Source organism: Struthio camelus, chromosome 2 (assembly GCF_040807025.1).
Source record: "Struthio camelus isolate bStrCam1 chromosome 2, bStrCam1.hap1, whole genome shotgun sequence".
Taxonomy (NCBI): domain Eukaryota; kingdom Metazoa; phylum Chordata; class Aves; order Struthioniformes; family Struthionidae; genus Struthio; species Struthio camelus.
The window spans coordinates 18,881,730-18,993,734 of NC_090943.1; the positions used below are offsets into that span (position 1 = coordinate 18,881,730).

At 44.6% G+C, this 112,005-nt stretch overlaps 1 protein-coding gene across 3 annotated transcripts; it reads left to right on the plus strand.

Moving 5' to 3' along the window:
* The first annotated feature begins 19,431 nt into the window (after positions 1–19,431).
* Positions 19,432–69,119, plus strand: MKX (mohawk homeobox). Of its 3 annotated transcripts, none has more exons than XM_068934501.1 (7): positions 19,432–19,491; positions 19,730–19,992; positions 22,050–22,209; positions 29,285–29,438; positions 30,701–31,036; positions 66,348–66,381; positions 66,501–69,119. In XM_068934501.1, exons 2-7 carry the CDS (start codon positions 19,811–19,813, stop codon positions 66,685–66,687), a joined length of 1,053 nt encoding a protein of 350 aa, XP_068790602.1. In that variant the 5' UTR covers positions 19,432–19,491; positions 19,730–19,810; the 3' UTR covers positions 66,688–69,119. The 3 variants fall into 3 exon arrangements, with proteins under 3 accessions (XP_068790602.1, XP_068790603.1, XP_068790604.1); XM_068934502.1 differs by having other exon boundaries at positions 19,455–19,491; positions 19,735–19,992; positions 66,501–66,831; XM_068934503.1 differs by having other exon boundaries at positions 19,455–19,491; positions 19,735–19,992; positions 66,506–66,634.
* The last annotated feature ends 42,886 nt before the right edge of the window (positions 69,120–112,005 follow it).

Here is a 112,005-nt window from a genome sequence, read left to right on the forward strand (position 1 = left end):
AAGTCACTATATGTTAAAGAAGTATTGAACTTTAATGTAATTTTTAGGGTTTTTTTAAAGCTTCTCCGAGTGCCGTCAGTAGGCCCCCCCTAAGCCTGCCGGCGCCCTGCCGCAGAGCCCCTGCGCCGGCCCAGGCCGGGGAGCGCAGCCGGCCCTTTGGGAAGCTATAGAGAGAGTTTAAAGGAAACCGCCTAGGGGCAAGAACCGACAGCGTGGAGATCAAAATATTAATCCAATTAGTGTTTTTGATAAAACGCAAACGTCTACGTGTTCGCAAAATGATTTTTGCAAATTCTGTTAGCGACTGGTGACCAAGTAAATACTATTTCAGCTGTTTTCCAGCTCTGGCCCATAGGCCTGGTATGTTATTTTAAATAAGTATATATATATTATTCTACAGATGTCACAGCAGTAGTAATGGCATATGCTTCAGAGCTATCCCCAGAAACGTTTCTGAAAAAAATGCTAATCGACAAAACCCTTCAGAAGGGGAGGGGCTCAGCTTGATTTTTGTCTTTTGTGAGAGACAAAGTTGGAGATATGAATAGTTTATGGCAGTCTGGCCTATGAAAAATATCTGACATGGTGGGTTATTGTTCTTATTGCTGCGGGGGAAAAATCTCCCTGACAATAACTGTTGTCCTTAACCTGACCTCTCAGGGCACTCTGGACTGTTTAACATAGAGCTCAGACGGTATCAGTTTAAAGTAAACCTAATTTTATGATACAGGTGTCAGGGCAGTAAATGTCACGTTCATGACAATTATATGGCCTCAGTGCGACACTCTCGCTCACACTGGTAGCCCTTATGCCTTTGAGCAGTTCATCTGAAGTCTTTGTTTTAAGATCTCAGACGCTTAATCCCAGGCTTACGCTGGTGTTTTCTTTTCCTTTACTATGCCTGCAGTTTTTAAGTTCTGCACGAGGAGAAGAAATTTTGAAATTAATACAGACTTGCCACACCGTCAAAGGATCAATATTTAAAAATACATCTTTTTTGGCTAAAACTGCTGGATTCCACGTAATTAATATAAAGAGATTTAGTTTTTGGAAACGGGCTAAATGAATCCGATTCCTGGCTTCTCTGAAGAGTGCAGTACAGCGTGTACATTTGAAAAGCTTCCACTCTCTCCGCAGAGCTGTGTTAGGTTTCACAACACTGCGGTCTTCTGAAAAGGAGTCCTCACAAAGCCGCTTCCCAGTTACCGCTCACGCACACCAGGCCTGGCAGCGTCGCCAGCCTATTCAAGCCCTGGCATGAACTGGAGCAGCCCTGGACGTCCGGGCCCAGTGTTCCCACCGTTTCTGACCAGACATCAGCTACTCTCTACAGCCCCTGCGACTGAAAGGGAAATGCCTGTATTTCTTTCTCATTCCACCAGCTGCAACTTACCCAGATAAACCTGTAGCCACTTAGGAAATTCGATTATATTGAGCATGAGAGTTCAATATCAGATTCAGCCTAGAGCAATTTGATAGAAAAATTTGATATAACTTCCTTATTTTAATTGCAAAAGTCAAGTGACTTAAAGGGGGGGTCCGTCTCTGGTGCATTTGTTTGCTGTCATCCACTCGGTCTGCTCCCCTCCCTCCCCACTTGCTCTTTTTCTTTACATAATTCCTGTATTTTCCCAGTCTTGTAATAGTTTTCTCCCAGCTGGCAGCTTGTTTACATTGACCTCACTGTCAGCAGAGAGTCCCTCACTTTTTAAAATTCTGGAAGGCAGCTCCCCAGCCTGTGCAGAGCGGCACGCGCCGACGTATGTCAAGAAAGCTAAGCCTACTCTACGGCCGCTGTTCGTTTCAAGCTTTGGTCCTCACTCTCATTAAAACGCCAGAAAAATGAGAGGCCGAATTAGAAAAGATGTCCTGAGAAAGTGTTGTTCTGAGTATGGAAATACTAGAGTCGATGAGAAAAAAGGCAAGAAAAGAAATCTTTCACCTTCACGTAATTACTTCTGGAACCTTAAGGGCCAACCAAGTCTTTCAGCCCTATGCATCTGTCAGCAGCAAGATAGCTTTTCTTTTGCCACTCCATGACTTTATGATTTATTGCTTGGTGACAGATAACCATTATCAATAATTTAATTGTCCCAGGATGTTCAAACTACACATTTAAATCTGGGATTTATGTTCATTTCCTCTTAATGTTCATGCTAATGACAAGTGCATGTGTTCTGACACACGATGTTGTCTCCAAGTTGTTAAGGAAATATAAACTTCACGGCCTGGGTGCAAAGGCATCTGAGATATATTAGAGGCTTTGTTATTCTGCTCCCTCACCAGAACTTTTCTTTACAGGGTAAATGAGCTTGAGATTCACAGGGCTGTCTTGACATTTCAATCGCTAATTTGCTAACTGATCACTTTGCATGAAATGAGAGTCCTCTTCCTTGTCATGTCTCCTAAAATGAGGCAAATGAGCTGCTGACACTGGGGGTCAGAGGTGTGACCTGCGCCAGGAAGCTGAACCAGATAATATGTTAGTTTAAGAATTTCACCTCGTAATAAATTAGGTGGCTGTTCCTTGCACACTTCTACCAAAAAAAAAAAGAAAGAAAAGGACACATGACAGCAGAATGACTACTATGAAAATGTGTAATGTGTTTCCTTAACTCCGTAATTCAAGCTTCCATTCAAGCTGTCTGTTTGCAGAGCTTGTTTCCAGAGTCAGCAGGTAACTGCTCCCCAACTGTAAGTTGTGGTTTGCTGCTTCTTTAGCCACTTCAACTTTGCTACATACTGCTCAGGATCCAGAATAACAGAGAGAAGCAGTGCTGCTTCTTAGCCACACTGAAATGCAGACATCCTAATCTGTTTTTCAGTGACCTGATATGTGCCAGGACCAGATTGTCTTCAGTTGTAGCCATTGTAAGGGGAAGTTATACTACACAGTTTCTGAAGGAAACAAGTTTTACCAATTATTGTTCCCTCCTCTGCTTAAGCAGAGAAGTTCCTCAGTGTTCAACATCTTGCTGCTCTGGATATGGAAGGTAGCAAAGAATCATCCCTTTTCCTGAATCTTTTTGTGGAGTGCAGTTTCACATTGTAACGCGTGCTTTGTATCTTGTTGCCTCATTTTCAGTCCAGTGATATTCTGGATTTAATGGGAAGGCATGGACAGCATTGCTCTAGTTTGTGTTTGTTTTCTCAATGTGTTTCTGTGATAGCTGCCAGGCACCTTTTGGTTGGCAAGTTTCTCTCTTTTTCCAGTTATTTTCACTGGCAAGTTATATGCTGTATGCTAATCTATGTGCTACACAGAGCAATTCAGCTGTTTGATCCTTCTTTTACAATGACAGTAATCAATTCTACTTTGGTTACAAATCTGCTTCCTTTCTCCAAGGTTCATAAACCCACAGAGGGAAGCTTTGGCTTTGGCCATCAGCTTATATGATGTGGCCTAATCCTATCACTTTCGCAGCTCTCCAGTGGCACAAAACCAGCTTCACTAGATTCGTGGGTTTTTTCCTGTCATTTGGGAATCCTGATGTGGTGACAAGATAGTGTAGCTGGCCAAACAAAACCTTGGTTTGTTGTCAATTTGAATGTATATTGGACAAGGGCCAGAAGAATGAAATTATGCAAACGCTGAGCCATGAAACTGTAGGTCATAGACCAAGTTTTCAGGCAACTCCCTGTTGAACCAGGATCCTGGCTGCCGCCCTCTCCACTCGTGATTAGGTGAGAATGGACCTAGAAGCTTTTCTTTGGCAAAATTGTTCATTAAAATCTTGGTGGTAAATTTTTCTTCAGTCATTCTGTGACACACCACTTCTCCAAGGCACTTGGGGAATGCCAGGAGAAAATATAGAGCACCTGTAGTCTCTTGGGTGGGTCTGGAAACAGAATTTCACTGCAGTGGTTGAGCCTTGAACTGCAAGTTCTGATACCCGGGTTAAACAACTAGGGATTTGCGTACTGCTTTGAAAAAAAGGTTTTAATAAAAATGGTAATTAAGAAGTTACAGATGCTGATAAAATTAAGAACATATGATATGGACTTGAAATAGTTTACTGTTGAAAATTGTTAGTTGACTCAGTAGTAGTTAAATTTTCAAATAACTTGTCTTGAACAAGCAAATAGTTTTAAGTATTTGGCTATGTGTCTTTTTTAAAAAAAATGTGAACACAGATCATGTTGCTGGTTCTCTCTACCACAAACTAGTGAAGGCTGTACTATAAAATTAGTACAGTAAACCACTCATCTTTCCAATTGCCACATTCTCTTCTCCAATCGACAGCCTTTTGGGGCCTCCCTGGCTCTTTGGCAAAAAGCACCAAGTGCAATTCTGTTGCACTAATGAAAAAATAACAACAACGTCTGGGAAGCCATAGAATGATGCAATAACTGTGCTGCTCTGCTTCCTTTAATGTGATGAAGCTTGCTTATTTGCCTGGCCCCAGTGTTTCACTCCTGCCAGTATTGTACTGTAAAGAGACTTGGCAGAACACGTTCAAAGACTATTCGTGGTTTTTCACTCAGCATTAAAGCTTCCAATGACGGAAGGGTGGGGGAACCCATATTGGGACAAACAGGCACTAAAATATTTTTTTAAAAAGAGGAAAAGGAGACTGGTGGTAGATGGTCAGCAGTTCAGTAAACCTTGGTTACAGAACTGAGGTTGATTAGGGCTAGACAGAGACCCAGTGGAGGATGCTATAAAACAAGGCAGTATTCTCTGGCCATTTTCACAGGGGCAACCAGCATGACAGAGAAATGGCTCCTAGCGTACTCAGTAAAGAGATCAGTGCTGCTTTGGTCTGATAATGAAAATCCTACTGCCCTTGTAACCAAGCTTGCTCGCAAGGAGGGTGATAGCGCAGAGGCTCCTGAATTGCCCCTCTTTGTGCTGTACTTGCCCAGTATATGGAAAATTCCTTTCCCCATGGCTGCCAGCCTTGCTCTGCAAACTTTCATTAAACTCACTTATGGCTGAGTTGTTTTTTTTTTTTTAATTGGACCATTTAGAAAGCAGACCAACCAACCCCTACCCCATCATGAGGTTAGGGAGGAAAATATTCAAAGTGGAGCTGGAGCAGCTCTTGGACAGAAATGTTCCATGTGCACTTGCAGATGAGGGGCAAAATATGTTCAGAAAAAGAAGTTATGGTCAGATTGATGCCTCCTTCCAGTCCATTCCACAACTGTCTGTGGTGGGGTATCATGTAAAAGGAAAAATATTTGGAGAAGCGGACATCTGTGGGCCAGCGTTGGTATGTTTCCCAGAATGTAATGACTAGGTGAATGTTTTTCAGTGTAGCAACTAAGGAATATAGGTGACTGCCAAGCATTGGATCTGATGTGGCATGAAGAGGTACAAAACAAAGCGGAGTGATTTCTCTGGAGAAGCTGAGACCTAATTCCTTCCAAACTCAGCAGGAAAAAAGCCAGAACTCTCTTCAGTCCTCCCAGTGCTGCTTTTCAGATTTTTGCATGTCTTTAAGACCCTTGCATTGTGCCGGCGCGCTTGTACCCACCAGGCTGTACAAGTACCATTGATGTCACCATTTCTCAGTCAACACAGTTACTCAGGTCTGGGCTCTGGTTATAATTCTACTGGCAATTACTCATATCTAATTGCCCTTTCATCCATTCTGAACTTCGTAGGAATGAAGAGTAGAAACCACTTTAGTTTTTGCTAGAACTGGATTTGAGTTATGTATCTCCTCCCCTGCATAATCAGGCAGTCACCAAATCCATGCCCACCTTCCCACTCCAAAGAACTGAATCACATTTCAGCTTTAGAAGTGAATTGCCCAGTACTCTCCAACGTATAGTACTGCCCTGTGGGACGGGAAACGTGGCTCAAGCACTCCGCAGCGCCCTCAGGCACACGCCGAGTCTCAGAAAGTCTCCATCAGAGAGCACCAACAATAAAAGAGGACACTCAGAGCCTGCAGACTGCTATTTCATATAATGAACGATCATTTCAAGTTGGGTAGAAAGCTGCAGCGATTCTGGGGCTGGGATGATGAGAAAGTGCTGGCCAAAGTGCTCAACTCCAGCAGCGGCTTTAGGGCTGTGAAGCCTGATGGAGCGAGGCATCTCTTTGCAACCTAAAGCAAGTGTCGATGTCCCTGAGGGGGCTGGGAGCAACCGTGCAGCTTCTCCACAGTGCCATGGGCCCATCCGAGGTCTGGTTCGTTACCCCGTGCAGGAGCCGAGGTAAGCAGCCTGGGCTTATGGGTTCCAGTGTGCGTTTGCCTGGGTGTGCACTGCACACACAGAGGCATGTATTTTCACAGCAAATCTAAATGGCAGTTTAAAAAAGCTGGCCCAGCCAAAGAAAACCCTGGAAAACCCCACAGCATGAAACAATAAAACTGTCTAAGAATTTAATCCAATGAGAAAGTTTGCAATTTTCAGAAGTCCACAAGGTTTACATTTTTAAAATGAAACAGTCCGACAAAGTAACAAGATTGTGTTGATATAATCAACTAGTAGCAGTTTTACAAAGTAATAAGAACATGCAGGATATTCGGTTACAAAAGGTGGCTGCCACCTGCAAGTACCCCTTCAATGCACTTCAAGGCTTTAAACAATATTTTTTTTTGTGGAAAAATACCTGAAAGCTCAGCTCAGTTCTCGTTCTTCTCGTTCTCTTCAAGGGCAGGTAACGTTTTTTGTTGGCCATCAGCATGTGTGATTTGGGCAAACATTTCCTGAATAAGTGCAAACAAAGTCATTGCAAAACTGCTGAGTAAGAGTCAAAGGGAGCTTGCAGGCCCTGGAAAGCAGCCCCAGCCAAGGATGTGCCGCAAACCCGGTCTGCTGGGGGCAGAGATCGCTCCCTCGGGCAGCTCTGGAAAGGCAAGGAACAACGCAGGGGGCCTCATCCGGAAATGGACTGTAGAGTATTATTCCCACCCAAGGAATGCCCAAGGGGAAGGCTGGGGGTTACTCCGAGAGGCTCCCACGCGTGCTGCTGGTGCGCAGGGGCCCCGCGCGAGCCCGATGGGGCTGGGAGCAGGGGGCATCGTGGCTGCACTCACGCGCCTCGTTTCCTGCCTTGCTCTTTGCGGGGGCCCCACACTGGCGCGGCTGCCTTTCTTAGCTGGAGAGGTGCTGGTAAGTCAGATTGCTGCGTGGCAGGAAGCAAGAAGGAAAGAGAGGCTCCTTAAGGAAGGGTTTTATTAAGACGCAAAGACAGATGATTTAGTTTAGCTTGATCAATGCAGATTTTGGGATGCCACATGGCAGGATGGCCGTCCCTACGGCTGAGGATGCAAAGGCAGCCCCTCCTGTGCGGAGCCATTCCAGCCAACAGGGGCCATGAACCAGAGCGGCTTCTATTCAAGAAAAGGACATATACCCTATATACCGTATACCACCCTCACACTACTCCCCTTTCCAGAAAGACTCAGAAGTACATAGAGATACAAATTACTCTCCTCACTCTCCTATGAGAAGGGAATTCCAAAAGAACTTGCAGGGATTTTCCTTCCAGTGGGAATCCCATCCCAATCTGAGAGTCAAGCACCCTCCCTGGGTAACGGCATTTGCTGAACTTTACGAGGATGCACCTCAGGAGAGCACCCTGCCAGTCCATCAAGACTCAGGCCACAGCGAGGCCTTGCCTTTAGCCAGCCCTTGCAAGCAGCTGAGCCACGGGGAAAGCACAAGGACGTGCAGAATGAAAATGTGCAGCTAGCTGCTGTGCAAGCTGCCCTGCCTGTGCTGCCGGTCATTGCCGCTGAGAATGGTTCCTTCTATCTCAATCTGATAACTGCAGAGTCTTCCCAAATCTTCTCAGACGGCTGCTGCCCAAATAGAAGCGGGTAAGAGAAAGCTTACAAACGACGTGCTATCTCCCTGCACACAATCACAGTCTCTGGCAGATTAGCAATGCAAACAAGGGAAGACTTCTTGGAACTGGCCAGAGACTTTTGGCAAACCAATGTGTTTGTGCCTGCTACCTTCACTGGAGAAAATTGACATGATTATGTCCTTTCCAAGTATTTTGAGCATTTTTATAGTTATCTGCCACCTGGTTCCAGGCCTGTGGAGTCCGTCCAAGAGAGGACAAAATCACAATGACTGCTTAAAAGCCGCTCCATGGAATAAGGACCTTAAAAAGCTGGATCTTTTGGGTAGAAAATCATATTCTTTGGCCAGTTTGTAAATGCTCATTGCAAACTATCTAGTGCTGCTGCCAAGCAGAATTACCTTAACTGGGACATTATGGCTCAACTCATGGAGAATCTCCCACAAAAACAGAGGCAAAAAGCAAAGCGCCTTCTTTGGGAGAGAACGCTCCCAGTGGGGCTTGGTTCCTTGGTCACAGCCTTTCACAGGACACTGTCTGTGATAATGGTAGAAAAAGGTCTCACAGCTGAGTTCAGTGAACTATAGGAGGGCCAGCAGCCTTTCAGGATATCTTCTTCAAAGGCTCCAACTTCTTCAATAAAAACAGCAGTGTCACTCATGCACTGCAAAAGGCCCTGCACGCGTGCGTCCTGACCAACAGAGGCAGATATTACAGTAACCCCTGAGCAGGGTTAACAAATTTGTTACTGCTACTGCAGCAAAGGTCATCTGAGGGCCTGAGGAAGAGCCAGAAGTCACTGAGAGTGGACCCTCTCCCCTATCCTTTCTGATGCACATCTCCGTTTAATTCCCACCAGAAATCCGGGAGTGTATCCAGAACAGGGTCACCTCAAACCGGGGACCACGAACGAGCAAAGTCTGCCCAGTATCAGGCAAGCCCGTTCATGCTCCCATGCTCCATTCATGGCAGAGACGCAGGGCTCTCCAGGAAAAACCTGCTAGCTGACAGCCACAACACTCACCAGAAATCTTGCCCAAAACACCTTGCTGACATGATCTTCTGCACTGATTTAAGGCAGATCCCTTACCTGTACTCAGGGAGACCGGGGGAGATGCGATGTTCCTCTGTCTCTCACCTTTGATGGCCGTTACCTCTAATTTACGACACACCAGGCTTGCCAGGCTGCGGTGGTGCTCTGCGTACAGATGATCAAAACCAGTATATCCACCGGGCAGATGCTGCACAGACAAGCTGATCATCGTTCCCCTCGCATTTTCTTCCTTACTGAACTAGTGAAAAGGAAATGTAGGCACACTGTAGACTCTGCAGTCTACTAAACCAGGCTAAATCTGCTACCGTCGGATGGAGAAGGTAAAGACTCAGTCCAATGAGGCCCAGATGACCTCCGCTGCGCCCTGGGAAGTGTCCCTTGTCACAGATTTACAGAACCTGTCTCTGAACTGCTTTTTGAGAGGACAGCAGCCCTGACTCCTGCCCCACAGCTCCAGTGCACGTGGGGAGCCCCCATCCGGGATGGGCCGAGTGGCTGCCAGAACATAGCACACATTTTGGCTATCGCTTGGAAAAGAGGCAGGGACGCTCCGCAAACCGCTGCAAGTACAGCTATGGGCCCTGCTGAGGTGGGGGCACGCAGCCCCCGAGGACCCCGCAGCTCCAGGTACTCCAGCACCGCTTGCCACGGGCATGTCTTGCCTGGGAAGAGAATACGCACAAACGGCGTGGCTTGAGCAGCTGTGACCCTGCTTTGTGCTTGCATTTATTCCCAATATTTACGCTGGCAGCTGGGCTGAGTAACTTTATACAGTTTTGCTACTTTGGAGAAATGCTGTGAGGTGACTGGCACCTAAATTTGTTGACAGCTTTGAAGGGAACAATTTAATTATGCAAATCTGAAAGCCAATTCCGTCCTTATGCCCCAGAGCTGACGGCAGCTGGAAGCCCCGAGGCTTCTGAGGGCAGCTCCTGTCCCAGTCCAGCAAACGCTTACTATATGCTGAATATTACCCAAATGAGGAATTCTAGTGAAGCCAAAGGGATAGCCAATGTTTATGCATACAATCAAATGTGCAATTTAGGTCTGGGCACTTCGTCATTTTCTTGGACTGCGCTTTAAAAAAAAGATGAAAACCCACAAGTCAAATTTAACCTAGCAGAATGATTTATTAAGAAAAAACACTGAAGGATTTTTGAAGTCCTGAAAGGGATGAAATAATCTGAATAGAATAAAAATTGACACATTTTTTTACCACAATGCAAAAGGAACTTGAACTATTCTAATAAGAGTTTGCTTTAATGTTCATGCATGTCTTCACATCCTGCTTTTGGCAATGGCCAGAAAAGAACTACCGAAATACTGTGAGAAAAGCTGTTCTCATGTTATTTCTGGCCCTGCTGTAATGCATGAAATCAGGACATCTCATGAGAGAGACTGATATTCAAGATTTTCGCTCTATTTTTCAGACACACACAAAAAAAGTCTGAATAAATATCTAAACTCCTGGTTTTAGTCATGTCTAAATCTCAAGCAACGAGAAAAGTATCCCTGAGGTCACCAGTCAAATAGTCCCAACACAGAAGAAAAGATAATAGTTATATGCAAATAACTTGGAGCAAAAAACCTGCACAGCTAATAGGCACATGACATGCTAGGCTGGACGGTTCCTTATTCTCTCAGTAACCCTTAATGCCATCAAGGGACTTTTGAAGTTTATTCATGGAGTGGATGGATGTTGGGATTAAGCCTGAAGTGCTTGAAGACGCCAAGTGTCCTAGGGTTAGCACCATGTATCTGCACGGCTCTACTCTGTCTAAAAGTCTTTCCTCATAGATACCTTCAGGATATAAACAAATGCAGGGTTCTATGGGCTATATGGTTTCTGGTGCCCCTGCCAACTCTGAATAAATACTCTGTGTGTGTAGCCAAGGTCTTGGAGAATTATTTCCTGAGAGCTACTTTAGAACCAGAAGGAATTAATGAAGATGTGCCAGCTATTTCCTACATTGGCTTGCATGCCTCGGTCTCACCAATGAGAAATATTAACAGTTTGTACATGAGTTATACTGCTGCACTTAACATTTTGCATCCTGCAGAACTCACAAATCGCAATATGGAGACACAAATGGAAAAACACAAACAGAACACGAGTTTGCTGCAGCTCCTTGGGTGTAGACATTTGAGGCTGACAATAGCTATCAAATTAAACTGCATGTTGGGTCTATTCTCTATTAGAATAGTATTTATGTGTTTAAAAACTGTTTTACAGAGCTTTAGTTTAGTTCTACTAAAATGAGATAATGCAACTATCAGCACTGGTTGAACAGATTAATTTGATCTGCCTGGCTTCTTATCTGTTTGAGTAAATACACATTTATTATTACTGGAAAACTTTAAGAAACCATCCAAGTCATTAGAGACTTTTAAATGATGAATTATGTAAAACCTAGAGCTACTAGGGAGATGTTTTTGTGTGACTGCATGCAATAGGGAAGGTGATTTTCAAACTCAGGCCAAAAACATTAATTGCAAATTATGTTTAGAAAATCTTCCCGTAACCTTACTTTATCCTCAAACTTCCTCAGGCTTCCTCTGCAGCAAATCGGCCATGCACTGGGCGACTCCGTGCAGAGCTAAGGAGAAGGGGATCCTGAGGTCCTGGGGAGAGCTTTGCCCAGGCTGCTCAGGTAGCCAACTCTGTACAGCTTTCACAGTAACTCCCAGTGACTTTGGAGTTTTCCTTTAGGACACAAAAAAATCATCTCAAATACATCCATGTTGCCTAGACAGTGCTGTCGACTCCGCCTGTCTTCTCCAGGACCAAGCATCTACTGGGGGGACTCCTGGGCAGAGAGTTATCAAAAGGGACTGAGCTGCTCAAGGTTGCACACAGTGTAAGCAGCCAAGAGGCTGAGGATATTTCTGAGCTTTTTATGCAATAACCGGAGGACCATCAAGCTTAAGCATATTTTGACTATTTCTCTCTGTTTAAAATCCTCAAAGTCAGAACAAGTCTTGTATTCTTTCTGTCTTGCCTCCAGAAAATGCCTCAGATTTGGGGTTGAAAGTAAATACATTCTGGGCTGACATGTTGTGAGCTGCTACCCCGAGCAGAGCTTTGTCAGTGCAAAGCAAAGAGGAAACATTTCTGCGAGTATTATTAACATGTCAGTAGCACTGATAGATTCCAACTGAGATCAAGCCCTGCTGTAACCGGTATGTGCCAAAAGCAGCGGAGGAAACAGGGAAAGAAGAGGAAATGTTATTATTCCCATGTTACAGCTGCAGAAGAGCGGCAGGGAGACTGTGAAATCCTTGCAATCACACAAAAACGCGTGCGGTTGAAGTGGGAAACTGAGTCACCACCTTGCAGTCATCACTTCTCACTTGTTGTCCCACTCATATCTCTCCCCCTTGCCAGCATCGTGGGTTTGGTTTAAATTTTGTCAGTTATTTGGGGATGCTCAAGCTTTTGGACTGGTAGACTAAGTCCCAGGGTGACGGGTGGCAAGCAGGGACCATGTGTAATTTCTGTCAGTCCCTGGGAATTATTGCAGCTCCTTCACTCAAATCTATGCACACGCACTTGTGTCTCCCCCTACCCAGAAAAGACAGGCTGGAGCAAAAACTGCTCACAGTTTGAACCACGCTACACACGATTATTTAAAATGCTAGATTGACCTCTATATCCCTAATACTGAAGCAGTAACATTGGTGGTAGTGGTTACTCTAAAAATACCTGACTTTTTACTTTCCAGTAATGCTAGATGGGAAAACAGGAACAAATAGTAGGAAATTTAATAACATAGCATGTGATGTTTATTTTTGCACAGGTGGCTGAAGAAAAAATATAATTATAATAATAAAAATTATTAGTATTAACTGTTCAACATTTATCTTTAACTTTTCAAAGCAGTGATAGGAAATTTCTGCAATGTGACTTCTAACCATTAATGTTAAATTCAAACAAATCCACATTCTTCTTTCAAATGTAGAGCAGACATCAGCCATCTGAGATACTACATTAAATGAAACTGAATCATTTTCTGACTAGTAAAAGCAGTAAAGAAGTGCAGTGAATTTCCTCAGAGAATATTAAATGCACACTATAAAACTCAGTTAAAATAAATCTCATTATTAAAAGAATAAAATACATAAAACCTTAGCAAAATTACCCGTGTTGATTATATCAATACATTACACTTATAATTAAGAAAATTATCCGCTTTTGAGCTGAATGTCAACTCCTGTTTGTAAGGAAACAAAGGTTCTCGTATGTATTTAAGGCTGGGTCCTCTGGCTTTGTATTTCTCAGGGTTAAGCAAAAATGAGCAGCAGAGGCAAGGTGATGCAGGCTAGCACAATCTACATAGTTTGACTCCAAACAGGGCAGAGAATTGAGGAAATTAGGTGGTATGTAGCAGCTACAAGTGGCATCTACTGTGAGGCCTACTGGAGATAGGAGATAGGAGGTGTATCTCTACTGGCGATACACCTGAGTCCCAAGGGCATGCAATGGATAGTGGCATGGGCACATTAATAAAGCCTAGTAACTGAAGGCCTGGTCTTGAATCACCTATTCTGTCCTGGATCGAGCTGTACAGCTTCCCCCGTTAACCACATTTCCCCCTAATTAGCAATGCATTACACCAGTAATGCTGTATCACACCCAGGAAAAGCATCCGGCACCTCTCTGGATCTCTTTTGCCCACGGGGCTGTTCGTAGAGCCTAAACAGAACAAGAGGTTACAGACACCATGAAAACACAGTTCTTGCAGTCATCCCGGCCCTCATCCTCCCGGCAGGCCCATTGCGCCAGCGGTCAGAGGGCAGCCCTTGTGGAAGGCGCTTTGTTTTACACGGCCGGGGGGCAGAAATCTAAAAAATGCAATAAAAACTCGACATGGAGCTGAGTGGCAAGAAAAAATAAAGCCCCTGAGCACCAGTTGGGAGTGAGTTTTTCTGAGTGACTGCTCGAGGGGTTCACACCTCAGCAGAAAGGACTGGGAGCTAGTCCTTGTTTGGAGATCCGGTTACGCCTTTTTTATTAAGTCACAGGATAAAGCACATGGCGAGGCTGGCAGAGCAGAACAAGATCCTCCATCCTCCCAGCTGAAGCAACAAGTACAGGGATTGGGGGGGGGGGGGTTAGTGTGTTTGGGTTTTTTGCTCTCACAGCTCCAACCTTTTCCGACGTTTGCAGGCGTCCGCGGGGATGCTTACCTCGCCGCGTGCCCTGCTCCCCAGCGGAGAAGGGGCAGCGCTGCCCGCCGCAGCTCCCCAGCAGACGCCTAGCCCTGCCTCATTTTGGCGAGCCCAGGTCCCGGCCCCGGAGGGGCCTCGGCTCTCCCCCAGCAGCCCCTCCTGCCGCCGCGGAGGCCCGGCGAGCAGCGCCCTCGGGGCTCGGCCTCGGGGTCAGCCTCTGCCTGCCGGAGAGCTGTGGCAGGAGCTCCCCGAGCCTGCTGGGAGCCCGGCCCCGTCCTGCGCAGCGTAACCAGCACCGCGCTCTGGGTTTCACCACCGCGCTGAAGCAGTTTGAAGCTAGGTGCCAAAATACCGTGCGTGATGGCACGTGAGTCCTCTCTACAACCCAGCCCATGCCCGCTGCCTGCTACTTTTTCTACTTCTTCCACACAAATGGCATGCAACCCTTCCTGTAGCTTTGTGGATGACAAGAAGTGTGCTGAGCATTGCATTATTATTTATTTATTATCCTCTCTGGCGACGTGATGTGGCCTGGGTACACATGACTGAGAGGAGAGATGTCGGAAACGGAATCACGGTGGAGCCCCGTGTGGCTGCGCTGACGCCGCAGGCTGACAACGCCAGGCTGCTGTTTGCCCGGGTGCTCCACCATCCCAGCAGTTCTCCTAAACTGAGGCTGCTAACGCCGAGTCACAGGGGAACAGGGTCTTACAGAGCTCTTCCCTGACACCGCTCGCATCTGAAACTGTTCACCCAGTGTTTCCAGGTAACACCTTCACTCAGAGAAGTGAGTGAGTCACCTTCACCAGCCAGCCCTGCTGCTCCCAAATACGGATATACCCTCTCAGCCGAGCACCGAGCTCACACATTGCCCTAAAGCAGGGGCTACCCCTGCCCGTACACTGCTGCTGCTTGCAATTGTACGTCTCCTGAGCATTAGTCCTGTGAAATATCCAAAGGGGAGGATATTTCTTCCATCCCTAGGAATATGTCACACAGGACTCCATTGTTACGAAATCTGACTTCACCCCTACTTTATTTTCCCTGTGCTTTGGAGGCTGCCAGAGAGGAGCAGGAACAGCCCCTGCTAAGGCCATGGCTCTGCCGGGCTCTGGCTGCACACACAAGCAGAGCAGACCCAGCAGGCACCGCTGGAGCACACTTGGTTGAGCAGGTTTGTCCTCGTCTACCTGTGCCTCCAAACTACATGCAGGGCTAGTCCGGCTGCTACCGTAGATGGCAGCAGTTCTCAGCAGCTGTTCTCTCTGGGAGTGCGGATATTTTGCAGCGTAGATAAGACTTTATTTTGCGTAATGCTGAACGATTCCTCACCTACCTGACTTCGATGAACACTATAGCACAGAGTGTACCAAGGAGATGGGGAAATTCTTTGAATTTCAAACATATACGTTAACTGTTAAGGAATCCATAGCTGGAGGGGGTGGTTGTGAGGGTGCAACTCCAAGGAAGTGTTTTCTAAAAGCAATGAAAGAGTAGCTAGCGCACAACATGACGGACAAGAACAACATTTCGCTGGAAGTGGGAGTGCAAATTGGAATCGAAGACTGTATTTAGGAGCGTAAATGGAGCTCTACTGAAACTATGTTTGGAGTGCCTCCTGCTCCTGACAGGGGAAGGGGGAATGGGAAAAGAAGAGAGCTAAGGCCTGCCCTCGCCAGGTACCTCTGCGAGGAGATCATCCCTGCGGGGGTGGCTCTGAACAGGCCACAGGAGAGCCTTGGGAGCAAACCCTCCTCTCAGCCTGACAGCATGCTTGATTTTTTTTCTAACTCCTCCAGGGACGTAGGTTATTTAAGCCCCAGAACACCACTTTTAGGCCCTTTCTGCTCGATATCCCTTGGAAAGGTGCCCTCCTGCCACTTTCCAGCATGCCAGCCCAGCCTGCTGCTGACTGAGGCTGGGCATGGGGGCGAGTGCTGGGAGATGGGTCTGAAGGACCGGCAAGGAGCTCGCTGGGCCCCCAGCCCAGCCGGTGCCCCCGCTCGCTCTGCACCCAGCTGCGCTGGCTGTGGGGTGCACGGGGAGACGCAGTGCTCCCGGCCGGCCCGTGCTGCACGGTCCTCGAGGGAGCCGGCTGCGCCCTGCGGTATGCAGCCAGCAGCTATTGACTTACTTTTCCGTGCGTGGCCGGGTAAGTAACCTTAATTAAAAACATGAAGCCCGCAGTTTGTATCACATTCACAATGTTAAACAAGCCCTGGAAATAGAAACCCTGTTTTCACTTAAGCTTTTCAACCGTGATCTAAGTAATAAAATATGGAGGGGGTGGGCGTGTGTGAGATTTACATGTGATGATTGGGGAGATCTCGCTGCTTTAGAGGCTCGTAAGGCGCCGAGATGCCAACTGCTCCTGCCGCTGCCTCGCCGCACTTGGCAGCGCCTGCCCCGCACAGCCTTTTGGTTTTTTCCAGAGCCGCTTTCCAAATGCTGATTTCTGCCCCGGGCTGCTGTTGCTGTGATTTTTTCTGGGTGCGGGTGTTGAATCTGCGAGGCCCTCTGCAACCTGCTACCCTGGCTCCCGCGCCCTGCCTGCCTGTGGGCAAGTGGGCGGGTGGGCAGCCTGCACCCCCGGCTGCTCCCTGGGGACCACGGAGGTGGCCCTGAGGACAGGATTGCACCTTGCAAGAGCGGCCAGTGCTCCCCTGAGCTGGTGCTCGAGCAGCATCACCAGGAGACGCGGGGAGGATTTTCTTTGCCTGAACAACCCCCGGCTGGAGACACCCGTGCCACCTCGGGACCAGGCGCCATCGGAGGAAAGGGGCCACGCAGCCCGCGCCGCCTCCAGCCCCGGCTGCCCGTGGGCCCCAGCAGCCTGCATTCAACCCTCATGGGCAGCGTGGACGCGGAGCGGCGCCTGCCGGCACAGAGCCCTACTCAACCTGTGCACGTGGCAAGGGGCCTGCGCGTTTTTTGCAGGACAGCTGTCCGCACCCCAAAGTGTCCAGAGGAGAGCGGAAATGTGCATCTCCCTGCAGAGGATCCCCCCTTCCCAGTCACTCACAAGCCACCACGCAGTGACCAAGCATCAGTCCCACCACGGGGCGCAGACAGGCAGGGAGACCCTGCCGAGGGCACCCTCTCAGTGTCCCGCTGGGACGCAGCCTGGCCCTGCCCCGGGGGCTCTCCCTGGGCCTGCCAAGCCCACAAAAACCTGCCGTGCTCGGAGCTGCAGCTGTCCCTCGGTGCCCCATCGGCAGGGCTCGTCCCTGCCACGCGCGAGGGGCTGGGAAGGAGGAATGGGAAGGCAGCGGGGGTGAATATTTGCGTGGAAATGATTGCGATTGCCTTCCCACCCGAGCGGGTGTCCTCAGGAGTTTGGCTTTTAGCAATCAAGCCTCTCGCTTTCTCAGCGCCCTTTTGCTGTAACGTAATTATAGCAATATTTCCCAGGTCATAAACAGTTCGACGGAGCACAGCAATAATTGGAGCAGCGTGTTTTGCAGCAAGCCTCTAATAAGCCCATTAGCAGGGATTGGGAGGCGCTTGTCCCGCAGTGTCCCCATCTGTCCCCCTGCCACCACCACCCGTGTGTGTTGCTGAGCACTTGGGCCAGGGCAGGCACCAGGGTGGAGACCCAAATAGGGGGAGACCCAAAGGGCCAGGGAAGTGCACAGAAGTGCTCCCACCGTGGCTCACCCCCCTGTTTATCCTCTCTTTCGCTGGACGGGATTGGGGGCGAGTTGGCGTGAGTTTGGGGTTTGGGGGTTTCCCCCGGTCTGTTCTTGCAATGGTGATTTTTCCCTGACCGACAGGACCTCTCGGCACCGTCGTCCCTGCCGATTCCCTTCGGCAACCGCAGACGTGAAGAGGGGGCTGGCGACCCCCGTTCCCGGGGCACCCTTCCCGCAAGGGCTGGGAGCGCCTTCCCCAGCGCGCGTGGCTGCGTGACGTCACAGAGCGCGGCCGTGACGTCACGGGCCCGTCGGCGCTCCCGGGGTGGGGAGGGGCAGGGCGCAGAAACCACCCCGCGGCGGGGCAGGAGCCGTGCGGGGGGCGGCCGGGCCCGGGGCGGCCGGGAAGGGCGACGCGGCGGGGCTGGCGGCGGCGCGGGAGCGCGGAGCGGGGCCGCGCAGCCCCCGCCGGCGGCATAGAGCGGGGGCGGCCGCCGGTTTGCGCGGGTGGGGGCGGGCATGGGAGCAGGAGCCCGAGCGGAGCGGCCCCCCGCGGCGGACGGAGCGGACGCGCCCGCAGCAGGTACCTGTCTGCCGCCGCCTGCCCGTCCCGCCGCGGCTGCCGCCGCCGGCCTTGGCCTCTCCGGCCCGGACGGACGGCAGGGACGAGGCCAGGGTGACGGAGAGGAGAGGGAAAGGGAGAGAGCCGGCAGCGACCCCGCAGGCTCGGGTGCCCCGGGGGCACGTTTGCAGGGCCGGGGACCGGGGCGTCCCCGGGGGAAGCGCGGTGCCGCGGGGAGCGTGCGGGCGCGGGGGGTGCGCGCACGGGCGGCCCGCGCCGCGCACGTCTCGCCGCGCCAGCGGGTGCAGACGGCTGGTCCCCTTTCACACGCGGCGGTCAAATAACGTCTGAATTACATCCTTGTAAATATTGACTGTGGCCATCTTTTTCGTTTCTGCGCACAGTAATCGAAATGTGAAGCCCGGCGGGGCCGGGGCCGGGCTGGCCGTGCCGCAGGGCGGCGGGGGAGCGGCCGGGGCCGCGGGAGCGGGCCGGGGCGCGGGGGCGGCCGGACCTCTCACCGCACCGGGCTCACACCGGAGCGAGCATCGCCTCTCCGCGGGAGCGCCGCGGGCAGCGCCGAGGATGCTAAAGGGAGCGGGCTGCCTCCCGGCTTGGACTGCGGTCTAATTTATAAGCCTTGTACGAGAGCGGCGCAGAAGGAGGGGGAAGGAAAAGGGCTGAGGGGTGCTGAAGCGTCAAGAGATGTCCTGTCCCTGCATCGGCTTCATTAAACGCCGATGTTAATGAGCGGCGGAGGGCTACGACTGCTCGCACCGCCGGCGCCGGGCCGGCTGCGCTCCGCGGCCCCCGACGGGGGTCTGGCCCGCAGGCAGCGTGACCCCAGCGGGTGTCCTCAGCCGCCTCCCCCGGGAGACCCTCCTGCGGGCAGACCGGGGACTGCCCAGCCGAGCACTGCCGGCGGCGGCTTCGCCTCGCCGGGCTCCCACCGCCCCTCGACGCACCGCCCCCGGACGCCGCGCTGCCCGGGCGGGGCCCGTGCCCTGCCCCGGGGGAGCCGGGGTCCCTTCGCCCGCGGTGGCCCCGGGGGGGCGGTGCCCCCAACGTGAGTGGCTGCGGGACGGCTGTGCCTCCGAGCGCCGGCGCTGCGCATTTGGTGGTCGTTAAAAACAATTTGTTTCCCTCCCCGTTTGGGGAGGGGGAAGGGGAAAATCATTCCGGGGGAGGGGAGGGGAAGGGAAAGGGAAAAAAAAAAAAAAAAAAAGAAACACCAAACCCAACAGAAAACCCGCGCTCCGAACTATTGCGACACGGAGCGAGGAGCGCGGCGGAGGCTGGCGGCGAGGTGCGAGCGGCAGCGGGCCGGGCCCGGGCAGCGGGAGGGCCGGGGGCGCCGGGCGAGCGGGCCGGGCCGGGGGGGCGGGCAGCGGGCCGGGCCGTGGGGCGGGCCGCGGCCGTGGGAGCGGGCAGCCCCGCGAGTGGGCAGGCGGCGCCCGGTGCCCCCCGCGCTGCCTCCGCCGCCGGGCGCGCCGGGCCGCTCCCCGCCTCTCGCTCCGCGGTGACCGGCTGCCGCTTCTCCGCAGCGCAGAGCGAGCCACCCGCACCCCGGAGCCGGCGGCCCCCGCGAGCGCGGCCAGCCCGACGGCGGCCCCCAGCCCCCCACCATGAACACCATCGTCTTCAGCAAGCTCAGCGGCCAGGTGCTTTTCGAGGAGGACGCCAAGGAGCGGGAGCGGAGCAGCCGGCCCTACGTGGGGGTGGTGGACAGCCCGCACCACGCCGAGGTGCTGCTCCCCGACAGCCCGTCCATCAAGGAGAGCCTCAGCCTGCGCCACCGGCGGACGGGGTATGCCGCGGGCTCCGGGGCTGCCTCGCCGCCGCCCGCCGGGGCAGCGCTCCCGCAGCGCAGCCGGCGCGCTCAGACGCCGCGTAGCCGGAGCATAGCTTTGGGGTGGCGAGAAGGGTTAGTGCGCGGTGCCCCCAGCCGCGATCCCCCGGGACTCCCATTGCCCAGCCTCGCAGGGTGCAAATTCCTGCAGCAGACGATGCAGGGCCCTCCGATGTGGCTGGAGCGGGCGAAACAGAGCGCTCCTGTTTGACGGTGCTGGACCTCGCTCTGTCGTGCTTGAAGCAAACAAAACGGGGAAATCGCAGCTTTTCCCGTTTGTTGGGGCGCTTTATTTAAATAAAGCCCCCCAAACAGACACGCGGGGTGGAAACCCACGTTGTTGAGCGGTCCTTTCGCTTTGGGGAGCGCCTCTCGGTGTGAAACTCGCCGGACAGGGCGGATGTAAACGTGAATGCCCCGCGAGCGGTGCCTGCAGAAGCCCCTTAGCCAGCGGAGCGAGCCCAAGCAAGCAAGCCAGGCAGTGTGCGCTCGGCAAGCACTTGTTCCGTCACACCGGCTTGTTTGTCATTTACCGAGCGAGTCGAGGGAAAGGAGCTTTGCTGCTGCTGCTTGTCTTGTGAGGGGATTTAAAACTAATTTCACTACGAATAGCGTTGCTGTCAGTCAGAGGCTGGGAACGGTAACACTAGGAACAGTTTTGCTAAAAATCCACCTGAGGATGAACCGTCTGCGGGTAATTCTTTGTGCTGGAACAGGTGAAATTGGAGGTGACGGGACGACTTACCTCCATTGTGTTGTCAGCGGTAGCTGGAAGGGTTAAACTGGCTAGCGTGGACTAGACATTTCGGGTCAGATTTACAAATTAAAACACTGAGGAACACAGCGAGGAGGCACCGAAAGCGAAAAATTCCGCGGAGCTATTTTTACTGCTGAATTTCCACCTTAACGATTGCATCAGCTCATACTTTTAACGGCATTGCTGGTTGGTAGGACACAGATTATGTTTCATCAAGATGTTATTACCAGCCGATTCAGGCAGAATTGGGTTTCAGAGGAAGCCCTGGCGGAGGCAGCGCCCGGCGCGGCCCCAGGGCGCCCCCTGCCGGCTCCGCGCCCCCTCCGCGGCCCCTCCGCGCCGCTGCGCGCAGCCACGGCCGCCTCTCCGCGGCTTTCCGTCCGGCTCCTCTGCGTGCGTTTACTCGCTTTTTGTTTTCCAGCGTTTTAAAGAGCACCTTTCTCTTATTTTTCACGGGAGTTTCTTTTGCCCCGTTTCTCACCTTTTCTCGGGCACGCGTGGGGCTCTGCGGGCTCTGCCCCGTGCCCCCCTCGCCGCCTCCTCGGGGCCGGTGTCGTGCGCGGCCGGCCCGGGGCTCGCTCGGTGCCGCGCACCGACGCGCCGAGCGCAGCCGGCGGCTCCGCTGCGCCCAGGGGCCGGGGCCGAGGGGCTAAAGCCCTCCGGCCGCCGCCGCCGCCCCCTCTCCTGCAGCAGGAGGGGCTCCGGCCGGGCGCTGCCAGGCGGCCGCGGGTGCCGCAGTCCTTCTGGAAAGCCCCTCTGCAAACAGGCCGACAATATGCTTTGCAGATGCCGAGTACCGTAAACACTTTGACACTCAAGCCCTGCACCCGCCTAACCCCTGCGCCGAGCCGAAATCCCCGCGGTTCAGCCGCTGCGGAGCGCCGCGTGGGCACAGCAGCTCGGGGGGGGAGGAGTGGGGGGCGCGCAGCCGGCCCCAGCCTTGCCGCCGCGGCCGCGTCTCTGGGGGCTCCGTCTGCCCCCCTCCCCTCCCCGCCCAGCCACCCCCAACCCCTCGACGGGGAGGCCGGGGCAGCTGTAACCTCGCCGCAGGCCCTGCGGGGGAACCGGGCCGCGCCGGACACCCCGCGGGGTCGGACCTCGGGACCCCCCGTCGGGCAGGGCGCACCCCGGGCAGGGGCAGCCGCGCCGGGCAGGTCGCCCCGCAGGGGGCGGCGCGCCGGGGAGCGCAGCGCTGGCCGGGGTCCGCGGGGGCCCGGCGGGTCCCCGGACGGCTCTCACGGCGCCTTCTCCGCGGCAGGGCCCGGCAGAGCGGCGGCAAGGTGCGGCACAAGCGGCAGGCGCTGCAGGACATGGCGCGGCCGCTCAAGCAGTGGCTCTACAAGCACCGCGACAACCCCTACCCCACCAAGACCGAGAAGATCCTGCTGGCCCTCGGCTCTCAGATGACCCTGGTGCAGGTAAGGCCACCTGTGCCTACCCCCGACAGGGATGGACAGCTGCCCCGGGGCTTTTCGTGGACGGGGGGGACGGGGACAGCAGCACCCAAAGCCCTCTGCAAGCTGAGCGAGGGGCAGCAGCAGGGGGACCGTGGGACTGCCCCACGGGCAGGGGTTTGGCCCCGGAGGAGATGCCCCTCTGCACCCATGCTGGTGCCTGCGCTTGTCCCCATGGCGCATCCAGGCAGCCGAGGTGCGGACGCACCAGCAGGACCTGTCCCACCGGACGGGAATTCCCATCTGGTCCTCCTGGCGGGGGAACTGCTAACGGCGATGGGCAAAGATGCATGCTTCCCGTCCTGCCTGCCTTCCCTCCTAGGAGAGGGCAGCATGTTTTCATTTCATCTCATTCATAAGTACAGCAGAAATTTTTGCTTAGTCTTTAAAAATCTTCAGGCCAAACCGAAAAACAAAAATTACAGGAGATTTTAGCACAAAATAGGAATTGTTCAGGAAATTATAGGGAGCTACGAATTTCCTGTATGAAAATGGGATAGAGTAGAAACAGTTAACGTTGTTTTGATAATAGTCATCACTATTACTACTACTAGTCACACAGAAATTAGTGTTACCATACACACGATGATGTGCAGTGGCTCTCAGTATGCAGCAATTCTGCACTTCAGAGTCTTGCCTTGGTTGTCATTGCACAGTGTAGTTAGACGTGGGGATTACTCTGATTTGCTCTCTCGGGTGAAACTCCACTGAAATGACTGGTAGTTGTGTAGCAGCAAGAGGTATGAAGTTGGCTGCCAGAGTTTATAAATCTGATTTCTTTGTTTTATTTGCCATCTGGCACTCTGCTGAATTATGTGGTTAAATGATACCAGTTGCTGAGTGATGCTATCTCAGGTCTGGGTGCTGCAAAGATTTACACGTTGTGAATATTCTTATTTTCTCACTGGGAGTTACTCCTGCGTGCATAAAATGACATGCATTTGCAGGATTGGGACCTCAGTCCTCTACATAATACATCATGTGTCACTTTGCAAAGGACATTAAGGTATCAAAATAACGTGATGTGTTAGAAAAACAAGGCGTCAGTCCACCATTATTATTTTGAGTATTCCTTCAAAAAAGGCTATGCTATGAACTTCAATTCTAGTAGCGTTGGCAAAATGTGAAACTTTTACACTTTAGTACCTCATTGTGAAACTATCGCACTAGCGAAAACACTATAGCTTTGGCAAAAATAATATTAATGTCTCGGAAAATGCCAGTTATAACTGGAAGATACAGTTAAAACAACTTTACTTGCTTCTTAAAAATATACATGAAAGGTTTGCTCAGGCTTTAAAAATATGATTACATAAACACTAGCCGTTCGATGCCACAATTCAAGATGAGTAGCTTTTTGGACTACAGCTTTTAGAACATTCCTGTATTTTTACATGAGAGTTAAAATATATATCCAGCATACACATTTGGAGACTTTAGTGCTAATGGCATATTGAGGAGTTCCTCCCTTACTCTTTCAGTAATGCCGCAAGATGGACATACGAGGGAAACTGTTTGGTGATTTTTTTGTAGTATATCTCTCATGGCAGCTTTGACAAATGCTGATGAGGATACGCTCTGCTCACTTCTATGAAACCATCAAGGGAGTCATGGCCACTACTACAGAGTTTTATGATTTAAGTAAGGTGCAGAATAAAATTAAAAAGAATCGTAAATGGCTGCATTTATCCCTCATTAGACTCCCTTGACTCTAGTAGATTTATGCTGGGGATGAACCTGGCCAGCCATATTTCTATGAAATGTAGTATTTGAAAGAGTTGTGCAAACCAGCACATCTATCTTCGTTTACAGAAGCACACCATCAAAAAGAAACCCCAGATGTTTCTTCCATCATTTGGGCACAATGCTCTTTTAATCCAGGAATACTATAGCATCTGTGCAAGAGGTAAATACATATGTCTGGCAACAACAGTAATTCCTGAGCCTGGAAGGACAAAACAACACACACCCCACATCTATTTTTCAAACGCCGAGAACGAACGAGACTGTAATCCAGATCAAAATTCTTGTTCTCTGAGAGGGAGAACGATGGAGCCAGGCTGTGATCTCAGCCGCACTGGGTACATCTGAAAAAACTTCCCTGAGGTCTCGGGTGTTGCTTTCAGCTGAGACTGGTATAACCAAGAGCAGATTCAGGACTGGGCTTTCGTATCTGTTTGAACGCTTTGCGTCTTGTTCCAGGAGGGGCACATTGCAAAAGCATCAAACGGTCTCTTACGATTGCTTTTCTAATCTACTAACACCACATGCCAGCAGACCTTGTTGAAAAACCAGGAACCAGTATATGATATTTTCGCTAGGTTACATGCTTTCACATTCGCGGACCTGTCTCATGTTTCCTAGTCATCTCCCATCGCTCAGTGCCGTCTCGCGGTGTTTGTCCACAGTAAGGACGTGAGTCTGCTCCCACAGCTTTCCGCTCTTGCCTAGGCTGTTGTCTGCTGAAAGCTATTACCTCTTCACTTGCATCCCCAGTGAGCTGACGCCTTGGCACCAACAACCCTAGGGTAGCCGAAAGATGATGTTGAAAATCCCTTTGAGTTTCCGCCACCAAAATTCTACTTAGGAAAGAAAAGGTTGGGTTTTTTTGTTTTTTCTCCTGACTCTCAGCCTTGCAGCAATCCTCTGAATATCCCCAAATGACAAGTAGCTCGCCTGTTTCTCAAGGTTTTGGTAGTGAGGTCCGCACCTCCAGAGCGATGTCTTTGGCTGCAGCTGTGCTCTCTGACCTGTGTCCGCCTCCCTTCCCCACCCCATCAGCTTGGCATTTGTTTCCCTGCACGCCTTCAGCAGCTGCCTGGAATATGATGCTGGTCACAGTAATATTGATGATAAGGCTATAACCCTTCTCCATGTGCTTTTTTTGCCTCCTAACAAGCCTTATTCTAGTATATACCACCCATCCAGAGGAGCTTTTGCAGGACCACGACATGGATATATGGCTGATCCTTCGGTGAGACAACGGAGTAAACATCCAGCGCTGTCTTCTATTATTGTTATTAGGACAGTATCTGCACATCAGATTTTCCACTATTTCATTTTCATTAGTTTTGCTATCACCCAATTTTCTGCTTTTTAAAGTTTTAATTTACCCCACTTCACTAACACTTGTGCTCAATATGCTGTTCCTGGGTGTGGTGGAACAGCGAGGGGGTTGTTTCGTCTGCTTGTCTGTCAGGGCTTCGCAAGGGGAGTCCAACTCTTTCAAGGAGGTAGGCTTTCTCAGGAATCATAAATCATTTTGTTTCTTAATAACTAGTAGTAAAAACTGAGCAAATTCTGGGCTGACTTATTCCTGAGCAGTCCAGCAATGTCTTTGGGAGTCCTCAAGGCGAATGTTATTGCAGCTTTCAATCCAGCAGTCCAAAGTATTCTACTCCCCAAACTGCCAAAGCAGGAAACTGAAAAAGCAATATAGTTTGAAAAGCCATTTTATGTTTTACTCCAATTAGATTCCAATTGAGAATCCAATAATTTGTCCCATTAATATGCTATTAATATGCTACATTTTCATTTGCATTATTACCACAGCATTTGATTTATTTTATTTTAAATTTTGGTTTAGTCGTTCTTTGAAAAATAAAAAAGAAAAATGGCCATATATTCCTTCCAGAAGGAAATATGAATGGCTGTATTGTTGAATAGAAGTTATTTGCCATACTAGGATTAAGATACTGGTCATGTGCTGCTACGGATTTAATAGTATTCAGATTCATACAGGCATATCTGGTTTATTGGAGGAGGAGAACTGCCTCATTTCTGTTCCCTTTCTGAAACTTTGGCTACTCTTAAGTAGTGAAGCAGAACAAATTAGAACAAATTTGAAGAATGTCTTCAGAAGCAAAGCCAGAGGGTCAGTATTTCTTGATGCCGATATAAATCCTTGTTGCTCTTTAGGGGAATGACTGAGCTGCTGTAAAGTATGAGTGCTGGGAAGCCTACCTAGTATTGTTCCTCTTGGTTTTTCTTTTCAATTCCTGAAGAATTTCATTATTGTTGCTTTGCAAGAACAGTAAGTTTCATTGTGCATTTGTTCAAGATACTTAGTTCTTGGTAGGTCTCGGAGACAAAGGTTTTCCCACTGTCTTGTATGTAAATCATTGGTTTTATGGTTTCCAAGATTGTTGGAGGAGTGTAACTTAGAACCATTTCAGTGCATGGCTCGTTTCTGGCAGCTTAGGTTGTTTCTGTCTGTAACAAGTGTGGTAAAAATGGGTACCTGCAGAGATTCAGACTTGGAACAGCAGGCACAGAGCTCTTCAAAGACCATGGATACATGGGGTGACATTTGGGACTGGTTGAAATTAGTGACAAAACTCTCCTTGGCTTTAAAGGAGCTGGGAACTGCCTGTAATGTAGTAGCCCATGTCTAGAGTTTAGGGTGAGGGTGGTGCCTGGTACCATTTTGGGACTGGTAGCCTTTTCATAGTGCACACATCATTAGGATTTTGCCCCAGGATTCAAGCCTGGGAGAGGTGACGAATCTTTTGATCTCTTGGAGATCCAGATTTGTCAGGAGCATACTCTTGTGCCCAGGAGCAGCAAAGTACCCGCAGATGCCACACCGTAGATATATGCTAAAAATCTGTTATGTGGATTGGCACAGCTTTCATTCAGCTTTAATGGGCCTTGTTTTAACTGCACTCAGGATAAGAGTTTCTGGAGTGAGAGTCTGCTGCTTTGTGCTTTAGAAGAAAGTCTCTCCGGTAAATGCTGACTAAGGTTATTTCATAATGAGCAAATACTACTATTTCCTCCCTTCTTCTCATAAGACTTAAAGTATGGCTCATCTTTTCATACTGTTATGTAGAAAGCTGAGAGTTGGCATGGGAAGAATGAGTCCAAAATAAACCAAGAGTACCATACAAAAAGCGCTCTTGCTAAATTTAATTGCTTCTATGCATGAGTCACACTAATGCTATCCTATCTTTCTTTTCTTTACATGGCACTTTAGTGATGAAATATTTCAATAGGTAATGAAATGCAGCACAATGAAATATTTCTCTTGAGATCTTGGAAAGCTATCAGTTTTGTTAGACGCTACAGTAACTGCTATAATATTCAATGGGACGCTGGATTGATCCATCTCTATCATTACGCATATGACTTCAGAGTTATACTAAGCCATGCAGAAGTCAGATCACTGTTTCGGCTGAACAGTCTGGAGTGAGTTTCTTAAACTGCATTAGAAAGTGGATGGGTTCCAATCCATCCTTTCTGGTTTACTATAATGACTGCTGTGTCAATATGATGAATATAAACAAGTAGCCTTGGAAGAGAATTAAAATTGCTTAGTCTTCTCTGCCAGCTACAGTTTTGGTCTCCTAACCTGTCATAGTAAACTACATGGTTTGTAAAGTCATGTGTTTGGCATTTGAGCACTGATCCAGGGCTCACTGTACTTTCAGCGGAGCCCTGTTTCATGTAAACTGGATTTTAAGTAAAACCAAAGTGACAGGCTTAAAGTGCCACTGCTAAGTTCTGGATAGGACTCTGAACTGAAGTTTTGGTTTTCCTAAAGCAGATAGTGTTTATTTTTCTCATAATCACCCTAAAAGAGATTATCGATCCAAAATAATTAGCCAAATGCTTCTGTGCTACTTATGTAGCCTTTGCTGAAATAGGCAGATGACAAAACTAGGGCCAAAATCCAACTTTGAGGTCTACAGTTTGGCTTTCTAGTAGGTAGGGTAGTATTGTATTGATAAAACATATGGTAACTGGCTTTGCAGGTTAACATAAATTAAACCTTACGATCATTCACAGGTCAGGATGTGACTGCACTGGCCTCCAGCCTCCTGTGTGTGTCCTTGCTCAACACAAGCGGGGCCATCGAATACCCTGGCGTTCTTTGCGTTCTGCTTTTCCAGGAATGCTGCTCAGCGTCCTTTTTGCAGAGGTCGTGTCACAATACAGTTATTCCTCGAAGGAGTAAATAGCATTTTGAAGCCCTGTTTTATCACAAAATAAATATTGTTAGAGTGTAGGTCACTTGCCTCTCCTTTTACTCAAAGTAAAGTTAAGGTTAGGTCATTCTGTCAGTATCGGTAATCCCTCTTTTATGTATTTTTAAGTGACAGTGAAATTAAGGCCAGCTCTTTCTCAGGTACACTTTCATACAAAGTCACTGCAAGCACACGGCATCCTATTTGACAGTTTGATTAGCACTGCTGACACACAAGATTATATTGTGCCTTTTTGCTTTTTGATGCTTAAAGATCTGTGAAATCTGTGTGCTGGAACCTGACTTTGTGGTGACCGTTTATGTCAGAAGGGTACTAACATGAATCCATTTTGCAATGTCAAACTCTAGGCAATACCCTGCAGCTGAAAAGCACAACTAAAGAAAGCCAGGCCCTTGTTTAGCAGTCACAATGTGAGGAATCTGCATCTTCACTATTTTTAGGGGTTTCCATAACAAAAAAATTTCATAAAAGCTGCTGCTCTGTAGAGCAAATGGCTGGTTTCTGTAGTGACTCAGAGTATGTTATGTTCTGAGTAAGACTTTTCTGATACCCACTAGCTGTCAATCTTAGTGTACTGATAAAGCACGAAGAAGTTGGAGTTTTATATAACCACATTCAAAAGGGTTTTTTCTGTTCAACAATTTGTCGTAGCCTACATAAATGTCAAAGGCAAATTATCTAACAGTACTTATTAAATTTAATTTGCTAGTAATATATTGCAAATTCTTATTGAAAGTTCAGGACATTTATCTTTAAAAAATAAGGGTGACTACAAAGTGAGTATTTCGGGAGATCTGAATTAAAACTCACTGTTATTAATAACAAGGGTCTGCTAACATTTGTGAAGGATGGAAGACCTGAACCCCCAGTCCTGGCTGGTTCCTGTTCTGATTAACAACAGTTTCCCAGACTCCTGGTGCACCACACAGGAGGGATACATTCCCCTCATTTGCTGGTTTTTAGGGTATTCACAAACTCATGAAAATTATATGGGTTAGATTTGTTTGTTTGCTTGGTTTTTGAGGGAAACTAATACATTCATTTTTATGCAGGTATCAAACTGGTTTGCCAATGCAAGACGTCGCCTTAAGAACACAGTCAGGCAGCCAGATCTTAGCTGGGCTTTGCGAATAAAACTGTACAACAAATACGTTCAAGGAAATGCTGAAAGACTTAGCGTAAGCAGTGATGACTCATGCTCTGAAGGTTTGTTGACATTCTTTTTACTGATTTTCAATTGATTAAAATAAATTTGGAAAGAGTCAGATTCCCAAAGAGAGCTCTGATTTCTCACCAAACACACTCAGTGGAGCTGCCTTTCCTTTTTGTGAATTAGATGCCACTTTCGTTTCCCAGCTACTTTACAGCCTTGCAAAATAGGATTGTGTAAATTAATCAAGGCTGACAGGCTGGTTGTGTGTTATTTGCCTATTCTGTATAGTGTTGTTATTGGAAAGGTATTTCTTAGTTCATTAGATACTACGAACTTATTCCTGTAATCTGCAGTAACGGAAAAAGTTAATCGTATTTGCCAGCTTAGGGAAATGAGAAGTCTCTGGACTGTTACTTTTCCTAGATTTATGGGTGTTACTTGATGGAAGAACTAAATTGATATCATTTCATTAACAAGAGCGTTAGATTGACTTCAGTGGGACATTTTATATGGTAAAATGAATATGATGGAGTTAATGGTGATTTTATATTTTACCAGAAGAAGTTTTCTGTAAAAGATGCAATGAAATTTTTTGTCGTATCAAAATTAACAAGTGTAGGAAATTTTAAGTAGCACCCTGTTTTTTTAATCGATCATAGGTATTACTCATGTTTGTGAGTGCTCTCTTCAGTCACTTGTGCCAGGGAGGTGTGCTGAGAGGTGAACAAATGCTACAGAACATTGCCAGAAATATATATGGGATTTTTTTAAAGAATTTGTTTGAATTTGTACTCAATTTCAATTTTACTTGTTCCAACTTCAGTTTGTGCGTGTCTTTTCTAGGCAGTTTCCTTTAAAATATTGGTTGCAGGACAGTTGAAAGAGTACAGTTTAAGCAAATATGCTTAAATATACCTTAGTGTTCAGAAGAGGCAAATTTTGAGTTCGTATTTTCTTAGACAATATGATAATTAAGAATTAAGGTTATTCTCACAGATTTTGAAATGTTTATGATTAGTTTATGGCACTGCGCAGTTTTTTTCTATCAATTTGTGTTGCTAATGAACAAATTAGATCCAAAGATTGTTTTATATGGGGAATTAATTTGGAATAGCTGGAACATCTGAGAAGCCCTGGGAACTGCTGTGAGCAATGTGTGAACAGAAAAAAGTGAAAATCATTGTCTAATGCCTAATTCTAAAATAATTTGTCTAATTTCGGTTATGTTTTTAGCAATTTAAAGCATATAAAGAAGGACTACTGTTAAGCATTGGGTATATGATGTATTACTACTGTCTCTTTCTTTTATTTTCAGATGGAGAAAATCCTCCGAGAAACCATATGAATGAAGGGGGATATAACAAACCAGTTCATCACACTGTGATTAAAACTGAAAGTTCAGTAATAAAAACAGGAGTGAGACCAGAAACAAGTGCCAATGAGGATTACGTGTCACCCCCCAAATACAAAAGCAGTTTATTGAATCGTTATCTAAATGACTCATTGAGACATGTCATGGCTACTAACGCAGCTATGATGGAAAAAACGAGGCAAAGGAATCACTCCGGTTCATTTAGTTCCAATGAATTTGAAGAGGAACTGGTGTCTCCATCGTCATCAGAGACAGAGGGCAATTTTGTCTACCGGACAGGTAAGGGATTCCTTCTGCGTCGTAGTTAATCCCGCTGGCTTTGTCGGTTGCTGTCACCTGAAATGAGGATCACCTGCCCCTATCGTTTATGAGAGTGGGTAACTCCTATCCCTTGTCTCATCCTCTGAATAAATCCCGTTCGCGGTACTGAAGCTGTAGGCTACTGCTGACCTCTACATTAAGCTGCTTTGCTTTTTAGAACAGAGCTGGGGGCAGATTTTTAAAATGACATTTATAGGCTTTTTGCCAGCACTGAGGCAAATGGAAAGAGGGAGGAAACTCTTGGGCGTTCCGGTACAGTAAAGGAGAAGGTGGATAAAGGATGTTTACGCAGTCGGCTCGCTCTGGAAGCTCTACATGAAGCAGCTGAAGGGCTGGAAGTGCTTTGCATCTCCCGTTCCTCCACCTGGAGCGCTGTCGGAGTACTGAAGTACTCCGTGGCCTCAGCGGGAAGGAAGGGGAGAACTTGACTTTTCCGAGTGGCTGTTTGTGACACTTAGAGGAGCCATGTGCCCCTCCATCGGACTGTGGAGCCCACGGGACTCCCTTTCCCCTGCCGCGCGCCGTGTTCGCTCTCCTCGGGGTGGCTGCCTCCAGTGCGTGGAGCTTATGACGCTCTCGCAAATGCATGAGTGAGTTTAGACCAGTTTCTGCATCACAGTCCAGGCACCAGGTCCTTAAATATCTCAGCTTAATGTTTTTTTGAGGGGTTGCGTAGAATGTATTATTTTAATCTCATCAATAAAAGCAGAAAAGCGTCATTGTATTACCCACTGTGTTGTCACTCGGAGGAAGGCACACTGGGCTGCCTGGTTCATGCCACTGAATTGCTTTAAGTCTGGGCAAGATGTGGGCGCGCTCAGGCTCAGACGTGTCTCTTGCAAGCAAAGAAAGGTCCCTGGTGGCCAGGGAGCGCTGGAAGGCTCCTCTGATGAAGCTTGCTCCAAATTTCTTTGGGCACAGGAAGCAAAGCCCGCTCTTTGGAAAAGCTGAAGTTTTGCATTGCAAATTCTGTAGGTCTCCACCGGCGTCTCGGGCTTCCCACCGCCAGCAGCAGCTGTTCACGTTGTCCCTGGGCCTTTCCCTGGGGGTAACTCTGCCGGGGACCCCGTGGGCAGCGTCATCGTCGGGGTGGATGGACGTTTCTCTGAAGTACGGCAGGGCTTTGCGCTAAAGTTAGCGCAGGTTGAGGCGCTGCATTCGGTTCCCCGCGCCTGCCCGGCAGGTTAGTCGGGTGCCCCCTGCCCTTGCAGCCTCCCGCATCTGCAGCCTTTGCTGTCTCTTCCCTGGCACATTTTGTGCAATTTTTGTCCTTTCGGAAAGGCCACCGGGGCTGGAGGAGGCCAGGCGCAGCGTGGTGGTAGGAGGACGCAGGTCTGTGCGGGCCATCGGGGGACGACCGCGGCTGGAGCGGAGACTCCGCGGATGAACAGGATCTCATGGGGAGCAATAGTAGCGGATGCGTGATGAAAGCGTTTCAGAATTAACTCTCTCTGTTCATTTAACATTATTTTTCAACATACCAAATGCATTTGGTCTGCATTATGGGTGTATTGTCTGCCAAGTTTTACTTTTAAATGAAAAGTTACTCAAAAACAGATGCAGCAGCTCAGATATGTAAACTTCTGTTTTTCTGTACGTTTGTACCATAACTTAAAAATGGACACAATGACTTTTTAAAAATTGTAATAAATTTGCTACTGGGTTAAGTTTTTCTTGCCAAGTTTCAAGCTACACTGAAAAATATGGTCTTTAATAAGAAGGCTGAGACAGGCACAGTGTAACTGCAGTGAGCTCACAAGCTGGGCTGGAATGACTAAATAACGGTATATTTGTCCTGAAAGCTCCGAACTGACATTCCTGGAACTCCTCTGGAGATTGTATTTAAATCACTCTGTAAACACCTTTGTTCACTTTTTGAAGTGCTGCAGCCTCTGATGAAAACACACCAGGAACTCTTGGGATGTAGTTTTATTTTTACACCCTCAAAGCAGACAAGGAGTAACTTACCGATAGAAGGAAAAAGGTCCTGTATCCCCTTTATTATTTGTTATATCCTTTCCATATGTGCATGTACACTCAGGAAATGCTAGGTACAAATAGGCTTTTTTCAGCTACAAGATTGCAATGCCGTTAACAATTTTCTGATGATGCTGTCACATGCAAGAATTGACACCTTCATGAAAAGAAACAAGTGTTTTCAAGTTGTCATCCGCTCATGAAGCCTATTTAGAAATAATTGGATTTATCCATATGATTGTTAGATAGAGAGAGATAAAATAAGGACATTTTATTTTTGTACAGTCTTTTCTCTGTAATTTTAATAACAGGGATGACAGTTCTCAGTGCAACCGTGCAGCAGACTTGTATTTGTGTTCTCAAAAAAAGCTACAATCCTTTTTGGTAGAGCGAAATAACAGAGTATGTTTGACTATGTCATTTATACCTTCCTGAAAGCAGCAAGTGTATTTTTTTAAGTGAGATATCACCATTTATAGAGAGGTCCCCTCTGCAGCTTTTGCTAACAAATGAAACAGATAAGTTTTAAATCAAAGGGGTTGAAGAAGAATTTTGGAGTCCTTAATAGATATGTCAGTTTATGAAGACATTTTGCATAGCGTTTAAAAAAAAACACAGGATGAAAACTGACTGACATTTTATTTTTGAGAAACATTTGGCAAAATTGCTCTGCTCCTAAGAGCAGGAAGTCATTTGTTTTGAAGCAAATTCTTTATTGTGCTTCCTTGGAAAAGCAGCTTGGTGTAGCAGATGACGAACAGCAAGTTTACTCACCGGGTCTGGTTCGTGCTCTGGGTCAGCCTCTGGTTTCAGCTGCAGCAGCGTGTCTGTCCGCAGCGACTCTGCTGCTGCAGCCCACGCTGCCCGGAGCAGAGCGTGGCCACATGCATCTTGGCCAAGTGAACCGGATATGAGTACAGTGTCGAATGACAAAAACAAGAAATTGCAGTTTAAAGTTTATAAGGAAAACGGGTTGTACTATTTCCCATTTCAGCCATTAACATGATTATAAACACTGGACCATATGCTACTCTAGGAAATCCTATGTAAAGATCAAGGACAGGCTGTATAACCTACTGTCAGGAGAGCGGCCTTGCTTTATACCTTTGCACAGTTACTGCGAGTCACTGTGTTTTACACCTTTGCGCCGTTATTGCCCCGCGCTGCCGCCAGGCTGCAATCACTGCCGCGGTCTGGGTCTGGCCCGGCGCTCCCCGCACTCCTCTGGCCCTCTGCCTCAGGCCGCCGAGGCGAGGCGAAGAGGGGAGTGGGCTACAGCGATACGTAACGCTACTGCTTCAGAAAGAGCACAACAGCAAAAAATAAGAGTGAGAACATATTCACAGACATGCACGTGTAAGCATTTCTGTTGTAAGCGGATATGCTTTTACTGGTGATGTGACATACATAAACGTGGTCACTTAAGGCAGAACATTTTCAGTTCAGATTAATCCTACTGCAGGTATAATATATAAATATATGTAATTGGTCAAATGCGTGTCTTAAACTGGCCACTGAAAGGTTTGTTCAGTATTTTAATTTTGTTAAAAATACATGTCGGAGAAGAAGTTTTCCTTAATTCCTCGGTATGCTGTCATTCAGGGCAGGCTCTCTGTATGGCATGCGTAGTGACAACCAGACTTACCTAACTTCATTTGTTGCATAAATGTATGTAGAAACAACAGTTTGATTGCACCCAGCACTTTAGAAATATATAATGAAAGGATCTAACAGCGTTTATAGTGAGGCTGGACGTAAATCTGAAATACCAAGGTCAGTCTCTGGTTTACGGATTACTAAACCGTTAACCTTTTTTGTAATTACGCTGCAATGCCCGACAAGCGCTCTGTCGTTAGTCACCTGCGGAAACAGAAAGTTCTGCATTGTTATAGCTCAAGGAAATGAAACCCCCCCCGCCTCGACTTTCTGGGATATGGCTGTCTGGTGAGCTGCGTTTGGTGAACGAAAGCAAGCAAAAATTAAAGTGAGAGAGAGAGAGAGAGAGAGAGAGATGAAATGGCAGGACAGGGAGTTTTCTAACTTTTTTATATGGACAGATTTTCATTGATTTTGCTTTATATGATACTTAGCGCAGTAGAAAAGCCAGAACAAATAAAAATAGTGAGGAAACTGAAGGCTTGCAGACCTGGAAAGGAGGGTGGCTTTAAAAAAATCTTGAATGACCAGTTGATTTTTGAAGATGTTTGATCTCTGTTTTTAGACATTTATACTGAGAGCGTGTTTAGTTTCCGATGTTTTCATTATTGCTGCCTTTTTCTTTCCACCTCCCTTTTTTTTCTTTCAATTGGATCCTGCAAAGTTTGTGATTTATAAAGCATGATCCTGGGCAGTTTACTGCAACAAACTGAGGACCTCCGGGGAGGCACTCAGCACACTACAGGATCAGGCCCACATTCATACAGAGCACTTAAACGTAAGGCTATACTCATGCGCGTATGTACCATACACGCGCTCCCGCACACAAACCAGGAACAGCGCTGGGATTTTGTGTGGTCCTTGCCAACTTTTCCTCTCAATTTAACATTTTTAGAAATTAACATGTAAGTTAAAAATGGGCTATAAAATGTAAAAGCCTAATGTGAACACAGTGGAACCTGTTTTCACAAATAACTCACGGGACCCGCAAAAACTACTAGTACTAGTGACTTTTGCAAGTTTGATCTAAATGGTGCTGGAAACCTTGGGGATACCTTAAAATAAATAAAGCTGGGGTGGCTGAAGGAGGTCCTTGTTGCCGATCCTAATGTCATCCAGAAGTGAAGCTGAAATGCGGAGTGGCGAGGGCAGTATGAAACGCACAAAGCAGCATACCTGCAATTTGATGGTTGCACAGTTAAGATCATATTTCCACAGGAATTTTATTACTGTATGACCTGATTCATCACCATTGAAACAATAAAGAATTGAGACTTGAGAAGAGGGCTGTGTTTAATTTGCTGGGGGGCTTGTGGGGGGATGTTGTTGTTTTTTTAAGAAAGATTAAAAGGAAACTGCTTTTACTACAGGTGGAGTGTCGCATTTAATATGCCATATAGCATAGCCAAAACTTGGGAATTTCTGCTTGCTCTCCCCTAGTTAAGCTGGTTGTTCTCTTTTGGCCTTTCTTTCAGTTTGGACAATGAAAATCAAACACGCTCTTTTTCTTGCTAGCTTCCTTCGGTTCCTTGGTTTGCCAGCGGTCGAGTTGCAAGCGCAATGGGTCGGGATTATTTCCACGTGACTTTGGAAAGTGGCGCTTCATCGAAACCGAATCTTTTTGTGGAAACATAGCGGTTTCAACAGAAATGTCTCTGGTAGGGGAAACGAGAGCGCGCCGGGCGCAGCAGGCGGGCCGGGGCACTCTCCCGAGGTCTTTGTTTTAGGTTCTTTTTTCAGATGCAAACAGCCGTGAATGTTTTGGGCTTTTTTTTTTTTTAACTTTATGTTAAAGATTCTGGAGATTGGGCCACATGTGGGTTGACTGTGCTTCTAGTATCAGCAGGTACCTGGGTCCCATTAGGGTGTAACAGCTATGGAGCCCCCGAGGAGTAGAAGAGGGTAGGGGCACGTGGGTATCTGCTGCTGGTTTTCCTTCTGTTGTGTCAGGGCAAATATTCTGTGCACTTCAATAAAAGCTAGCTCAAGCCAGTTATTTGGCTGCAGAGAATTTTCTTCGAGACAGCTTGCCTCAGGGCAGCCATACACACGTTTCAGGACTTCCAACAGCTTTATCATTGCAGCGAATTAGATGTTTTTGCATGAACGATTTGAAATGGAAAAGATGACAACATATGACAAAAAAATTCAGAGAGACCTAAAACTCAGGGGGTCAGCTATGTTTCCTCGGCCACAGGTTTCTCCTGCCCTTGCTGTTGCAGCAGTTTGTGTGTATTTCCCTGAGACCATTAAAATTTCCCCAGTGCAAATATGCACAGCAGCAGCCAAAAAAGCAGCAGACCCCTGTGCTTGCCCAAGACGTCTCTCAGATGCAGCAGGAAAAATGTATGGTGCTGCTACCAATAGCTAACAACCATATATTTTAATACTCCTCTTAGAGTTAGCAAATGCTGCAGCCTTAGCGAGGGCTGTTCCCTGGCAAGCATCAGGCCCCATTCATTTGCCTAAGGTGCAAGTTCAAAAAGAAAGAAATATTTATCCCCGTTTTCCCATTGTTTCAAACATCTTCGTGCTTGGTCTTAAAACATGGGGCCAGCCCAAGTGTGAATGTTTCAGGAAATTGTGTGTGTGTGGAAAAACACGTGATCATCGCTCAGACTGTTTTGAAGTTTTAGCTGCGGACTACATGACTAATAATGAATATAGTAGGGAAATCAGTAAGAAAATTAGCAGTTAACTTAAGGAATATTTAAAGAGTGTGTGAAACTGCGGCTTGGGAAAACTGATATAGTGAAATGGCTGTGATTCCTTCTTCCCTTCCGCTGCCCGGGGAGGAATTTTCCCTGGGAGCCAGATTCTGCGCAGATCTATTATGCCAGAAACATCGAGCCCCTTTGCTCCATCTCTGCTGCGCTGGGTTTTGAACTGGCTCAGGGGATCTTCGTCCTAGCAGGGCTGACCAGCAGAAAGCGGCCTTGGTGCAGGAGCTGGGGAAGGACTGGCGTGGCAGCCGGCAGGAGCTGGGGAAGGACCGCTGCAGGAGCTGGGGAAGGACCGCTGCAGGAGCTGGGGAAGGACCAGCACAGCAGCCAGCAGGAGCTGGGGAAGGACCGCTGCAGGAGCTGGGGAAGGACCGCTGCAGGAGCTGGGGAAGGACCAGCACAGCAGCCAGCAGGAGCTGGGGAAGGACTGCTGCAGGAGCTGGGGAAGGACCACTGCAGGAGCTGGGGAAGGACCAGCACAGCAGCCAGCAGGAGCTGGGGAAGGACCGCTGCAGGAGCTGGGGAAGGACCGCTGCAGGAGCTGGGGAAGGACCGCTGCAGGAGCTGGGGAAGGACCAGCACAGCAGCCAGCAGGAGCTGGGGAAGGACTGCTGCAGGAGCTGGGGAAGGACCGCTGCAGGAGCTGGGGAAGGACCAGCACAGCAGCCAGCAGGAGCTGGGGAAGGACCGCTGCAGGAGCTGGGGAAGGACCAGCACAGCAGCCAGCAGGAGCTGGGGAAGGACCGCTGCAGGAGCTGGGGAAGGACCAGCACAGCAGCCAGCAGGAGCTGGGGAAGGACCGCTGCAGGAGCTGGGGAAGGACCGCTGCACGGCAGCCGGAAGGAGCGCAGCTCTGCAGCCCCTGTGCAGCCCGTGGACGGTCCCGACCCTGCATCCCGGCGGCGTGCGGCTGTGCGTGCAGAGGGCCGTGCCGCCGGAGCTTCCCCTCGAGCGCACGAGGGAGCGGGTCTCTGCTCCCTCCCCTGCCGGGGAACCAGCAGCAAAAGAGAGCTATCAATCAGCTCCGTGCGCCGAAGAGGGCAGTTGGGCCAACGAACGTGAAGAATATGACGTGATCTAAAGCAAGAAAGAGGGAGAGGAAAAGAGAAACAAAGCACAGGAGTGTTTGCAGAGATAGAAGGGCAGAAACCGTGCGCTTTCGTCCCGTCCGAACTGGCTTTGAAATCAGACATATAGCTTCAGTTAGCAGTGCCTGCCAAGCGCGTCGGAGGGCAAAGCTGGCGGTGGCCGGGGCCGCGTGCGAGACCCGCTGCGGGGCTGGCAGCGAGGCGTTTCCCCAGGGCTGCTTGGGGCGCTGGGCTCCCCCGCGGCGCAGAGGCACGGGCGAACGGCGCCTGCGTTGAGAAGGGAGAGACTTGTCATGGACAAAAACCTTCCTTTTTGCCCCGTTGAGTTACTTTTAGCGTAGGGAATCTGTCTGCCTTTGCAAGTAGCAGCTGTCTCGGGTGAGACATGTTGACACGCGGAGATATGTGCAAGGGCACCAGTGAGCGGCAGGGGAAGGGGACGCAGGAAAGCCAGGCACAGCTGGGGACACCGCGGCAGCGAGGCGGGGGCGAAGGCTGTAGTTTTCACATTCTGTGGCGGTACATTTACAGGAAGGGTGAGCCCATAAAGATATCATTTCTTGCTGGAAAAACGTCTGAATTGAAACTTCAGACCCGGCGTGGGGTTCCTGCGTGTGCCAGCGTCTGCCCGCTGCTCGGTATCGATAAAACGACGTTGGGTAACGCTCTGGGCGGTTCTTCTTGTAGCGTGGACGGTCCCGCGTGCGTGTTATAGCGCTGCTGTTCATGTTGCTGTAGTTTGGGTTGTATCTGTTTCCATTAGACCCCTTTTAATCCACAAATTTATGACCCAGCTGTAAAAATTCAGTCCAGACTGAAACTTGGCATGGGCAGTGTTCGTTCTCCCATCTGCGGAAGGGATTTAAGCAGGTACATCCCAGCAACAGCCATCTGAGTTAGGCTTGTAAATTTGGAGCGTGATGACTGCTGAATAAAATGGCAAGCTTCTTAGGAGTCCACGAGCTTGTAAAGCTATGTGCCCATGCTGAGACGGGTGAAAAACAGCTTGTTTGTTCTCAGTCGCAGAGCAGTAAATAAAGTGTTTTGAGTTTCTCTGTGTTTGCCTACATGTACAAGCACATCCATTTTCCTTCCTATGACAATATTTTGATGTGGGTGGCAAACGTGTGAACTTCTGCAGGCTGTGGCTCCCAAGCCCTGTTTGACCGTTGCCAGGTAGTGGAAGAAATTGTCTTTGCACTGGTGCAAATGGTAGAATTTACCTATTCGTTGTAATAGAAAAAAAATCATGAGAAATAAAAAAAATCAGACTGTTTTGTTTTGATTAGGATTTTTGATTGGGATTTTCTTAAAATATCTTCAAAATTGAATCAGTACTGAACTACAAAATTCGTTTTATTCAGCATTGCTTCCACCCCTTTTCATTTTTTTCAAAAATGCTATGTATTGAATGTTGCCTGACCAGATAGAGTAGTAATCTTATCTGATCCAGCAAATCCTATTTCCCTTTGTAGGTTTGTGGTTTCTGAAAGTCGTTCTGTAACTCAAAAAACTCCTTTATGTGTTTAACTGAAATTTTTTAGGTCATTTGTCCATAATGTGAATACCAGAAACATAATGATGAAAGCAGTTTAGCGAGACCAGACTTCTGATCTTCCATGCGTATTCACATAGAAGCTTTCAGGAGGGTTTTGGCACAGTTTGACAAGTGGATTGAAGGCAGAACCTGGAATCTATATGTGGACTAATATTAGGCTGTGCATGAGTTCGTACCCTGCCACTCAGAAAACTCTTTGGTTATATTTTGAAAAAAGTGGGAAATCTATGGGGATTGTTTATGTATGAGATTTTTGCCATCTCTTTGGAGGATGGGGGAGCTCTCATGAACCCTCTGTTCCAGAAAAATGCTCTCCATCTTCGTCTGTAAAGTTCAATGTCTAGTTTACAATTATTCAAAACTAGAAAAGCAGTGTAATATTCTGTTTTATCTAAGCCACCTCTCACCAAATTTAAAAATACTGATATGAGATACAAGGAGTAGACTTGGAAATTACTGGTGAGTGCTGATGACTACTGGAAGTTTTTAATGCTTTATGGCATTAAAATGGCATCAGATAGCCATTTTAGGTCTGTTGAAGGAGAAATACCTAATAACACTCAAAGAACACAGAAGACTAATATAATATAAGTGAGCTTTATGTGAGTTACAAAAAAAGAAAAGAAGCAGGAGTTTAATGCAGGAAAGTAAGTTTGGAGAAGTAAGCTGCATTGTAGAAAATCTGGAAGAAGTAAAAACAATTCAAACAGAAAGAGATCAGATAAACAGCTAGAGTTGGAACAGCTGAAGAGAAACACAAGAATAGGTAAAGCAAAATTCCAATGAGCCATGAAATGTGTTTTCCTTAATTTTTCACAGTGGCCTTGAAAGTTAATGTTGGAGACTTCTATCTCTGTTCTTTCACTGATGGCCAGAAGCTGAGGTTATGATGACCAGAGCGTTTGGTATGGCACAGACATTTCAAGTTAGAAGGGATTGCCAAGATTCTCAGTTATGACACTAAAATATACTGTTATTTCTAAGGCCAATTTTGAGTCCCTCCCTCATGCCTCCACATTGATTTAGGCAACAGATGCATGAAAAGCAAAGCAGCATTCAAAATAATCCCTTAGCTGAAGCTGGGGGAAGGCTGGCTAGTGGGCTGTAGCCAAAATTCCTTAAATGTTACAATGTTGTACATTTCTAAATGTAAAAACTTTCTTTCCAATGCGAGGTACCAGCCAAGTGTCTCAGTTATGGTATCTCAGAGTAAAAACTGGCAGATGGCCCTCGTGGTCATTTGTGGGTATTGACAGATTTACACCATTAAGATCAAGTTAAATGTTGTCGGTTTCTCCATCTCCCCTTTACTTTGTCAGGCTTTTTTCTCTCAGTTACTATTTGTCAACTTAAATCCCATTCGCTGGAAAAGTGAAGGCTCTTCACAACCTGGCTCTTCAGGAGCGAATTGCCTCAAATTCTTTTTGCTAGCCAAGGTATTTTGTAATGCATTACAAAACAGCAGCAGCATTGCTCTCCTTGCACTAGATGTACTTTGTGGGCTAGACGCTGGGGGAAATATAAAGAGATCTTGGTCTGCTGGAGAGTTCATCTCTACCATTGATTTGAGGGGAACTTTCATCCCAAATCCCTGCCCTTCTCCTTGACCTTCACATCCCACGGCGCGGGGCCAGCCGCCCAGGGAAGTCCCTGGGGCTGCTGTGCGTCCTGGCGAAGGCAGGTTCAACCCACAGCTGCTCTGGGAGCAGGTCCTGGGCTGGCCGGGGCAGTGGGGCAGAGAGACCCCCCGGCCATTTTCCATCTCCCCCAGTAATACCCCTTCACCAGCAGCCCCACACTGACGCTGCCATTCCCCCTCCGCCAAACCAAGTTCCCCACTCTTCTGGTAGGAAAGTTATGTGGTCTGCTCCAGAGCTTCACACAGGCAGATCAGCCCGAGGGCAGGGGTGGGAGACTGTGCATTACACGGACACACGAAATTCATTGTCCTACTTCTCTCCCTTTTATGTTGTTTAGCTGGTGTAACTATTGGTTACTGCATAGCTAATTAATTTCCCGGGGTTGGGGGCGGGGGGGATTGTCTTCAGCTAGGCCCTTCCTCCAGCAGGCAAAGGCCTTTGTGCCTTTATCAGGGAAAGCTCTCAGCGGCTGTAGTAATATTTGTGACTGCGGTGAAAGTAGTGTAAATAAGAGCACAGTTTGGTTTTGGGGAATGATGGAGCTGGGGGAGCGTGGGTGCTGTGTGACGCTTCTGCAAGCGTCCTTTCCCTCCAGCGGTGCCAGAGCGCGCAGTGCCTCGGGGCTCCTCATTACTGATTCCCAGGAGCACTCCGTGCTGAGAGAGACTTTCTGAAGCGGGGAGAATACAGAAAAGCTGTCACGCTCTGGCCAGCTCCAGAGACTGTAGTGATGTGGGTATAACTGTACTAGCTATTTTACCTACATATATATGTGCGTATGTATACACCTGTGTGTGTGTGTGTGTGTGTGTATATATGTATATATACACACACACACATATATTTCCTTAGCTCTCTATTATGGTGATATCATCTGTGGAATTAAAGTCTGCTGCTTTGATGTCTGGCTATGCTTCAGCCCTGAGCTCTGTAATTGTTCAGTGTGACTGTGAACTTTTCTAAAGATAGAGGAAATGAGGCTCCCAATTGCATTCCCCACAAACTGTGAGATCTCTCCTGTTCAAATTCAGTCCCTCACTGGGCTGCTTGTTCCTGCTTGCCTGGCAAAGCCCAAAATCCTATTCATGGAGGTTAGCAAAGAGCAGGAGACTGACTTGTAGGTAGTGATCCCGGCAGAGCTGGTTTACACACAGGCCTGTTTTGCTGATCCAAACTTTGGCTAATCCCAATTAAAGAAAAGCTTGTTTTGACATTTTACACGAATAAAAATGGTAGGTGTCTTAATCAGCCTATTTTGCTTTTACTACTGTCTCCCAGCATTTCTGCTGCTGTTTTTAGTCCTTATCTAATGAGACTAGGAGTGATAATGTTCTCCTGGCTATAACTGCACATAAGCGTTCATTTGTGCTCTTTGCATTTATTGTGAATCTCTACAGAGAGAAGATAGTAATATTTCGCAGTCCTCTATGCCTCATTCAACTCACTTATTAATTCCAGTCCCTGATTCTCTGCTCTGTAACTTCAAAAGAGGCTAATAATGACTTCAGATGTCCAATTCAAAATGCCTTTAGCTTGACCTGATTGTCAATGGACAGGCACTCAGATGGTTTAAAGCAAAGCCTTTGGAAATGCTTTATATTGGGCAAAGCAAAAATCTAAAGTGCCAAGATCTGATCTGATTTTTGAGTGTTCTGGCCCCAAAGCATTCTATATGGTTTGACACACAATGTTCATGTGTTTGTAAAGCTTTCCAAGCTTCATTTGGTGAACTCCAGCTGCTTTCAGCGGGATCTTCGCTTGCAGATCAAAGACTGTGACCCTCAGAGAACATATGTACTCATATTTGGGTACTGCTCTTGCTTCATTCTTTGTACAAAATGGTGAAAAAAGCCTTTATTGAGCCTGACAATTCTGCTGCACTTGGTGAGGTTTGGGGACTGCTGTCATCTCGCTGTTGCATCACAGCTTCTCAGACATATCCCCTTCCTCCCAAAGATACCGCAAGTCCCAGCCTGGTGGAAGCCCACTAACCATCTGGTTCCTCTCGGCTGCATCCTCCCGCCTGACACCTCCGCACATGGCCCCGTGCCGCCCCAGGCTGAGCAAGGGACTCCGTCTATCCCTGCCAGGCAGTCGCAGGAGAGGAGCCATGTGGCACCTAGACTTTATCGGCCACTAAGAGTTTTGAGAGAATTGGAGCCAGGAAAGAGGCAGGAAACTCCTACAATCCCAAGATTTCTCGTGGTCTGGTGGCACTTGGATGGGGGAAAGGCAGGGTTCTCTCTCCAGGAGCTTTCCATGTAAATCCTGCACAATTGCCCTCCTTGGTCCAGCTGGCAAGCCGGGTGGAAGGGGGTAGTGCTCTGCTGGGAGGCTACCGTTAGGGTGAAGAAGAAATAAATGGAGAGAGCAAGCAGAATATGAGCGAGGTGTACTGGGCACAGTCCCACCGGGGTGGACGGAGCGAGAGCCACCTCACCCTCCCCGTCCTCAGCCAGGTCACTGCCATCCGGTGCCACCAAGGAACATTTCTGCCTGTGAAAAGCCAGCTCTCAGCCCCAGGCAGGACCTAGAGGTCATGAAACACAATGAGGTCTCGTGGAGCCAAGCACAGGGAGGTGGTGGGTTATAAGAAGGTGTCTGAAGCAGGGAATAGTGGGGAGAGCTCACTTTACGCTGCTAATCAGGGTGCGAGGGACATCTGGGCCGTGGGTTATTCTGTAATAGTGTTCACCTTTGTCCTTGGCTAGCTCTGCTCAGTTGGAGGATTTTGCTCCCCTGCATATCTTTACAGCTGGATTATGGGTTTAGGAAAGTCAAATGCCCCAAGATCACAGATATAGAGTAACTGTTTATAGAGGGGAGGAGGGTGAAAATCAAGATTCCTGTGATATATTGGATGTCATCTGTACGTGACACTCCAATACCTTCAAACTTTCAAATGCTTAAACTAAAGACCTAAATATAATTTAGTTAGTAAAAATATACCTTAGTTATAATAAAATGATAATAGTGGAACTTGGCAACAGAGCAGCTAATAAATACTACACTTTTGAAATGTGCCTGGGATCCAAGTACATACTCTTTTACTGTGTAGTTAAAGCATGTGGCAGGACATGCTAGACCAAGATTTTCTTTTTGTCTTTCCAGTGGAAAACTAAAGTTCTTTGTTTAAGTGAAACCCATTGGGAATTTTTTTAAATAAAACAAGGAGCTAAAGAATTCCATTCCTTTTTGCCAACTTTTTTGCTCCTTCAAGCCAAATTATCGATTAATGGTGCATTAAATATACTACCTAGATGTATTCTTCCCCTGTCTTATTTAGGTTACTTCAATACTTTCTCATTGGTACTCCAAACACAGCTGAATTAAAAGGTGAGATACTCTGTCAGGGAAATAATACCCCTTCCAAAACCTTCTGGCCTTATAAAAAGGAAGGACAGTAATATGAGAGTCATTAAATTTGCATCCCTAACAGCATTTCTGATTTTTTTAAAGAAAAAAATCCATGCTCCTCTAAGATCTTCTTCTTCCTGAGCTTCATTTCTTGCCTTCTTCACTAGCTGTCTCCATTCCGATACCCTATAGTTTTGCCAGCAGAGCAGCCAAGTGAATGCTTGACCATATTTTTGTCTGGCTCTAGCTAAACCGTGATCTGACAATAGAATACTTTTCTCTGGGTTTTCCGTCTTCCCCCAGGGAACCATACTTCAAGGGCAACCTGCTTGTCCAGCATATGAACATGTGGAAAATCCACTGCTATGCGCTAATGATTTTCAGATGGGCCATTGTTACTGAAAATTATCCCAAGAGCAGCAGCTTCTCCATTGTAGCACCTAACCGCTTTGGGATCACATTGCTCATAGTGGATCTGGAATAAACCCTTTGCATTTATGTATAGAGTGGTGACATGTGCTGCACCACGCATGCGTAGTACCAAAAATTTGGAAAAAAGGAGGTAAAAGTTACTATTGTGGCTCCTTTTTCTGTTCTTTCTAATGTACATCAAAATCTGACATTTATTTTAGCATGAAAACATAAATGTAGGAAAAAGTCAAGCTGTGCCAAAGATCCACGACAGCAAGGCAGCAGCACCTTAAATATTGTCCATAAATGAATCACTTTCAAACTTTTGTTTTAAATATTTACAGGGAGACTTGTCACATGCTGAGGGAGAGAAGAATGAGTTTTAAATTTTAGATAGTTTCTGTTACTGTTCTGCTCAGAATATGCATTCTTTTTAAACAACTTTCACTTTTAATCTGTAATTAAAGCCAAAGTTTTCTTTTAATTTTAAAAGCTTGTCCTTGGACTAAAATAACATGGAACATTTTTAAACATTGATCCAAGCTGCTGAAGATACATTTTATTTAAACCACAGAGCCTGCAGTTAGATTCCTCGCTTTGCCAGATAGACTACAAACTGTAAGTGTGGCAGGAATGACTGTGGATTTCTGGATGCTGTACTACCAACGAGGAGGGTTGTTTTTCTGGAGTCGTTCCTCCCTTTGGGCCCTATTCATGAATGACTTAATCTCTGCGTATGATCAAATGTCGTGCAAGTTACTGCACACAGAAAAAATCAAGGAATGCGCCTCTTCCCCGTGCTCCTTACATGGAATTGCTGCGCCTGCCCTGCGAGCAGTTGGAGCGCGATCAGGGTGGGAAGCGAGCGGCAGCAAAAACACACACAAAACCACCAGAAGTAATATAAAAAGAGTGAGACAAAGCAAACAGAGAAGACTTTGAAAGACTGGGTGTGCAAGTTGGATTGGGCTGTGCGTAGACGGCTCCAGCTTGCCCAGGCTGCACCAGCTGGAGAGGGAGCAGCACTCTGCACCGGGGAAGGCTGCGGGGCGATATTCTCACTATGAAAAACAAAAGTGTTCCTGAGTGTTTTCTCTGGAGCGCTGGCCATAAAGATGATTTCTAGGGCATGTTTCTATTAGCTTGTTTCATCTTGGAAAGCAAACATTTGCTGTTTTGATGGGCAAATCGCAAAAAGCTCAGGGAATCAATGCCGCTCACAGTCTTTCTAGCCTCTTGAGCCAATTGCTTGCGTGGTGCAATTCTGTCACGTCAGGGGATGTTACACCGGGAGTGACTTTCATCCCCTTCCCTTAACCCAAAACAGAGTGAAGTCTCGCAGGACTTCCATTAGCTCTGATACTCATTACATTGTGCGTGCCGTCTGAGGAACTTCTCTTACGATGTTTTAGTATTTGTTTAGAGCTCCAGCAGAATTCAGAGAGCAAAGAGGTGCAGAATTGTATCCCTTTTTATCCAGACCTCTTCCTAATTCTTTTATGTTTCAACAAAGTCCTGGGTCATGTTAGGTGCTGTTCTCAGTTAGGAGTGAGGAAAGCACTTACATTAGCTGACTTGTTTTTCTCATCATCGACACCCTGTGGCGGCTGCAAAAAGTTCTGTCGGTCTCTTCAAGCTGTGGTGCAGGGACAGCTTGTTACGCTGCTCGCCGCAGCTGGGACTCCCCCACAAAATAGGGACTGGTAGCGAAAGTGGAATAACTTGACTCAGGCACTGAACTCCGCCAGCTGTCAATGGGATCCACACGTGTGTGAATGAGATAGATAGTCATTTAGTTCTTTCTGAGACACTTTCCGTCCTTTTAGCACTGAAAATGGACTTAAAAGATTTACCTCACTTTTCAGGTAGGTTATTGCTGGAGTATCAGTTCAGCTCTAGGACACCAAGAGGAGGCAAAGAGAGAAGACAGGATGGAGGTGGGAGAGGAAAAGGAAAACTTATAGCTAGGAAATAAATTCGATCAGGAAAATAAAGAACAGGAACTTTTAGAAGATGGTAGAGAGTGTTCAGAGAAGACAAGGAAGGAGGAAAGCAGAGCTGAGGAAAAGGACAAAAAGGGAAGAGTGGTGGAAGGGAGGCAAGAGGCAGAAAAGAGAGAGAAGGGATGAAGGCAAGAAGAGAAAATACAGTGGAAAGCTGATATGATGGAAATGCTAGTAGGAGTATCAAGTGTAACTGGGAAGGGCTGTAGAATAAGTTAGATAAGCACAGGAGATACTAGCACTTTTACAGTTCAAAATGAGAAGTTTGACATTTTTTCCTTTCAAAGCATTTAACGAACGAGGATGGATATGCTTTCAAGAGATATATTTGGTCAATTTGCTTGGAATGCACCTTTGAATGTAATTACTATGCCTTAGCATTTTTTTTTCCCATGTCTCACAGGCTAAGACCAAATCCACTTCTAGAAAAGGCTATGACCTTGATTAAAATACAATGCAAATTGATCCAAACTGTTGCTCACAGCTCAGTGAAAAACCTGAGCTTAGAAGCTGGGACATACTATAGTTTTGTCTCTGGTGGTGGGTTTTTTATGTTTGTGTGCGGTGTGTGTTTATTAATTTCCCAGTTTCCTGGCAGATCTGCACTCCCTGACTAAGCAGGAAAACAGAAGTACAGAAGAGCTTTCACACTTTGAATTTATCATACCTAATCCAGGAGATTTTGGAGAAATTCCACCAAGACCAGTTCTGAAAGCCGTAGCCTGGTTTTTGGGCTACTGTAAGATAGCTTTGGCCAAACGTGGAGGCTTCTGTGACCCAGCGTTCCTGAAAGTCTGAACTTCTCCCAGGTCTATTTCTTCTTTCTCTAAACTTTGCAGATCAGATCTCCTGTTTGAAGATACTGCAGTTTGTCATCTGTAAGTCACAGGCAGAAAATCTGCTTAACCTATCGCACAGTTGGCTGAGGGCGGCATGTCTTTGCATTCCTCTGAGACAAGCACTGGTCAGCAGCATAGAAAGGCCATCACCTGGGATGGACTCGTGGTCTGATGTGGCATGGCAAATCATGCACTCCTATGTAGTTCATGCTATAGATGAACCTGCCATGCCAGATCAGATTATACATATAAATTTCAAGTTCAGCAAAAGGCTTTGTTTTCTTTTTCCCCCACCATTTTTTAAAGAAACAGAATTTATGTGAATTTAAAACACGATTGGTGATGACGAGTGGGTGGTTCTGTTTACCCTGCCACATTATATAGTACCACTTTTACTCCTTGTTTGGATAGCAGTCACAAGACCCAGATATCAAACTGTGAAAGTTATTTTTCTTGCAGCAGCCTTTCTGTTTTTGGCAGGCAGTGGCTTTGGAGATGCCTTGCGTTTTGTCATGTGATTGGGCTGCCGGGCTGTGCTGATTCTTGCTGCCTCCTTTCCCTGGCTTCCGTCGGACCTTAACTCTCCTTTGGGTCGCGACAGTTAGCACACTGCTGAAAGAGTGGAGTTTTGCATCACAGTGTAATGAGCTCTTAATACATGATCTCTGTGAGAAAAGAGCCCTTACAGAAAGAATTCACTGTTTGTTCCACGTGACAGAAATCTGTTTTCTGTACCTCCAGCTGTCCACATCCAAAACACATTCCATTTTTACAGTAATTTTCTTTTTGAATCAAGGCATAATGAGAGGAAATGACTAGTATATAATCATTCCATCTAGAAACATTCAGCTTAGTCTTGTAAACACATAAACTAGATCTTTGTAAACAAATGTCTTAATTTTCTTTAAACTGAATATGTAGATGTCACAAATAGAGAAGCTGGATACCCATATGGTTCCTATTGCATCAGAGGCTTTCTTAATTTTAGTACTCTAACTGAAAATATATTTTTGAAAGCATGCTAGCTTTACAGAGACTAATCTAGCTATCACTCTGTCTGTTTGATCTAGGTTTCACACTTCCTTGTGTCACCATACTCTAGAGGCATCTTCCATTTTAAATGTACAGCAGTAACAATATCTCTAATGGACTTGGAACCGCCCTCAATACTTTCCAGTTCATGATGTGGATGCTCTTTCTGGGGTAATAGATGTTGGGGAGCTGGCAGAGACTTAGAGGAGAAAGTGCTAGGAGGAGCCGTCAACGAAGGATTGGGTATAAGGACTATAATTTCCTCGTAACTTCTTGCCTTGTTCCTGGAATAATTTGTAACGCAAAGTGCCTGGGCTAAGTAATGTCTTTAACCAGACTAAATTTCTTTCCCCTTTGAAGAAAAAGGCAGGCCTGCCTTAAAATATAAACTATTTTATAAATATTTTATAAGTATTTTATAAATTCATTAAAGTATTCTCTGTCTCGTATAAGGCAAAATTTTAGTTTGGCCTCCAGGAGCATGAGCAATACCTCCTAATTTTCCTTCTAAAAATAGTAGACAGAAAACAATGAAGTTTACTCTTGAAATAGGTACATTTAAAATAGAAAACACGTTTGTATCTTGGGCACTACGGTTAGGCTTTCTGCTAGCATGAGCTTTAACGGCAGGTGTGTGCTCTGCAGCTAGCTGAGCAAAATACATTTGCTTGCATGTTGTTATGAGGCGGGACGTCTTTCGGAGCTGTGCTGCTCTCTCCAGGAGCGTGCTGTTCTCCTCGCGCTGCAGACTGTGGGCTCTGGCCTGCCCAAGTCGGTGGGAGATGAGCCATTGACTTGGGTTAGGCACAGTCCTTAACTCTATGTAAATCCACCTTTCCCGACCATACAGGCTACGTAATAATTAACCTTTTCTTTTACTGACGCATACAATGTAAAGTGCACAAAGGTCGTAGAGGTCAGTTTGTTTATTAAATGGAAATATTTGAGCCCAAAAACCATTATGAATCATGTTGGTGTTTTACGTTCAGGATGCAGAGTAAATTATTCCAAAAATAATGGTAGCCAAATATCACTGGTAGCCAAATGTCATTCCCTCCAAATGTTTGTGTAATATCTATTTATCTGTGGGCAGATGACTGCTCTGTATAATCAGAGGCAGACTTTTGTCAAGTCGAGAGTAAGTAAACACAGCTGAACACAAGCAAGTTGGACTACAAGATTTTTGAGTTTTGCCAGCACTGCTATGACCCTGAAGATGAGCAATCTGCTTTCAATACAGGAAAATTCTTTGTGTTTGAAATTAACAAGTGTTGATTGAAAATCTGTTCTCCGTAATTCTTTTTTTTTTTTTTTTGGTGAAACAAAGGAACAATATATATTTGCCCAAAGGGGGGCATCCTTTCTGCTGCTTAGAAATTAGGACTATTTCATAAAAGAATGCATCTTTCACATATCTATGAGAACAAGAACAATAGTTAAAGAAAGAACTATAAACTGATCTAAAGCTCCATTGTATAATGAGAGAAAACATTCTACTGTTTCCTTAAAACATAAATTCATGTATTTTTGTAAAATGTGCTGTGAAAGTAAATGTAGCCTTTAGGGAACAGATTTTATACCACTACCTATCTAGGTACTATTTTCAACACTCTTAAAAGTAGTACTTTCATTTATAAATTCTGTCCATTTTTCTCAAATTTGCTCACGGAGTAAACATTTTCCACAGACCCTATTTTTTTCTGAGACACAAAAAGAAACCAGTCTGATTTTATTGACAAGAAAGTAGCTCATTTAAAGCTCAGTTTTAATATGCTTATTTGCCACTTCAACATTACCTAGTCATTCGAGTACAAAACATTTTACTCTCTTGATGTTAAAGGCTACATTATTTGGAGTCTTGGAGAGGCTTTGGACAGAAGCAAAATACAAGAAGTCTTGCTCAAAAATTCATCTTTCAGTAATCACAGCAAATGATTCTCATCCATTGCCAGTGTCTCTGCTTTGAGGTACTTCTTTCGAAGGGATCTTTTTCTTGTTGTAAGTGCTCCGGACAAGCCAGCTTACACAACCAGCTAGTTCTGGACTTCAGGAGGAGATCTTGCTCTGCAGCAGCAAGCAAGTGCCCCACGTTGTGACAGGGGTGATCCATGCCTTACTGCTGGGCCCCGAGGGCTGGTCCTCTGCAGTGAGCTGCAAAACTTGCCAAAAATCCTTGTTTTCCATATCCACAGAGCACACTTCCCAATATACCTCTTTTTGGTTTGCAATTACCATTTTCAAGTTTCTGACCAACTGTTAGAGAGACAATTGTTCTATGCCAGTAGTGAAGCATACACAGTGCCTCCCATTGCACGCGTTGCTACTGTGTGTCTTCAGCTTTGCAAGCCAAGCACCGAGCATCCAAGTCTTGGATGTTTTTTGAAAGAACAGCAGCAAATGTCTCTTCTTGCTTCGGTTTTTACTTTCTCTGTCATTGAACCAAAAGAAAAATAAGAATGCAGGTGAAAAGGAAGAGGAGGAGGAGCAGGAGGATAGAAAAGAAGACAACATGACTGAGCAGCTGTTTGAGATGAGAATTGCCAGGGATGGATATTGCTCTACATACCTATTCTTTGTACCAAAATGCAGAATTCAGAAAAAAGGCAGGAAACACTGCTTCCTGCTGAGCATTGCTGCTTTTCAGCTTTAACCCAGATCATCTGGAAAAGGTCTTTAAACCAGAATTTTTAGACACTTGGCTATTTTCTCTGAGCAGCTCCTCCTTTGGGGCTAAAGGAACAGACACTCACAGTGTCAGCATACTGCCTCCTCTTCTGGGATTTCTGGTTCACCCACTGCCACAAAGGCTAGTGAGACCTGTAAAAAAATGGCATAAAGAAGAACAAGTCAGGTGCCTTCTAAGCACTGTGTGGCATGGAGTGGCCTCTGGGAATCTGAAGATGCAGGTCAGGTACTTGGAAAGCTTAAAGACCCCAAGCAGGACCCACTTTGAATTGTAACAGTTGCACCCTGTGTTAGGGTTGCAAGGGGAAGGGGAGAGCCTTGTTGAGGATGGAAGAGCTCCAGGTGGACTGCAGCTTTCAGGATGCCTTTGAGTAGTCCTCAAAAATGCTCCAGATAAAATGATAACTGCTTAGGATTTGTTGGCAGGGAATCACTAGGGAGTTCTCAGGGGACAGGGAGAGAGGATTTGACAGTGTTTTAGACAGATATGTGTCTCACACTGAGTTGTGGTTTGTGGTATACTCCAGTGCTAGCGGAGTCATGCCTGCGAGCCAGGTGAGCCATATTCTCAGAGGCGCTCCGAGGTGAGGGTTTTGCCTATGCTTCATTAGTTCATTAATCTGAAATAGAACAGTTGTATGGGCACTTTGTGTGCCCTGGTGAATCTGTGCCTCAGGTGGTGTTTGCTTTTGGTGCACAGTGTATTTGCCCGCTGTTATGGAAGGAGGGTGGGAAGGAAAGTAGGCGTTGCCTACACACGGCATTTGCTGCCTCTGCTTAACAGACCCTTTGCAGGTCTCCATAAACTTCACAAATAGTGGTGAATAGGCTATCGCTCTATTGGAAAGCTTTGGCTCATGGGCAAAAGAGAAAAAATAAAAACCCTTTCAAAAATGAAGGAAAACACTTTTATCATTTTAAAAGTGGAAACAGAAGTACTACTAATAATAGCAGTGAATTAATTAGAGAAGATGAGGCGTAAGAGTTCACAGAGCTTCAAACCTTTGCGTCGCAGCTGACTGGCTTGTGTGGCTGTGCTGGGTCCTCTCAGCCCCTGTCCAAAGGCTCAAAGCCTGGTGTTGGCCTGCATAGGAGGGGTCAAAGGGTCACAGATTTTTTCACTGTAGTTATTCCCTAAAAGATATGGATGTTAATTATGTCTGGGACCGTGGCTTCCTGTCCCATTGCATTTCTCTGTAGAAGAGGAAATTTGGTATCTTAACTCTTACAAGGGCAGTGAGCATGTAGGGCTATCTAGACAATTAGTTGCCTGCTGTACATGCTGCTTACCCTTAGGAAGGCATCTGAGCAGGTCAGGAAACACATGAGCAAACTAGAGAAGTGTGAGCTGCTCTGAAATGAAGGTCATTTGGTTGCTATTTGAGCAAAAACTCCATGGTGATTTTCATTTCATCCATGAAAGGAAGAGTATTCTATGAGTGCATATATTTTACATATTTATTATGCATATATATAGCCCAGTTTTCCCAGATGCAAACTATGCTGGGTGACTTTTTTTGATTTATGGTAACAGGAGAAAAGGCTGATTATTTACCTGTGCTGATAAAGCTTCTGACTTGTTTTTGAACTATAGATTTTTTGAATTATTCATATTTGGCCAAAAGTCATATTTTTAGAAGCATGTCAGTTGATTTAACTATAAATACCATATGACTTTAAAATAAATATATATGTGTGATTTAAGTCTCTGATCTGGCAAATGATTGTGGAAGGAGATAATTCCCTGATAGAAATCTCCTGACTTCCAGGAAAACTTGACTGAGCAAAACTTGTAAAACAAACATGTAGTAAATATTATTGCCCTCTGTACCTGTCTTACGTATTTTTGAGGCACTCCATCTCTGTGACAACAATCTGATAATCTTTAAAAAAAGTCTCTTCACTCTATTTGGAGGAAAAAAATGTTATGAGGTGCTGCTTTCGATAACACCGTCTTTGATCTTGGAAGTGGATAGCCAGCAATTGAATTAGCTTTTAGAGAAGATTATTGACTTTCACTGTTCTTCAAACCAAGTCTGCTATTGTGCCTTCAGCTACACTGGTCAAGGTAATTCTTGCCTTTCTGGAAGAAATACATTTAATAGCTCTGGGTAATGCATTTTTTCCCCTATGGTGATAATATGTCGTGCTCCTATAACCTATTGTATTATTAGTACAAAGGCAGGGATTTCTTTTTATCACTTGCTATTTAAAAGATGTTATTACTGTCATAATTATTTTTACTACCATTGTTACTATTTAGGTGTAGTTTTTCCAGATGAGAATTGTTTGGAACGATCCCCCACTCAGAAGAGAAGCAGCCTCGGCATATTCCATGTTCCCCTTGGTTCAGGTGCACTCTCTGGACACAAATCTCTGCTTTGTTTGAAATCTTGTGCCTTAAGGTCCTCTGGAGCTCAGCAGTTGTATCTATGAAAACTTCTTCCTGGGTCTAACAGCATATTATATTTTGCATTTTAACAGAGGTTTTCCAGCTCCACTTCCAATGCCCTGGCATTGCTCTTCTGATAGCGTAAGGGTGATAGGGAAGATGGTGCAGGGGCAGTGCTGTCTGTGGTTCAGGAAAGCGTGTTCGGGAAAAGGAGAGAACAGGAGTGGAAGGTCTGAAATGCAGTGCAGGACCCTTATCTAGCTGCTGTGTGTTAGAATAGCCAGGCAGTAGCCAGAGCACTCAGAAACTCAGGAAACTTAGTACTTTAGAGCAAAATCATTTTATTATATGAAAAGCTCTTGCAAAGGGGTCCAAGAGTGAACCCACCAAGTCTGTAGGGTTTGAATATACCTAGTTGTTAGGCTCTATGCCCTACGGTTGGATGACCAAAATGGACAGTAATAAAACTCAGGTCTGTGCAGTGGGATGGAGTGAGTTTTTACAGAGGCCCCAAAATGAATGCAACTGTGCTATACCGAGACCTGGAAGCGGTACAGGAAGGTCAGCATAAGCTAGTGAGTCCTGTCTCTCCGCAGCTCTCTTTGCTCCAGTATAAATTAATGGTAGGTCATTCATGTGACCTAACACTGCTTTCAGAGGTCAGACAGTGTCTCTGTATGGCACTGTGCTATGCCACGTGTATGCGTGTTGCCCCATTACACGGTGCACAGCTAGTGAAACGGGCCTCGTGTCTGAGGCCCTGACTTCTAGAAGTCTTGAATGTGATCCCATGTTCTTATCAGTCGACGATGCTTCCCTGCTGTTGAAAGTTGCTTTCTTCAGAATCACTGTCTGCAAAAGCAGCAGTGTGTGTTGAATAACAAACCCCTTCACATTCAGGCTCTTCAGGTTTGGGAATGGCGCCAACATTCTTGAAGAATGATTTAGTAGCCAATAAACATCTGCAAAGTCTGTAAGACTGTCAGAAACAGTAACGTTGAAAGTAAAGATCATATCAGTAGCAATTCCCCTGTTCTGACAAGGCATTCAGAGCAAATATTTGTTCAGTCATCCTTACTCTCCTTCCCGTTATCACAGACAGTTTCACATGTTTTGCCAAAAGAGCAATTCAGTCTCCTTGCACAAAGCTGTTCACATCCAAGGCCTTTGCGATGTTAGATATTGGCCTACTACTGTTTCAGGACCTCCCACACATACTCTTTCGGAGCGCAGGAGCCCCATCTGTCTTGTGCAAAGACTGTGCTGTGAAGGGTTCTTATAACTTTCAATTAGCAGGCATCTGCACTGTTAAGGTTTTTCTGCTCCTTGAGGATTCCAGCTCAGTCTGGTTGATTTATTACACTACAACAGTCTTCATGATATCCAGGATAGTCCATGAACGTTTCTAAATACGATTTACCTGCTGAGTCATTGAAATTGCACTGCAGTAAGACTCAAATCATTTATAAACGCAAGATAATGCTTGGAGACAAAGGAGATGTTTCCACTTCCTCAAAATCTCTTGGCAAATGGGTATAACTTCCTGAATAATTCTTCTGGGCACACCGTTCTTCTGCTGTAAGAGCCTTCCCCTTTTGCCTTTTTTGCTGCACTGCTGCTCACTCGCTCAGTGATCAGGAAAATAGAGCTGATCTGAAAACACAGCCCTTCTCAAGATACCTCTCGGTTTGCTAGAATCTCTGAGGGCCTGTTTGGAAGGTGCCTGGGGATATTTCGATTTGGGAAGAAATACTGTAATGGAAATATGAAATAACATGAATTGTGGTGAGCGGGAGAAGGAAGATTGCAGTAGCTTCATCAGAGCAAGCAAGGGGAGCAGAACTAAAAATCTGACTCAAAAAATGCAGTCAAACACTAACCAAGAAGTTTTTGTGCAATTGGAGGTGAGACTAATCCATAGGCAACTATTCCCCCTGTGGTCACTCCACAATGTTACTTTTCACTGTTTATTCTGTAGACTGTCAGGAAGTTGTGTGATTACAGCTTTCTCTGTAGACTCCTGGAATTTCCTAGGATGCTGGAAAAAGGGGTTCTCATAATATTTCTTGCTAGTTGAGAGAAGAGATGCTTTTCTGATTTATGCATGCTAAAACAGTTTGAAAGAACCCTTAATAGCCAGCTCATGTCTACACTAGGAGCCCATGGTCACTTCTCCACTCTGCTGGCAAAGCACTAACCTGAAAGCAGCCAAGCATCTCTAAAGACAGAATGAGTAATTTCATGATGTGCTATTCAGTGCTGTTTGATACACGCTATCTGGTCCTTCAAAAACTTTAATAAAATTATTTTCATAAGGCATCTGTAGGATTTCACAGATGGGGAACTGAGGCACCAAACAGTTAAGATTTGAAGTCATTTTGGCCTAATTTTAGATACTTAAGACCTCATGGATTCTCATAATTTCATGATTCTTTACACATCCAAAGCACAGCTCTTGCTGACTTCAGTTGCATGGGTGAGGGCTCAGCACTGCTTGAGATCAGACCTCAGGCTCTCAGGTCAGAGTCTGGAAACAGGATCGTACAGTTGCCACCCATGAAAAGGTTGCTTAAAACAACTTGTCTAGCCCCACACTTTAACTTGTAACACAATCAGAGATCCCATTAATCATTAATATGATTTATTGAGCAATGTTAAACCAGTTGACCCTCTTTTATCTTCTGTGTTTCCCTCCTGCAAGAGCCTTCCAGCTACTATGGCATTAAGCTGAGGTTTGATGGGGAGCAGTCTCACCAGACAGCCTGGGTTCATCACTAGAGTAGGTCAGGGCGCATTCAGTGCAGCTAGTGACCCACGTAACATGTGATGTGTGATTGTGTTGCTGTATTTCACAATATTTTTAGTGAGAGGATAAACTTGGACTGCTTAGGTATTCTTTATGCACACGTAATATATATGCAGATACAGATGAATATGTCTGTATTCTCTATACAAATATGTAGAAAAAAATTGGAATGATTCGAAGATCCTTTGATTTGTAGATCCTTTGAGCAACAGTTGTCTGGGGTTACCACAAAGAAGCTCTTTTGCATCCTACAACTAGTTTTGCCGCCCTTTGGCTGATGGACCCTTTTTTTTTTTTTTTTTTTTTTTTTTGCCTGTGATCACATAGTTAGCAGTAACTTTGGGACATAACTTAGGTGTTTTCTAATATTTGGATGTATGTATTATGCACATCTCCATATTCTGGGCAGTGGATGTCTTTGAACCAGCTATGTTTAAAAAGGTCATATTCCATTTGTCAGTCTCTGCTTTATCTCATAGGCAAGTGAAAGAAACATTGAATTTCCTCTCTCCCTTTCAGACTTACCCATACTTTACACTGCACTGCTGGATAAACACACCTTGGAAATCAGTTCTGGCATTAATGTGGAAGTTCCTCCACTGGCCTGAAAATACAGCACCTTGTAATTTAAATTGCCTTTATACCATGTATGCCATGTCTGAGTCTGCTTTGGCAGTACGAGGGGCAGGAGAGGGGCTGGGTCCCGACGCGCAGCTGCAAGGGGGGCTGCAGGAACTGCGAGCTACATTTTGGTGAATTCAGCAGGATATTCTGAAAATATCCTGTGTGCATGCATTTATATCATAATGTTATACCGCCTATGTAGGGTCGGCTCCCAAACCCACAGCCAACTAGCATAACAAAATCAGATTTTACTGCTGTAGTGTCAGCTTGGGGTTGAAATATGGCTTTGAAACCCTCCCTTTCACCCCACATTTTTAATGAAAAACAATCCGGCTGGAGTGCAATAGTGCTTACCCTGGCTATATTTGACTTTAGCTTTTTACTTTTAAAGCCTTATTTTAGGCTTTAAGAGCTCCCAATTAAACTTTTCAGATCCAGAGTAAAAGTCTGAACGTGCCTGCTTGCACAACGGCAAGATTCCTGGGTGGGAAAAGGATATTTTTTTAGTTAAAAATAAAGCAAATGAATATATCAATACATTTTTCCTTTCCTACTCCTTACGCTTCTTTTTCCTCAACCACTTTCACTTGCTATTTTCTGATTTCCTTTTTTTAACATCTCCCTTACCTTTCCTTGAGTTCTTCTTTTTCTTCCTCTTCTGTTCTTTTATTTCTTTTTTCAGACTTCCCCTTCCCTGCTGCTTTACTTAGGTTACGTTGTAACCCATAATAGTTTGCAATAGGAGGGCTAACTAGTTCATCCTACCAGTCAGTACAGCATGTGCTGTAAATAGCTTTCCAGATAATACCAAAAATGAAGCCTAGGTCAGATATTTGTTTATCCATTATGAAATCCATACAGGAGACTATCACCAAGGCATCTGACAACCTTACACGATTAATTACATACCAGCTCAATGAGGAAAGATTTGATTTCAGTTAGCTTTGCAGCAAACTTAAAAGAACATAATGCCATATAACCGTCAGTTCGTTAACAACTCGCCTCCAACACTACACAGCCCCAACTCCCATTATAAGCTCTACTAAAGCCTGGCTAGAAAAACAAGTCTCACACCGTGCTGTGAATCTCACCGGAGAGAACACACTGTCACTGATCATGGGAAATTTAAAGCCAGCCGTGACAGCCAGAACAATGAAGTGATTTATGCAAGGTTTGCATCTAGTTTGCTAACTAATAAATTCTACATGCAGGTGCATAGCCCAAGACACTGAGGCCATTTGCACTGTGCCTACTATTATGTAGTGCTTTCAGTGCACTTATTAATGCAAATGTGAATACAGACCTGCATACTGAATTCTATTTTATAGTTTATAAAATACACCTATCTCAGTCTCTGGGGGCATATACACTCATTTTATAAAAATTGTGTGTATTGAAATGTAACTAAATGCCTACTTGCGCTTCAGTAGGCTCCAGACTGCACAGGAAAGAAAGGTCTTCTAGCATGCAAGTATTCAGGAAAAAAATTGAGTTACCCCAGTCCCTCACAGTAAAACTCATTTCAGTTGCTTTGGTGCAGGAAGCAAATTTGAAAGCAGAGATTCCCCTGAGAAGTCTTGGTCTGAGGTGTGATGGCAAGGGGAGATTTCTGAGGCAGGCAAGACAACCTATGAGTCCTAACAAAAGAGGATGGACCAGAGCTAGAGTTGTTCCTGGAAAAGACCTGCTGGGAGAAAAGGGAAAAATATTCCCTGTAACTGTCACTTTGAAAACCTGTTGCCGTTGTGTAGTTTGCCTGTCTGAAAGGACGAAATACAGGAAGAGGTTGTCACCTAGAAAGAGCAGATCAGTCTTTATATGTTGTGAAAGTTGAAGCTGGACAAGTGAAGTAATGGTGTTGTGGAGGTGACTTCATCACAAGCTGCTCCATAAGCTCCTCCTGAAGGAAGAAGAGAGCAGTAGTAAATGAAAACATTGATGAAAAGGAGTTTTCTTTAGAGCCTGGGCCTAGAGCTCATTCCTGCAAGAGTTTCTGACAGCTTTCTTTTCTCCACCCAATAAAAGGACATTGTAATAAATCTTTGTCAGTAGAAGTCAAGTGCCCCCATGAGATTAGACCAGCTGCGACAGGCATCGTGCTCACTCGCAGGTCATGTTTTGGTACCTGCAGACTGTAACTCAAATGGGCCTTTCTTCCCTCCACACAAGGGGCTCTGCTGCACAGGCGCTGCCAGCTCGGGCCAGGCAGCTGAATGCATATCCACCTGCAGAGCGGGTGGGGAGGGCAGGACAGGCAGCCCTTCTGCTCCTCAGCCACTGCCACTCGCGGTTCAGCATCCAAAAGGCATCTGCCACCAACTCGAGCCTGCATCAATGCCAGGCTGTGCCCCAGCAGGGGCCGAGGTCTCACCACTGTGGCTCGTGAGGTCCCTGGGCCTGGTGGAGGTTTCCAGGCTGTGCAAAGCTGCTGCACGAGCTGAGGTGGCTTCACAGGGAGAAACACTGAACTGAACCCACATGGAGGTAGACTAGGGTCTCCAGGGTGTAAAGTTCGGGAAATGCTGTTTCTGTATGAGACACTGTAGTTTGCAGCCTGGTCTGGAGGGAGCTTTCTTATCTGTGTTTCTCCATAATTCATCTTCAGTAGGTCTAATGGCGTTTAGGGGACCTGGGTGGATGGTGCAAAAGAAAAAGGGTTTTTAGAGTCTCTGTGCCAGCTGCTGGATCAGAAGAGTCCTGTAGACGTCCAGAAACCTTTTGGTAGTGTGATTCGTTGGCTGAGCGATATCATTGTTCAGAAACTCATTTGTCTATTCGCATCAGGCTCAAAGTGAGAGCACTCGTAGTGTAAGCATGGGAAGGCCAACTACTGCTTTCTCCAATTCAAGCTAGAGGGTCTGAGGTTTACCGTGTGTAGGTTTTTCAGAAGGTCCTAAGGTCTTTGCACTGAGGTTAAATGATGTTTCTTGCAAGAGAAAGAGGCCTGGCCTGGTGTTCTGGGTTAAAATTTCCCATTCCTTGCTCTGCTCAGTAGCTTGTACTAAGCCACTTTCTCACTCCAGATGTGGGAGAAAGTTAGTGATGGTTTACTTTGGGGTCCTTCAGGAGGAAAGGAGCTGTATCAGTGTAAAAGAGTACAATAATATTAACTCCAGTTAACTCAGTTTTGTTCTTGGAGAAACAAAGATCTGAAAGTCATATGTGCCACGAATTTGTGGTTTGGAAAATACTAGATAGTCAAGATGTCTGTGTATGCGACCTACAGAAATACTTATCTCACCACTGATTTACTCACACATGTAAACTTGGTTTTTCATTCAGCTGCCTCTGATTATTTCCTGTTCCTCCCTCTTTTTCCTCCTCTTGCTTGTTTTGAAAATGCTGGTCAACACATGTTAAGACAGAGTCTCCAAAACCAACAAAAGAAAGTTCAGGAGAAGCAAAAAGAGAAACAGTTGAGTAACATTGCCAATTCTAAAATGAAGATAAATTATATAGGACCTTTTATTGAACCAACAAATATTTTATAGTATTCACCATTTGGGACCAGCAGTTCTTTTTTCCCTTGCTTTTGAGCAAGAATAGGAGGTGTGTAATCCATAAGGAATCTGTACATGTTTAGGGAGCTTCAAAAATCTTACAGTCTTATAGGTCTGACCTACTGTGTCTTGATTTCCAGGTCCTTTTTTTCCACTACATAATACTCTGTGCCCTTTTCTCTCTGTCTCATTCTCTCATTCACACATTCTTTCCCTTGTTGGTTTCAAGCCATATTTGCTTTGTTTACATTAACTGTGTAGGATAAAGCAGGGTTTTAAGGCAGCTACTGTGGTTCTGCTTATACTGTATTAACATTGAGTGGAGGGAGAAATGTGGATGAGAAATGGGTCCTACGTAACAAGTCAGCCATTCCTTTGCTGTTCCCTGCAGGGACTCCAGGTGAATTCAGTTCATCATCACGCGCATTTGATGTCCTTGATCAAAATTCTTAGATCAAAAGGCTAAAACGTAGCTGTAGTCAGTGTTATTTAGAACATCCCTAAAGTCCTTCAGGCATATAAAAGTTATGGGTCTGAATCATTCTGAAATGTTTGCATGTGCTGCAAGAACCACACAGTCAGAGGGCCTTTGTATGTTGTGAGCTGGAGTAGATGTATGTGCTGCTGTGTATTTAGAAGATGCATATTTTCCTGTAAGCTATTTATATATTATTTTAACAAAAAAGTCAAGTGTAATGGCAATGTACTAGAGGAAAGTGATATTACTGTCCAGCTTGTAGATAGTTTGCCTGCTTCTCTTCCATATCCTAGGATTTATTTTCTTTGGGTGGGCATTTTACCTGATAGCAAAAGAACAAAAGAAAAGATTTTAAATGCAGGAGAAAAACCTGTAAAAATCTGCTCATAAATGCTTTTGAAATGGATGGAATATTACCTTCACATGTTGTCTTTGGACTTCTGTGACTCATTTCCATCTATGCTAAAATGGGACTACTGGTTACCTTGCAAGAGAGCTGTCAGGATCAACCAGTGAATATTTATGAAGAAATTTCATGGTGAAAAAAAAAAAAATATGTGCTACATATATTATTAATAATTATGTAAGTCCTGAAAAATACTGTGCTATATCACAAAGCTGGCATTGTCCAGTGACTACACTCTTGGCACTGCATGCTACAGTAAGCTGTATACTGAAAACTCATACTAATGGAAAGGTATACAGGATTCCATTGGTAAGTGATTTATAGTTACTTCCTATTATAAACAAGAAGGAACAAATATCCAGCCTAGCTGGTTTCTTTGGGTGGATGGTGAGAGCAGAATGAGACGTTCCTGGCCAGGCAAAAGCTGATTCTCTGGATGTTTGCACTTGGGAGCAGAACGAAGCACAAGAAGGGGAGGCATAGATGACAATCCTTAATTATAAATAATTCTGTTTGCATTTTCAGAGTGCTTAAAACTTTCCGGTTGCAGAGAAAGTGACCACCTTCTTAAGGGGTTTCTGGACTTGTGACAAAAAGATGTTCCTGATATTCAGTATTAAGTAGACTTAAATTGGAGCTCAATATATTTTGAAAACTTACCAATATCCTTCTCCCAGGAAGTGCATTGCTTTTCTGAGACATAACACATCACCTTCATCACTAGCTAATTGATTTGGTTCTGAATTAATAACTATGCTATTGAGTGCAGCTGTGATTTGATTAGAAAAGTTATTTGTGCTGGTCAATGTTATGCAGCTGATAAACTTGAGTATAAGCCTTAGTGTATAAAAGTCTTGGGGACAGTATGGAATATAAAAATCCACCCTCACTGTATTTCTCTAGAGTCACATTACACACTGGTATTGAACTAAGTGTGGCGCACATGTCAGAGGAGAGCCAGGACTTCTGCGCTGACGGCGATAGAGGCTGAAAATTGTGTGACAGCCTGTCTTGATCCAAGTAGAGAGAGAATCACATTTCTTCAGGGGAGACCAAAGGTGGCTGCCCCCCAATGTTTAGGTAGATGAAAGATAGCCTTCAAGATAAACCTTGGTGAGGGCAGCTATGGTGCATCCTTGGTACCTTGTATAAAGAGGTGCCTCTTGTGTAGTCACAGAGAGGCCATGAGTAAAGGGGTGGGTCTGCTTGCCTGCACTTGTTCTGGGGTGAATCCCTACCTGAGACTAGTCAGTGGGATTCAGTATGGTGCATCCTTTTTCCATGCCTTTATTTGCCGTTTCCAGTGATGTTACGCAGGCCTAATGCCATTTCCCTCATTATCTCAGAGAAGAAATTTAGGAATGCATTGTACAACGGTCAAGAAACCTATCCCTTTCCATACTGGGACTGCTGTTCTTGGATTATGTTCCTGTGACAGTCTTACCGGCGTGCTGCTTTTACAGTTAAAATCTGCTGTGCAGTTGTTGTGCAGCTAAGTCAAATTTCAAAAGCTGTGATTACCAAAAGCCTTAATTAGTGTTCAGGGCAATGCAGGTAGATTATGAAAGGTGAGGAATAAGCAAAATGTTGTGCAAGAGTCAGCTTTTTTTTTTTTCTTTTTTAACTATATAAAATTTTTTCATCTAGGTTCCCTGTCTCAGCAGTAAGGAGACAGCCTGCAGTATATCCCAGGCTGAGGTAGGCAGCTAAGGCCAAAGTTACACCACCAGTTTAACCTCCAAAGAAGAGGCCTGGTCCTCCCCACATTCAGCTTACAACATATCCACATGGATGCTATTGCTGCCAGAAGGGAAACGGTGGGAGGAGGTGGCCGTGGAAGAGAGCTAGCCTGTCTGTTTTTGCAGCAGCACATAGAGAAATTGTACTATGTTGATAGGTCAGCTGCAACCACTTCTTTCTTACAAGACCTTTTTGTTGTTTGTGAGTGGATGGACTACTAGTCTAGAAAAAGTTGCACGACTTTCAGATGGCAGGTTAATGGCAAGTGAGATGAACCCTGCCTCTAGTTCTCCCTTTTGAGTTGGATCAAGCTGACTTGACCTGCAAGATGTGAAGGAAGGCCAGGGAGTACGGGGCATGCTCATGCCCCCTTGAAGGCAAAGGGTCTGGAGACCCACGTTCCCTGCAAAATTGGGTTATTTGTTTGTGCTATTTCATGAGGTTATCCCCATCAAAAAAATGGTGAAAATATTTATTTCCTTCACTAGGGTCTGTGAAACATGGAGTTCAAACAGCTGTGAGCTGCTTGGATGCTATGGCAGTACGAACTAAGATGTGCTGTTACAGATTTGGTGTAGCAGAAAAGGATTTTTGGCAAGAAAAAGAGGGCCTGTGCATTGAAATGATGGATTTCCAGGCTTGGTTGTACTAACACACTTTAATACCAGTTCTTAGCAAGAGCTTTGCAAATTATCAATAATGGTTTTATTGTAGCCCAGTTTCAGGTTTCTTTGAAATGAATTACTTGGTTAAAAAACATAAAATTTGAATTAAATAAAAAATGTATTTTCTTTTAATTTAGGAAGAACCTCCAGCAAAATTAAGATTGTGTGACTCCCTGCTCCTGAATTTTATTTTTTAGCTCTGCGACTGCTCTTATATGCCTTGGGCAAGCCACTTTCCTTTAGAGCTGGCTAAACACCACTAAAAAATATTTGCAAATACTCCTTCAAATAAACGCTTGAATTGGAATGTATGTCACCATTCACACCTACTTTCCTCAGAAGTTTATACAAGCAATTTTTTTGTTCATAGGAAATATTTTCCAGCAGCAAAAGAAACTGACAGATGCATGAGAGATGTGTATTTATATCCAGGTTTGCTCTGGCAATGACATGCTCTATTACTTGCCATTTCCATTTCTATACCTACTGACCTATTCAATCCTAAACCTCCTCTTTGAAATTGTCACTATTAGAACATAAATGAAGCAAGGCTAAATAACGATGTGTAGCCAAATACTGCATGAAGAAGGTGGCTTTCGGTATCATTCAGTGTATCTCTCCTGATCAAATGTTGACAGGGTTGATTTCTGGCTGGGAATCCAGTCTCATGAAGAGGTGCACGGCTTTACTGTAGATGTACATACTTTAGATGTATGCTGAGTATAGGGGCTTTCTACGTCTTTATTGCTATTAGTGTTCATGCCATAGCTGTTTTTTTTGTTTGACTCATTCTTCATAGGTATTGCCGTAAGGCATCAACATCTAGTTCCTCTATAATACATTTCTCTGTCAGGATAGCAGGCGTGCTGAATAAAGCTTATACATTTCCGCCTGGTAAATATTTCTGGCTTCTCTGCGATGTGAGGACTTACATGAATGAACAAATATGACTGTTGATGGGAAAGTGCAGATTTTGCCCGTGATGCAATTTAATCTTGGAAGGCTGTTAACCACGTGTGCTTGTTGCTTTAGAAATATGCATCCCTCTCAGCCTGCGCTTGTGAGCGAGTTGCAGCCTGGGCAAGGGACACATTCAAAACCACACGCATGATGGCTGCTTATGGGCAAACGCTCTATTTTTAGTGCATACAGGAGTGCATTCACTGAAGGGCAATAAATCCGATTTTTAGTTTTAGTTTTTGTAATTCCTTATGTCCTTGGGATTTATATATTGAACAATCAGCTCCATTGCCCTGCAAAATGTGGCTAAACTTCCAAGACCAGCTTTATTCTCACTACTACCGAGATAACCAAAATACTTTTTTCCAGACCAGCCTGGTACGGGATGCTCCGGACAGGACTCAGCACTGACGACAGCAGGTTCTGCTTCACCAATACCTACTCCTGTAATATGCTATCACAGGAACCTCCCCACAATTGAAATTTCCCCACAGTGAATTTTTGGACATGTGCCTTGCTCAGAGCTCAGTGCTGATTTCTCCACACAGAGACCGTTGAGTGAATCTGACCCTTCATAGGTGCCTGAACAAGGATTTTATTTAGAAATCTAGTCTCAATTTTGGAATTAATCCTGGGTTATTTTTTCCATTTGCCAATTCCATGAATTTGCTTGTTTTAAAAACTATTAAAAGAAAATAGACATTTAACATGTTTTATTTCTGTTTTCAGAAACTCTTGAGAACGGACCAAATAAGTGTGAAAGGTGAGTAAGGGGCTTTATAGTATTTCAATATTTTTATTTTTACTGTTTATCCTGACATCACATAGCTACTGTAGCTATGTAAGCCGTACATGTAAATATTTGTTATTGCTTGAATCTAGCGCAGCTAACAGAAAAGGAACCAGTAAAGATGAAACATACTGGAAGGAGATCAACGCAGCTATGGCCCTAACGAACCTTGCCCAAGGAAAGGATAAGCTGCAGGGAACTACCAGCTGCATCATTCAAAAATCATCACATATATCAGAAGTAAAGACTGTTAAAGTGCCATTAGTTCAGCAGTTTTAAGAGATGGGTCCTTTTTCTTCTTCCTGTCTAATGGACATTTTCCTCACGGGATTGGTTTTCAGTAAAATCAGATTAACAGATATGAGGCAAATGTGGAAAATAGGCCCCTTTTTACAGTATGGTCAGTTAAAAAAAAACATTCCTTCAGACTCAGATGTTTTCATAGTGTTAAATGAAATGTTCAATTGCTTCTATAAAAGGCATGTAAATTATAAAAAAACCTGTTTTTATCAAAACATTAACTTATTTTATGTTAATCAAAGTGCGCATAAGATATTTGCATTGCTATTACAGTAAGTGCCTTGCTTTCAAGAAATAAGCTATAACGTGGGCATAGTACAACACTATTATGCCTCAAAATGATAATGCCATAATGCTTAACCTTTGTATATTATTCCAAGTGGGCTTAAACAGCCTAGGGCTAAACACATTACTGCTGGAGGCCCTGGAAAATTGTGCTTATTTGACTTGTACAAATTGAGTCTTAATGAAATTGTTACAGCATCCTCTCTCTCTTTTTTTTAACCAGTGTTATAAACATTGTACAGTATGTTTTGTCAAAGTGACAATGAGGTTGTTATGCATGTTTCTCACCTGTATATGCAGTATATTAAAATACCAAAATCATTCCTTTGAAAAGTGCAATACTCTAGAACACACAAATTTAGGAAATATGTTGATTGTTCAGATTATTTTGAACTTATACATGTGCTCCCAGACACATTGCCCATTATGGATTTCTAGTTGAGAAGGTTCAAGCCAGACTATCTATAAATCCAAGCTGAATTTCTCTCTTTTTAAGGCTTTGCTAGTGACTTATTGAAGTTTTGATGTAAGTAAACAAAACTTGATTTCTTCTTGTACAAAACTAATTCTATAGTGCAATTTATTATTTGCAATGGAGCTCAACAAGTTTCCATGATACAAATTATTACTTTAATGTGTTTTACATGTTTTTATTTTGTACGTACTGCATAACTGAGTACAGTTGATTGACAATTCACATTTCAATGAAAAAAAGCTGTAACAAAATATCAAAGCCCAAACTAGAAACATATGGGACATGAAACCTTGAAAAATCTCAGCATCCAGTTTAGGAGGGTTTTAAGTAGATACTAAACCATGTATTAAATGCCATGTCTCTAAACTTGACAGCTATTGAGTGTAATAACTAACGCAAAACCAGGTTTGTTTTTTAAGGGGATTTTTTTTGTGTTCAACTTATTCTTAAGTCGTATAACAATATTCTAATGAGGTTTACAGTGCTTGAATAAACAGTGGCAAAGCCAAATACAATTTATACTGAGTCAGTTACAGAAAACTGGAAAAGAGCTGATTGTTGCTAGGATTTGGATTTTTTTCCTGTGGGTATCCTATCAGGTTTTTTCCTACTTATCCCTGTCCTCTTTTCTCTTTTTGGTGAGCCATCAATGAACAAGATCTGACTGTAGTCCTGCCCTCATTGAATGTAATGGTAAAACTACCATTTCAATGGGAGCAGGATTGTGCTAATGATGAAACTAACTTGCAAATATAGGCTATTCCAGTTGCACTAAAACAGTCAAGCTACATTGCAAATATCAGCCTTGGTGTGACTTCTTAGGAAACTTCTTAATGTAACATAACATATTGTTGGGTTTATTTAGTGTACAATGAAAATGATTTGATATGAAAATATTTTGTACATATATATTTTTACTTTGTTTTCTAAATTGCTGATTTGCATTGACTTAAAGTGCCAAGCAAGAAATGTATGTCATGACTGTATGAACAGTTGAAGTATATGTTTTACTGACTTGCATCGTTATGTGTCTAGGATTCCATGACAATAATTTTTGATACTTTACTGGATTTTGACATAATAATGTGAGTTTATAACTAATAGAGAGTTAATACTTCACTTTTGTTCATACTATTATAAGTTATTCTGGTATTAAATATTTTGTGACAATAAATTGATGGTTTTGTCAAACTTTTCTGTTAGATATAGTCACAGTGTTTTTGTCTACATAAATGACAACAATATTTGTCATGTAAAAAAGACACCTTCGGTGACTTCTCTGGAGTAAAATTGGAGAAGACAAGCCATTGTATAAAAAACTTGTTCATGGTTCTTTTTTTAAATGATCAAAGCGCAAAGATTAATCTGTAAAGCACATCAAGTAGGTTTAAAATTTAAGAAATACTTGGCATAATTTCTTGTTACCATTTCCTTTAATTTATTATTTTTTCTACTGCTGCTTTAGAGTTTTCTGAAACACAGATTCTAATGAATTATGTGTCTTTTTTAAATAACAAGAATCATGATCAATGCTGAGCCAACAGCTAATGAAGACTCAATAATTATTTATAATATAGGAAAAACAAACATTATTACGATTGCTCTTCTTTGTTTCAACATATGTAACCATTTTAGTAAAATAAATAACTGCAAACAACATCTTGCTGGTTTGAATTAAATATTCGTTTATCTGTCGTTTGCATTTCTGATTTCCTGTAATATTCTGGATTTTCCTGTAATTGGGTAGAAGCACACGATAAGCAAAGAGAAAACAGCATTGGTAGTCTTTTGATTAATACACCTTTTGGTGCAAGGTTATGTGAAGTAATTTAGCACATTCCTGATAAAAATGGCTGTTTAGCAAGGGTAAGCTAATAACTGCTAATAACAACATGGCATGATGGCTATAAATCCTCTGCATTTGAGGAGTGCATAAGGAACCATAGCTAGTTGCTATCCTGAGTCATTGGACCGATATCAGTCATTTAGGGGTCTTTTCTGTTTCCCGGCTACCTCTGTCTACAGTACCATGTGTGGATGTTCTGAGAGGCCCAGGCTTTGGAGCCTTGATGGAGAAGGAGCTACAATCAGCCCATCTAGAATTTGAATATTCACAGTAGTGAGAGCCCAGTGCAACTGGTCTCCTAACTTGAGTGTATCAACAAAGTACCTCCAGTTACGTGGGAAGGATGATGACTAAGGTTTTGGAGGGGAATTGGCACTTTGAGGTTTTATGTTCTGCTTACCTGCGATATATGTATAGGTCTATAATGTCTGTCCAGTTCAATTGCTCTGTGAAGTCCTGAGGGGAAATTCACAGCCTGACTTTTGCTGTTGGGAGTGTGTAGAAACACTCGCATCTTAATGATGTTGGGCTTCTTGGTGCCTACTTTGTGCCTGAACATGATGTGAAGGAACCAACTCATTCTTCTCCCATCCATTCTGTCTTGTACAGTTTGCAAGAGCTGAGCGCTCCCAACCTCCTAAAAAGCACTGAAAAAAAAAGGGAGGTCCAATTTTTGGCCACGTTACTCAGTAGTTAGAATAGTCAGGACTACACTTTCATCTTCCAGCATCCAGGGAACTCTTCTAACTCCCCACTTTGCCCTAGTGAGGGAATATTTGTATGAGGCTTCACTCAGAGCCCTGATCATGGTTGCCCACATAGCCCGCTGGTGGTACACATACCCTGCCTGCCACAGGAACGCTGCCAAGCAGTGGGGGTTGCAGGCAGCCTGAGTTCAAGGCCTTCCTTGGGAGTCCTTCCAGAGGCTTTCTGGTTCACACTGACGCCTCAGTTTCTTATGCTTTTGAGGAGCCCTGGGCCATGCTCCCCTTGCTCAGCCTCCAAGCACCGAACGAGACAGCTGTATGTGGAAGAGAGTCTGGGATCGAAGATGAGAGTAAGTCTGTCTGGCTGTCCAGCCTGTCAAAGCTGCAACACAAATGTGCAGTGCTGAGGCTTCCCTGTGAAAGACCTCTCTCTTCCTTCCCTTCCTTCTCCTGTAAGTCAGGCCTACCAGGGCCGTCCACAGATGGCAAACTTTGCAAGTCTTATTCTCAAGTACTTTGTTCAAGAGAACAATGAGGACCTCAGAGCATGACTAGCAGAGCCAGGATCCTTGTACTGCCAGGAGAGCGAAGCAGTTGCAGCAGCAAAGCTTGCCACTGCTGCTCGGGATGAGTACTGCCCTAGTAGTGCTATGTGGCAAAGGTAAGGTTACAGCTGTCTTTCAGCACAGCAGACTTTCACGCATACCAGCTTTTTTTTGCTGTGAAATCTCAGGTTCTGAAATGAAGCCTTCAACTCATGTTGCCCTTCCATTCAATCCTTATGATACATAAGCACACTTTCTTAAACTATGGCCTATTTTTTGCAGGAAAATGGAGCCTGGACTCTGCACAAACTGAGAACATCAGACCCTCCATGCATATGACACTATTCAGTACCCTGGAAGCAGCTGTGAAATCTGGTAGGAACCAATTCAGTGGTCACAGTAACTACTTTAAGCATAACAGACCCCAGTTTTATTCCCATTTTACCATGAACAACAACCTGTGAGACTCTTGGAGAATCATGGAGAACCTCAAAGGCATCTAAGCTCCTAACCTAAAAAATTCAAGTGTTTCTGAATGTTTGAGGACTTAGGCATGTTTCCATAGCCAAGTGCAGACAGTTGCATGCCTGGTGTGAGCCAGCTGGACAGAAACCTGTTCCAGTTCGGAAACTGAGTAACCACCTTTGTATGGCACCTAGCCTGATCTGCTACAGCAAGGTCCTTAGCAGAACATGAATTGGACTTAGCATGGTGCAAAATTTGTCTTTGCAGCTTTTGGAATACTGCTTGTTCTGTGCCTGCACTTGCCCACAACAGCGTCCTCATACTTTTTCCATGCTTTGGTTCATCATTGCTAAGAAGACAATTGCATTGCCTTGCATCACTGAGCTGTTGTGTGTAGAAGGGCACTGGAGGCTGGAAGGTGCTCTAGGGAAATTCATACCTAGGACAGTTAGCTAGGGAAGGAAAATGAGATAAAGCACAGCCCAAAAGGCTGAATTACCTCAGAGCACTATTTTGACACTCTGCAAGAAAGTTGATAGGAATCCAGCCTGGATGTGAGCTCAGGTTGCAAGAGCTCCTTTGCTAGAATTGGGGTGTGCTCGGTCCACATTAGCACCAGTGGCAGATTTGAAACCCAGACGTGTGGCTTTCACAGTGCGGGGTTGCTGAGCCAGTGTTTAGGTTTGGGCCCCATCTTGAAATGCCTCTTGTTTAACAAGGAGGGAGGAGGTTGGCTAAAATACAAGTACGTTGTGAAAAAAAAAAAAAAAAGGAAAAAAAAAGAAGTGGAAAAGAGACATAAATGCCTAATGCAACAGAAAAAAAAAAATCCCAAACCTCCTTAATGTTGCTGTTATGTCAGCTTGGGTTATTGGCAGTGGAAGTGGTTATTGGCAGCGGAAGTTAGACCTGGCTCGAGGCTAATATAACTCACGCACCTGACTTTTTAAAAGGAGCTGAGATCTGGTTTCTTTATGGATGGGCTTTTTTTTATTTGTGCTGTAGGTTCCTTCTTCAGATTTCCTTGCTTTTCTTTCAGCCTGCTTTGGATATGCCTCTCCTTCTATCTTTCTTCCTGCCTGAAAAGTCTCCTATTACATGCAGACAGCAATGAGCTCCTTCATGCCAAAGCTCATGCTTCTGTCTTGTTTTGCAGTTTCTAGAGCCACATAGATAAAGGATATATGATTCAGCAAGCTAGTGTTCAGTGACAAAGTCTGATATCTCCCTTCTCCCAGCTCAGGGCCAGTCAACATACAAAGTCTCAGGAGTGTACAGTGGAGGGTCTTCAACCAGCAAGCTCCACCATCTATCACTTCACTCCTATCTACTACTGCTTTTGGCTATCTTAACTCCCCAAAGGACTGTCAATTTAACCATAACTACCTAAGAACTGCCAAGTCTCATTTTATGAGCTGCTGTTGAGAGTTTAGCTATTTAAGGCTGATTTTAAACAATTTTTATTGGTACTTCGTGGCATGTGCCTGATTTACAGTGCTGTAAATAACCACAAATTAGGGACATTTCTTTCTTTTACGGTAAAGGCACATGATCTTGAGTGTAGGAAAGATAGTTTCCTGGTGAAGAGTCTAGGCCCCACTGTACTCGGACAAGTCTTGTTCAGGGCCCGGTCCATGGCCAGGGGCTGGTGCTCTCCCTGGAGATGCTCTAAGCACCAGGGAGCATCAGAGGACAATAAGGGGGCAGCAGGATGAGGATTGCATCTAGGAGAGGTCCCTCACGGCTCCCTCTGTTGATATGAGACTCTGAAAGTAGGAGAGAGCAGTGCTATTTGGTAAGTGAGGTAACTGTGGGAGATCAGTGGGAGTTTGATCTCAGCTGAACAGGTTGAGTGCCCTCAGTTTGGTGCTCTTGAAGACACGCTGGTATCTGATTTTACCATAATTGAAGATTGAATATGTAGCATGAGATCCACTTTCTCCAAGAAGGCTGTCTGAACTGAGGAACCTCAGGCAAGATGTTTTCCCTTCTCACTTGAGCTGGGCGCAGCTTTCATAGCTAAAATCCCAAACAGTCAGTGGAGAATGAGGAAGAAAGACATCTGCAGGTGCCTTAATCCCATGCATCTCAGGCACATATTCCAGAACAGGCATTACCTTGTGCAGCATTTCCAGCTCTCCATTGACAACAGTAGGAGAATAAACTACTAACTGAGACCAGATACTGCACTTTGACATGGCTAGAGTCAGGGAGACAAACCACTCTTTTAGAAAGTAAGAGAGTTAAGTCCCACACCATGCTGAGACCTGGTCAGCTCAGTCCAGATCTACCTACCTGCCTCTGCAACATCACCTGAGGAGCACACTGAAGCACCTGAAAAACTTCATCTTAGAAAGGGGTAAACCTCTCCTTCCAATCGGGAGATAGATATAGATATAGATATAGATATAGATATAGATATAGATATAGATAGATATAGATATAGATATAGATATAGATATAGATATAGATATAGATATAGATATAGATATAGATATAGATATAGATGCAGATGTAGAGTTAAAATAGGCCTCTTTTAGGCCCCCAAGACTTCATGGATGTTGTGAAGATATAGAAGTTCAGGTATAAGAAAAGACTTTTCACATAGAAGCATCCTTGTGAGCTGGGCATGTTCAGTGAAGCTGTTTGAGCTTCCTCATGTTAACTGGCATGAGGATGGGAATGTTCATTGTAAGGGACTGCATGCTTATTTTTCACAAACTTTTAAGGAATTGTCAGCCAGGGCTGAAAACTGTGAGACTGTGCATCTCATACTCAGAAGAAATTTAGAAGTCAGACAGCACAAGACAGCACAGCCCTGTGCCAGCATGTCAGGAGAGCACAGCAGACCCATGGACACCTTGTCATGGGATTCAGTGCCTACACTGTACAGCCCAATTGGGGGTCGCCTTCAACACTGTATTTCCTATTCGTGTACGCTGAGTTCACATACAGAAGAAAACTGAGCCAGCTCTCTATTCATGGGGAGGAATGAAGAGGAGAGGCCTCAGTGAAATGCACAGCTAAATACTCTGGGCAACAGTTAAAATCTATCTTTAAAGAACTTGTGAAATGGCCACAAAATATGTAATTACCCAGCAGTACCCAATGTAGAAATGAAAAGTGGTCAGCAACATTTCAGCTAAACCTTTGCAAATTAAATGCTAGGGCAACAAAATGGGAAAATTTTCTGGAACTGGACAATTGCTTTATTTTCTTTGGGCTTCTATTTAGAAAATTTGGAAATGAACAAACTTTCCAATTTTACTTTTCTAATGAAAAGTCTAGTTTTCTAGATTAAATCTTCTTGTCTTGAAATGTAAGATAGTTACAGTAAAAAAGGTTGAACTCAAAGCCAAAATACAGATGATTGAAATCTATCAAGATATTGAAACTCCCAAATTATTTTTATTCCCTTTTTAAAAATCCTCGTTTGGCTTTTCATATTTGTTTGTTTATACATTTTACATTTCATTTTATAATCAGAAAACTTTGACATCTCAAAAATTCCCATGGAATGGATTTCTCCCAGATATATCTCCCAGAGTTGTATGGAATAACTTTTAGTGTTCAGTGTTTTCAAAATCAGAGCAGTTTTACATGCTAATCTGTAGATGTAAGAGTCTAAATGTAGATAACTAGTTTTCGAAGTACTAGCTTTTGTGCTTAACAGTTTCATTAAGGAGAATATTACTTTTGCTGTAGGTGAGCTTTGTGGCAGTGTCCTGTTGCCTTCAAAGAAAAATAGGGTTTACAGACAAGCATGAGACTTTTCCTGCACTCTGGGATGATGAAGAGTGCTTGCATTTGCCCAGAAAGTGAAGATGGCAGTCACGGCATTTGCTAGTACTCCTCCTCCTTGGCGAGGGGACATGGACAGCTGTCCTGTGCTGTAGTGGAAGAACCTGTGTGATGCTATTTCATGCCTGTTGATTACAAATAACAGATAAAGCAGAGGTGTCAGACCGAAGATGGCATCACCTTCAGTTCAAAAGAGAATGTAAGAACAGTAAGTGCATTTCTCAGCTGGCATCGGGTAGTGTAATGGAAACTAGAAGACTTGAGGTGATCCAAGATTTGCTGCACTACTTCACTGGCAGTGAAACCACATGTAAAAGTTTTGCAAAAAATAAACACAGATGACAGTGACTCTTCACATTTCAAGATGTATAGCAAAGAAAATCTTAGCCATATCCAGGCATCTAAATCCCTGACTACACCCCTGATGCTGACATCTGCTGAGCGGGGTGCCTGTAGGTGGGCAGGAGAAAGGCCTCTTTGAGAGCAGCCTGCCCAGGCTGTCATAACACTGCCAGTCGGTGTGCATGGCCAAATCTGAGGAGGCTCCCACTGCAAAGTCCAGTGCTTTTGTCACTTTGGAGTGTGTAAAGTGTTATACAGTTACAAGTTATATTTACCCGTGCTCTCTCACCTTTTAAATAAAAGCTTTCCTTTATGGTCCTAGTTCCTAGAAAAACACATTTCTGTAACTGCTGTCTCAAACAAGACAACTTGCAATAAAAGTGTTTACTATGCAAACAGGTATAAATACATCTCTACATAATGCAGTCTATATTAAACATGTTCTAAGAATCATCAATCAGATTCCCTTTCAGGAACAAAAATACAAGAAGATTGCAATCTTTTTGCAATTTCCTAATGGGCAGCTGAGGTGGGAACTCTATACCCAATTTATAACATGAAATATTCCCTGTATCTGTTTCACAAGGACATGTACCAGCATGAGAGTGGGATTTGGTGGAACCTGGATTTACAACTGGAAATTAAATACAGGCATGTGGAAACGTTATTATGTAAACTAATACTTAGCTACTTTTTGCTGCATTCCCTCAACAGCAACAAAATGGTAGCATGGAAACCAAATGCCAAATGTAATTTCTTAAACCTGTTCTACGAGAATGAAAAGAAATTTTCGTTACTTTTTTGTCTATGAAGTCTTAAATGTCACAGCCCCGGGCTGAGTTCTCCTTTCATCAAACCCAGTGGAAGCTTTGACACCAGTTACTGCTTAACCATCAAAGATCCCAGGGACTTGTGTTTTCACCTCTTGCTGAGAAGCCTGGCAACATAGTTTAATCTCTTGCTTTCAGTAGATTGCTTTGGTGGCTCCCGTTGCTCAGGTAGAAAATACACTTCAAAGAGGCTGTAGTTTAGAGACACAGAGAACAGTGAGGCCTTTGGTGCTGGCAATCCAGGGTTGCAATGGAGCAGTGCTGCGCTGACCCGGAGAGCAGGGGAGGTCGTAGGCAAAGCGATCTAAGATGTGGCTAAACCCCTTTGCCTATGTGAGACCTACTTCTCCAGTCCCTGCAGATCAATTGGGAAACCACCAGAAAAAATGCATGAGGGTGACCTGCACCCAGGTGCTGCCTGCACCTTTATTTCGGTGCATACATTTAGGCAGTTACAGACATAGCCACTCTTTATCCTGTGGGGCAGGCAGGCAGGTGTCCTTTCTAGTCACCATTGCACTGTACACCGGGTGTCCATTGGCTTTCCAAAACACATGCCGTCCATCCGGACCACCTGGGGAAGCCCCGATGGCTGGTCTGCTGGCTCAGAGAACCATGGGAACAATCAGCCAAACTGTGCATGTGCACCAAATGGACAGCAAAGTGACAAAAAACTGTCAGCATGAGTTTCTGGAAACCAAATCACTTTAAACCAATTTAATTGCCTCCTGTGACAATATAGCAAACCGTTTGGATGGAAGATTGGCAGTAGATCAGCCAGCTACCTGGGCTCCAGTCTTTTGGCAGTACCTCATACGACATTCTCATAAATAAGCAGAGGAAATATCATGTAGCTGAAATTACCATCAAGAGTTTACAAAACAAGTTGAACCCCCACATTCAGACAGTAGTTATCAAGGGCCCACAGTCAAAATGTAAAGATGCATCAAGGACTTCCACAGAGGTCTGTCTTTAGCTGTTTCTGTTCAGTATTTTCATTAATGGCATGGATGAAGCAGGGGTCTCCAGCTGTGGGACATCTGCTATTAGCATTATACAACTAGTTTTCAGGGGCGTGTAGCCCTGAGCAGGCCTATAGCTGCTGTCACCAGGGAGTGTTCCTGCTGCCCCTGCTCTTCCTGATAGTGGTCTCAAGCAGAAAAAAATGAAGCGATGCAGAATGCTGTTATATGTTTTGTTCTCAACTTGGTGCTCCTTGAAAGTACATCAGAGGCCAGCATTAGAATTCAAAATCACTGTGATACATTGGATAAATGGCCGTAAAAATAACAGAACTAATCAACTGTATTTGCAGGGGCCTGTGGATGAGCAGAAGTGATGAGCTGCAGAAATACAGAGAGTGGGGAGTTATCTAGGTGTTTGGGGAGTTATCTAGGTATTCTGCAGAAGATTGTAGCAGATCACAGGCTGAACATGCACCAAAAAAATCCTGCTGTTATCAAAAAGAAATGCCACACTAGGTTGTATATTTAGGTCTTGAGTTGCAAAGACATATAAATTAACTCTTCTGCTCTACTGAGCTCTAGCAAGGCCACACTAAACTGTGTCCAGTGTTCGGCACTGTACTTCAAGGAGACAGGGACCAACTGGTCGAGTCCATAGTGGCCAGAGCAGGAGAAAATGTGATCCAGGAGGAACGGCTGATTAGTCTGGGGTTATTAAGCCTAAAGAAGGTGTCAGTCTTAAGGTATATGTGGCCAGCATTAAGATGAAGGGAATAATCTGTTCTTTGTACCACACTACAGTAATAATAGGTTTTAATTGCTGCAAAGGATACAGTGGGTCAGTTTTTGGGTAGAACAGGCTAACAGAAGAAGAGGGATCTGGTAAGGAAGCACTTGAATACATTGCCAGGGTGGGTGATTAGACTCCCCCTCACTGAAGATTTTTTCAAGAGCAAATTAGAAACATATCAATCAGGAGTAGGTGTAATTGATCCTACTTTGGGGCAGGACGGCCTCCTGAGGTCACCCCTCCACCCTTATTTTCCATTTCAGCTGTCTTATAAACATGGCATGGAAGTCTATTGCTCAATAGATGGTTAAAAGAGTGACTAGCAGCTGGTTTATTCCTCTGTTTTCAGGAGGTGTGTTTACATTCCAGGCGCTAGCGTGGAGGGGAAGGACAGCAAGTTCTGATCCCACCAGCCAGCCTGCGGAGGAGACCGGGCAGCCATCCATCGGAGGCTGTTTAACTTTCCCAGCCTTTCAGAGCCTTACATAAAGGACAAAGGTGGCTCCCAGATGGAAGACAACAGACTTGAAAAACACAGAAGTTGACAAAGGGATATACGTTTAAAATGAAAGCTAAAATTGTCAGAAGAAGAAAGCAAGGAAATTTCCAATTAGGTGCGATGGGATGGCTCCTGAAGGATCTCTGTGCTCTGTGAGTGCTTTTGGCCTCCATCAAAAATACTCGGGCAGAAATGGTCCAGAAGGTATGTTTGTTTTGAGCAGAATCTGGAGTTCCTGCACTGAGCTCTCTGAAGGCCACACTGCAGGGTCAGCCTATACTCACTCTCTTCAATGTCATGGGAGACTGAACATTTTCACTGTGTTCTGGAGTCTAATACAGGCAGACAGACCACAAAGAAAAACACAGGAATAGATCCTATAAGCTGCTTCAAATAACTCTTGCTCCAGAGCCTCTAGTGATTGCTGAGAAATTCTAGTTTCACAAAAGATGCCAACAGGGGAAGAAATTATTTCATAGTTTGCCTCAGGCTTCAAAAGGGGTTGCTGAACATGTTAGCTGACACCCTTTTTGACAGGCTAGTTTGTGGTCAATGCCACTAACAGGAAAACAAACGCCCGTAGTCTGAGTTGGGAATCGCACCACGCACAACAAAGCCAAGGAAATCGCTGCAAGAGAATCCCCAGAGCTGCTCCGCCAGCGTGCACAGGGCAGCAGGATATTCAAGAAACATCAGGAATGCTCCTTAAGTGACAAGACGGGTCGTTCAGAAGTAAAGTGCTGCTGGGTCTAAAAAAGGCTTGGTATATTAACTCAAAGGGACACGCTGAATATGTTTCTAGGCATGAGCAACTTCAGAAAGAAACTAGTGGACAGAGAAATGGGGAGGCGGGAGTAGGAGGCAAAGTGAAGTCAAACTGTAAAAGAAAAAGTAATTGAACCAGAAATAGAAAGTAGGAAAGTAAATCAGAATTTAAGTGTCTTGCATATCTTCATCGCAATGAGCTTTTTTTCCTTTTTTTTTTTTCTTTTTGGCAAGCACTGGCAATTTCATTATCCGAAGAGCTACTCGATCATTTTTGATATAAAGAGACAAAAATTTATTACCATTGTATCAGATCCAGTGACTATAGCAAATTCAAACACCTTTCTCTGCCAGCTGCATCATTCATAAGGTGTTCACTACAAAGAGTGACAATTTGACTGTTTGTGTGCCAAAGGTCAAGGTAGTCTTCTCGATGCAAAGGAATCACATAAGTGGTCAGAAACAGGCAGGAGGATGATGAAACATGAAACAGATCCAAATATAGGTAGAAACAAGCTTTTACTCTCAAGGTAGGAAGGGGAAATATGAAAGATATTGAGAGTTAGAGTTGATTTTTAAGCCAGACTACCAACCACTGGAAGATAGAAACCAGTCAGATGTCCCCGGATGTTTTTATGCTGACATAGAATTGAAAGATCTGACCAACATGGGACGTCACTTGCTAGTAGTAGGATATGGATGTCTCCTTCCACCTCCACTTCACGCTGGGGGTTAAAGACATCATGTCCATAATTCATCAATATTTCAATGACACTGTAAGTCCAGTTCTTTATAGAGGCCAACTCCCATTTTCTACTCCTTTAGCAACAGTTGCAAAAAGTGACTTGTGGCAGCATTCTTACATGTGGAAAGGCAGAAGTGTGTCATGAGATAGTCACAGGAGCAGCACAACATACAGATACAGTTGTCTGTCTCTTGGCAGCAGATTTTTATCAAATGGCTTTTGTGAGAACTGCCAGAGAATATACTATTAACTGCATGGTCAGAATGAGAGTGAAACATAAAGAGTCTATAATCAATCTTTTAAGAAATTACAGTCTGGGAGTTTGTAGGGACAAAGTTTCTTCCCTATTTCTTAAAATCTCTGGACCACCATTTTTTCAACATAACAGCAAAAGCAACACCAGAATGGATGTTCCAGCTCCTGTCAATCATTGTTATTATTTATTTAACTACTTTCTTGCGACTACTGAATTAAAATGAAGGTTTCATTCCTCAATTAACTACCAGCCCAAATCAACTCTGACTTTTAGACCAAGGTAAAATGTAAAGCCCTAAATCATCACAACATATTTATTTGTAATTTTTCTCCCCCTGCTCCTGCCCCACAACATATATTTCCCACTTTACAGAGGAAGCTCTTTCAGGGGTACATTGACTTTTACAGAATGTAACTAAACAAAGCAAAGGATCAAATTATGACTTCTTTGTGGCAAAACTTACTCTTTAATGTTTACTACACACTTTGCTCTTGATTCACCACAGCACTGACTGTGTCACAATAACATAAATGTATTTTATGGTAACTGGACAAAAAGAACTTTGAAGGAAAAAGCTATGAGCATGTGCATAAGAGGATTTGTATTTTGAGTGCTGTGGAGTATTTGTATAGACAAAAAGGTGACTTTTCTGAGAGAACACCGGAGCTGCACAGCGGGGCTGAAAACATACAAGCCAGCATTGAGTGGAGTCTTAAAACACAAATCCAAACCCACAACCAGCATTCGTGATCCAGCCAAGAAAGGCTATTTATTTACTTTTCCACGCCATTGAGGGTAACAATTCATTTACTCCCAATATATAAATACATACACACACGATACTAAGTAATACCCTGCTGATCCAAAATGCTCTGCAGGCCCTCAAACTCGCCAAACACGGAATGCCCCCTTCCAGCCGGCTCTCTTCCGGTCTGGAACGGCGCAGCCCTGGGGTACGTAACTGAGAAATATCTGCTTCAGACAGGGGAGAAAGCTTCATGAATCACCAAACAACACTTCTCAGGTGGGAAAAGCACATTCTTTGTTCCTCTATGCGGAATTAGAAAAATATGTGTAGAAGTAAAGCCTTCAAAACCCCAGGAGAGCAATTGCTCTCTTTTTCTTTCTTTTTCAGTTCTGTTGAGCTTGTGAGTTTTGGGGTGGTTTAATTAAAGGCCTTAAAATTCTTTAACACTAACATTCAAATGCTTCATATTTTTTCCCCCAGACTCACAGAGTTTCCGTCCTTCTCTCCCTCTCTCTCTTATGTCACTTTCACTCCACAATAAAACAATTGAATCACATACTGGTACATAAATATTGGCAGATTTTCTGGTTTGCTGTTTTTTTCACTCAGCCTATTGGGCAAACAGCCTAGAAAGGCTAAGTTATTTGCCAGAGTTTGACTTTCTGGCAAACAGTGCAGATCCAGTACAAATCTCAAATCATATTTCAGGAATGCCGTGCTTCTACTGCACCTTTCCAACTCTTTTCTCTGTGCACTAATGACTATTATGGGGAAATGTGTTCCAGAAATGTGAAAATCAATGTAGTGGGAAATGTACCAAAACCACCTTTCCACTTATACAATCTCAGTTGTCCAAGAAACACAATTAATTAGTGTTATTGAGCTGTTTAGCTCCCCAATAAAAGCTTTTTGAGTGATTATATGAAGAGCCATTGGTACTGTAGACTTCATACTGAAGTAATTAATGGAAGTTGATTATATTCTGACTAGTTAAACACAGGTTTGTTTGATATTACACACACATGGAAAACACATGCACTATTGAGCTCAGTACATAGGAGTTTAGATTAATGGTGTTGATGAATTATGTGGAGATTATGTACTTTGCAGACACATAATGGACCTGATTTTGAAAAGCAGGGTCTCATTTTGCTCCTGCAATTTTGAGGGTGTGAATAATTGCAGGTGATTTTCTAGCAGCTAGACATCTCATTGCCTGATTGAATTCCTTAGGGCAGAGGTCGTGCCTGGTTTTGTGGCAAGGCACTGGCAGGCACTAGGAGAGCACATGCAGACAGATGAAGTGCAAATTCTACCCTAGGGCTATCCGCAATGACCAAAAGGACCAGCAAGGACAACAGATTTTGAGCACAGCCATGGTGGCTGAATTGGGGCTTTTAAGAAATACCCTCTCTTTCTAAGTTCGGGGCATGCTCTGAACTTGAGGTCCAATCTGATTGGACCTAAAATGGGAAGGAGGACCCTGTCACCAAGCATCCTCCTACCACTGGGGAGAGGCTGTGGGCAAATCCAGTACTTAGCTCAGAGACCAGCTGCTGAATCAGTGTTTGTGAGACTTCATTCAGGTTCAGCCTAATATCTAAAACTACCACTCTGCATCTTCTCTTGAGGTGCCATCTCAAGGTAACTGAGTATCATTGGGAAAGTGATGAGGACAGAAGGAGTGACCAGTGTCAGGATTCAATGCTGCAGAATATGGGTTGGAGGTAGGAGGCCCAGGTGCAAATGAGCGTCCTGAATCAGCAGGGAAAGGACGGAGGCTATGGTTTTAAGGCTGCATCAACTCTACCACGTAGAGCAGCCTGCACAGAATGATCAAGGTCAGATTTGATGCCTTCCCATACTATTTGTCTGCAGGAACATGCACGGGTGGACCTGGGAGGCCACAGCTGGTATTACAAGGGATTTATTGTGGGCTTAGAGCACCATCTGGGCACGCTCTCTTGGGCTCTTCCAGGAGCCCGCACCAGAGGGAGCTGTGACTGTAGACAGCCTGAGCCCAAGTTACAAAGGTCGGATGAATGCAGATTGGCAGGGAGCAGCCTTGATTTCAAAGCACTCCCAGGGGCTTGCTCTCAAGGCCGTGAGATAGCCTAGAACTGAATAAGTATGTCCTCCTGACAGTAGATCATGCTGAGCCCCCTCAGGCATGATTCAGTTTGAGACACCAAATCTATGAGTCTTTGTGCAGGTTTCCATGTAAGCCAGGCATCTAAACTCCCACTGACGTGACAGATATCTCACCAAAACAGCCAGCAGAGCATGGCAAGGGATTCTGACCACTTACCTAAATCACAATTTTTTTGCTGAGCAGCTGAACAGCCTATACCTCTCCTGACTGTAGCTTAGACACCTGTGGACACCTGCCTTCAGAAAGTCACATTTAGGTGTTAATCACCAAACACAATCCAGCCCTTAGAGATGCATAACAGTCACAGTGCAGGGCAGCAAGGTCTCTGTTGCCAGAATTGTGATGAAAGTCTGTTAGGCCAGAAGCTGGCTGGTCTGTCCAGCCCTCTCCTTTCCCCTAGAAAGGACATGCCCAGCACCCCGTGGCAGGGAACTGCCGACCTTGCCTGGCCTCGTACCAACCCTGAAGCCCAGTGATGCTGACCAGCCTGCTGAGGACTGCTGGCTGCAGAAGCAGTAGCTAATACTAACACCTAGGCAGATCTTCTCATTCAGGTCAGTGAGCAATGGACAGCCTTCCTCCTGGGACTAGCGCACCTTTCTCAAAGTCTTGGTGTGTTCAGAGCTGGCAAGTGACTGAGAAGTGAGTTAAGAAGGTGCATCAGACAGTGTTGAGCGAATGTACTCACAGACCTCTTTTAGACTATAGCCTGAAGTATGTTACATAGAGAGACAGCGATTGGAAAAAGCCGTACAGACCTGTTCCGGCCTGATTCTTAAAAGCTTTTGAGAAACTAAGAGCATCAGCATGTGCCTATGGAAGTACAGTAAATGGGAAGCTTAGGGGGGCCACATAGCCCCTCTTTTCTGCAGTTGCACTCTGTGACTCTTATATGTGGCGCTCCACCTGGACTATATTAAAAGCTGACACCTGCATGGTCTATAACCAAATAGAGACCAGGCATTCTTCGTTACAAAAGTGAGAGCACAGGCAAGAACGGCTGCCTTACCCCCAAAAAGAGGTCTATGCCCCCCAGATAGTCAAGCTTCAGGTCTGTCTGAGATGGCTTACCTTGACACGTACCCAGGGCAATGAGACCACCTGCACAGTGGCATTGCAGCCAGTGATTCTCTAGCCCTCCGTGGACGCTTCAGCATCCTTTCTGCCTTATCTAACCCTGGAGACTGCCAAGGGTCAGGCAGGGCACTGAGGGGAAGCAACAGGCAGGGCATCCATAGGGATATATCTGCTAGGTTATTGACAGAGAGGAGAGTCAGTGGCAGGTGAGCACTGGCAGTGCCTGGAGATGCCAAAAGGTCCTGCGGTATGTGATAGCCCTAAGGACGCCCTGCAGTACTGCAGATGTGGTGGAGGAACTGAACCTCGCAGGGCCCTTCTCACTGTGTGGCCAAAGAGGAGCTGCTCCAGCTTGGTCCCTCTGCGCGGAGGTAGAAGACCTAACACAACAGCACTTGTGCAGGCACTGAACCGGTTTATTTGACTGTATAAATACCTAACCCCTTCCTAAGACTGTTGCTACTTTGATCTTTCACCTAACTGCAGCCCCAGAGGAAAGACAGGATTAGGGCCTAATTCTGCAATTATTTGCTGCCTCCAGGAAACAGCAATCATAGTTGGGAAAGGGGTTTTAACTACCACTCTCCCCTAGTGCTGGCTGTCTGCTGGAGGCAGGGCATAATCCCGGAAGCAGGCCCCAAATCTTGCCGTGCCTGTGGACAGGAAGCCGTCCTTTCCTAGGAAAGAGCGAGATCTGGCTTCAGACTCTGTTTCTTAATTAGCTGCTGCAGGTGGAGAGCTGTGCAAGTCCCACACATTGCTTTTATAACTATCACATCTTTATGTGGCTTAACTGTTTTTTTCCACTGTAACTTGGCCATTTTTGGAAGAGAAGTATTTTGGGTCACATTATCAATTTTTCCCCCCATGGAAAGCTTATAAAAATTAATCTATAAGCAAATTGATGGGGGGAAAAAAGTTCACAGCAACGTTTTCAAATGGATAACCTTCAAAGGATTTGCGCTCATTCCATTTGAATTACAAACTCAGAGCTTTGGTCCAACCACTCTTTGGTTCCCTACCTCTCTTCCCCACCCATGCTGCTTTGCATCACACTTGAACAGGTCCCCAGTAAGTATTTTTTTCCTAATGATTGAATTTAGCGTTGGCAGAAGTACCTTTGTGGACTATTCTTGAGGCCGAAGACTCCATTTGCTGTTCACAGCATGCACAAAAAGCTGCAAAGCCATCTTTCTGACTGCAATGCGCTAATTTATCTCCAGTTCCTCTCAGATGGACAGACGAGGATACTTCGTTCCCAGACCTATTCATTATTTTGGCCTTCTGTTAATGAGCCCAACATAGTTCTCAGGCATGGCAGCTGTTTACGTCTGTAGATATTAATCTAACCGGACAAGACTAAGGCCACCCTGAAGATCCCTGACCTCACAGTAATCTCATACCCCCTCTCAGTTTATGCGATTTAGTAACACTGATATCAGAGGCTGAAAGGCTGATAGTAACCTATAAAACCATAACCCTGCATTTTCTTTAAAATGAGATGCCCTGTGCGCTACCAGGCAAGCACCATGACTGTGGTCAAAAGGGTCAAGGATCAGCGTGTGTATAATAGCCCCCATCCCTTTTGGAAAATATGAGAAACAAGATCTTTTAAGATGCTTCGTGGAACCAGAAAACCAAAGCAGCCACCATTCAGAGACATGCATTCCTGCATAACAACGCTGCCTCTACTTACAGGTTTCTCATGTCTCGCTGGTTATTGTTTTTGTGTGTTTGTGGAAAGGACACAGAGCAGATCAGAGCCAAGGACACGGCCTAAACAAACATTTGGGTTATGGCTCTGAGTTCAGAGAGAGAAAGAGAGAGAGAGAGACATTTTGGCTGAGCTAATTAAAAGACAATTGTGACAAGAAAAAACAGCTTCCAGTTCCTCCTGTGTCTGGGGACACTGCACGTTGTGCACATTCCTTGTAAACAAATAGGACCATAATAAAGAATCCTGGCTCTGTCATCACCCTCCTCTCCCAGTTAGCACAATTTTGGCGGGTGAGCCAGATTGCGAAGCATTACTGTGCATGTCAGGAGCAAGAATCAGGCCCTGGGAGGGGACACCATGGAGCTGTATATGTGCAGGATTGACAGACATGGTAATGTAGATGCTACCAAAATCAACCACTGGGGGAGCAAACCTAAAAGTTGAATGGGAAATGAGAGGGTCTCAGGCTACACCTGATCTGCAGCTAGCTGCCTCCTGCAGAGCCTGCAGGAAGCCAAAGCCCTTGCTCTCCCTCTCTTCTTCCTCCTTCCTTCTGTCCTCGATGTCGCTCTGCTGTCCAAACTCAACTCCTCTCCATACTGTGCCACTGAGCCACAGTGTGCCCTTCTGCACCAACAGGCAAAGAGGAGAAGGGGGCTGTATGAGTGGGCTGGGGTTACCTGAGAGACTCCACATTGGGGAGACTGGGAGGATGCTGGGCACGGTGGGAGGAGGACAGAGCTGTCCCATCTTGTGGGATGGAGCTGTACAGTCTGTCTGTGCTGGGCAGCCTGGCTGTGCAGCAAGGGACTGGTATGTAACGATGCTGGGGTTGGAAGCAGGGGCAATGTTGTGTGGTGGGGAGAGCTGCTGTGTTGTGGCAGGCCCATACCGCATGTGGGAAAGCAGCCTGCCTCAGCAGCAAGATGGACCGTGTGTGCCACGCCACAGTGACCAGCCCTTGGGTGCTGCACACCGTGGGACTGCTACTCATGGGGAGTCCCAGGCAGCACACAGGGCTGGCCATGGACCCGCACAAGGTGTTGAGAGGATATGGAGAGCTCTGAAGCATGGCAGAGGATTCACGGGAGGTTTGTGGCTGAGGTGGAGAGCTGTGGAGATGGTTCTCAGCTGTCAGTGTTGTGTGGGTGATAGGTGTGATGCTGAAAAAGGGCCGGGAATTCCTCAGCACGTAAGAGCTCTTTCAAGCCTCTCCGGCAAAAAGGTCTCCCTTGACCTACAGCCAGCAGTGGGAAGCATCACTAAAGGAGGAGGCATCAAATAAAGAAGGAAGAAGCATCCAGAAGTCTCTTGACAATGGTGGTGAGGTGACTTTGACTTGTAGACAAAACAGCTTTTGGAGCAACAGCTGCAAAATGTCTAGCCAGACCAAGAAGCCATACAGCTGAGAGCAGAGACCTGCCTGGTCTGCACTGGGAGGCTTTCCGTGAAGCCAGGCAGACTCAAAAGACGTCTTCACAACCTGAAAACTGCTAATAGACATAAGCGGCAGCAAGAAACAGCAGATCCTAGAAACTGTGTTGAGAAAGCAATGAAAGGGGCAGAGGGCAGAGCAGACCTCATTCAGCCACCTGGCTGCACAACTGGGTTAGCCAAATGACCTCAGTAAAACTATTTTCTATCCATTTGAAACCCTCGGAGGCCCATCAGGGAGAGGAGAGATTGTCCAGTTCAAATAATGCAAAACCTGATTTCTTTGAGGTAAAACTCTGACAGGCTTCTTGGCTCTGCTCAGCGTTTCACCCAGGCGAATGGTGAGGAAGAGGAATAGGAGAGGTTTCCAGCAGCCAGCCTGCATAGGTCAGCTCTGTCAGCGCTACAGAGCAGGCCCACTACAGACGGGCAGAGCTCTCCAAGTCTGCAGGAGTTGTTGGGATGTGGCTTGCAGGCAGCCATCAGGCAGCAAGAGCCAGATCAGAGAAGTAGCAGCAGGGGGAAAGCTGAATCCTTTGGCCTGGCTGAGGACCAGACGAGACCTGTTCTTGGCATAATCAGGTGCAAACAAGGACTCCCAGGATAAATGGGCAGTGGAAGAACTTATACACATTTAGCTGGCCTTGGACTTGCAGGGCCAGATCAGTGAGAGGAAATCAGACACTCCAAGGGCCTGGGGAATTTGCCCCACAGACTGAGTCTTTCTCTGCAGCAGCCAACCAGAAAAGGAAGCAGCTGCTAGCAAGAAAGATGGACACTAATTGCCATGAGCCCCATAAGCACAGATATGTCAAATGGAAAAGGTGAGTCTGGTCTGGTCTGTGGCATTTTTGAACAATTAGAAAAAGTGATAGATTTGGTTTATAAAACAAGAGAAGTTGGCAATAATGCAAAAACTAAAGAAAGTAGTTCAATTAAGTGCTGGTACAGTGAAAAAGTTTGCTATAAAATGTCAGCTTGCTGTAACAGAAGGCTGGGCCAGGACAAAACATCACAGGAGCCTAGTAAAAAGACTCTTTCCCAGTCTGAGAGTTGCAAGGACATGACATTACATCAGTGAAGCCCAGAGGTACACAAATGAGGCCCCAGGTTTTTGTTTAGATCCTTGCAGTTAAACAACAGAAAGAAGCTGGTTATAAATCTTCTGCCAGTATCTGGGAAATGCATGGAAAAAGTGGACACTGCCTCAAGGATAACCATTAATAGAGCAGACATGCTAAAAACAGCAAGGAATAAACTATCCAAAACTGAACCAACTAATTGGTCTCAAATGGAGACAGTGACAGCGAAAGGTGCATTCGTCCAACAGTTGGGAAAGTTGGGTTTGCAAATTGGACATCTGGAATTTGAGCTAGATTTCTGGACAGCCGAGATAGTAGATGAGCTAATAAACAGTTTGGATTTCATTATGCCTAATAGCTGAGTAAGTGCCAGGAAACCATGTCTTACAAATTCTGCCTGTGAAAAGTCTTTTTAAATATGTGGCACAGGTGAACAAAATGATTTGTAGACAACTGGTTTGCAGAGAATAGGGAAAGGCACCTTTGTAAGCAACATTCTGTGGGAGCTTTCCAGGCAAAGAAACCACTTCCCAGAGGCTGAAACCTGTTTTGAGACCTAGGTTCTCAAAGAGATTTTAACTGCTCAGGTGTTGGTATATTGGAAGCAGGAATCTGCCCCCCCCCCCCCCTTATGTACTAAACACTTCTGACTAGCAACAAATAAAGGTAGGGGAAGGAAGGAAGGCCATAAAGCACAACGAAGTAAACAGATGGAGTAAATACTTGTACAGGAGAAAACTAGGAGGGAGGAAAGAGTGGAGGGAAGTGAAGGAAGCTTCTATCAGCATTTAGTGCTGAGTGTTTTCTCGCAGACGGAGGACAGCTTACAGCCCTTTCCTGCTGAACTCTCCAAACTTGTCCTCACTCTCGCCACCAGACCATGGGAATGGTACAAGTCTGAAACATGAGGAAGCTGGCCACTGAGCAGCCGCTCACTTTGCTGCTTAACTAAAGCCAAGCATTAGGATATATTATGGGCAGCAGAGAACTGCAGGGATGCTGAGCTTTCACATCGCCTTGGGCTTCCCTGTGTGCTCAGAGGAAGGAGGGCAGCCGCACTCATCCTCACCACAGCAGGGTTGGGCTGGCTTTCCACTCCAGACCTGACAAACGGGTGTTGACCCTGGCAGGAAGAGCAGCTTCTCAGAGGTGGATTGAAGCCCTCAGTGACGTACAGTGAGGGACGGTGGTTTCTGAGCACAACAGAGGGGCAGGGAAGCTGTCACCTGGAGGGTGCCTCTGGACCTGCCACCCCACGTGGCCCTCAGTGGAGGCCTGCAGCATGGCTGGGCAGCTGGCGAAGCCTGCATACCCCACTGCGGGCAGGGGTGAACAGCCCAGGCACAGCTGCAGAAAAGCAGCCAGTCTACTTTCAGGGCCCCATCAGGATCTTCCCACGACACCAGGACACCAGATGCCTCCATTTGCCCTGGGCCACTGCCCAGCGGTGATGTCTCCCAAGGGAACTGTCTCCCTGGTCTCCACAGTGCAGCGGCTCCGCTCTGCAAATTGAAAGCTGTGACTTCTACCTGGTGGTTTTATGAATGGTCTTAGATGGACCTAAGTCCAGGCTGCAGTAAAATTCAAAAGAAAGAGAGTATTTCCAAATAAAAAAGCAGTTTACTTTGGGCAGACAAGGAGAGACCGAGGAATTTCCATGGACAGAGTGACAGCAGAGCTGTCCAGAAACAGCCAGGTACTCCTGGGTGTGCAGGGTATAGTAAGGTTTCATTTCCCTTGGAAGAGTCTATTTCTAAATTTTCAGATACTGCAGAACATCTAGCTAGCTTAGGTGAGGAAGAAAAGCCATTGCAGTGGTCAACAGAGAACAATTCTGCATTTGCAGAGTTAAAAGACTCTTGTGACCGTTCACGGTTTGCCTGCCTCTCGTAGAATATGCAGGTGCTAGGTACTGAACTTAGTTCAGGGATAGTACTGTTACAGGAACTTCAAGGATTTGTAAGTGTCCTGGTTGCAGCAAAAGTTTCAGGTCTGTGGGATAATTTATTTTATTATTGCAGTGCACCTTCAGTTAAAGGTTTTATACATGTATCTTCACCTTTGCTTGCATGGGAATAAAATCATTTTGGAATGGCAAAATGAAAATAGTCTGACAGAAGGACATTAAGTGTGTAGTAATTTATTATTTAACAACAATTAATTAAATCATATTTACAACAGATGCCACTTTTCTTTTTATCTCAGAACACACTCGTTAGACTATCTCCACTTTAGACTTAGCTAGGACAGTAGTGACAATGAAGTAAAGGTGCTTTTATGGACTAAATACAATTTCAGTGAAACCACTATATGTAGCTGCTGCCTTTCAACCGGAATGAGTTAAAATTCTCCGCGGGACTCAAAAGCTTAACATCAGCAGCCTCCACACGAAAGGTGCACATACACAGAACAAAGGCATATATGGAAAAACAAGCTCTTCTCAGCACTATTTTGTGAGGCTTGGGTGTCTGAAGGAAGGACAGAATGGACTAGAAGAGAAAAAAGCTAAGTATATTGCCCCAGCAAGCTTTGGGGAAAGCTCAGAAAAAGGGAAATTGTTTGGTCAAGTGTCCTGCAAAGGAAACACGGAACTATGAGGAAAAAGCCTACCCTTTGCTCTTCAGTTCCTCCTGTGCTGAGAAGAAATTGTGGGTGATTGTGGTAAATAAAGAGGCTAGCCTCAAAAGCACATGCTTTAGTGAGCAATTTCTCCTCCTACCAGAACCAACCTACAGGTCTATGAGTTGTGATCACTCAGGTCAAAAGGTCAATACTTCATTCTCTTAAACATTTTGAGAGCATCGTTAAGAAATGTGAACTTAGCATGTAAGTATTGACCAGAGTTATTTATAATATCCTCTTTAAAAGACTCTCTTCATCCACATAACTCATTGTCAGATTTCCTCAAAGCGTTGAATCTACGTTATAAATCAACTGGTTGCTGGTAGAACTACCTGTCACTTTTTTCACCATTGAAAAGAACTGTCAAACCCTGTTTCTCTGTACCGCTAACAGAGGGAAGGCAGGAAACTATCCTTTTCCAAAATGAGGTGATATGCAGCTGTGTGTTAGTAGTAACTATGTTATCTAGAAATTCTTTGAAGCCAATAAACTCTTTTAGCCATATTTTATTTCTAGCTTACCTCCCTTCCTCTGCAACAAAATACCAAATGTTATAGTTACTTTAAAAAAATCAGATATAAAGTTACGTATTACCACTGTGCCTTTGAGAACTATGGTTCAGTGCGGGAAGGTATGGCAAGCTCGTACTAAAACAAAGGTGCTCTCTCTCCATGGCATATCCATTATTGCCCCTACTGAGCAATTCTATCACTTGTCTTCCATGGCTTCTTTGTGCTTCAGTGGAGACGCAATTTCTGGCCAGAGCAGCTTCAATATAGAGTTGTAACTTCCATGGCCTTGTGTAATCATTTACAGCTGTGCAAAGTAGATGTAAACTCACTTTGCACTCACTTGACATAGGTGCAAATGACTGCACAAGGAGAGAAGCAGCAGAGAATCAAGCCCATAATGACTGCAAAGCACTTCAGCAGGGTGCAATGAGGAGGAGAGACACAAGGGATACAGCGATCGGGAGGTAAGCAAATGTCAGCAGCAGCGTGGGAGCCTATTCTCCTATGCTGTGTGTGCAGCCCCTGTCATTAGCAATGGAAGTCATGCATGCGTGCCCAGGGGAAAATAACTCAGCCGCTGGGGAAACGCTCCAGGCCCACCTGCTCCAGTTCCTGCCCAGCACTCTTACACGGGCAAGTTGCAGCACGAAGCCTGCATTGCCACCCAGTTTGGGCGAGGTTGGGAGGTGTGCAGTTGCAGGTTTAGTTTACACGGAGAAGTCGACAGGAGTCCCAAAGGCAAGCCTAAACTTTGCAGCACTGGCTTATTTCAAGGGCATGATTCTTGTGAGTCAAATGGGTTGTCCAAAAACCTGGCTTGCTCACTCTTAAAATGGTGCAGGTGCTCCTAACCTTTTTTGTTATATTGCCTCCTAAACTGTCTGAGAGCCGGGGAGCACAAGAACTTTGAAAGGAAACATTCACTTTTTATGAGCTGTTGGACAGGACACAGTAGTTAGATGTCGAATTAATCTGCTGCCCTTTGTCAGAGCTCTCTGATGATAAGGTTAAAGGCAATAATTACTGCAGTGGGCTTCTTAAGCGGAGGTTGGAGAAGAAGGGGAAGAAACTGTTTTTCATGCTGACCTTTTTGAACCTAAAATTAGGATTTATATACCAACTTTTTTTGGTAGTCTGAAAAAGACCTTCTGAAATGTGTTCCTCTTAGTTCTACACCAGCCAGCTTTCTTTACTCTTCCTTCCCTAGCCGACTAATAGGGATGGTAAATACATCCAGAGAAATGTGGTTCCCGCAAAGTACAGAAGCTTCTGTGTAGGGTGACAGAGAATTACTGAATCTGAAATGAAGTATGTGTCATTTTTCCAAGGGACTTTCAAAATGTGCCTCTAGATATATGTGAAAATATAAAATACTGCTTACAAAAAAAAATTAAAGCAGAAAGCATACTCTCATGAAGGAAAACTGCTCCATTTGTTGCAGCTATCTTTCAAAGGCAAAGCGCTCACATCCTGTGAGTGACAGACTGGAAATCTACATGTCCCCACTGATTTTTCTATATTTGCAGTACCTAATGTGGAAGAGGGCTGGCCATTAGTGCAAAAGTGTTTTCTCAAAAGTCCTGTAGAGTCAGCACTGAAGTCAAGCCTAACATTCATTCACATCCCATGGCAGCCAGGCTAAATTCAATTCACATGTAAGACGATGACAGCTAGGACAAGGCATCGTTCTTAGCTGTAAAACAAGCAGTGTTGAGCATATGGTTGTGGCAAATAGTCCTAACAGGTTTTCAGTTTACAAAAGCACTTACAAATGATACCATCAAAGACTTGGTGTCAAGGGAGGGTAGATAAAACCTGAGAGTGAAATTTGTGAGCCCCTATAGGCCAGGCAAATCAGACTCTAGAAGCTGAGGACTGTCTCGATATGTGCACTAAAAATAAGAAAGTCCTTATTTTCAGCAATAGGCTTTGAGCAAAGGATTTCTGCTCTCTGTTCCTGTTTTCCTAGTAATTTATGAAGAGTTTATTTTACCCCACATCAGGTAAAATAGCCACTTGGTGGCTTCCTTTGGAAAGGGCTTTTAAGCATCTTTTCAGTATGCTACAATTCAAAAAAACTACATGCTGTCTTTTCTGCCTTCCAGCAGAAGGGCAAGGGCAGTCCTGGGACCTCCTTGCTTCGAGGAACTGCAGTGCCCTGCGGGTTGCCTGAGCTGACTTTACAACAGGCAGCACAGGCACAGGAGTGCGTGGCTCAATGAGCAAGGTACCAGCCTCCTTGCCCTACAGGCAGTCCGTGCTGCTGCTGTGAGCCTGCTAGCAGGATCCCACCACGCTGCTTCTCCTGTGAGCCTTGCAGCGTCTGCGCACCTGCAGTCAGATTCACAGATGCAGCAGCTTGCTCTGTCTGCCTCACTTCTGGGGATGCTGCAATACTGGGATGATGGAGAGGGATCAGTTTCCCAGCAGGGTTTCTTGTTGTGTGACAGGATAGGGCTGGAGCCTGCTGTATGACCCAAAGCCACTGTTCAAAGGCAAAGTAGCCGCCCAGAGGGAAGCTGCAAAGAGCTAAAGCCCCTTTAGTCTCTCTTTTTGCCTGATCTTGTTCCTCCTGTGCAGTTCTAGGTGTAGCATGTCTCAAAGTTGTCACAAGTTTATGGTCCTCCGTAGTATGGGAACAACTGTGAAACTCCTATATGTGGCTGTTTTGAAATTTGTGGAGGCAGCTGAGATAGGATGCAGTCCTCTTCGCCACATTTAGCTCTCCTGGTAGGATCTCTCAATCTAGTTCGTAGTGGCAGCTGGTCTCTGATACCTGCTTTAGTCATGGCCAGTGGCGTGCACACTCTCCAGTTTCCATACAGGAAAGTGAAATACTGTGACTAGATCCTTGTAGACTTAGAGGATTGTCTTACAGGTCTATTCAAACGCTAATGCTGTGAAAGCAGGCTTAAGATAGTCTGGTATGGGCAGCATCTTATACTGCTGCCAAACTACCCGGCCACCGCGAAATCCATTTTATATTTGTTGAAGATGTATTTAAGCCACTAAAACTCACTTACTTTTAAGTGATAGGGCATCTCTCCACCTGAACAACTTATCTAGAGCTGTGGTAGATTCCCTGTTCCTTTGTTTTTAAAGGCCAAAGCCAGAGAAGATTTAAACAGCTCAATCTAAAATAGATTATCTTGAAAATAGACTCTCATTCAGAGGTTGCTCTCATAGTACCTAACTCCTCTCTTCAGCCCCCACTTATTTTTCAGTACCCCAACTAGCACATGTTCAGAATAATCTTATTTTAGAGCAGCATTACACCACTCAGCCCTACCTTGTACCCAAAACTATTTGGGACCCAGGTCTCGACGTATTTTTCTTCCTAGATCCCCAAAGGACTTGGTTTGCCCTCAGAGTGTGACTGTATCCTAGATCATGCTTTATGGGACAATCCTGGAAAGTCCTTTCCTTTAAAGTGTGCCCAGTGATGTGACCCTCGATGCTGCTACAGAGTGCAGTAGCTGGGAACCAGGAGAGCTGGACTGGGTGCCCTGGCTGGTGGGAGGCGATGGATGCCATCCCAGGAGGACGCGGCGTTCCCTGGCAGCCCGGGAGGGTGCCAGCAGCTGTAAGGCTGCTCTGCTCCTTCTGCTGAAATGGAGCATCCCTTGAAGGAAGAGCGGGGTGGGGGTCTGGGACAGAGGGATGAGGAAAGGCAGGAGGGATAGGATTTTTCTTCCAATTTTAAAGGCCGCTATAGCATCCTAACAGATCAGTCTTCAGGTGTTTCCATTTGCATCTTTCTTCCCCTGTTACTGACTTAACAGTCTTTAGGGAAAGGTCTCAGGGTGCCTTTAAATCACAGTACCACGGAGAGCATTACTTCTTTGACCAACTCCTGCTTAGTCTGGAGTCATCAGTACTAATTGCATGCCCAGCACACACTGTCTACCCAATATCTTTGCTGTATATGCCTGTAAAAGGCAGGGGAAGCCAGCCTTCTTTCTGTACAGTTTTATCGTGCCTCTTGCTCTCCTTTGCTCTGCTCTGGAAAGCGACCGAGCTTGAACAAATCATATTCTTTTTCTCCATGCATTCCTTGTGCCTGTGTGTCAATGCCACAGTTTCCACAGCACAAGCTCTGAAACACCTTCATAAGCCTGAAGTTGAGCAGATCAAATGAAGATAATCACACTCTACTGTGTTTCGGTTAACCAAAAGTACTCCTCTTTCTCACCTATCTCTTCTCTTCTTTTAAAAATACTTTTTACAAAGTACTGCATACAAGTGTGTATGGATGCAAATTCAAGAACACAATCTGAAACAAATCAACACATCTGGTTCTGGGCTTGTCTGTCAAACCATCTGTTTGCACTTGTACTTCCTGGTTCTAGTCCTGCATGTGATTCAGTCATTTCTGAAAATGTAGCCCTTTTTATTATTTTTTTTAATCAAAAGTACAGCAGTCACTGACATCCAGTGGTGGCTGAGGATAATTACAAATGTTTATTTTCTGAGAGTCATTTATTTCATTTGGAAAGCCAAGTTAAGGTTAACACTTGCTTTTGAGCTCTATACAAAGAGGACAGGTCAACTGAACAGTAGCATTACCCTCTCGAGCGTAACAAAGGTAGGTACGCGAGTAGTGGTATTGCAAAGCGTCTGCGTTCCCTGTATGAGGGGCATCTGAGTCTAACTTGATGCTATGTGATCTGGGAGTAGCCCTGGACAAGCAAAAGGGGTTTTGCTGTTTGTGAAGTGACGTGAGACCAGACCTGATTTGTCCTGCCCCAGACAGATTGGAGTCGGATAAAGTTAAGGCTTGAGCAACAGTGTCCCCACTATACTGGTCCAATAAAAACACCATGCTGTAGGGTGAGCCCTTCAGGTGCCCACAATAAGGCTCAAATATCAATCAAATTCTCTGGTGGGTGATCCTGCCTTAAGAAAATAACACCAAAGTTCCAGCTCTGGCTTAATTCCATTCGGAATTAAGATAATTAATGGTTTCTTTACGGTTAAGCGGTGGGTAGTCTACGCACTTTTTTATTCTGGTGCAAATATTGCTTGTGCTTAAATAAGTATTAGCCTACTTTTATTTTTTCCGTGAAACTGCACGGACTATGGTACACATTCTGAGAGAGAGTTATCTAATTTGATGTTTTGAATACCATCACGCTGCTACAGTGATTGCATTCAGGGAATATTTATGAATAACTGTAAGGAATAAGTGTCAGATACTCATAGAAAGCATGGAGATAAAGTCTCAGAACAGCACAGCCTGTCCTAATTACTACAGGAAATGTCACTTTATTAGTGAAAGCATAATCATTAAACTGAAGCTATTTTCAGGACATCTTAGATTTTTTTTTTCTTTTTCCTAGGGGGAATAAAATCAAAGGAAAAGAGTCATCTAACTTTTATTTCTATTTCTGAAATTTTTTCAGGAGTATTGGAGCAGGACATGAATTTTGACAAGCACAAAAGACTTCCAGTTTAGCAAACTTTAATGGTTGCTGACACCACCATAACTTAAACCTTGGGCATTTGTCAACAGTTTGCACAGAATGCCATGTAAGCAATATGAGCTCATTGCAAGGGCTCTAGTGTTTCTAGGTGTGAGACTTCACTTTTTTCTTCCCCTTCAGCCTCCAGTTTTTCTGTACTGTTTCTATTCCTTCTGATGCCCTTTGCAAAGTGAATATTCCTTTATCTTGTTTGCCAGTCACTGCCTTCTCCTTAGCGCTGACCTGTATTACAGGAGTATTTTGAAAAGCTCTGGCTATAAACAAGACCTCCTTACAGACCATTAGCCATGTAAAAGGTGCTCTCTGCCATAACGGTCTCAAAGGTGAAGGATGTGTCAGACAGAAAGGGGAGAAAGGATGAGTAGCTGAGGCCAAGGCCTGGGCGGTGGATCTGAAGACCCTTTTACTCCAGTGTCCCACTTGACATGACATGTCACCCTTAGCAGCAGAGAAAGCTGGAAGGGGAGAAGCAGCAGCACATTTTAAAGTGGCAAATTTAAACATAACGAAAAGGAGTAAATTCAGTTTCCTTCTTGTCTTGAGTTTCATAGATTTTGTTTTGTCCCTTCTGCCAATGTGGGTAGGGATATTCTTCTGCTTTGCACTGCATGGAGAGCAAAACAGAACAGTCATTGCTGAGGAAGTGGGAGAAACGAGTAACAATCTCTCCCGCACAACACCCTCCCTTGATAATCCTGGTTGAAAACGCTCGCATGTGAGCAAGGACTCCTGTGTTCTCCTGCTCTGCCTTGCAGAAAGCACGAGGGGTTTCACCCTCTTGGACAGCAGTGGGAGAAAATGACAGTGAATCAGGACACGCTCAAGACGATGAACTAGCTGAGCTTGCTCTGCAGCTAATACAAGTCTCTACGCAGTGCGACTAATGAAGAATTGCTCTGCCCATAACTGGGGAGAAAGCCAGAACCTCTCTTCTGATTCTGAAATAAAGCAGCTGCCTTTTAGACCAGTCAGGAAAGTAATTGTTCATTCCTCAGGTCCAGCAGCGCATATGCAATCTCTTTGTTAAGCAGCTTTCTAAATTTTTACTCCTTGGCTCTTACAGTTGCAGCTTGTGGGATTGCCAGCCCTGAACGCCAGCCAGGAAACCCCACTCTCAACGAAAGAGAGACTAACACAGTGCACTGCATTTACAACAGAGACAGAGCTATAAATGGGCCACTGGTTATAGCCATTGAGGAAGGGGGGGAAAAAAAGACCACACATCCCAAACATGGCTTCTAAAATTCGATACATCTCTTCTGGTTATAGAGCACGCAGAAACCTTAATTATAAGAGAAAACTAGTGTTTGGAAGAGGAAGGGGAGCCTTGGTGGGTACTGCTGGCAAAGGTAGAAAAGAGATGGAAGAGCTGGAGAACATTTTTTCCTACAAAATAACTATCAGCCACAACGTCAGCATGCTTTAAGTAAACAAGCCCGGGTAGAAGGCCCAACAGTGAGACACAACAGGGTAACTAGTTCAGATAGAAGAAAATTAGACTTGTTACAAACGGAAACCAAAGTCAGATCTCTCTGAGGTGTTGAAATTACTTTGCTACTGCCTTGAACACCAGCCGTCAGAATGAAAGGGTCTGAGCATGCTGTTGGAGACACAGGGTAACAGATGTCTTATAAATACCTGTCCATGTTTTACACGATCAAATCTATAAGGCTAATATAAGTCAGCTTCATCGTTTCCCTCTCTAGCATCCGGAAGTGTTGTTTACGTAATCAAAATCTGGTTCTCACCTACCCGACAGCTTGCAAAGTCACTTGTATCTGTGTAGTGTTGCTGTAAAACACTGTCATATCAGGAGAGTAGCATTTTACATTCGGTTTCTGTAGGAATAAGGCCTTCATAGACTTGGGCAGAGAAGAGGTGAGGGATGAGAGGTCCTTCCCGATGTTATTATGCATGTGTTAAGAGTCCTGGATTGAAAACAGACTTCAGCAGAGCTCTCTGTTTTGAGTGGGCACAGGGTAATGATGGCAAACAGCATTGTTCAATTCATTTCCATTATAAAACGGATGTGCTTCCATGTTCCTGGGCAGCAAATGAGAGGGACATTGGCTGATAAGGAGCTACTTTGTGATTTTATCATGAGTGGCTGAAGGGCTTGCAGAGAAGAAATGGTTTCCATAGACCTTGCTGAAACACGGGGCTGGAAGCTCATCCAGCCAGCAGTCTGAGTTCACAGCTTTCTATCCGCACCTTTACTTCTTTGTCCCTCCAAGTCTGGGTGTTATCTGCCTGCTTGATAGCTCTAAGGCTGGAGAAGGCTTTGGCTGAACTGAGGGCATCTGCCTGAAAGAGAGTGATAATATCAGGGTTAAGAAACAGGCAGTTCTTGTTGCTGGTGCTGTGCTCCCTCCACAACAGCAATCTTCTTGTTGTGCTGCTGAGCATCTCCGGCCGCTGGCCAAGGCACCAACCAGCCCACCAAGCAGCACAGGCAGAACTTGCAGAGGGGCTAGAAGGTCACTCTTCTGTGTCATTCTTCTTCCTAACAAAATATGACTGGCTTCTGTCCTTTGTGATCACAACAGCACCTGGTCAGGTTCCCAGCCTGTATTACTTCTGTGAGATTTAAAAATGTCTTCCTTCGAATGAAACCAAGGTCATTTCACCTTTTTTTGTGTAAAATCAGAAAGAGTGAGTGTGCAAGATCCCTGGTCAAGAACACTAGTTTTGAGGATTTTTACCTACTCCAGGGAAGGCATTCAAGCCCTCTGCTCTTGCTCAAATGAAGGATTTTTGAGTCTTTACATCCTAACTCTACTGAGCAAGACAAAAGCTGCTTGCTAGCTAGTGACTGTTCTGAACTGATCCATGGAGGGTGACATTCAGTTAGGAGCTCAACAGTCAGCTGTTAATTTTTCCTCTGCATAATCCTTACACAAAGCAGAATAGCTCTTAGGATGGACAATGAAAATGAGAGCAAGCGAATCCCAGTTCTCCTAGAAGCTGCATCCTTGTTTGGGATTTACCATGCAGATAAGCAACTTGAACTTCCCTCCGCCACATGTTAAATGAGTACCATGCCCAGCTGCGCTCTTCTGAAATATAACTGCCTCTCTGAGCATAAATTTAATCATGGACCTGAAGAAACAGCACGTGCTGTCAGCATTTTCTTCTTATTTTGGTCCCAATATTTCTGGATTGATGAGTTGGCATTATTGCCTGAGAACCCATTTAGCTGAACATTCCATTCCGGCTTTAATCATCAGGACCATGCAAATGGAATGATAATTAAAAAAATAATTTTGGCTCAGACCTGAAGTTTCAATATTTCTAGAATTTTCAGCAAACCATTGTTCCTGCTCAAATTGATCCTCTTTTTTCCTGGCATGTTTTTAAAAATAATATCATTGATTCTCATGCAGATATATGTGCCATTCACAACAGAGAGGATGGTATCTCACTTATGTTAGCCTCAAGAGCAGAAACTAGGGGACTTGTATGGGAATGGAAGAAACAATTTTACATTCCTATGCCTAACTCAGAACCAGGTTTCCAACCAAAAAAGATTTGTGAACAGAGCACCCTTACCACGTGCCATAGAATCAGCTGAGGTAGAGGACTTTCGGTGTGTCCTCTTGTATTTGGCCTATATAATAACATATTCATTGGAGGAGGAACAAGAAGTTGAGTTTGCCATTCCTAGGCTCTTGGATTGCCTGTTTGGTGGGACAAACCAGTACCCCAGCTGGCACACCTCTGACATCCTCAGTTTTCTCTGGGCAAAGTTTACCTTGGAAAAAAAAACATTATATTACTTCCAAAATTTTCACTGCACAATGCTAACTCTCTCGGGTTGATAAACAATGTGTTGCTGCTCGACTTTTTTTCTTTTTGGCAAATAAGCAAGGTGGAACAACTCAGCCTCATATTTATGACCCTATGCACAAGGCTAGGGTCAGATTTGGAGGATGAGCAGTGTAAAGTTTTTTAGTCAGAAAGACCATCTGCACTGACTTACATTAATGGGGAGTGTGTATACACGTGACTGAAGGCAGGCCTTCTATTTTGTTATTTTCTTTCTGGCTCCACTCTGCACCCTATATTGAGCTATGCTCGGAAGAAGGGACGGAAAGCAAAAGGATACTCAGTCTTGTTTTTGCTTGCTTGGATTTTTTCTTTTTCCCTTAAAATAAAGCTAAGACTGTCTTTTCTATGTCCAGGATCACTGCTAGTTGTTCCAAAATCACTGCTTGGGAGGCAGGTATGGGGGTCTGTAGGCTTGAGCTCTGTGGGGTGACTGGGGCAGCCTTGAAGAGGTCTTGGTGGCTTTGCGTGCTTAACTTTTTCAGCATACTAACTTGTGTCCACGGGCTAGCCTTTATGAAGCATTTAATTCTGTAGTTTTAGAGCTGGTGAAAAAGCAAAGAGAAGATTTATAACAACATTTGCTAACACCAGGCCAACTGCTTTGGCACAGGAAAGAACTATGTTTTTCAGAACAGCTTTTCAACATTCCACTGCTAGCTAAAATGTATGAAAATTACAGTTTTGAAATGACCAGATGTTTTTGCCGGGAAAGAAATAGATGATCTGAAAGGGGAAGATGAGGCCTGAACTCAGGCTTCTATGCTACAGCTGTCAACTTTTCAGCTAATGGATGACCTACTACCATCTCAAACTACTAAATTTGTATGATTAATGCTGCTAAATTGCAGCCACAGTATATTTATAATTTTCCCCGTCAGCTTGATACCATTTGTGCAGCATCACTATAAAAGGTGAAGAAAAGAAAAGGCGATTAATCTGGTGTCCTTGTACAGAACAATATGGCATAGCTCTCCTCAAAGCAGAAGCTTTCAAGTGAAATAAACTAATGGTTTCATCTGTTTCATTTCCAGCTCTTCTTTTTTTTAATATCAAGAGCAGTAGATCCTTTCAATGTTGTCTGTTTTTCTAGACAGAAATAGAGAATAGAAACTTTCATGCTTTCAGCTTCAAATTGTTCACCACGACATGACCATCCACTATTCCATTTATTTGATTTATCAAGAGCACAGAGATCTTATTTTGGCCACCCATAATAGTCTAATTGGACTGGCCTGTGTTAAAAATCTGTGCTGGCCTGATGGGATGCTTTAAATGCTTTTCTTATTGCTCTGTTGAGTAGTCACCAGTCAAATGAGATTAAGAACAGAAAGGAGGACTCTGGAGAGAGATGTGATGGTATTGGATTGCAATCCTCCTCCTCTACTTTATGGCCATTGTTCAAGGTGCCCAAAGAAATTCCATGACAGAGAAGCCATTTCCCTTTTTCTCCTTCAAAGCAGAGATCTGTTAAGGGGGGAGTTAAAAGAAGCTTAAGATGGTAGAGAAATTATTGAATCTATAATTACTGCTGTGCAATGTTGTACTTCAGTAAAAAAGGAGTTGGCTGTCTTCCAAGGCCCAGCTGGCTGTCTCCATGCCTGATTACCAGGGTTTCCCTGCACTGCCTCTGTTGCGCACTATGTGACAGCCGAAAGCATGTGAACACCTCGTTTACTAGCCTACTGAGGGCCTGATCCCGCAAGGTCCAGCCCACCTCACTCTGGACAGTGGCAGGAGAAGCCAGGGCAGGCAGCACCTTGCGAGATCAGGCCCAGAAAGCTGCTGCTTCTGCAAAAGTATCATCAGCCGGCTCTGCTCCTCTTCCAAGAGAGCTGACAAAAAATCTATCTAAAAATCTGTTTAAAATTATGTATGCTCTGATTTAGGGTTTGCTAAGCTCATTATAGTAGTGGAATGAAACTCCACAGCACGTTTAACATTTTTATTGTTATTGTTTTCTGAGCTTTTCCAACCTAATAGAGAATGACTGATCCCACTGGTGATCAGAGAGGGAAAAGGTGTAGGAATCCTAGCAGCCTGAGCACCATAGCAATACTGTGACTACCAGTTTGGCTACTTCATTGTGCAGGCTGATCCAAGGAGGGATTAAGAGGATTTCGTTTTCCATTTTTTAAGTTGAATGGGCTGAGACGAAAGCCTTTTACTGCATTTCTGAACAAGTCAGGGTATTTAGAAAAGCAGTAAAAATGGACTGCACCACAGTTGGACTTTCAGCAATATAAAATCATTTACCACAGGAGATTCACTGTATGAAACCACCCAACTTCCCCCTGTTTGATCCTTTAGTGGCCACTGATGACCTCCTGTCTTTCTGGGTTTCTTACAGCCTTCTACAGCAAGCCACCCGGCCGCTATCTGGCAAGTAATAGGAGAATGCAGTTTTGGAACCTCTGATTGCCAGGATGTATTAAAGTATGAGGGGTGTGTGACTGGCTCAGATCAAATATGAATCAAACTTAAGCCACAGCTTAAATTCAAGTTGACCTTCATCTTCTGACACGATTGAAAAAGATTGATTGTTTTTCATTTACTTCCCCCCCCCCCGCCCCTCCCAACACATTCCTAATTAAGGGCAGAAGCACAGGGAACAAATAATTGTTATCACCAGTTTGGATTTCCAGACTAAGAAACTTAAGTTCAGAGAAATGCTGTCCAAATGTTATGCTAAACTGACCCAAAGCCAGGAATTTTCAACACTATGCTCATTGCTAATCTACATACATCAAATCATGCACATTTTTTCCTTTTAGCACCTACCACTTCATCCTGAAGACCAATCAGCTCTTGACAAAAGCTTCTGTCGAAGAGGCAGTATTTGCCTTTTCCACTAACAAAGGGAGTGAACGCAAGGACAGAGTAAGCCTCATGTTTCACGAATGATGTCTCATTTTGGATTACTGACTTGTAGTACTTGCCACCAGAGCCATCTGGAGACTTTGTTGACATTTTTGCAACACCAAGGCTTCAGTGCTGCAAAGTTATTAGCTTTCGTGACTCTTCCAAGGCTATTTCTACCTCATTTAGGCAATTTCACCCATATACCTGCTGTTTGATATGTAATTGTTTGAAGCAATAAAAGTAATGCAACTACAAAACTCTTAATCTGGCATAGTTTAACAGACTCTCAACAACAAAGTTGTGTAAATTGCTGGTAGCTCTGAACACAGCTTTGGTTAACCAGACAGATCGAAAAAGGAAAAAAAAAACCCTTGATTTGGATCAAGTGGAACAGTATGACCATGTTGTGATCAAACATGCACTTCAATTCCTGGTAATTTCAATAGTAGTAAGGACACATGTGTGCCATAAACTTACTTCCAGAAGTGAGGAGAAGGCAATTTTATCTACTCTCTCTCCTTTTCCCCTTATCTATAGCCCAGTGGTAGGTCAATTTGCTTATGTTACAAAAGGCCCAACTTCAGATCTTGCCTGCCTGATTTGGAAGGCTCCAGATTGTTACCACAACGTTCAACTTCCCTCACCAGGGAAACTAGACAGCTACACTAAGCAATTATTTTATATAGCTGCCTTATAGGTCATCTTGCAGGGGTCTGTTTCTCCTGCCTCTGGCCCAGCATGGGATTCCCTCCAGTCCTAGCACATGGGGACTCTGAACAGGCCAACATATTGAAGCAGTGTTTCTGTTCTAGGCATTAGCAGCAACAACCTAGGCCAGTAAATCATCTTAAAATAGTCCAGAAAAATCTGTACAAAGTCAAGTCTCAAAGTAGTTCACTGCTAGGTTGACACCCAGATGTACTGAAGATCATTTTTGTACTTAATCATATCCATCAGAAATCTACCAGGTTAAAAAATGGAAAGTTCCTTTCAGTATGTAGATGGGAAGGGTGTCAGACAGACAATACATACTGCCAGCAATCGCATATAATAATTTAGAAGCACATTACACCTCTAAATGAAGCATATCTATTAGTATTCACACACATAACTGTCCGGGTTTATAATTAAAGCTAATAAATCTTTATGCAAGCTAAGTAATAAAGTGCATACAGGCCACAAAACTAAAGACGGCATGACTATACCAGTGCTAATTGTCAGGTATAGTTTATTACTTTGTAAAATTTTGGAAACGAAGACTGTGAAAACTGGCTATCCATAAGCATTAGAAATTTCTTCTACTGGCTAAGATCAAGCATAGAGCTGAATTCCATACGTGCATTTGTGTGTACGTGCATGTGCACCTATACACACATATACAAATATATATACATATGCATCAACCCCAAAGACCATCCAAGAATTTTTTAAATGATGGCACTTTTTAAAGTTCATTTAGATTTTTCCTAGCTGATATAGTGAATGAGAAACAAAGCAGTTTACGATATTATCAGAGCAATTGATTCAGGTTTCATGTTTTAAATACTATCAATGATTTTCAAAAACATTTAGCAAATTATGACTGAATACACTTAAATTCAGCCTATTGTTCTGGGCCCCTGGAAGCTGACATTTAATAATACTTATATCACAGAAACTAAATAAAAAGGAAGACTTCAGGAGGGTAGTCGGATTACTTGGTGTGCATGAGATATGTATAATTAAAATACTACATGCAAATCAATCTAAATAAAATGTGTCATAGTCTAAATAGTTCATATATTCTTTGGAATGACCCATACAAGCTTAAGCTGTAAGCTTGACCTCAGCCAATAGAAGAGTTTTTCTTGAGACTCAAGGGTAGCCAGTTTTCACAGTTCCATTTTCCAAATTTCTGCAAAGTAATAAATTACACCTGACAATTAGGATTCATTTGCTATATTTCAAAATGACTTTGTTTCAAAATCCAATTAAGGTTGTGAAGTGCTAAAACTCGTACCCTGTCATTATTTTAGATTATAATATTTTGGGAGGGGTGGGAAGGGGTAATGTCCAGAAGGTTTCTACTCGGGATTTTTTGTGCCTTTTTTAAATTGTATGCATGGTAAGTAAAATGGACCAGATCCACAACTGACTGCGATTCTCCTGAAGACAAAAGAGCTTCTTCCATTAGTCAAAGGTATGGTCCAGGATATTTGGTGGGTGGAGAGTGTAACATTAACCACCACCTTAGGAGTTACTATTCCCTTACTTAACTGGCTGTGTTTGGTAAACCAAGTAACAATTATGCCATGATTAATATTAATTTTCATCCTTTAGAATACTTTAAAATGTGCATACACACAGCCTCTGACTTCAATTTTCCTTGTTTTGACGTTCTTAGCTGACATTTTGGGGAGAGAGATTCTTTTCTATTATCTGTCAGGTTATTTCTAGCCAAAGGATGAAACTCTTGTCCTTCTGAAATCACCGAAACTTTCGACTTCTGCTAGGCTAGAACCTCACAAGCAAGTGTTTGTTGTTAAGCATTCTTTTGTGGTTTTTTTTGTTTTGTTTATAATTGCAGGCAATGAGATGGGACATATCCCTAGATTAATAAATTAGAGGATTGAGTGGTGCTGTCCAAGGTAATAATGATCCTTACGAAGCTCTGCCTCAGTGAAGATGACTTGATGACAAGACACAGATGTTTGCTGCACAGTTATGTGGGCCGTGAAGTGCACTACACACACAGCAAAAGATGTAAAAAACATTGGAGGGTTAAGTATCAAAGTCATGACTGAAACCTGTTTTTCAGTTTTAAGAGCAACACATCATGCATGGATCAAAGTGCCTCCATCTGAACCTCTTTGAGTTTTAATAGGCCTCCTCAAAAGAAAACAAGGCTAATATTTAGGTTTGAAGCACCTATGAAATTTTGGCCTTTGTCTAATCAAAGTATGCTAAGAATACATTTCAAAACACTCAAAGTTCCTTCAAACTTCCCAGAAACATTCCTCTTTTCTGTCTCAGTAAATCTGGCTGGTTTGAAAGCAAAGTCAAAAATTGTAGGGACCCAGAAGTTGTATTTTTAACAGAGATTGCATGCAGCCACAGACATCTATACAGTGGGGAGGGAGGGAGGGAGAGAGAGAGAGAGAAATTTGTGTGTATGTATGCATACACCTTCACTGTTTCAAGCAATGTATAATAATTTCCCTTGTGAATAGCTATAAAGTTATTGTAGCATTAAAGCTGGATAGACCTACAGTAATGGTATTTCCTGACATTTCCAAATGTTAAAAGGTCAACAAAAACAGTACGTATGGAAACAATCTCTTGTCATTACATTCTAGAGCATGAATTAAATAAACATTTCCTCTTTTTTCCTCCCTTCTCCTGTCATTCAATGTAAAAATTGAAAACTATGTCACTGAAACAGCATGAAGCCAGTAAGAACTTTAATTAAAGAAGAATTCAGTAAATACAACCTATTCTGCTCCAGTCAGATCTGCTCTTTCTTCACTTACTGAGGAGTTTGTGAAATTCCAGCACTAACCACTGTGACACAAATATCAAATTGTCCAGAGAAAGTTTTCCTCAACACTTGACTATAGCACCTTCTAGCAAAAAGCCACCCATCTCTAAACAGCACATAGACTGGTGCCCCCTAAGGTGATGACATTTACAGCCTTTACTTTACGCCCCGTGCAAGAACACACAGCTTTTAATGAAGTGGTAACTTCAGCCATTGCCTGGTATGTGCTGACCAGCCCATCCACAAAAACTTTTCAGCTGCCTTTGGAATCAGACTAGGATCCAGCTGCTCAAAACATTGGTCATTGTCTGTATGTGCTACATGTTAATGGCCAGCTCAGTGCTGTGGTGCTAACTGTAGCTGGGCACTGCCTCAGAGTCATGTCATAGTCTGGCCCAGGAGATGAATGCAGCTATTTTTGCAGAATGCAACTGAGACTCCAGCTCTGCATGGAGAGCTGTTTCTTAACAGCTTCTTGTGTTTCCAGACAGTATGAGTTATGTTTTCAGTGTGTTGAGCTGTAAATGCTATTTTGTGTAAATACCTTGCTGGGCACCATGATGATCTGCCAGAGCATGACTGGGCTAAAACAGCAAAGGATGACTAGCTGACCTAACACCACAGTCCTGCGTCACCTAGCAGCCCGGAACAATAGAGCAACTAGTGTGACAGATTCAGTGAAGAGCCGACAACGAAGTCTGAACCATACTCTGTTGGCAGTGATGCTCCCCACAAGGAGCGCTGAAAAGTCTCTTAAGTCTGGGTGAAAAACACTACCCTCCTGCATGATGAGACTGAAGGACTTTGGCCAAAAGATAGCACTGTAGCTGCAAGAAGCGTGGACTTACTTATTGGCTAGAGAGGATGAAGGATTGACCTGGGGGGGCCACCACAGAGACCCCACTAGCTCCCTGCTTAGAAGTGTATAGAAGTAGCGGGCAGTCTGTGTGAAGAACTACAATAAAAGATATGTTGTCCCTCACCTCTCCTTTTTATGAAAGCTCCTCATCTTAGGCCACTGATATCACCACTATTTTTGTTCATCAAAGTTCTGCGTGTAATAGCCAGCCTTCCTCTGGGCCAACTCCAGAAGCAATTTAGCTCCTTTATAGACCCTCATAGAGTAACAGCCCACTGTCACTCCTCCATTTTGGAGTTCAATTGCCAGCTCTTTAATATTCTGTTCAAGTTATCCCTACCCCAGTTTTCCATCCTTCACCACTGATTGTTATCATCTTCACATGAATCAAGATCAATGTAATTGGTCAGGGAAATGCAGCAAGAACACTTCAGTTTCTACCGCATTTACAGCGGGCACTCAGCTCCATAGATGAAGCCACTAAAAGATTTCAGAACAGTGACCTGTGCTGAGAATAGTTGGATGAGGTCACCAGGGCACTGCAAGAATCAATCCCATGTTACAACAAGATCTACCAGTCAACACTAGATAGAGGGACGCGGTTGACCGGCAAATAGAGAGAGGCAACAGCAAATCAAACCCACAGGCAGAGAATCACTGCTACGGGGGCCCTGAGAAAAAGGTCTGAAAGAGCAGGCAGTTCTGACAAAGTCACAAACTAGCAAAAGACTTGGAGATGTCTTCTCCTGCTAATTCCTGTAAGAGTTTCCTATTCTTTCTCCGCATCCGGAAAAAAAAAAGAAAAACAAAAATCAAATTGCACCAGAGATGCTCCTCCCCCCAGCAGATTCCATCTCTCTTCTGAAGGGAATAACCTCGTAGAGCCTGGGTCAAAAGAGAGATTTCTAAAATGGTACCACCATTTTAGAACTACACTCCTCCTAAGCAGAAGTTATTTACCACATTGGCTTTGGCACTCCTTGGCCTTCTATACATCCTCTAAGTCCATGTACAAATTGTTTTTCCATAAACATCAGGTGCACAGTGGCCTTTCCAAACCCATGCAGTGTGCAGGGTTAGCCTCTGTCAGCCTCTCTGCTACCCTCGGGTAAATTTTTCCTGCTGAGGGTTACTTACCCTTGCAAACATCTGGATTGAGCCAGTTACTATTAAGACCCACCACTTTCAGATGCACAATAGCACTCATATAATCTATATGCACAGGATGACACTTTCTCACCTTTCACAAGACATGTAGCCTCATACACATTATAGAATAAGGCAAGAATCTGGTTCTGTAACAATGCGGAGCATAAACTGCTAGTCAGATCTTCAAATACACCCAATATTCCGCAGTTTAGACCAAGACACGTGAGGCTCTGAGGACAGATCAGGGTCAACTACAGGAAGTCCCATCCCAAACGTTCTTTCCAGGACCTGGACCCAGAATGAATACGGTAGGAAAAGCCTCTCCAATAAGTCAAACTCTTTCTTCTTTCACTAAATAAAACAAACATTTTTCTAACCTGTATTGTTTCTGGCTCTGCTCACCGCTCAGCCCCTTACTGCAGCTTACTTCAAAATTCCTTACTGGGTGTTTGGCAGGGTGAGCATGATCTATAGCATGACCTTGTAATTCAGTGCACCGCTGTCATTCTGTATAATGCATTGTAAAGCATAGCTTTTATTGGAAATGAAACTGCATAAATAAACACTCTTACTTTAATGTGAAGTAAAATATTTTGCATTACAAATGTGCAGATTCAGTTTGGGAGAAATTAGCTACCAGAAGAGCCAAAAATCAAGCAGAGATGTGCCTATTTTATTTTGATCTTTTTCAAATGTAGCCAGGGTCTAATAAATTTTGTTTCAGTTTTGTAGTCTTTCATTAGGGGGAAGATTTGTCTGAATACTATAGAGAGCTGACTCGGATTAAAACCTTCTCTGCAGCTATCTTCTTTCGTCTGAGCCCCAACCCTCCACTCCACAATGACCACAAACAGTCAGAGGTTGAATGAAATAGGAAAAAGCATAGCGAATCTAGTTCTGCAAACCTGATTAAGTTCGGTTATCTAAGTGAAATCTCTTTGCCTCTATGATGGTTGCATATCTCCTTTTTTTTTTTTTTTTTTTTTTTTTTTTTTTTTACATATACCGACTGGCTGACAGCTTGTTGAAAAAATATCTAGCTGATGCATGCACTCTAGCGCATGCTTGAATTTTGAGCTTGTCAGCCCATTATTAATTGAGCCGTCACTATCTGTTCAGAACTCAAGGCTGACTGCTTTCAGTGCTGTTAAAAAGCATATGAGCAAAATTCATGGGCAGCAGCCTTGCATACCATACAGCATGAGAGTTGACAGGAACGATTATGTGCCTGGAAGAAGATGCTCCACTCCAACCAGGCTACATACAATTCAGCTAATATTATTCCAATGTGACATTTTGAGAGAGAATAAAACTGTCCCAGTCATCAGCTGTGTAAAACGCTTGGATCATTAGGCTAATTCTGGCAGTATCTTGCTGGCTGGGTTGTTTTTTTTTTTTAATTTTTTTGTAATATATTCACAATAATTCTGTCAAATATTTGTGCCAGAACTTTCACCAGCAGAAAACTCTGCTCCCTCCTGAGGCACTTCTGTGCTTGGCTTAACAGTTTGCAGGGTCACAATTGACACTTCAGAGAACCTTGACCAAGCGTTTAACCTGCTCCCTGCAACACATCAGCCCCAGACAGGTTATTTGCTCCAGAAAATATACCCAAAAACAAACAGAAAAGAGACTATAACGAAAAACATAGAGTCAAAGGATAGCAAATACAGCTGCTTTTTCCTTCCTCCACTACTTCAAGGCCATCCCTGCAATATGGATTTCATCAATGGCTCACAGACAACATTGCACAATTACAAGTTCAAGATGTTATTGGAAAAGCCACCCCATGACTCTTTATGTTTTTTTTTTTAAATCATCTTTAAAACCAACTTTTAAAAAGTGATTATTTGGTGCATTGTAACACTGCCAGTGATTGGGCTGGAAAAGAATATACACACATGCACTGGGAGCATAAACGACAGCCCAGCTTTCTCCAAGACAGCAGAAAAAAGCAAAAATATGATAAATAAGCTGGGTCTAAGCAGCAACAAAGCACAGCTCTTGAACCTGCTCTACTGAAAGGCCTCTGAGTCACAGTCAGTCACTTCATCTGTGCTTATACATACGGATCGATGAAGTCCCAATCCACTATTCATACTTTGCTATTAAATCACCCATATGATGATTTTGCAGTACTATCACATTTGAAAGTCACCTACTATAACAATAAAATGTAATGTTGACAGACAGCCTGATATTAGTGAACTAATACCTACCAGTACTCTAAAACACAACCTTTTCATCAAGAGATATGTAGATTTTAGCTTAAAGAAAGTTTTTCAACTCAGCCAGTCATCAAATTTTCCAGTATATAAATAAATTACATGAAACCAGAGTGGAAACAAAACACTACAGTTTTGAAACAAGCCATAAGACACTGACGTGACTAGTCCATAAGGGTGCAGTATGGCTAGACTCACTTTGCTGCCCAAATAACTGTTGTACCCATCAACAGTGAGATGGCTGTGGTGGCAGAGGTGGATCTTTAATGTGGCACCACTGCCTGGCTCAGCCACCCCCTTTGAGCGTATAGCCTTAAGCTGCACATGCAGCACCCTAGGATGACCAGATCTGTGCAATTAAACCAGGCATTTTTTTCATGGCTGGTAAAAAAATAAGAAGAAGAAGAAGAAGAAAAGCTTGACTGTGCTAGCCACAACGACAAATCTCCAAGGGTATGGGTGTTTTCCTAACCACATAGCACAGGGCAGTGCTGTAGGCCATGGCACATGGCAGGGAACTACGTTCTCCGTTGGACAAGGCCCTACTTCTCTCGTCGAGCACGCAGCAGGGCACAATGCAGACTGCTGCCTGGCAAGCCTTACCTCATGGGTCCCAAAAAAACTGTTCATACAGCAGCTCTACAAGATAAACAAGCTGTCTTAAATCTAAATCAAGTCACGTTTTGCTCTGCCAAAGTACAGGACAAAACGACATCC

What these genes read in the sequence shown, in the direction of transcription:
- MKX (XM_068934501.1), top strand. Translation starts at nt 19,811, where the DNA reads ATGAACACCATCGTCTTCAGCAAGCTCAGCGGCCAGGTGCTTTTCGAG. An exon ending in CTCAGATGACCCTGGTGCAG is followed by an intron (nt 22,210 to 29,284) that starts GTAAGGCCACCT and finishes ATTTTTATGCAG; the next exon opens with GTATCAAACTGGTTTGCCAA. An exon ending in GGACCAAATAAGTGTGAAAG is followed by an intron (nt 66,382 to 66,500) that starts GTGAGTAAGGGG and finishes GCTTGAATCTAG; the next exon opens with CGCAGCTAACAGAAAAGGAA.